The 119,967-nt window shown below is 42.6% G+C and overlaps 3 protein-coding genes and 1 long non-coding RNA gene across 6 annotated transcripts; 2 read left to right on the forward strand and 2 right to left on the reverse strand.

Moving 5' to 3' along the window:
• Positions 1 to 255: 255 nt before the first annotated feature.
• On the reverse strand, positions 256 to 27,810 carry LOC115143421 (membrane metallo-endopeptidase-like 1). The gene is made up of 24 exons (XM_029683839.2): positions 27,569 to 27,810; positions 23,917 to 24,211; positions 23,340 to 23,384; positions 22,972 to 23,031; positions 22,647 to 22,808; positions 22,395 to 22,475; positions 22,143 to 22,238; positions 19,501 to 19,619; positions 19,312 to 19,377; positions 19,077 to 19,211; positions 18,704 to 18,793; positions 17,926 to 18,062; positions 17,445 to 17,538; positions 17,028 to 17,156; positions 16,775 to 16,873; positions 16,095 to 16,178; positions 15,855 to 15,958; positions 15,688 to 15,746; positions 11,261 to 11,380; positions 10,989 to 11,122; positions 10,773 to 10,838; positions 10,536 to 10,631; positions 6,968 to 7,044; positions 256 to 6,886 (listed from the first exon to the last, which is right to left on the reverse strand). Exons 2-24 carry the CDS (start codon positions 24,071 to 24,073, stop codon positions 6,787 to 6,789), a joined length of 2,310 nt encoding a protein of 769 aa, XP_029539699.1. The 5' UTR covers positions 24,074 to 24,211; positions 27,569 to 27,810; the 3' UTR covers positions 256 to 6,786.
• A 30,997-nt stretch (positions 27,811 to 58,807) lies between these two features.
• Positions 58,808 to 65,834, reverse strand: LOC135560250 (uncharacterized). The gene is made up of 2 exons (XR_010458851.1): positions 65,489 to 65,834; positions 58,808 to 61,094 (listed from the first exon to the last, which is right to left on the reverse strand). It is a non-coding gene; the product is annotated as an uncharacterized LOC135560250 (long non-coding RNA).
• On the forward strand, positions 61,680 to 74,298 carry LOC115143423 (tumor necrosis factor receptor superfamily member 8-like). Its single transcript, XM_029683841.2, is given in 11 exon segments — positions 61,680 to 63,010; positions 64,202 to 64,247; positions 70,865 to 70,969; positions 71,185 to 71,365; positions 71,616 to 71,666; positions 71,668 to 71,828; positions 71,993 to 72,148; positions 72,334 to 72,489; positions 72,743 to 72,762; positions 72,866 to 73,118; positions 73,893 to 74,298. Coding segments are annotated over 11 exon segments (1,419 nt in total). The 5' UTR covers positions 61,680 to 62,950; the 3' UTR covers positions 74,123 to 74,298.
• A 1,231-nt stretch (positions 74,299 to 75,529) lies between these two features.
• On the forward strand, positions 75,530 to 102,374 carry LOC115143424 (tumor necrosis factor receptor superfamily member 1B-like). 3 transcript variants are annotated; one of them, XM_029683842.2, is made up of 9 exons: positions 75,530 to 75,731; positions 96,569 to 96,674; positions 97,043 to 97,168; positions 99,540 to 99,695; positions 99,840 to 99,933; positions 100,034 to 100,221; positions 100,644 to 100,718; positions 100,835 to 100,899; positions 101,013 to 102,374. In XM_029683842.2, the coding sequence occupies exons 1-9, from the start codon at positions 75,654 to 75,656 to the stop codon at positions 101,490 to 101,492; spliced, it is 1,368 nt and encodes a 455-aa protein (XP_029539702.1). In that variant the 5' UTR covers positions 75,530 to 75,653; the 3' UTR covers positions 101,493 to 102,374. The 3 variants fall into 3 exon arrangements, with proteins under 3 accessions (XP_029539702.1, XP_029539704.1, XP_029539703.1); XM_029683843.2 differs by lacking the exon at positions 75,530 to 75,731 and adding an exon at positions 75,791 to 75,889; XM_029683844.2 differs by lacking the exon at positions 99,540 to 99,695 and having other exon boundaries at positions 75,531 to 75,731.
• Positions 102,375 to 119,967: the final 17,593 nt, after the last annotated feature.

Raw genomic sequence — 119,967 nt, forward strand, 5'->3', positions numbered from 1 at the left:
TACAGAGCTGCCAGTTGTTGGTTAAATAAGACCTTACAATAACCATATCATTTTTGACAGGGAGAGCTGAAACTCACATAAACAAGCTATCAACTCCTCATTTACCAGTTTTTGTTTACCCCATCTGGAAGAAATAGGACCATTAGATTGACTTAGGTTTATCTAGGCACAAGTCTATCTACTCTATGTAAAATGTGAATAAACAGCATTAGAATATCCAACCTGCATTCCACAATAAACTCCAAACACTACATGTGATGCTTAGACAAGTTCATTTAATCAATTTGACTTCATATCTTCAATAAGTATAGCATTTGTTTTTACATCAAGATATACAGTGACATAATAAATTGCATATTACTAATGCAATGCTTATGCAATATGTAATTTATCACAAAACAGCACAAATTCAGAACATTGTAAAGTACCCATCATTTACTATAATCAATAGTTTGAAAATTACTCACGAGTTTGAGAAGTAAGGATTTAGCTCAATAGCTCTATAATAATCACAATTAAACATTGAAAATGGAGACTTGAAACATCTCAGGTAAACAATCAATTGATAGCGCTAATAAGGGATTGTGAGTCACAAAAATAGCTGGTCTAGATAATTATATAGCGGTATAAGCTTTCACCTGCGAATAACAGAGAAGCACACAGCAATGACAAGGTATCATTTTGTGGTTTCAGAAATGTATTTTCTGCGTGTTCCATTTTGGTTTAGAGTTATATCATAAGGTAGTTATGCAAGAAGAATGAACATCCAATACCAGATACTCTATCTATATTATTTATTTATTTAATTATCATGGTCTAAGGAATACTATAGTGGGGAAATGTCCATCTATTATCACAGGTTAAAGGAGCTATACTATATATATATATATATAGTGCCCGTCTAAAATTTGGACACACCTACTCATTCAAGTGTTTTTCTTTATTTCTAAATTTTCCATTTTCTAAATTATAAAATACTAGTGAATACATCAAAACTATGAAACAACACATATGGAATCATGTAGTAACCAAAAAAGTGTTAAACAAATAAAAATATATTTTGTATTTGAGATTCTTTGAAGTAGCCACCATTTACCTTGATGACAGCTTTGCACACTCTGGGGAATTCTCTCAACCAGCTTCATGAGGTAGTCACCTGGAATGCATTTCAATTAACAGGTGTGCCTTGTGAAAAGTTCATTTGTGAAATGTCTTTCCTTCTTAATGCATTTCAGCCAATCAGTTGTGTTGTACCAGGTAGTGGTGGTATACAGAAGATAGCCCTATTTGGTAAAAGACTAAGTCCATATTATAACAAGAACGGCTCAAGCAAAGAGAAACGACCGTCCATCATTACTTTAAGACATGAAGGTCAGTCAATGTGGAGCATTTCAAGAACTTTGAACATTTCTTTAAGTGCAGTAGCAAAAACCATCAAGCGCAATGACGAAACTCTCTCTCATGAGGACAGCCACAGAAAAGGAAGGCCCAGAGTTACCTCTGCTGCAGAGGATGTTCATAGAGTTACCAGCCTTGCAGCGCAAATAAAGTTCAAGTAACAGACACATCTCAACATCAACTCTTCAGAGGAGACTGAGTGAATCAGGCCTTCATGGTCAAATTGCTGCAAAGAAACCACTACTAAAAGGACACCAATAATAAGAAGAGACCTGCTTGGGCCAAGAAACACGAGCAATGGACAGACATTAGACCGGTGGAAATCTATCCTTTGGTCTGATGAGTCCAATCTTGAGATTTTTGGTTCCAACCGTTGTTTCTTTGTGAGACGCAAAGTAGGTGAATGGATTATCTCTGAATATGTGGTTCCCACCGTGAAGCATGGAGGAGGAGGTGTGATGGTGTGGAGGTGTTTTGCTGGTGACACTGTCTGTGATTTATTTAGAATTCAAGGCACACTTAACCAGCATGGCGATCACTGCATTCTACAGTGATAGGCCATCCCAACTGGTTTGCGCTTCGTGGAACTATCATTTGTTTTTCAACAGCACAATTACCCAAAACACACCGCCAGGAAGCGTTTTGGCTATTTGACTAAGGAGAGTGATGGAGTGCTTCATCAGATGACCTGGCCTCCACAATTACCTGACCTCAAACCAATTGAGATGGTTTGGGATGAGTTGGATCGCAGAGTGAAGGAAAAGCAGCCAACAAGTGCTCAGAATATGTGGAAACTCGTTCAAGACTGTTGGAAAAGCATTCCTCATGAAGCTGGTTGAGAAAATGCCAAGAGTGTGCAAAGCTGTCATCAAGGCAAAGGGTGGCTACTTTGAAGAATCTCAAATATAAAATACATTTTGATTTGTTTAACACTTTTTTGGTTACGATATGATTCCATATGTGTTATTTTATAGTTGTGATGTCTTCACTATTATTCACTAATATTCTATGTAGAAAACAGTATAAATAAAGAAAAACCATTGAATGAGTAGGTGTGTCCAAACTGTTGACTGGTACTGTATATGTGTGTGTGTGCTATGTTTTTATAGACAAAATGTGTATGAAGTACAATCCTCAAAATATTTTCTGTGCAGATGGTATTGACACCACTATACTGTGCCTTATAACAGTAGGCTGTTTAAATGTAAGTTACTATTTTGAAACTTTTTCCAGAGGAAAAACCAACAACAAATACAAGGGTACATCCCAAAGTATAGTGTGCCGTTTGAGACACAGCTTTGCATGGTCAATGGTTATTTTAATTCCTTGTAAACTATGGGGAGTCACTTTGACTGTCATTATACTACAACACCACTCACATCCTAGTCCCAAAGCTATTGGAATCCCCTGCACTGTACACCAGTCTACAGTAAGCCATTACAAGAAGTAAACAGGCAGAGTGAATGTAGAAAAAGTTTCAAAAGCAGATACAGTATATCATGAACATTCAATAAATCAGTCTCTGATGAGACAGAACAGTCATGTTCAATTGACCAAGGCATCCTGACTGTGTTGAGCTCTCAGCAATATCGGTGTGTTTGTTTTCCTCAGCACCATGCCAGCCTGTTTAATCATTTTGTCCGGTTCTCTGTTCCACTCTCCTGTTCTGCTCTTTAGTTCTGCTGCTTGTTAATCAACATTGAAACAGTCCTGCCACTGACTGGCAACTATCTAATGAGAAGCCATTTCCCCAGTGTCCATCTGTCCATCTGTGTTATCATGAGACCCCTTATAGTGGTTAGTTAACATGCTCCCGACAGTCCTCATACATGCTACAGCACACAGCCTTTCCATACCTAGGCCACTGATCAATGGCAGTGATCAAGAGGTACCACTTCACCCCTCACCTACACTTGTGGAGTTTCCAGTGTCTTTATTCATACCTACATTCCACCTCGTGTGTGTGTGTGTGTGTGTGTGTGTGTGTGTGTGTGTGTGTGTGTGTGTGTGTGTGTGTGTGTGTGTGGGGTGGGTGGGGGGGGGTTGTAATATCAAGTGTAAATCACAATAAAAATAAATGAAATTAAAATAATTTTTGTACAAATTGTGAACATGTGCTGTCTGTCCTGGAAACCGTTGTGGAACATTTCGTAGTAATCTCTGAAATGTTGGCATTTTAGACAGCCAAGTCAGACCATGAAAGATAATAGGCCATAAAAGGAACTGCTACACACAGTATCCCATTTCAGTAGAATACTTTATTCTATTTAATTCCTCCATTTCTTGCACATCCAATATGGAAAGAGGGATCCAGATGCAAAAGTAACAGATGTTTTGTCTCTTTGTACATTTTAAAAAATATATATAATGGAGGGAGGAGAAATGGAGGAAAGGGACATGATTCCCCTGTTTAGGGCCCAGTGTGTATGTAGAGGTTTCCTTCCTCTGTACAGATAATGTCTTGTTTTACAGGTGGGACGCCATGCAGCTGAGGCATGACTACACATTCCTCATTAAGTCACTAGCTAGTCCAAACCCATGACTCTATTACGGGATGTTGGGATCAGTTTTCAGTTCTTTTTTCTATGCAAAAAACCTAAAGCATTGTATACACTTAGACTTCTCTGTGCACCTTTTTGAAATGTACCTCTCTAAATGTTCCTTTCTGACCATATCCTCATAAGGCCCAATGCTCTGAGATAAGGAACACTGGTTGATCAAATGTTTATCTATGAAATGTAACACAAGACATACAGTAATTAAAATCACTTAGTTTCAACTTACAGTTGTGACCGTGTATTGAGTATCTATCATAAATAAGATACTGATCAATCCGTGGCAGATCATCACTATAACTCTCAAAGAAAACAGTGTTAGCCTAGCAAGTCTTTTAAGCTACTTTCCAAGCAATTACATATTTGTAGATTTCACATTTATATACACTACCATTCAAAAGTTTGGGGTCAATTGGAAATGTCCTTATTTTTGAAAGGAAATGACATTTTTTGTCCATTAAAATAACATCAAATTGATCATAAATACAGTGTAGACATTGTTAATGTTGTAAATGACTATTGTAGCTGGAAACGGCAGATTTATTATGGAATATCTACATCGGCGTTCAGAGGCCCATTATCAACCATCATTCCTGTGTTCCAAAGGCATGTTGTGTTAGCTAATCCAAGTTGATCATTTTAAAAGGATAATTGATCATTAGAAAAGCCTTTTGCGATTATGTTAGCACAGCTGAAAACTGTTGTTCTGATTAAAGAAGCAATAAAACTGGCCTTCTTTAGACTAGTTGAGTATCTGGAGCATCAGCATTTGTGGGTTCGATTACAGGCTCAAAATGGCCACAAACAAATAACTTTCTTCTGAAACTTGTCAGTCTATTCTTGTCCTGAGAAATGAAGGCTATTCCATGCGAGAAATTGCCAAGAAACTGAAGAGCTCGTACAACGCTGTGTACTACACAGCATTGGGGCGGCAGGTAGCCTAGTGGTTAGAGCGTTGGGCCAGTAACTGAAAGGCTTCTTTAAATAGTACCCGCAAAACACCAGTCTCAAAGTCAACAGTGAAGAGGCGACTCTGAGATGCTGGCCTTCTAGGCAGAGTTCCAAAGAAAAAGCCTTATCTCAGACTTGCCAATAAAACATTAAGAAGGGCAAAAGAACACAGACACTGGACAGAAGAACTCTGCCTAGAAGGCCAGCATCCCGGAGTCTCCTCTTCACTGTCGACGTTGAGACTTGTGTTTGCGGGTACTATTTCCTTAAGCTGCCAGTTGAGGACTTGTGAGGCGTCTGTTTCTCAAACTAGACACTCTAATGTACTTGTCCTCTTGCTCAGTTGTGCACTGGGGCCTCCCACTCCTCCTTCTATTCTAGTTAAAGACAGTTTGCGCTGTTCTGTGATGGGAGTAGAACACAGCGTTGTACGAGATCTTCAGTTTCTTGGCAATTTCTCGAATGGAACAGCCTTCATTTCTCAGAACAAGAATAGACTGACGAGTTTCAGAAGAAAGTATATATATTTTTAAATCAGCTGTTTCCAGTTACAATAGTCATTTACAACATGAACAATGTCTACACTGTATTTCTGATCAATTTATTGTTTTTTTAATGGACAAAATTTTTGATTTTCTTTCAAAAACGAGGACATTTCTAAGTGACTCCAAACTTTTGAACGGTAGTGTATGTTGTAGCAAAAAATTTAAGCCATCCTTTTTAGATTTTCTAAATGTTCATATAAGATTAAAGCTGCAAATGTTTAACAGTCTGTCTTCAGGTAAATTGCTTTATTTCAAAGAGTGACGTAGCCAAGCCAGCTCTAGTTCACTGCTTGCTCTACATTTTCTCACAGAGCCTTTATTCATTTCGTAGTCACACTGTAATGAGAAACTTCCCACTGGGCACAGACGTCAATTCAATGTCTATTCCACGTTGGTTCCACGTAATTTCATCGTGGGAAAAACGTTGATTCAACCAGTATGTTATTATTCACTTTACCTCTTTGCTTTGTGGAAAAATGTCTTGAAAAACAAATGTTTCATATCAGACAGGATCGTACAAGGCAACACGGTGCCTAAAGATACTCGGCACATAGATTTAAGCCACTAAATATGTGGGCTTCAAAGCGCTGTGGATTTGCCACCCGAATGACTTGACAAAAAGCAGAAAGAGTTGTTTAGGAAATTCTTCAAAAAGTCAGTTAAAGCATTTAAAGCCAGCTCGGCTGAAACCTATTCTACAAAATCTTAGGAATTTCCTACATTTCCCCGACTATTCATGTATCAACTGACCACCCACAGTGGAGCTTCAGATTGAAGTACACTCTTAGAGAAAAAGGGATCTCTGCTTGCTTCATATATGGCACCCTTATTCTTATTCACTGAACTAAAATTTAGAACCCTATATGGATCCAATTTGGTTCAGTGAAGAACAACCCCTAAAGGCTCTATATAGAACCTTTAGGGGTGCCATAAATTAAGCAATTATAGAAACCTTTTTTGGTTCTACCCAGAATCTTTTTTTCCTGAGAGTGTATACAACAAAACCACAAGTAAAACTGTTCACCCACAGACAACATCTTCAAGCTGAGTAGCCATCTAAGCACATACTCCTTGCAAGTGTTTTTCCTGTCTAATCATAGTTTTAATCTGCTTCAAGTGGTGATACTAGGGTGTATTTTGGTCAGTTATCCAGTCCATATATAGACTGTATTCTGCATTTACACACTGTTAAAACACTTGTGTAAATATCTATTATCTTCTGCCATGTAAGTCTATCAGACATACTCAGGATGCCTCTGTGGTAGTTAAGCATGTTCTTTTGTTCAGTTGCCCCAGTCAATAAATAATTAACAAGAGTAGAAGAAGGCAGGAACTGGCTACCACACCCGACATTTTATCTCAGGGTTCATGGGAGTACCCGGTTTGCACTGGAATGCCTCTGAGAATGCTCCAAAATTCTGTAGGGAGCCGAGCACCCTGTGAGAGAAGATAAAGAGTGTTAACAGATTAATGACAGAAAATAGGTTGGAATAGCCAAACACTACAGTTGGTCGTTACCTGTATTCCAGGGGACTGTGGGAGTCCGTTTTGATGGACTGGCTGGCATATTCAGGCCGATAAGCACCACACCATACCTGGAGGAGGAAGATGTATCACTAATTCATGAATTCAATTTTGACACAATAACAGCAGATACAGTATTACTGTGCCCATAACACATTTATTTTCTCAACTACATACACCTGTTCGTATTTTACAAGTGAAGATATTTTGGGACTGAATGTAAACCATAAAATGACGAAGAACATGACATGACAGAGAGAACACCTTAAGGGGTACTAAGTCTTTTTCCCAAGGCGCTGTTCGACAGCCCAACTGAATAATCCCAGCAGGGATTATGCTTGACTTTAGCTTTGACCTGGTTTTGGATGAAGACTGTCAAACACTAGTCTGGCTTTGTTCTGGCCTTGTTTTCCCTGGCACAGTACCGCAGTGGTCTTTATTTTGGCAAAATATTCTGGACCCCTAGGTAGGTAGCTTGATATAATGATCTGGAGTAGTTTTAAACTCCTTGGTCCAACTGTTTATTACTTGAAACCCAAGTATTTAGGAAAATATACAGTTTTGGGGCTTTTGCTGTCAGTGGTCTCTACACCAGCGTTTCTCAATGGTCCGTGAACAGCAGTGGAGGAAGGGTGGTAATATACACTATATATACACACAAAACTATGTGGACACCCCTTCAAATTAGGGGATTTGGCTATTTCAGACACACCTGTTGCTGACAGTTGTATAAAATCGAGCACACAGACATGAAATCTCCATAGGAAAACATTGGCAGTAGAATAGTCCAGCTTTTTTCCATCTACGTAACATTGCAAAAATCAGAAACTTTCTGTCCAAAAATGATGCAGAAAAATTAATCCATGCTTTTGTTACTTCTAGGTTAGACTACTGCAATGCTCTACTTTCCGGCTACCTGGATAAAGCACTAAATAAACTTCAGTTAGTGCTAAATACGGCTGCTAGAATCCTGACTAGAACCAAAAAATTTGATCATATTACTCCAGTGCTAGCCTCCCTACACTGGCTTCCTGTCAAGGCAAGGGCTGATTTCAATGTTTTACTGCTAACCTACAAAGCATTACATGGGCTTGCTCCTACCTATCTCTCTGATTTGGTCCTGCCGTACATACCTACACGTATGCTACGGTCACAAGACGCAGGCCTCCTAATTGTCCCTAGAATTTCTAAGCAAACAGCTGGAGGCAGGGCTTTCTCCTATAGAGCTCCATTTTTATGGAATGGTCTGCCTACGTATGTGAGAGACGCAAACTCGGTCTCAACCTTTAAGTCTTTACTGAAGACTCATCTCTTCAGTGGGTCATATGATTGAGTGTAGTCTGGCCCAGGAGTGTGAAGGTGAACGGAAAGGCTCTGGCGCAACGAACCGCCCTTGCTGTCTCTGCCTGGCCGGTTCCCCTTTTTCCACCGGGATTCTCTGCCTCTAACCCTATTTCAAGGGCTGAGTCACTGGATTACTGGTGCTCTTTCATGCTGTCCCTAGGAGGGGTATGTCACTTGAGTGGGTTGAGTCACTGATGTGATCTTCCTGTCTGGGTTGGCGCCCCCCCCTCGGGTTGTGCCGTGGCGGAGATCTTTGTGGGCTATACTCGGCCTCGTCTCAGGATGGTAAGTTGGTGGTTGAAGATATCCCTCTAGTGGTGTGGGGGCTGTGCTTTGGCAAAGTGGGTGGGGTTATATCCTTCCTGTTCGGCCCTATCCGGGGTTATCATCGGATGGGGCCACAGTGTCTCCTGACCCCTCCTGTCTCAGCCTCCAGTATTTATGCTGCAGTAGTTTACGTGTCGTGGGGCTAGGGTCAGTTTGTTATGTCTGGAGTACTTCTCCTGTCTTATCCGGTGTTCTGTGTGAATTTAAGTATGCTCTCTCTAATTCTCTCTTTCTTTCTCTCTCTCGGAGGACCTGAGCCCTAGGACCATGCCTCAGGACTACCTGGCATGATGACTCCTTGCTGTCCCCAGTCCACCTGGCTGTGCTGCTGCTCCAGTTTCAACTGTTCTGTCTGTGATTATTATTATTTGACCATGCTGGTCATTTATGAACATTTGAACATCTTGGCCATGTTCTGTTATAATTTCCACCTGGCACAGCCAGAAGAGGACTGGCCACCCCTCATAGCCTGGTTCCTCTCTAGGTTTCTTCCTAGGTTTTGGCCTTTCTAGGGAGTTTTTCCTAGCCACCGTGCTTCTACACCTGCATTGCTTGCTGTTTGGGGTTTAAGGCTGGGTTTCTGTACAACACTTTGAGATATCAGCTGATGTACGAAGAGCTTTATATAAATACATTTGATTTGATTTGACTTGAATGGCCTTACTGAAGAGCTCAGTGACTTTCAACGTGGCACCGTCATAGGATGCCACCTTTCCAACAAGTCAAATTTCTGCTCTGCTAGAGCTGCCCCGGTCAACTGTAAGTGCAGTTATTGTGAAGTGGAAACATCTAGGAGCAACAACGGCTCAGTCGCGAAGTGATAGGCCACACAAGATCACAGAACAGGACCGATGAAAATCTTCTGTCCTCGGTTGCAACACTCACTAGTTCCAAACTGCCTCTTGAAATAACGTCAGCACAAGATCTGTTCGTCGGGAGCTTCATGAAATGGGTTTCCATGGCTGAGCAGCCGCACACAAGCCTAAGATCACTATGCCAATGTCAGCGTTGGCTGGAGTGGTGTAAAGCTCACTGCCATTGGACTCTGGAGCAGTAGAAATATGGTCTCTCGAGTGTTGAATCACGCTTCATCATCTGGCAGTCCGACGGACAAATCTGAGTTTGGCGGATGCCAGGAAAGCGCTACCTGCCCCAATGCATAATGCTAAATGTAAAGTTTGGTGGAGGAGGAATAATGAACTGGGGCTGTTTTTCATGGTTTGGGCTAGGCCCTTTAGTTCCAGTGAAGGGAAATCTTAACGCTACAGCATACAATTACATTCTAGACGATTCTGTGCATCCAACTTTGTGGATCGCTGACTGCGAGTCAGGCCTAATCGTCCAACATCAGTGCCCGACCTCCCTAATGCTCTTGTGGCTGAATGGACGAAAGTCCCGCAGCAATGTTCCAACAGCTAGTGGAAAGCCTTCCCAGAAGAGTGGAGGCTGTTATTGCAGCAAATGGGGGATCAACTCCATATTAATGCCCATGAGTTTTGAATGAGATGTTCGACGAGCAGTTGTCCACGACGAGCAGTTGTCCGACTTACATGTCGTGTAGGTTTTAGGTCCCTGATGCAATAAAGGTTGAGAAACAGTGGTCTACTCCAGACAATTCAATTTATTAAAGGGATGCTTTGAGATTTTGTCAATGAGGCCCTTTATCTACTTCCCCATAGCCAGAGGAACAAGTGGTTACCATTTCTATGCTAGTAGATACCCATAGACCTCCAGTCATTGTGCTAACACTAGTAAGAATTGGCTCCCAAAATACCTCTAACTTCCTTCTTACTGGACACAGATACATAAAAATGGTATCCACAAGGGAATGTAGATAAAGGGACTCATTGCCAAAATCCCGAAATATCACTTTAAAGTGGTGTTTACTCACTTGGGCAAAGTTAAGAAAGAAAAGTTGTTTGTGGTCCATGTCCAGACCAGGTAAACGATGCTCTTCACCTTCTCTCTCCATCCACTTCATGTAGGCCTGACCACAAACACACAAAAACATTCAAATGTCAAATATAATTAGATACTATTTAATCAGAAATCCATTTGTGTTAGAGAGTGGTTCATTGTGTTTTCATTGTGTTGTGGGGGTTGAATGGGTTTTGTGAGGGTGTCACACCTTATAGGCTTGCCGAACTCCTCCGTTGTCAGCGATGTTCTCCCCCAAAGTGCTAATTCCACTGACCTGGGGTCACGCAGAGACAGTCATTAACACACTCACAAAAAATCATTCATCGTCAATAATCTTTTCTAGTGAAGCTAAAATGAAGTATTAGTCAGTACACATAAATAAATGTTTGATTTTCCTATCCTTCTGCTACAATGGGAAACTCACATTTTGTCCGCCTGCGAGTTTCCAGTTGAAGTTGCCATATTGTTGCACCATACATTGTGATTGGTCCTTGAAGTGCTCAGCAGAATAATTACTCCACCAGTTAAGCATGTTACCATCCTTATCAAAATTACGGCCTGTTTTTAAAGATAAAACGTGGAATCAATTGTGATGCAGTCTCATTTAAATGTTCCTATCAATTAATACTCTATACTAATCATGACTGTGCAACACATTGGATACAAACATGGACAGTGATATGAGGACTGCCTCACCATTGTCATCAAACCCATGGGTGATCTCATGTCCAATGACCATCCCTATTCCTCCAAAGTTCAGGGCCTGGAGCTGCTGCTTACTGAAGAAAGGAGGCTGCAGGATACCTGCAGGGAATACTAGGATAAAGAACAGAGAGAAATGAACAGAACAGATCAGGCCAAATGAACAAAGAGAGTCTATCATTTTGCAACCTTAGGAGCAAGCCAATTAAACAGAATGTCAGCTTCATATCTGACTAATCATCACTGCACATTACCAGTCCATGTGTTTGCGGCATTGTCTGAGTGGAATTCATTGTGGCTTGCGCCCCAACCCCATCTCTTTTAGCCACAAAGCCTGTGTGCACTGGAGCCTGAAACGAGATCCATTCTATCAACAGCGGAAAGCATTACCGCCAGTCATTATTCTCAATGAGGTTAAAGTGGCAGTGAGACAGAACACCGGTGCACGCGGCAGAGAGGGCTCACATACAGAGAGGGCTCACATACAGAGAGGGGTCACATACAGAGAGGGCTCACATACAGAGAGGAGTCACATACCGAGAGGGCTCACATACAGAGAGGGCTCACATACAGAGAGGAGTCACATACCGAGAGGGCTCACATACAGAGAGGGCTCACATACAGAGAGGAGTCACATACAGAGAGGGCTCACATACAGAGAGGGCTCACATACAGAGAGGAGTCACATACAGAGAGGGCTCACATACAGAGAGGAGTCACATACCGAGAGGGCTCACATACCGAGAGGGCTCACATACAGAGAGGAGTCACATACCGAGAGGGCTCACATACAGAGAGGAGTCACATACAGAGAGGAGTCACATACAGAGAGGAGTAACATACAGAGAGGGCTCACATACAGAGAGGGCTCACATACAGAGAGGGGTCACATACAGAGAGGGCTCACATACAGAGAGGGCTCATACCTACAGAGAGGGGTCACATACAGAGAGGAGTCACATACAGAGTGGGCTCACATACAGAGAGGGCTCACATACAGAGAGGGCTCATACCTACAGAGAGGGGTCACATACAGAGAGGAGTCACATACAGAGAGGGGTCACATACAGAGAGGGCTCACATACAGAGAGGAGTCACATACCGAGAGGAGTCACATACCGAGAGGGCACACATACAGAGAGGAGTCACATACCGAGAGGGCTCACATACCGAGAGGGCTCACATACCGAGAGGGCTCACATACAGAGAGGAGTCACATACCGAGAGGAGTCACATACCGAGAGGGCTCACATACCGAGAGGAGTCACATACCGAGAGGGCTCACATACAGAGAGGGCTCATACCTACAGAGAGGGCTCATACCTACAGAGAGGGCTCACATACAGAGAGGGCTCACATACAGAGAGGAGTCACATACCGAGAGCGCTCACATACAGAGAGGGCTCACATACAGAGAGGGCTCATACCTACAGAGAGGGGTCACATACAGAGAGGAGTCACATACAGAGAGGGGTCACATACAGAGAGGGCTCACATACAGAGAGGAGTCACATACCGAGAGGAGTCACATACCGAGAGGGCTCACATACAGAGAGGAGTCACATACCGAGAGGGCTCACATACCGAGAGGGCTCACATACCGAGAGGGCTCACATACAGAGAGGAGTCACATACCGAGAGGAGTCACATACCGAGAGGGCTCACATACAGAGAGGAGTCACATACCGAGAGGAGTCACATACCGAGAGGGCTCACATACAGAGAGGGCTCACATACAGAGAGGGCTCATACCTACAGAGAGGGCTCACATACAGAGAGGGCTCACATACAGAGAGGAGTCACATACCGAGAGCGCTCACATACAGAGAGGGCTCACATACAGAGAGGGCTCACATACAGAGAGGAGTCACATACCGAGAGGGCTCACATACAGAGAGGGCTCACATACAGAGAGGGGTCACATACAGAGAGGGCTCACATACAGAGAGGGCTCACATACAGAGAGGAGTCACATACAGAGAGGGCTCACATACAGAGAGGGCTCACATACAGAGAGGGCTCACATACAGAGAGGGCTCATACCTACAAAGAGGGCTCATACCTACAGAGAAGGCTCATACCTAGAGAGAGGGTTCATACCTACAGAGAGGGTTCATACCTACAGAGAGGGCTCATACCTACAGAAAAGGCTCATACCTACAGAGAGGGCTCATACCTACAGAGAAGGCTCATACCTACAGAGAAGGCTCATACCTAAAGAGAAGGCTCATACCTACAGAGAAGGATCATACCTACAGAGAGGGCTCATACCTACAGAGAAGGCTCATACCTACAGAGAAGGCTCATACCTAAAGAGAAGGCTCATACCTACAGAGAAGGATCATACCTACAGAGAGGGCTCATATCTACAGAGAAGGCTCATACCTACAGAGAGGGCTCATACCTAGAGAGAGGGCTCACACCTACAGAGAAGGCTCATACCTACAGAGAAGGCTCATACCTACAGAGAAGGCTCATACCTACAGAGAGGGTTCATACCTACAGAGAGGGCTCATACCTACAGAGAAGGCTCATACCTACAGAGAAGGCTCATACCTACAGAGAGGGCTCATACCTACAAAGAGGGCTCATACCTACAGAGAAGGCTCATACCTACAGAGAGGGCTCATATCTACAGAGAGGGCTCATATCTACAGAGAAGGCTCATACCTACAGAGAGGGCTCATACCTAGAGAGAGGGCTCACACCTACAGAGAAGGCTCATACCTACAGAGAAGGCTCATACCTACAGAGAAGGCTCATACCTACAGAGAGGGTTCATACCTACAGAGAGGGCTCATACCTACAGAGAAGGCTCATACCTACAGAGAAGGCTCATACCTACAGAGAGGGCTCATACCTACAAAGAGGGCTCATACCTACAGAGAAGGCTCATACCTACAGAGAGGGCTCATACCTATAGATAAGGCTCATACCTATAGAGAGGGCTCATACCTACAGAGAGGGCTCATATCTACAGAGAGGGCTCATACCTAGAGAAAGGGCCCATACCTAGAGAGAGGGCTCATACCTAGAGAGAGGGCTCATACCTATAGATAAGGCTCATACCTATAGAGAGGGCTCATACCTACAGAGAGGGCTCATATCTACAGAGAGGGCTCATACCTAGAGAAAGGGCCCATACCTACAGAGAGGGCTCATACCTACAAAGAGGGTTCATACCTACAGAGAAGGCTCATACCTACAGAGAGGGCTCATACCTATAGAGAGGGCTCATACCTACAGAGAGGGCTCATATCTACAGAGAGGGCTCATACCCAGAGAAAGGGCCCATACCTAGAGAGAGGGCTCATACCTAGAGAGAGGGCTCATATCTATAGAGAGGGCTCATACCTACAGAGAAGGCGCATACCTACAAAGAGGGCTCATACCTACAGAGAAGGCTCACATACCTACAGAATAGACTCATACATATGGGCTCATAAGACTGTTAAATAGCTAACATAATAGCTTTGAGACTATTTTTGCACTGTGTCTATGCACGCTCACAGGACTCTACACACTCACTCAAACTGACATTCCAATGCACACATATAAACTCTACACACACGCACTCACATACAGTCACCATTTACACTGCTGCTTCTCTAAATCTCACATCCTGATGCCTAGTCACCTTACATACATGTCTATGGTATTGGAACTGACTTCTTACTTTTTTTCTTCATATTTTAAATGTTTCATTTATTATTATTTTTAGTGGTATATTGATATTGATTACTGTATTATTGGGTTTGAAGCTTTCAAGAAAGGCATTTCACTGTACTTCTGCATGTAACTTTAAAAGATGAAACTTCACACAGCATAGCACTCACATCAGAGCCAAACCATAATAGTCACCAGGTGGTCTGTCTGTCAGCTTCCAGTAAGACTACAAATAGACCCAAAGGAATGGCTTGAAGAGTTGTGTAATATTTCACTATGGTTCAGGGGAAGAAATGTTCAATGTAATGTTTAATGTTCTGTATGTAACACAATATTATTACAACCAAATGCAAACGAGTCCCTATTCAAAATACATCCCTTTTATCTGCTCCAGTTAGCTGCCAGCTGCATGCATTCACATCATTTCTTAAATCAGGAGTTGACTGTTTTATTTGCTCCAGTTAGCTGAAAGCTGCATGCATTCACATCATTTCTTAAATCAGGAGTTGACTGTTTTATCTGCTCCAGTTAGCTGCCAGCTGCATGCATTCACATCATTTCTTAAATCAGGAGTTGACTGTTTTTCAATCATTCAAGAACTTGTAAGAAATAAATCCTTTGCTAGTATAGAAACAAATACTGTAGTCACAATTATTGTTAGTAAGGGATATCCTTAAGTCAGGATTGGCCGGCGATAGATAACTTCAGATGGATGACGAAAGATGCAGCTAGTGTGTTGGCTGTTGTCATCTTACCTATCTGGTTTCTGTTTGGTGAGTAGAAAGCATTGACCACAGCAGCACCAATGATCCACCTAGAAAAAAACACTAGAATATAGATCTCACCATTTAAGAGGGAATGTGGAATGTGTACATGTGTTTATGTTCACGTGTGTCTATGAGGCTAAATGGATGTATCTTACATGTCTGGGTTGACCGGCTCTCTCAGCTTCTTCAAACTCTTGTGTGCTTCAGCCTGCAGGTTCTCAAGGATGTTCTCAAAGTAGTTCTCCTCGCTAAAGTTCAACTGCAGACAGAGACCCAGATCATCAGAAAAAATCTAGACGACAATTTGTACATCCATTTCACTCTGAAAAGGAGGATTTATCATAATCCTTTGAGGCCCAAAGGGGCTAATGTGTAGACAGGTCTCACAGACATACATGGGCATACTCCTGGTCAAGCTTCAGATTGCTCTCTTCCAGAATGTGGTCAGGATAGCCAATATGCTCCTTAATGGCCATGGCCTGTAAACATAGAGCAATAGAACAGTCAGCTGGTAAATTCTTTCTTTTACATATTCTAAACACTGATGATGTACAGGTAACTGCCAAAATAATGGAAACACTTGAGTAAATGAGGGATACAAAGTATATTGAAAGCAGGTGCTTCCACACAGGTGTGGTTTCAGAGTTAATTAAGCAATTAACATCATGCTTAGGGTAATGTATAAAAATGCTGTGCAGGCCATTATTTTGGCTACCATGGCCATGCCCCTATAGGATGATAATGTCCCCATCCACAAGGCACAAGTGGACACAATGGTTTGATGAGCATGAAAACAATGTAAACCATATGACATGGCTGTCTCAGTCACCAGAACTCAACCCAATTGAACACTTATGGGAGAATCTGGAGCGGCGCCTGAGAGTGTTTTCCACCACCATCAAATTATGGAATTTCTCGTGGAAGAATGGTGTCGCATCCTTCCAATATAGTTCCAGACCCTTTTAAAATCTATGCCAAGGTGCTTTGAAGCTGGTGGTGGCCCAACACCCTATTAAGACACTTTATGAATTTGTTTCTATTATTTTGCAGCTAGCTGTACATTGTATGTTTGTACCTTCTCTCTTGCTTTTTCCTTAGACTGGTCATCCATCCAGCTCAACTCCTCTAGCGTCTCCACGTACGCTTCCTGGATCTTACTGATGAGGTCACTAACCTGCCCACACAAAGAGATAATATATTCATTTACAGGGAAAGCAAACACAAACACACACACAAAGTGCAGACTAAACTGCTGTAGTGACAGTGATTATAGAAGCCGGAGCAGATTTTCCTGTTTTGTCTGCATCCTGTCTACAGGAGTGACTCACCATGCGTTTACTCTCACCAGCAAAGGTCTCTCGCACATACAGAGCCCCCACTGCATTCTCCATGCTGCCCTGGACGTAACGCACACAGTCTCTCCACCGCGCCTCCTCTACTGTCGTCCCATACAGGGCCTGACCACACAGACAGACCGTCAAAGTTGCCACACGTTTATACATGAATGAGCTTTTCAATGTGTCTGTTTCTAAGGGCTCATTAAATCTGTATCGTTGAAGTGTTACAGATTGCGCAATATACATTTTAAGGTAATTTCCAATTGAGCCGACATATGCATGCAGCGTTTACCGTGAATGCATTCTTCGCTATCGCGGGAACATTGCCTTTGAATTTCAATCACAAAGTAATGCTGAATTTCCACGATATGGATTGAATGCTCCTAGATGCTCATATCTCTGTCTCACCTTTCTATAGTGTGCCCTGGCATCTTTGAAGCGGCGACTAAGGCTGCTGACTCTCTCCATGACAACCTGCCAGGTGAGGTAGTTCTGCATGGTTCTGGAGGAGGAGACATTTCACCCAATAATGTCCCTCAATCACTCAACCAATGGATATACTGTACGTGACACACAGCGCTAGATGATGCAACCACAAATCTACACTTAGATAAAAGGTTTCCAAAAGGGTTCTTCGGCTGTCCCCATAAGAGAACCATTTTTGGTTCCAGGTAGAACCCTTTTGGTTTCTTTTTAGAACCCTCTGGGGAAAGGGTTTTACATGGAACCTAACAGAGTTCTGCCTGAAGCCGAATAAGCATTTTGTTTTAGGTTCTAGATGACACCTTTTTGTTCTAAGAGTGTACCGTTCTGCATGACTCACATGATAAATCACAGTAGATAAAATATTGATAGAGGCACATTTTAACTACACATCATCAGCTCTGACCTGACAGTGTGTTTGGAGAGCACTTTGTTCATCTTATCCAGGTAAGGGGAGCTATAGACCACCACCTCCTCTTCCAGCTGTACCTTCACAGCCACGCTGGACAACACACCACGCACAAACCTTGTCCAGTTAAAACCCTGGAAGAAATAGCACTGTTTTTGTTAGTAATATTAGTCTGAGGCTTGCTCTGCAATCTACAAGTGCATTTTGTAGCGATCTTAACCTAACAACTAGCGACCTCGTCAAGAAGCTCTGACCTCTTGGCGTAATGGCTAAGGTGTTGGGTTGACAGTCGCTGGACCCAGGTTTGAGTCCCGGTCGAGGCAACCCCCTACTACATTGGTGTCAGAAGTAGGATGGTGCCTGTGAGGCCATCGGAAAGGAGTGTACATGTGAGGGACTTGGTATAGAGAAGCGTGGGAACACGCTCTCCCGGCGGAAGGGGGTAATGTAACAACCTTAATGTATGCACTCTGGATAAGAGCGTCTGCTAAATGACTCAAACGTAAAGCAACAAGATCATCAAGGGGTTTGGACCTCTTAGCGTAACGGTTAAGGTGTTGGCTTGACAGTCAAGAAAGACCCGGGCTCGAATCCCAATCGTGGCTACCCCCCGAATTCGCTACAATATATATATATATATATATATATATATATATATATATATATATATATATATATATATAGTATAAAACATTGTCTACTTTATATAGACAATGCCATTAGATTTAGGTCTCAAGTCGTATCCACTTGAAATCACTAGAGTTGAAGCACTTACGTTGAGATTGAAGGACTCCTGCAGCTCAGTCAGGGTCATCTTTTTGTAGAGAATCGTGACATCCTGTCGCTCCTCTGCAGGGGATGTGGCCTTTGACATGACAAGACAGAAAGCATAGGCCTACAGTCATGTCTGATGCATTGAAATGTAAGGTGACAAACACTGTAATTAGCCATAATGTTGATCGATTCAAGTTTTTAACATGCAGATGACATGTAGTACAGTATAGTTGATTTCATCCGACTCTATTAGATGTTTCTTGTTGAAGACTAATTCATTTAATAAGAGGGGATAAATCCACCTCATTTGTGTTCTTGTCTCTTTTTAACTGTTGTCACAGTTCCGGTTCCTGTTGTGACAGGCCGGCACTCACATTTGCAATATCTGTTTCCAGCTCCAGCACTTGCACCATCTCCTCGACCACACGATCATCTTCCTGGGTCAAGTTCCTGTCTTCCCGGGCAATCCTCACCATGGAAACCATGAACTGCAGGTAGGCCTCTCGAACCTAAAGAGCCACATGACACATACATGCAAAGATGACCTTGTCTTTTCCAGTGCAATGACATTAACAGTACATTAATACACAATACTGTTTATGAAAGTACCCTTTTGTAGTTTCCATCATTGAAGTAATACTCTCTGGATGGCATTCCTAGTCCTGGCTGGTCAATCTGTAAAATAAAAACAGACTTGTTCGTTTTCGTACCACCCAATCAGAATGGGGGAAGATTTAATTTAAAAAAAACACAAGCACTGAACTATTGGAACATTGCGTATTCAAACACTGTCCTTACGTAGATGATGTGGCGCCGGGAGTCGCGGTCATCAGTCCACACATACATATCCAGCAGGACCTTCTTGTGGTAACGAGAGATGAGGGTGGCTAGAGTGTCCTCCAGGCTCCAGGCCTCCTCTGGGATAAAACAATTAAACAATTAAACATAAATACAGTACCAGTCAAAAGTTTGGATACAGCTACTCATTCAAGGGAGTTTCAATTTCTACATTATAGAATAACAGTGAATACATCAAAACTATGAAATAACACCTATGGAATCATGTAGTAACCAAAATAGTGTTAAACAAATCCAAATACACTACCGGTCAAAGGTTTTAGAACACCTACTCATTCAAGGGTTTTTCTAGATTTTTTTTACTATTTTCTAGATTGTAGAATAATAGTGAAGATATCAAAACTATGAAATAGCACATATGGAAGCATTTAGTAACCAAAAAAAGCGTTAAACAAATCAAAATATATTTTATATTTGAGATTCTTCAAAGTAGCCACCCTTTGCCTTGATGATAGCTTTGCACACTCTCTGTATTCTCTCAACCAGCTTCACCTGGAATGCTTTTCCAACAGTCTTGAAGGAGTTCCCTCATATGCTGAGCACTTGTTGGCAGCTTTTCCTTCACTCTGTGGTCCAACTCATCCCAAACCATCTCAATTGGGTTGAGGTCAGGTGATTGTGGCAGTCAGGTCATCTGATGCAGCACTCCATCACTCTCCTTCTTGGTCAAATAGCCCTTACACTGCCTGGAGATGTGTGGGTCATTGTCCTGTTGAAAAACAAATTATAGTGGGACTAAGTGAAAACCAGAGGGGGTGGCGTGTCGCTGCAGACTGCTGTGCTAGCCATGCTGGGTAAGTTTACCTTGAATTCTAACACAGACAGTGTCACCAGAAAAGCCCCCCCCACACCATCACACCTCCTCCTCCATGCTTCACGGTGGGAACCGCACATGCAGAGATCATCCATTCACCTACTCCGCATCTCACAAAGACAGGGCAGTTGGAACCAAAAATCTCACATTTGGACTCATCACACCAAAGGACAGATTTCCACCGGTCTAATGTCCATTGCTCGTGTTTCTTGGCCCAAGCAAGTGTCTTCTTATTATTGGTGTCCTTTAGTAGTGGTTTCTTTGCCACTACTAAAGTAGTAATTCGACCATGAAGGCCTGATTTATGCAGTCTCCTCTGAACAGTTGATGTTGAGATGTGTCTGTTAGTTGAACTCTGTGAAGCATTTATTTGGCTGCAATCTGAGGTGCAGTTAACTCTAATGAATGTATCCTCTGCAGCCAAGGTAACTCTGGGTCTTCCATTCCTGTGGCGGTCCTCAGGAGAGCCAGTTTCATCATAGCACTTGATGGATTTTGCGACTGCACTTGAATAAACTTTCAAAGTTCTTGACATTTTCCACATTGACTGACATTCATGTCTTAAAGTAATGATGGACTGTTGTTTCTCTTTGCTTATTTGAGCTGCTCTTGCCATAATATGGACTTGGTCCATATTAGGGCTATGTTCTGTATACCACCCCTACCTTATTGCAACACAACTGATTGGCTGAAATGCATTAAGAAGGAAAGACATTCCACAAATGAACTTTTAACAAGGCACACCTGTTAATTGAAATGCATTCCAGGTGATTACCTCATGAAGCTGGTTGAGAGAATTCCAAGAGTGTGTAAAGCTGTCATCAAGGCAAAGGGTGGCTACTTTGAAGAATCTCAAATAAAAAATATATTTTGATTTGTTTAACACTTTTTTGGTTACTACATGATTCCATATGTGTTATTTCATAGTTTTGATGTCTTCAATATTATTCTACAATGTAAAAAAACAAGAAAAATAAAGAAAAACCCTTAAATGAGTAGGTGTGTCCAAACTTTTGACTGGTTGTGTACATTAAATCTAACATTCAACATCTGGTTGGCAGAGATTAGACTGACTACCTCTCACACAGCCAAGTTTAGATGGCCACTGCCACACAATTTACAGTGCAGTCATAAATCTGTCTGTGCAGATGCACTTCCACATTGTAAATTCTGTTTGAGAACCTACATTTAATTACACTGGCGGCAGTCAGGTTTAGGGCAGAGAAAAGCGGTCTATTTTAAGAATCAGTCACAGTCCTGATTGGGAAGCTGCCCACTCAACACATCCACCCCCCCGTCACTACACCTGACTGCCCTTCAGTAGAGCCAGGGGGGCCCGCCTGGATGACCATGTCACATGTCACTCACAATCATATCACTCATCATTTCAGTTGGTGGACGTGGGACCAGAAGTCCCCACAACAATAGTAAACTAACAAATATTGGACCAACTGGGGACTTTTTGTTAGTCGCCACAAAGTCAAATGCTAATTCTAGGGCGTTTAGGGTTAAGGTTAGAATTAGTGTTAGGGTTAGAATTACGTTTAGGAGCTAGGGTTAGTTTTAGGTTCAGGGTTAGGAGCTAGGGTTAGGTTTAGGGTTAGGGTTAAGGTTAGGTTTTGGGGTTACGGTTAGGGTTAAGGTGAAGGTTAGGGTTACGATTAGGGTTAGGTTTTGGGTTAGGGGTCAGAGAAAATAGGATTTTGAATGGGACTGAATTGTGTGTCCCCACATGGTAAGTTATACAACACTGTGTGTGTATCAGTACCAGTAGTGCTGTTCCAGTCCTCTGAGGCAGCAGGCCAGTCTCCTATGCTGTCAATGAGAAGCATGAGTGGCTGGGAGTCGCGCTGCTCTATCAGAGCTACAGAAGACAACACGACACTATTAGCAACACACTGTCAGTCAATCTTACATACAGTACTGTTAATGAATGTTACAGAGTATACAGCTGATTCCGAGACCAAACGTCTGTGTAATAATGTTAGTTTGGAGTTTGGTTGAGAGGAGCCCTACTCACTCTCATTCATGCAGGAGCTGTAGAGAGTTTTGGCCTTCTTGAAGGCGTCACGGTCCTGATCACTCTCAGTCTCAAAAACTCCTGTGAGGAGACGACCAACAGAAACAAAAATGTACCTCATTCTGTTTAGTGATGTGATCTAACACAGAAAGTAGATTTGATCCTGTAAAAAACACTGTATCTGAGCATAGGTCTCTTTTCCCGCACAATGGCTGACCCTGAGGTTCCTATGGAAACATGTCACTGTCTGACCTTTGAGCACAATCTCCAGCCTGTCTCTGAGGATGTCGAAGACACTGTGACGGGAGCTGGTCTCTGGGATGACATGACGCTCCAGCCAGCCCCCACAAGCATATTGGTAGAAGTTCTGACACGGCTCCACCGTCGCATCCATGTTCTGCAAGAGACGAGCGGCTGTGGAGGGTAAAGTCAGCGGAGGACGGATAGGGGAGAATGTGAATAACATAGAAGGAAAGGGAATATTATGATGCAGTTATCTGTTATGTTGATATAAAATTGAGTGATGAGTTTTGTTTTTCGAGGACGGACAACCCCATACGCAGGCGGAACTGCTCACCTGCTGTGACGCACTCAGGAGTTGTGCAAACATTGCTGGGGCCAGAACGATACTTCTGCCCTGAAAACATAAAAAAATAAATACTATTGTCATTCCTGGCAGAGAGTAGGAATTTATTAGCAGCAGCATCAAGGGATTTTAGATTTCTCTGGCAAATCCTTGTTTGATACTGTCTGTCTGTCTGTCTGTCTGTCTGGTCTCTGAAATGGCTGTGTCAGCAATGACTCTGTTCTCTTGCTTTTGTCCGACACTGCTGATGAGGCAGCAGAGGGAATTAAAAGGGGATCATTCTCTGTCCAGTTTACATCGTACCGTATCCTATAACATATAAACACATACAGTATTTCAACTCAAGTGTCAAGACTCACCCTCAGTGACTGAGCTCCTTGACACACCAGGTCTATTGGACCGCTCTGCATTGGAGATGAAAAGACACTAAAAACACTTGTTCAGAGCAGGTACTGTACCTAGTACACACAGGAGGCTGCTGGCACCTTAATTGGGGAGGACGGGCTCTTGGTAATGGCTGGAGCGGAATATGTGGAATATTATCAAATACATCAAACACATGGTTTCCATGTGTTTGATGCCATTCCATTTGCTCAGTTCCAGCTATTATTATGAGCCGTCCTCCCCTCAGCAACCTCCACTGCTAGTACAGTAGGCTAGAACTCGTTGCCTAATTGTATTCTGAAAATTGGTTGCCTATTTATGTCTCAATAGATTTCACAAAACACTCTGGAATAGTTGTCAAAAGATGCTGATAACATTTTCTGTTACTCTCCAATTTTAATAACCTACTGCTTGAATGTGCTTTCAAACGATACAAATCATAACATAAACACCTGAAACATCACACATGGTATTTCTTCAGTCATTTCCAGTGAGGTGAGTGTAATTAGTGGAGGTCAAACTCTATTTTTATTGTAACTGGGTTGAGCCTACCTCTCAGAGCCGATGTGTAGAGGACTATCAGTCCAGCTAGGGCACAGCTGACCAGCAACAACAGCACAGACAGCCCAATCTCTGCAACAGTCCAACGACGCTTCCCTGGTTTGGTAGATTTTTCCATGATGTCCATTTGGCTTTCGGATTTGCCCATTCTCAGCTCTCCGGGCTCTCTGGAAAAGTAGTGTGGAGAGTGACAGGAACGGGATACAGCCAGAGAGCGTGCGGTGCGTCCCTGTGTGTGAGTGGGCTGTGTAAACTGATGCAGTGCAACGCCAGTCGCTCAAGTGACCTAGAGCGAGTGAGAAAAACATAGTTGAACCTTTGATTTATCTCTTCTCCATATGAAAGTGTCTCCTTTCTATGCTAATAGTCTAATCAATCACACACTTCCACGGTTCCATTACTGCGCAACATTGTAATGAAATTATTTTGCGTGTCAAATACATGGTGTTCCCTTGACTGCTGCTGTGATGTGGTATTGAACCAGCTTTAGCTGACACTGCATGACAAATTGTGATCTCGGGTGGGGTACTTCGCTATTTTCTGAAAATTATGAGGTTGGGACATAGCGTAAGATTTGTTAAATTAGACTTGAGACATTTTTAGCCTTGCAAGTGGTCCTTTTAGGCGAAGGTTAGATATAAAGTGGGTTTCTTACAGCATTTTTAATGGAATTATGCATTTGTGCATTTAGATTTAAAAAATGATAGACCTAACTGAATAGGTGTAATGTGGCCCTTTATAATTCTACAGTTGGCTGTACACTTCTCTACAACATGCTTCCAGAGCAATATTTCCTAATCATCGCAATGTTTTATTTGAACACAATATTGCAAATGAGCATTTCTGGGGAACAAACCCTCAATTACTAATACCTTTCAGCATCACTTTGCATATATTCACTTATCGGCACCTGTTCCTCCTATACCAGACTCCTCCCAAACCAGACTCCTCCTATACCAGCCTCCTCCAATACCAGCCTCCTCCAATACCAGCCTCCTCCAATACCAGCCTCCTCCTATACCAGCCTCCTCCAATACCAGCCTCCTCCAATACCAGCCTCCTCCCATACCAGCCTCCTCCAATACCAGCCTGCTCCTATACCAGCCTCCTCCAATACCAGCCTCCTCCTATACCAGCCTCCTCCCATACCAGCCTCCTCCAATACCAGCCTGCTCCTATACCAGTCTCCTCCAATACCAGCCTCCACCCATACCAGCCTCCTCCAATACCAGCCTCCTCCTATACCAGCCTCCTCCCATACCAGCCTCCTCCAATACCAGCCTGCTCCTATACCAGCCTGCTCCTATACCAGTCTCCTCCTATACCAGCCTCCTCCCATACCAGCCTCCTCCTATACCAGCCTGCTCCTATACCAGTCTCCTCCAATACCAGCCTCCACCCATACCAGCCTCCTCCATTACCAGCCTCCTCCAATACCAGCCTCCTCCTATACCAGCTTCCTCCAATACCAGCCTCCTCCAATACCAGCCTCCTCCAATACCAGCCTCCTCCAATACCAGCTTCTTCCCATACCAGCCTCCTCCTATACCAGCCTCCTCCTATTCCAGCCTCCTCCAATACCAGCCTCCTCCTATACCAGCCTCCTCCTATACCAGCCTCCTCCAATACCAGCCTCCTCCAATACCAGCCTCCTCCAATACCAGCCTCCTCCCATACCAGCCTCCTCCAATACCAGCCTGCTCCTATACCAGCCTCCTCCTATACCAGCCTCCTCCCATACCAGCCTCCTCCCATACCAGCCTCCTCCAATACCAGCCTGCTCCTATACCAGCCTCCTCCTATACCAGCCTCCTCCCATACCATACTCCTCCAATACCAGCCTCCTCCCATACCAGCCTCCACCCATACCAGAATCCTCCCATACCATTCTCCTCCCATACAAGCCTCCTCCAATACCAGCCTGTTGCACACTTTCTCTAGATGACTTCTATTAGGAGTGACAGGAGGCAGGGCTGTAAATAAGAGGTTCATGTCGCTGTGCCCCAGTAACTCCTCTTGATGAATACTCATGGGCACATGTCTGGCACTGCTGTGATGGATGACTGGGGGGAGAGAGGAGGGGGAGGATGGAGGGGGAGGATGAAGAGGAGGGAGGATGGGAGGATGGAGGGGAGGGAAGATGGAGGATGGAAGGGAGGGAGGGAAGATGGAGGGGTAGAGGACGGGAGGATGGAGGGACAAGATGGAGGCGGGGGAGGATGGAGGGGATGGAGGAGGGGAGGATGGAGGGAGAGGATGGAGGGGAGGATGGATGCAGGGGAGGGAGGATGGAGGGGAGGATGTAGGAGATGGAGGATGGAGGGGTAGAGGAGAGGAGGATGGAGGGGGAGGATGGAGGGGTGGAGGGCTAGAGGAGGGGAGGATGGAGGGCTAGATGAGGGGAGGATGGAGGGCTAGATGAGGGGAGGATGGAGGGGAGGATGGAGGGCTAGATGAGGGGAGGATGGAGGGGTGGAGGGCTAGAGGAGGGGAGGATGGAGGGCTAGATGAGGGGAGGATGGAGGGGGAGGATGGCATACTGTTGTATGTTGGAGGAGCTGCAGGTCTTCACTGCCCATCTCTAATAGATTGGCAGAAGCTGTCTGTCTCTATTTCAGAGCTGCGTGTCTCTGTTGCATTGGTCTGAAGCCGAAAAAGAAAGGAAATTCACAGGAGCACCACAATGCCTACTCCACCCATGCTCTACCAAGGTTTCGGTAATAATAACAATAATAATAAGTAATTGATATTTTTTTTAATATATTTAGATATTGCATATTTGATATCTAATAGTGATTTGAAGGACCTTTTTCTATATCAGTTTTCTCACTAATGGTGGTGCTCATGTATGCATTCAATTCCGTTGATATAGGTATTACCCTCATGTCTTGTAGAATAGATTAGATTTAGTCATCTAGAAAAGAGTCCTTCTATTTAGGCCATGAGCCATGAGACTTGAGCACCATGCGCAGCGTTTCACTTAGTGAATGAGAGCAATGATGCAGTGTTATGGTGTGGATCTGTATGTGTCAAAAGGAAACCTTCGGGTGGAAAATGTAATGGAAATGTTCCTTTCTCTAAAGATATTTTCTCATTAGTTTGGATGACATGTTCGGTGATTGGTACCGTAGCTACTTCTTTAAACTCTCAACTCTGTGCCAGTGTGTCAGGTCAACAGTGTGAACAGTGTATGAATAGTCTAATATACTCACATCTACACATATTGCTTGTTTATAACTGTATAATTACATAGAAAATGTAACATTGGAATATTTCAACTATTTTGAATTGTTGTCTAGTAGTTTGCTAAAATGACATTTCAGGTGGCGTTGGAGGTATTTGTTGGATGCACAAACATAGCATTCATGTTCGAAATAATCCATATGGTAGTCGACACGCACGATACAGTTTTCATTCAAAATAGAACAGAAAAGTGTTTTCTGACTGGGAGCAAAATGAGACATATATTTTGTTATCTAAATTAAATGACCAGCAAAGATCTTACAAATGAGACTCCAGTTTAAATCCTATGAAAAGCTGAAGCTATAGCAGCTATGAAGGTATACCTGTGTATGAACCTGTCCTGGTACAAGGTGTTCAGAGGTGTGTAGCGAGGGAGTGCCTGTGAGGCAGTGCTCCTTACCTGTATCTGGTCAGTAGAACTCCCTGAGACGTCCCTTACAGCAGGCTGTATTTCCCAGACACCCCTACTGAGCTGTCACCCAGAGCTGGTGTGTGGAGAAATGAGGCTGTGGAACTGGATACTGGAGAGATACTATCTGGTCCAGTTCGCAGCTCAGGGAGTGTGTGTGTGAGAGAGAGAGAGAGAGACAGAGTGAGAGAGTGAGAGAGTGAGTGAGATAGAGATAGAGAGGGGGGTGAAAGAGTGAGAGATGGAGGGAGGGAGGGGTATAGGGAGAGATGGTAGCAGGCTGCCAGTGAGATAGTGAGAGTGATAATAAGAAATCCTGAGGAGAAGAAGACTGTTGGGAGGGGGACAGAGAGAGAGAGAGAGAGAGAGAGAGAGAGAATGGGAGAGAGAGAATGGGAGAGAGAGAGAGCGAGAGAGAGAGAGAATGGGAGAGAGAGAGAGAGAGAGAGAGAGAGAGAGAGAGAGAGAGAGAGAGAGAGAGAGAGAGAGAGAGAGAGAGACAGACAGACAGACAGACAGACAGACAGACAGACAGACAGACAGACAGACAGACAGACAGACAGACAGACAGACAGACAGACAGACAGACAGACAGGCAGGCAGGCAGGCAGGCAGGCAGACAAACAGATAGACAGAGAGATAGACAGAGAGAGAGAGAGAGAGAGAGAGAGAGAGAGAGAGTAAAGGAGAGCGAGAAGCAGAAGAGGGGATAGGAAGATCGCAGTAGGCATCAGTTTCCTCCTCAGTGTTTCATTTTCTCACAGAGGTTTCTATTGAAGGTTCCCAGCTGCTGAGTGAATCAGTGAAAAGGACAAAGGGATGCTGAGAGACGGGAAGCTGCCTGGGAGAGCAACTGGAGAAAAGCATGGCTTACAGGAATCTGCAGAGGGAGTATAGGGAATGTAATGTAGGGAACGTAATATTGTCTCTTTCGTGTCCCAGGTGGAATGAGCAGGTTAAAACCATGTTGCCCCTCTCATGGCTCTACCCTCCAGCCCCAGCCCCAGCCCCAGGGAGGGCGCTACTGCTTGGGGGAAGTTAGTTAGCTGCTGCCTGGTGCCGCTGCTGGCTGAGACATGAACCCTGCCCTGGTGTCAGATTGAAATGGCGTGGCGCCCAGGCTCATTATCAGGCTGATTAACCACAGTAATGAACTGATATTAGAGAGATAGCTGGTCACAGTGTCTCCCACTAACATCCTTCTTCATTCACAAGGTGGCACTCAAAGAAAGAGGCTACATAGTGCATATGGCTGGGGAGTGTGAAACAGACAGAGGGCTATAGGAACTAAATGTATGAGATTTCACAGCAATATTTGTATTCCATTCCATTAGAAATGGGTCCTTGTGTCAAATATTCTATTGTTAGGCCCTGAGCATGGGAAATCAAGTTTTGCAAAATAGCTCATAATTCTGGAGCTAAACTAATCATTTAGTTGGAGGGAATGTTGTTCCTATAACTTAGAAATGATTCAACCCCCAAGTGACAGAACCATCTATAGCTACATGAATAAATACCATTGATAGCTAAACTGAAACTCTCGGAAGGATGATGTGCTCTATGCATTCAAGAATTTATTGAAATATGATGGTCTCTTTTCGCTGAGATTTCCTGAACAGTCTTGATTTCAGGTTCAGCGGGAAAGAAGGGGCCAGGAGTTGCTTTTAAATATTGAAGTTCCCCTGTTTTCATGCCCTGGGTAAGTGCCCCCATTTCCTAACTTCATAATTACATATGATAACTCAGTTAAACAATACAGTGACATGTGTGTCACTGCTAACTTAATGGAGAGGACCGTCAACAGCTGGTGAAGAACAGTACAGGTACAATGTCTGGCTGCGTCCACACAACATTTTAATAGTTCAAACGAAGTGTTCAGGGAGTCGTGACCTTAGTTTTTCAGTAGCCAACTCGCAGCTTGTTGATATGTACTCTATTGTATGTTGATAGTCGTCTTAGGGATAGCAAGCTGTTTACCAGACATGACTTGTCATTCTTGTTCATCCTTATATGGCTGATTAGATGATTGTCTGGATGCTCTCTGTACTCCACCTGTGTATGAAGTGGAGACTGCTCCCAGTGCTCGGGCAAAGGCGTGTGCTAATTTTATTCAAGTGCAGGAGCTCAAATTCAATCATTAGAGATGAATTCAAAAGTGTTTAAGGCAGTGTATGTTTGTGCTTGCTCAGGCCGTAAGTAAATACTTCACTGTCTAAATGAATAGGAACTTTGAGAAAACAAGCTTTGAAAGCTTTTTAATTAGGCTATTAGGAATGAAGTCAAGTCATGTTTTTGATGGAGCAGCTAGTATGAGTTTGTTAAAAGCCTGCTGCACTAGTACTCTCATTTGATCTGAATTGTGTTGGGAATTGCAGATACTGTAGGTCTCTGGGGGAAATTGAGAGATTGGGACACCTGGATTGTAGTATAAATGACACTTGTTGTTTTTATCAAGAACATACTGGACCTTTATGTCTCTTTAATAGAACAAATCAAAATGATATCATTTTCAGTTCCATATAAAATGTCCTCCGTTTTGCTAATTTGTGATGACTGTTTTATCCCCATCATTTATCTTCCTATTCTAGGAATGTATTTATTTATGTTTCACCATCTAATGTTCTATTTATTTTTCTGGAATTAGTTCATTTCTTGCTGGAACATACAGTATATTACATAAGCCGATGATAATGGTTGTAATCATCAGTTGCAGATTTCACATTTTATGCCATTTATTAATTATATCCCTGCAGAATTCTAAAGGATTATTGCTCAGAATGTCCCCAGCTAACACACCATATATGAGCTTATCATTGCATAACTTTAGAATTAGCATTGTTTTAAATGTGAATCCCATTAAGTCATGCTGTCACTAAATTGATACGATCCCACGTAAAAAAAAAATACATTCAGTCCCATGTTTGTCAAACACGATTTGTCTCTGTAGACAGGTCCAAACAAACGTGTGTTCTGGGGTAACGTAACAACCATTTCCTCCATGGGTAAGAGCTGGGTAAAATAAACCAATTAATTATGGTTTGACAGTAGTGGATGTTGAGCCTGCCTGCCTGCCTGCCTGTCTGCCTGTCTGTCTGGTGTGACAGCGTTAGTCCCTACAGACTGGCTGTCAGGGTGGTGTCAGGCTTTAGATTCACGGGCTGATGTTTCTTCCTCTATAGATTTACTGCTATCTAATAATACATAGAGACACATGGCTCTGCAGGTTTGTCAACTCACATAAAGCCCTCTTAACAAGTACTGGTCAACATACAGTTGAAGTCTAATTGTGATAGTTGAAGATAATTGTGTAGTCTAGAGCGATTTTCTAGGTTAGCTAGCCAGCTATTGTCGTTCTCCTAACGCAACGTAACGTAACCAACACTGCTAGCTAGCCAGCTAGCCCCCGAAAAGCAGCATTGTAGAAACTTCACACTCAACGGAACGACTTGATTAGGGTAGTGTCAACAACGCAGCTAGCCTACCTCAGCAGTACTGTATCATTTTAATCATTTTAGTCAATTAGATTCTTGCTACGTAAGCTTAACTTTCTGAACATTCGAGACGTGTAGTCCACTTGTCATTCCAATCTCCTCTGCATTAGCGTAGCCTCTTCTCTAGCCTGTCAACTATGTGTCTGTCTATCCCTGTTCTCTCCTCTCTGCACAGACCATACAAACGCTCCACACCGCATGGCCGCGGCCACCCTAATCCGGTGGTCCCAGCGCGCACGACCCACGTGGAGTTCCAGGTCTCCGGTAGCCTCTGGAACTGCCGATCTGCGGCCAACAAGGCAGAGTTCATCTCAGCCTATGCCTCCCTCCAGTCCCTCGACTTCTTGGCTCTGACGGAAACATGGATCACCACAGACAACACCGCTACTCCTACTGCTCTCTCTTCGTCCGCCCACGTGCTCTCGCACACCCCGAGAGCTTCTGGTCAGCGGGGTGGTGGCACCGGGATCCTCATCTCTCCCAAGTGGTCATTCTCTCTTTCTCCCCTTACCCATCTGTCTATCGCCTCCTTTGAATTCCATGCTGTCACAGTTACCAGCCCTTTCAAGCTTAACATCCTTATCATTTATCGCCCTCCAGGTTCCCTCGGAGAGTTCATCAATGAGCTTGATGCCTTGATAAGCTCCTTTCCTGAGGACGGCTCACCTCTCACAGTTCTGGGCGACTTTAACCTCCCCACGTCTACCTTTGACTCATTCCTCTCTGCCTCCTTCTTTCCACTCCTCTCCTCTTTTGACCTCACCCTCTCACCTTCCCCCCCTACTCACAAGGCAGGCAATACGCTCTACCTCATCTTTACTAGATGCTGTTCCTCCACTAACCTCATTGCAACTCCCCTCCAAGTCTCCGACCACTACCTTGTATCCTTTTCCCTCTCGCTCTCATCCAACACTTCCCACACTGCCCCTACTCGGATGGTATCGCGCCGTCCCAACCTTCGCTCTCTCTCCCCGCTACTCTCTCCTCTTCCATCCTATCATCTCTTCCCTCTGCTCAAACCTTCTCCAACCTATCTCCTGATTCTGCCTCCTCAACCCTCCTCTCCTCCCTTTCTGCATCCTTTGACTCTCTATGTCCCCTATCCTCCAGGCCGGCTCGGTCCTCCCTCCCGCTCCGTGGCTCGACGACTCATTGCGAGCTCACAGAACAGGGCTCCGGGCAGCCGAACGGAAATGGAGGAAAACTCGCCTCCCTGCGGACCTGGCATCCTTTCACTCCCTCCTCTCTACATTTTCCTCCTCTGTCTCTGCTGCTAAAGCCACTTTCTACCACTCTAAATTCCAAGCATCTGCCTCTAACCCTAGGAAGCTCTTTGCCACCTTCTCCTCCCTCTTGAATCCTCCTCCCCCTCCCCCTCCTCCCTCTCTGCAGATGACTTCGTCAACCATTTTGAAAAGAAGGTCGACGACATCCGATCCTCGTTTGCTAAGTCAAACGACACCGCTGGTTCTGCTCACACTGCCCTACCCTGTGCTCTGACCTCTTTCTCCCTCTCTCTCCAGATGACATCTCGCGTCTTGTGACGGCCGGCCGCCCAACAACCTGCCCGCTTGACCCTATCCCCTCCTCTCTTCTCCAGACCATCTCCGGTGACCTTCTCCCTTACCTCACCTCGCTCATCAACTCATCCCTGACCGCTGGCTACGTCCCTCCCGTCTTCAAGAGAGCGAGAGTTGCACCCCTTCTGAAAAAACCTACACTCGATCCCTCCGATGTCAACAACTACAGACCAGTATCCCTTCTTTCTTTTCTCTCCAAAACTCTTGAACGTGCCGTCCTTGGCCAGCTCTCCCGCTATCTCTCTCAGAATGACCTTCTTGATCCAAATCAGTCAGGTTTCTAGTCATTCAACTGAGACTGCTCTTCTCTGTATCACGGAGGCGCTCCGCACTGCTAAAGCTAACTCTCTCTCCTCTGCTCTCATCCTTCTAGACCTATCGGCTGCCTTCGATACTGTGAACCATCAGATCCTCCTCTCCACCCTCTCCGAGTTGGGCATCTCCGGCGCGGCCCACTCTTGGATTGCGTCCTACCTGACAGGTCGCTCCTACCAGGTGGCGTGGCGAGAATCCGTCTCCTCACCACGTGCTCTCACCACTGGTGTCCCCCAGGGCTCTGTTCTAGGCCCTCTCCTATTCTCGCTATACACCAAGTCACTTGGCTCTGTCATAACCTCACATGGTCTCTCCTATCATTGCTATGCAGACGACACACAATTAATCTTCTCCTTTCCCCCTTCTGACGACCAGGTGGCGAATCGCATCTCTGCATGTCTGGCAGACATATCAGTGTGGATGACGGATCATCACCTCAAGCTGAACCTCGGCAAGACGGAGCTGCTCTTCCTCCCGGGGAAGGACTGCCCGTTCCATGATCTCGCCATCACGGCTGACAACTCCATTGTGTCCTCCTCCCAGAGCGCTAAGAACCTTGGCGTGATCCTGGACAACACCCTGTCGTTCTCAAATAACATCAAGGCGGTGGCCCGTTCCTGTAGGTTCATGCTCTACAACATCCGCAGAGTACGACCCTGCCTCACACAGGAAGCGGCGCAGGTCCTAATCCAGACACTTGTCATCTCCCGTCTGGATTACTGCAACTCGCTGTTGGCTGGGCTCCCTGCCTTTGCCATTAAACCCCTACAACTCATCCAGAACGCCGCAGCCCGTCTGGTGTTCAACCTTCCCAAGTTCTCTCACGTCACCCCGCTCCTCCGCTCTCTCCACTGGCTTCCAGTTGAAGCTCGCATCCGCTACAAGACCATGGTGCTTGCCTACGGAGCTGTGAGGGGAACGGCACCTCAGTACCTCCAGGCTCTGATCAGGCCCTACACCCAAACAAGGGCACTGCGTTCATCAACCTCTGGCCTGCTCGCCTCCCTACCACTGAGGAAGTACAGTTCCCGCTCAGCCCAGTCAAAACTGTTCGCTGCTCTGGCCCCCCAATGGTGGAACAAACTCCCTCACGACGCCAGGACAGCGGAGTCAATCACCACCTTCCGGAGACACCTGAAACCCCACCTCTTTAAGGAATACCTAGGATAGGATAAAGTAATCCTTCTCACCCCCCCCCCCTTAAAAGACCTAGATGCACTATTGTAAAGTGGCTGTTCCACTGGATGTCATAAGGTGAAAGCACCAATTTGTAAGTCGCTCTGGATAAGAGTGTCTGCTAAATGACTTAAATGTAAATGTAAATGTAAGTCAGAAGTTTACATACACTACGGTTGGAGTCATTAAAACTCGTTTTTCAACCACTTCACAAATTTCTTGTTAACAAACTATAGTTTTGGAAAGTCGGTTAGGACATCTACTTTGTGCATGACACAAGTCATTTTTATAAACAATTGTTTACAGACAGATTATTTCACTTATAATTCACTGTGTCACAATTCCAGTGGGTCAGAAGTTTACAATACACTAAGTTGATTGTGCCTATACAGAAAATTCTGTTATGGAGCTTCTGATAGGCTAATTGACATAATTTGAGTCAATTGGAGGTGTACTTGTGGATGTATTTCAAGGCCTATCTTCAAACTCAGTTCCTCTTTGCTTGACATCATGGGAAAATCAAAAGAAATCAGCCAAGACCTCAGAAAAAAACATTGTAGACCTCCACAAGTCTGGTTCATCCTTGGGAGCAATTTCCAAATGCCTGAAGGTCCCACGTTCATCTGTAGAAACGATAGTACGCAAGTATAAACACCATGGGACCACGCAGCCGTCATACCGCTCAGGAAGAAGATGCGTTCTGTCTCCTAGAGATGAACCTACTTTGGTGCTAAAAGTGCAAATCAATCCCAGAACAACAGCAAAGGACCTTGTGAAGGTGCTGGAGGAAACAGGTGCAAAAGTATCGATATCCACAGTAAAACGAGTCCTATATCGACATAACCCGAAAGGCCGCTCAGCTAGGAAGAAGCCACTGCTCCAAAACCGCCATAAAAAAGCCAGACTACGGTTTGCAACTGCACATGGGGACAAAGATCGTACTTTTTGGAGAATGTCCTCTGGTCTGATGAAACAAAAATACAACTATAATGACCATCGTTATGTTTGGAGGAAAAAGGGGGAGGCTTGCAAGCCGACGAACACCATCCCAACCGTGAAGCACGGGGGTGGCAGCATCATATTGTGGGTGTGCTGTGCTGCAGGAGGGACTGGTGCACTTCACAAAGTAAATGGCATCATGAGGGAGGAAAATTATGTGGATATATTGAAGCAACATCTCAAGACATCAGTCAGTAAGTTAAAGCTTGGTCGCAAATGTGTCTTCCAAATGGAAAATTACCCCAAGCAAACTTCCAAAGTTGTGACAAAACAACAATGTCAAGGTATTGGAGCGGCCATCACAAAGCCCTGACCTCAATCCTATAGAAAATGTGTGGGCAGAACTGAAAAAGCGTGTGCGAGCAAGGAGGCCAACAAACCTGACTCAGTTACACCGGCTCTGTCAGGAGGAATGGGCCAAAATTCACCCAACTTATTGTGGGAAGCTTGTGGAAGGCCGCATGAAATGTTTGACCCAAGTTAAACTATTTAAAGGCAATGCTACCAAAATACTAATTATTCTGACATTTCACATTCTTAAAATAAAGTGGTGATCCTAACCGACCTAAGACAGGGAATTTTTACTAGGATTAAATGTCAGGAATTGTGAAAAACTGAGGTTAAATGTATTTGGCTAAGGTGTATGTAAACTTCTGACTTCAACTGTATCTCTCCAGGCCCACAACTAACTGATATGATTTTTCCTTCTCATTATGGTCTTTCCAGGCTTTCTCAAAATTTCTCTCCTGGTTATGATTATTGAGTGTCTGTATGGGTGGTTGTACATTAGTATGCATTGCCTGTTGCCTGTTAGGTTGTCTTTCCTTTTAAAAACGCTGTCTGAGCACTGAGCAGTCTTTAATGCTTCTCTCACTGAGGCGAAACCCTAGAGCATAATTACTTTGATGATAACCAGCCATTTGTGAAGACCGAGAGTTGTCCTCGTGAGGGTCATTGAGTAGCAAGGATAACGTTTGTCTAAGTGCGACTGTTCTTGTACGCACATTTGTGTTTGTATGTGTTTGTGTGTGTGTGTGTGTGTGTGTGTGTGTGTGTGTGTGTGTGCGTACCTGCATGCAAACATGTGCATGTGTATATATTTTGTATTTGCCTGTGCTCTTCAGGTATTTGTTTCTATGTGTGTCTGTTGTATTCTAGTGGTTAATAATTGAATTAAATGTGGCATTAACCCTTTACGCTGGTGGGAATTGGCCGACAGTGGCTTGCGAAAGTATTCATCCCCTTTGCATTTTCCCTATTTTGTTGCCTTACAACCTGGAATTAAAATATATTTTTGGGGGGTTTGTATCCTTTGATTTACACAACATGAAATAAGAAGTAAGACAAAAAAACAGAAAACTTGAGTGTACACAACTATTCACCCCCCAAAGTCAATACTTTGTAGCACCACCCTTTTCAGCAATTTCAGCTGCAAGTCTCTTGAGGTATGTCACTATAAGCTTGGCACATCTAGCCACTGGGATTTTTTTCCCATTCTTCAAGGCAAAACTGCTCTAGCTCCTTCAAGTTGAATGGGTTCTGCTGGTTTACAGCAATCTTTAAGTCATACCACAGATTCTCAATTGGATTGAGGTCTGGGCTTTTTATAGGCCATTCCATGACATTTAAATGTTTCCCCTTAAACCACTCGAGTGTTACTTTAGCAGTATGCAAGACATTTAAATGTTTCCCCTTTAACCACTCGACTGTTACTTTAGCAGTATGCTTAGGGTCATTGTACTGCTGGAAGGTGAACCTCTGTCCCAGTTTCAAATCTATGGAAGATTAAAACAGGTTTCCCTGAAGAATTTCCCTATATTTAGCGCCATCCATAATTCCTTAAATTCTGACCAGTTTCCCAGTCCCTGCCAATGAACTGTCCCCACAGCATGATGCTGCCACCACCATGCTTCACTGTGGGGATGGTATTCTCGGGGTGATGAGAGGTGTTGGGTGTGCGCCAGACATAGTGTTTTCCTTGATGGCCAAAAAGCTCAATTTTAGTCTCATATTCCATATGTTTGGGGAGTCTCCCACATGCCTTTTGGCGAACACCAAATGTGTTTGCTTATTTTTTTCTTTAAGCATTGTCTTTTTCTGGCCACTCTCCAAAATAGTCCTATGGACAGACATTCCAATGTCCGCTGTGGAGCATTGCAGCTCCTTCAGCGTTATCTTTGGTCTCTTTGTTGCCTCTCTGATTAATGCCTTCCTTACCTGGTCCGTTTTGGTGGGCGGCCCTCTCTCTCTTGTTGTGGTGCCATATTCTTTCCATTTTTTAATAATGGATTTAATGGTGCTATGTGGGATGTTCAAAGTTTGGGATCTTTTTTTATTACCCAACCCTGATATGTTCTTCTCCACAACTTTGTCCCTGACCTGTTTGAAGAGCTCCTTCGTCTTCATGGTGCCGCTTGCTTGGTGGTGCCCCTTGCTTAGTGGTGTTGCAGACTCTGGGGCCTTTCAGAACGGGTGTAGATATACTGAGATCATGTGACAGATCATGTGACACTTAGATTTAACACAGGTGGACTTTATTGAACTATTTATGTGACTTCTGAAGGTAATTGTTTGCACCAGATCTTATTTAGGGGCTTCATAGCAACGGGGGTGAATAGATATGCAATCACCACTTTTCTGTTTTTTATTTTTTTGAATTTTTTTAAACAAGTAATTTTTTTCATTTCACGTCACCAATTTGGACTATTTTGTGTATTACATGAAATCCAAATAAAAGTCTATTTAAATTACAGGTTTTATAATAGGAAAAACGGCAAGGGGGATGAATACTTTGGAAGTGTCACGCCCTGGCCTTAGTATTCTGTGTTTTCTTTATTATTTTGGTTAGGCCAGGGTGTGACATGGGGGATTTATGTGTTTTGTCTTATCTAGGGTTTTTTGTAGATTTATGGGGTTGTGTTCAGTGTAGTGTTCTAGGTAAGTATATGGTTGCCTGGAGTGGTTCTCAATCAGAGGTAGGTGTTTATCGTTGTCTCTGATTGGGAACCATATTTAGGCAGCCATATTCTTTGGGTGTTTTGTGGGTGGTTGTCTCCTGTGTCAGTGTTTGTGCCACACGGGACTGTTTTCGGGTTTTCACGGTTCTTGTTTTTGTATTCTGTTCATGTATAGTTTCTCTGATTAAAGAACCATGAACTCTAACCACGCTGCATATTGGTCCTCCGATCCTTCTCGCCTCTCCTTTTCGGAAGAAGAGGAGGAAATCCCTTACAGGAAGGCACTGTATATGGGCTAAATTAAAATGTTTCTTACAGAAGAAATATGAAAAGCATAAACATGGTAGCAATTGAAAGGGAACTGTTTGGAGTTTATGGGAAAATGATTAGACCAAAGATGAGGACACAACAGTTCATCTGACACAAGACTAAATCCAAACATTACACTGTTGATTGTATGTGCATTTTACATGTACTGTACTTTTCACTGCATTTGTTGATCACGAAATCTCAAAATACTCTTGATACATTCAGTAACATGATAAGACTATTTCTGGAAAAGGTGGGGTAGATGCAACATAAGACAAATGACAAGGGTTTGAGTGAGAGAACTAACTGGTGTCTCCAAATGGCCAGACACCTTTTCAAAGTGTGCACAGTTCCTAAGTAATTTCAATGCACTTTTATGACTCAAAGAATAGTCTTCAACTGTAAGGTGCTGTTTTGAGCTCTCCTGTGCCGTTAAGAAACTAGAGCAAGCACACTTGTAGTTGTTTTGTTTGGAACACAATCCTACATCCCCACCATACCATTCAAAAGTTTGGACACACCTACTCATTCAAGGGTTTTTCTTTATTTTTTACTATTTTCTACACTGTATAATAATAGTGAAGACATCAAAACTATGAAATAACACATATGGAATCATATAGTAACCAAAAAAGTGCTAAACAAATCTAAATATATTTTATATATGAGATTCTTCAAAGTAGCCACCCTTTGCCTTGATGACAGTTTTGCACACTCTCTGTATTCTGTCAACCAGCTTCACCTGGAATGCTTTTCCAACAGTTTTGAACGAGTTCCCACATATGCTGAGAACTTGTTGGCTGCTTTTCCTTCACTCTGCGGTCCAACTCATCCCAAACTATCTCAATTGGGTTGAGGTCAGGTGATTGTGGAGGCCAGGTCATCTGATGCAGCACTCCATCACTCTCCTTCTTGGTCACATAGCCCTTACACTGCCTGGAGATGTGTGGGTCATTGTCCTGTTGAAAAACAAATGATACTCCCACTAAGCACAAACCAGATGGGTGGCGTATCGCTGCAGAATGCTGTGGTAGCCAAGCTGGTTAAATGTGCCTTGAATTCTAAATAAATCACAGACAGTGTCACCAGCAAAGCACCCCCACACCTCCTCCTCCATGCTTCATGGTGGGAACCACACACACAGAGATAATCCATTCACCTACTCTGCATCTCACAAAGACACGGCGGATGGAACCAAAAATCCCAAATTTGGACTCATCAGACCAAAGGACAGATTTCCACCGGTCTAATGTCCATTGCTTGTGTTTCTTGGCCCAAGCAAATCTCTTCTTATTATTGGTGTCCTTCTAGTAGTAGTTTCTTTGTAGCAATTCGACCATGAAGGCCTGATTCACGCAGTCCCTCTGAACAGTTGATGTTGAGATGTGTCTGTTACTTGAACTCTGTGAAGCCTTTATTTGGGCTGCAATTTCTGAGGTAACTCTGTGTCTACCTTTCCTGTGTCTTCCTTTCCTGTGGCGGTCCTCGTGAGAGCCAGTTTCATCACAGCGCTTGATCGTTTCTTCAAGTGCAGTCACAAAAACTATCAAAGTTATTGAAATGTTCCACATTGACTGACCTTCATGTCTTAAAACTAGTTAGGGATGGGCGGGACGCAAATGTCTCAACTGGCCAATTGCCAGGGAAAATGCAGAGCGCCAGATTCAAATAAAATACTATAAAATTCAAACTTTCATTAAATCACACATGTAATATACTCAATTAAAGCTACACTCGTTGTGAATCCAGCCAACATGTTATTATCCAGCCAACATGCACCATCTGCACCAGCAGTAAACAAAGGAGTTAGCATATTTCAACCCTGCAGGCGCTACCCAAAACGCTGAAATAAAATATAAAACATGCATTACCTTTGACAAGCTTCTTTTGTTGGCACTCCAATATGTCCCATAAACATCACAATTGGTCCTTTTGTTCGATTAATTCCGTCCATATATTTCCAAAATGTCCATTTATAAAGCACGTTTGATCCACAAAAAAAACAGCTTACAAAAAACGCAACGTCACTACAAAATATTTCAAAAGTTGCCTATAAACTTTACCAAAATATTTCAAACTACTTTTGTAATACAACTTTAGGTATTTTTAAAAGTTAATAAACGGTCAAATTGTAGACGGGGCAATCTGAGTTTAATTCAGGAAAGAAAACAAACCAGTGCCACTTTTCACGTCTTGCGCAACTCACAAAAGTGTACCCAGTTCCGAGTTGGCCTACTTCTTCATTGCACAAAGGAATAACCTCAACCAAATTCCAAAGACCGGTGACATCCAGTGGAAGCGGTAGGAACTGAAAACAGGTCCCTAAGAAATATCCCTTGGCAATAACAAGGCAGGGAACAGAGAGAGGCAAAAAATAATAATCTGAACAGTTAGTCCTCTGGGTTTTGCCTGCTACATAAGTTCTGTTATACTCGCAGACATGATTCAAACAGTTTTAGAAACTTCAGAGTGTTGTCTATCCAAATCTACTAATAATATGCATATATTTTATTCTTGGCATGAGTAGCAGGAAGTTGAAATTGGGCACGCTATTTATCCAAAAGTGAAAATTCTGCCCCCTAGCCCCAAGAGGATTTATTAAAGTAATGATGGAATGTCATTTCTCTTTGCTTATTTGAGCTGTTCTTGCCACAATATGGACTTGGTCTTTTACCACCACTACCTTGCCAAAACACAACTGATTGGCTGAAATGCATTAAGAAGGAAAGAAATTCCAGAAATTGACATTTAACAATGCACATCTGTTAATTGAAATGCATTCCAGGTGACTACATCATGAAGTTGGTTGAGAGAATGCCAAGAGTGTGCAAAGCAAAAAATTCTTACGCAGGGACACTCGAGGTCAATCTTAAATTAATCATTGTTTACTTGTCAGCGCGCTGGGGAGGTTCCAACCAACTCAATGCACCATAATACACATGTCAATCAGGAGCTCTGCTTGGGCAGACCCAGCAGTTGTCTAATATATGGCTATACACAAACAAGTTATATTTGCATGATTTAGCATAATTAATGAATCATTACCGTTTTGTTTCATTCACGTGACCGACCAATACTGTTTCATAACATGTGACAGACCAACACCTCACGATTCTTCTCCTCTCTAAGCTGAGACCTTGAAACTGAGATATCGTTCGTTCTCAAAACAACATCAGGCCGTACTGCCAAATTGCAGCTACTGATAGGTGTGATTTGTACAGTCAGCCACTTGCATGAACACAGAAATTGGTTTATACAACAGCACATGAATAGAACACAGAAATGAGTTATAAGAAAAGCACAAACATTAAAATTCCCATTACAGGGGGGCTACTTTGAAGAATTTATTTAGCACTTTTTTGGTTGCTACATGATTCCATATGTGTTATTTCATAGTTTTGATGTCTTCACTACTATTCTATAATGTAGAAAATATTAAAATATAGAAAAACCCTTGAATGAGTAGGTGTTTCCAAACTTTTGACAGGTACTATATGTAAAATGTATGCACGCATGACAGTAAGTCTCTTTGGATAAAAGCATCTGCTAAATGGCATATATTATATATTATCACACAATTACTGTTATTGTTTACGCAATATGCAAAAACAGGCCATTATATATCCCAATCTGGGTCAGGTAGGCATCATTTGTACGTAAGCTTTCTTAGAGTCCAATAAGCTTGCTCTGCCCTTAACCCTGTTCTGAACACCTCCAAAACAAAGGTTATGTGGTTTGGTAAGAAGAATGCCCCTCTCCCCACAGGTGTGATTACTACCTCTGAGAGTTTAGAGCTTGAGGTAGTTAGATCATACAAGTACTTGGGAGTATGTCTAGACAGTACACTGTCCTTCTCTCAGCACATATCAAAGCTGCAGGCTAAAGTTAAATCTAGACTTGGTTTCCGCTATCGTAATCACTCCTCTTTCACCCCAGCTGCCAAACTAAGCCTGACTTAGATGACCATCCTACCCATGCTAGATTACGGAGATGTAATTAACAGATCGGCAGATAAGGGTGCTCTCGAGCGGCTAGATGTTCTTTACCATTCGGCCATCAGAATTGCCACCAATGCTCCTTATAGGACAAATCACTACACTCTATACTCCTCTATAAACTAGTCATCTCTGTATACCAATCGCAAAACCCGCTGGTTGATGCTTATTTATAAAACCCTCTTAGGCCTTACTCCCCCTATCTGAGATATCTACTGCAGCCCTCATCCTCCACATGCAACACCCATTCTGCCAGTCACATTCTGTTAAAGGTCCCCAAATCACACACATCCCTGGGTCACTCATCTTTTCAGTTCGCTGCAGCTAGCGACTGGAACGAGCTGCAACAAACACTCAAACTGGACAGTTTCATCTCAATCTCTTCATTCAAAGACTCAAACATGGACACTCTTACTGACAGTTGTGGTTGCTTTGTATGATGTATTGTTGTCTCTACCTTCTTGCCCTTTGTGCTGTTGTCTGTTACCAATAATGTTTGTACCATGTTCTGTGCTGCTACCATGTTGTGCTGCTGCCATGTTGTGTTGCTACCATGTTGTTGTCATGTTGTGTTGCTACCATGCTGTGTTGTCATGTGTTGCTGCCTTGGTATGTTGTTGTCTTAGGTCTCTCTTTATGTAGTGTTGTGGTGTCGTGAAGTGTGTTTTGTACTATATTTTAAATTTTTAATCCCAACCCCTGTCCCTGCAGGAGGCCTTTTGCCTTTTGGTAGGCTGTCATTGTAAATAAGAATTTGTTCTTAACTGACTCGCCTAGTTAAATAAAGGTTAAATAATAAAAAATTAATCATTGAAAACTTCTATTGCCAACATGACTATGAAATACGATCTTATAGTGTTAGGCTTTCACAAGGCAATTTAGAGAAACAGATCGCAATTTTGGTGCGCATCGAAAAGAGTCATGAGTGCTTTCAGGTGTGTGTTCTGTGACAAGTTTTCTTCAAAATAGACAAACAGGCTCATTCTGTTCAGAACAACACAAGGTTTGATGTCATGTCATCTTGTAGTTGTACATCAAACATAGTGATCATAAACGTTGACACTGTATATGACATGAGTTTTATGATACGGAAATGTGAAGTGCACATTTGGACTCAAGGGTATTTGGGACATCAAAGCTGTATTTATAATCATCGTCTTATCTTTCAAAATACATAGAGTATCTTAATTTACATAATTTCAAAATATGCAAGAGTTGCACGATTAGCGGAGGGATGGGGGCAACTTCTTGTCATGCATGGTGCCCAATTTCAGAATGGCTGTCAGTCAAAACCCATACATTGTAAAGCGCAGAGCTTGAGGTCTGACGTCATTGATAGTATGTTACTGTACATCCACAGCATTCCAATTTAGCTGCATATCAGTGCACAAATCTGACATTTCCAACCCGTTTATGGGTATGAGTGTAAAGGGTGACACAAAATCCAGGCGGTCAACTGATGAATTAAAAATGAGAGTGCTATTGCGATATACACATATGTTGATGTTGGGGTGGTGCTGGAGATGATGAATATGAAGTTGAACATTTTGACATTTCCCTTTAAGTTTTGGGATAGGCTTAAAACTAAAATATCAAAAACAACTTTCTATCACTAGATTTGAATATGTAATCTTTGGAACTAGAGGCAGATGCTTACACCCATCCGCCATCACCAATACTTTGGCTAAACCGAAACCTACTTGAAGGTATCAGTGCCCACTGTTGCCTCTAGTGGCCGGTTCCCACATCATCTCCTGACGTCGTCAGATATGGATGGACGTCGAATACTGACTTGTCTCACGGGTGATCTGCCTGGATAGCATATGGGGAGATCCTTTCTTGGAATACCAAGGGTCTACAATGATTATACACAGCTAAGTACTCCATTCCAGGAAAACCATCGGTGCCCTGCACACCTAAATACTAGCTAAAGAGTGCTCCGTTGCCATGGTTCTGTCTCATTGTGCTCTTACCATAATCCCTCTCTGACACTCAGCGCTCTATAGAATGATAGATAATGCCAGTACCTGGATTTTTATGGAGGAAAACAAAACAATATTCCTCCCATCCAGGAATGGCTGCACATTTAGATCCCCTCAGTTGATTAGAAGCATGTTTATTGTGTGGAGGAAAAAGGGAACTCAAAGAACACGTGTTTCTACAACCTAGGAAGGATTCTGTTTTGCCCTGACACTGTACAGTGTGGATTGCATACAGCCTTTAGTGTCTTTTATCACTTAATGCATTTGTGGTTCCTGTGTTGCTGCTGAAAGGTAGAGTATCTGCAAACCTATTTTGGAGACTGTGTCTCTGCATACCTCTTCTTGGTTTCTGTCTCTCACCCAGTGTGATCTCTCCTGCTGTCCTGTCCATCAGAGCATGGCAGCCAGGACAGCCAGTTCAGCCCTCTCTCTGTGCCAGGCCTAATCCTCTTTATCTTAATGGCATCCACCTGCTATCGGCAGGTTGGTGGGAACAATCGACCCTCTGTGTCTCTTTATCAGCACGGTGACCTCCCCCTTCAATATCTCACTGCCACCTGCTGTGACAGGCATCCCCTCTCAGCCTGATCCTATCACCCACCCTGACCCTTCACTGTCCATCACAATCTCCTCCATGTAGTATGTTGCCCAGTCCTGCCTACTGCTTATCAAACATGATTTCAAATGAAGAATACAAGAGGTGTCACTGTCAGGCTGTAGGCCGAGCCCACAGACAAACGTTTAAATCAGAGTCAATATTTTAGAATCATATAGTTGAGATTAAATCATATCTTAAATTGAGAGGTAGCAGAGAGAGGGGGATTCCATCTCTTTTTGTGGCATTTACCTTTCCCTGGGCACCTTAAAAGAAAGAAGGTGGATTTAATGTCATGAAATGATGAATGATGATGGTGATTGCAATAAAAACCAACTGTACAAATGATGGTATGTTCTGTATTAAATGGGAACCAATCTAGTCAGAGAACACCTTACGTGACTTATACAAACATTTGATGTATATTTACATTGGCTTTGGTTTATTTTTCTTTCCATGTACTGTAGCCTACTTGGACTGGTCTCCGTAGACCCAGTGTGAGGCCTGCAGCTCCACAGCAGGAGAGCCCACAGGGAATTTTAGCTCAGAAGAAATTAGAAAGAGCAATATCATATGGTAAAAACAAGGTTCCCATCTAGCAGTGAAGGACCCACAGTATTTCTACACCCCGTAAAACTATGATGAGATCAATACATTCAACTACTCCAGATGGGATTTGAAATGAGTTTTAACACGGTTGGAGAGTTTAGCTCAGCCTCAGCATGAACACAGTTGTCCGTCCTGGTTTACTTCTTGTGTAAGACATTTCCATTTGTTATTGACTTTTACAGTTCATTCTTATCTAAAAGTTATTTTAAAGTCACACGACATCGCCCTCTACAGGGTATGAAATGGATCATATTAGAGACATTATATAGTTTACCACAGTGAGTCTTAATACCCATAAAACCTAGCGGTCAAACATGGTCATTTTTCATATAGGGGATTTTAGAAACACTTCTAATAGGGGCTGTGTTTCGTGTAGACTAACCCTGGTGTGACGTTTTGATAACCGTGTAAATCTCTCTCGGGCAAAGTGTCTTTTATCAATATATTTGCCTGTATTTGCTAATGCTAATTATCTGCTAATGTGTCTATCATACAGAACAACAAATGTCTGTCTGAAGCTTCACGTCACTCACCAGGGCCATGATGATCTGGATGAGCCTGCCGAATCAAGGCAAAGCTAAAAAACTCTAGCTCATGGTTAACTAGTTAGCAACATTAGCCTTCATAAGCCGTCTATTTGTCTAGCCATTTAAATGCATGAGAAATTCATAAAAACGAGTTTAGATTTCTTTGGCTTTTATAAGCCAACAGTCTAGCTTGATAGTTAACTAGCCAGCTAACTTTGATGGTGAAGCTAGGCATTCTTGATAATGTTTGTTTGTGTCTATGGGTGAGGGCTGGGGGGGATGGGTAGTCTGTATTTTTCATCCTATAGCTTGTTTTCCATCTTCTTTTTAAGTAGTGAGTCAACATGTTTTCAGCACTTTTATTTCCATGACTGATCAAAACTAATTTTGTCATGCTCTCTCTTGTCTCTGCGGCAGACATACACTGAGTGTACAAAACATTAAGAAACCTTCCTAATATTTGGTTGCGCTTTGGAACTCTCCATCTTATCTCTATAAACCCACTCTACCTTCACCCATTTCCCCTATGCTACTTGATAACATCTAGACTCAGTAACACGTTTAAAGATACTTACACACGGGCCGTGGTAAATGGCAATTGAACCATGAGAAAATCCGTCTACCGTGTGTAGAGAACAGCGTTCCCGGTTGTTGTCAGTTCATATGTTGTCATTTAAACATAATCTTCGCTGTTTACCGCAGCCCGTCTGTAAGTGGCATTAAAAGTGTTGTGGTGTACTGCTTTTGCTACATTTGGTCGCCTGTGTAATGCTGTTCTCTTATTCTGGGGTTCAAACTGAATGCAGTGGTAAATGTGCTGCTCCAACATGGACCTGTTAAATGGACAAGAAGTGTATTGACATAGCTGCATTTAGGCCTCCTTGTTTTGAGTCTTAAGTGTGTTTCTCATTCTGCTGGAATAGTCTTTTATATTAAACCTACTTTAAGCATCCAGTTGTTTCTCCATTTGTAACTGGCCCACCGAAAATGACAATATGCTGTTTTACATGTTGTGTTATTTGTGCTGGTCTAATTCCTAACATGGAAAAGCGCTCTTGGTTATTAATAATGATTAATATGGTGCACCTCAATGTCCCAGGTTTGAGGCATTAGTGAATAAAATGATTGAATCTTTACTTCAAGTCACATGTTTATATGTTATGTATAAAATGCATATTTTATGCATTGTTTACTATTTAAATGTATTTAAAATAATGTAATTGTTGGGGTTTGGGTGCTTGATGGGTGACTAGGTGCATTCTTGTCAAATAAATATGCTTATTCATTCATGATTCTGCAATCAATCTGGCTTTGAATCTGCAACAGAACATGTCAACAAGTTAGTTCTGAATTGCGTTAATATAGCAGTGCATTCTGACACCATGAATTGAAATAGATTTCACCTCGTTCATATAGTTGGCAGACATTATAAGGGATTAAATATAGACTCCGCCGGCTGAAAGAGAAGAGGATCTGGTCAAATAAGGGCATGTTGCTAATTTCATTTTGGTAGCTAGCTTTTTTTGCAAAACAATTGCCTTACTATTCATGGCACAATGTAAATATCTAACTGCTACTAGGATAGTATTCTGTAGAAGACACAAGACCAAACCATAAAAAAGCCAACAAATATTAGTTAAATATGGAAAAGTAAATTAACATTTTCAATGTATCTTTTGTTTTGGATCAAAGTAGCTAGAAGCTAGCTAGCTGACAGCAAAGGTGCCGGAGCTTGCAGGGATTTATAGTCTTGCACAATGTCTACTTTGATGCTAATTAACATTTTCAAATCTGAGAGGAAATAGAGCCGAATACATTAAAGTCACCTGGTTCGAGAGAGATTTACATGGGTACCAAAACATCACACCAGTGAAAGTCTACATGAAACACAGACCTTGTTAGAAGTGGTTCAAAAATCCCTTATGGGAAAAATGAATAGTGAAAAAATGATTGGAAGCATTTCCAGGTTTGACCTCTACGTTTTATGGGTATTACGACACGTCCACTGTGGGGCTATTTCTCTAGTTCATTCTTTACCCTTTTAGTCCCCAAACAAGCTCCCAGAGCTCTGGTCCCAAACGCACATTAAGAATTGTCAGCCTTGCTTCGCATGTATACACGATTACCAATATCAAATGAACCAGGGCTTTTACAGTACTGAAGGTTCCCATTTATTAAAAATTCTAATAATGATATGTTTGTAAATGTTGTGTAAGTTCCTCTTTTTTTGTTTTGTTGTTGTGATGTCCGTTATCAGTGGTTAATGGACGATGAGGCATTCTGGTAGCAGGCAGTTGCCTAATTGCCTGGAGCACAACAGTGGGAGAGTAATTACAGGGACACAGAGGAGTATATGACTTCATGACTGGCACCATTTAATGATAATGGGGTGCAACTCACAGTAATGTGGTCAGCCAATCACACTGGACTGGCTGGGACACATCTCAATGCAAACGAGCCCTGACTGGAATACAGAGTAGCAGCTCGCCCACACAGCTCAGCACCGTTCAACACGGGAGTATGCATATCATTATGACTGTGACCCCCCCTCCACCTGCAGTGCCATGATTATGTCACCACGGATGGACAGGTTTAATTCTAGATAAACTAATCTCCTCCTGCTAGTAAGCAGTGGATGAATACTCAGAAATATCTAAGCTTTTACAAGCACAGATTGTCCTTTATGATGGCACAATGAAAAACTTTGCATTGACCTTATCTAAATTTCACAAGTACCGGTATTCATAAACTAATTAGGAATATGCCCATTATATTAGACAGTCATTGCACATCATACAAACAATCGGTAAAAGCGATTATATACTGGTCTGGGGCATGTGTTATGTCACTCCTTATCGTTTGAATTAAAAATAGAATACTGACTTCCTGACAAATCACAGAGTTTTGAAACCTAAATGTACACTGAGTGTACAAACACCTTCCTAATATTGAGTTGCACACCTTTTGCCTTCAGAACAGACTCATTTGTTCAGGGAATGGATTTTACAAGGTGTCGAATGTGTTCCACATGGATGCTGGCCCATGTTGACGCCAATGCTTCCCAAGGTTGTGTCAAGTTGGCTGAATGCCCTTTGGGTGGTGGACCATTCTTGATACACACAGAAACTGCTGAGCGTGAAAAACCCATCGGAGTTGCAGTTCTTGACACACTCAAACTGCTGTGCCTGGCACCTACTACCATACCTTGTTCAAAGGCACTCAAATATTTGGTCTTGCCCATTATCCCTCTGAATGGCAAACATACACAATCCATGGCTCAATTGTCTCAAGGCGACAAACTGACACGTTTTCATTTAGGTCAAAACCAACTTTATATCGAAGAAATGCCTTTGATTTCGATGCGAGAAGACCATTAGACCCAATGACGAGGTTCTGTGCATGAGCTTAGCTAGGGGATTTCTATTGGAGAAGCAGTTTTAGCCTATCTTCATACGGTAATGTCTTTGGTTAAGGTTATGTTAAAATCTGATTTTAAAAGAAGATCAATTGAAGAAATAGGCAGGTTTATGACTTTGTGGCTATGGTAACTAGTGATGACCTGCATTATGTGTAACTAACAACAGTAGCTAATCAAATGTGTTGTACCGTGATGCGTTGTTCTGGAGGTAAAGTCAAGCTGAAAACATAAGCGAAACTGAACTTGCATTAGGTTAGCATATAAATGATTATAGCTACATCGATTTAAAACTTGTATGACCTAGCTAGCCAGAAAATTTGCCAAATATCTTGAACAATGATATCGTATTCAGAATTTACCAACACTGGCTCTAACTTTTGGTTAGCTAGCCAGTTAACGTTAAGATCAAGTTGCTTGCTCTTCTCGTCTGAATAAATGAGCGCCTTGCGAGAGCACAACAAAGACTTATTGATGCAGTTGAGGCACCAAACCAAAAGAGTATTGACTATCCAAGGCAGCTTGGAGAGTGACTCGGATGGGAAGACAACAAAAAACCGAGGTCAATTTTTATTTATTTTACTAGGCAAGTCAGTTAAGAACAAATTCTTATTTTCAATGACGGCCTAGGAACAGTGCCTGTTCAGGGGCAGAACGACAGATTTGTACCTTGTCAGCTCGGAGATTCGAACTTGCAACCTTTCGGTTACTAGTCCAACGCTCTAACCACTAGGCTACCCTGCAAAGACCATGATGACCTCGCTACTGCCAGGTCTGCTCCCAGCAAACCTACTGTACAGTTCAAGGAGAGAGATAACACTGAGACACAGGCCACAGCCCCACAGAGAACTGGATGTAGATAGCAAGCTAGCTAGCTATGTCAGTTGAATGCAAAATAACTGATGCCAGAGTATTTTTACATGCAAACTAATAATTCAATATTAAACTGATTATGTCAGAAGGCAGAGTATGGCATTAGTCATGTAAACAGCTTACTCTGCTTGCAGTGGCGGTCGGTGACGTTTAAGATGAGGGAGGTCTTTTTTAATGAGCATGGCCTTATTTCTATTACAGCATATTGGATGACTCATTCATATTCCATTCACCCAGCTCAATGTAACATTGATAGGTTTAGGTTATTACATTATACTTGAGTTTTCCCCTATACCCATCACGAGGTTGCTACATCCTAGCCTATGAATGAAAGTTTACAACGTAGATGCACAGGTTGAGACACAATTTTTTGTAATCAAGGTGACAGACAGTGACACATTCAATTCCACCTTGCAATTCCACCCTGCATCTAGATGATCTAGGGTGTAATCATTAGTCCAAGCGTCGCAAACTAGAGTTTCTATTGGACAAATACAGGTATGTTTCTCCCCGCTCCGTTCTGTTTTTCTTCAGTTTAAGAAATATTTTTCAACATAATTGTCGGAATGAATACACTCCTGATCAAATGGCCACCAGACTATTTACATTGACACCCAACCCCCTCCATTTGTTTTGTAAACTGCTGCTACTAGCTGTTTATTATCTATGCATAGTCACTTCACCCCTACCTAAATGTACAAATGACCTCGACTAACCTGTATCCCCGCACATTGACTCGGTACCGGTACCCCCTGTATATAGACTCGTTATTGTTATTTTATTGTGTTACTTTTTATTATGTTTTTACTTTAGTTTATTTGTTAAATATTTTCTTACCTCTTCTTGAACTGCACTGTTGGTTAAGGGCTTGTAATTTCCAATTAAGGTTTAATTTGATAGTCCTAAATCAAAGTTGTTACTGTTGCAATTACTCTGTTACTACTATCATAGACCATTTAAAGAAAGATAGGTATATCTTCTCCCACTAGATGGCACTGCATCATCAAAGGGGAGCAATACAACTGCTTGATCTCACTGAACTCACTGCTGCGTTTTTATTGAGCAGCACATTTCACCTTTTATAGTCTCATTAAAAATGTGTCCCTCTGCTTGTGTCCATAGAGGGAGGTGGATAACGACACATTCCAATCCCCTGGACTGGAGCAGATGTCAGCCTCAGAGAGACAGCAGCCTTTACTGGGCTATGACTGGATATCATAAATTAATTCTACACAGAAAAAAAGCTAACCCAACCAGTTTAGTTTATCTGTTTGAAATTGATACACTGTTTTCCCTCCTCCCTTAGGGATTGTGGATGCATAGAGCTGCACACTTCGACAGGTCAACAAGCAGGCTAAGTGCATTTACTTAATCTAATATATTTTTCTTGAGCTGTGATTATGATTTGGGTTTCAAGTATTTTTAACCAAAATAATATGAGGGCTATGACTGAAATAGCGAAGTATTATTATTTGATGAATGAGTGTTGATATACCCTCCTTACAGATGATCTGAAGAGGACCTCTCACCCTCATCACTGTCAATAAAGAAGGAAAACCCCCAGCACACCATGGGTATTCACCAAGTGTATGAGTAACACCAGCACATTTTTGGATTAGACCTACATTATGTCACTATTGCTTCCTGAAGAAGAGACCCTGGATAACTGTCCTGTCTGAATCAGTTTCTCCTTGTTGTTTAAGTACGTTCTGTTACAGGACTTTTTCCACATTTTGTTATGTTACAGCATTATTCTAAAATCGTTTAAATAGTTTTGTTTCTCTCATCAATCTACACACAATACCCCATAAAGACAAAGCAAAAACAGGTTTAGAGATATTTGCACATGTATATAAAAAAACACTGAAATATTACATTTACATAAGTATTCAGACCCTTTATTCAGAACTTTGTTGAAGCACCTTTGGCAGCGATTACAGCCCTGAGTCTTCTTGGGTATCATGCTATAAGCTTGGCACACCTGTACTCAAGTAAAAGTCACCCAGTAAAATACTACTTTAGTAAAAGTATCTGGTTTTAAATATACTGAAGAATCAAAAGTAATAGTACATGCTAAAATATACTTACGTATCAAAAGTGAAGGTAAATGCAAAAAGTCATGTTATCAACGGCCGTTATGGTCGCTCGTCACTAAAACACTGCATAGTTTATTACATTATTTTAAAAAGGAAGTCTTAAACAACAAACCCAAGACTGACTAACAATGCCGAGTACCCAAGTGGGTAAGGTAAACAGCGCTTCTCAGACTTGTTCCCCTACAGTTAAGCGTCAGAAGACCGCCCTCAGCACTGAAACTGAGGCCTTCATAGCTGGCGCAATTTCTGAGGCGTTAGCCAAGCAACAGAACTCTCTCAAGGATATGCTGCAACGGGTGTTAGCTGAGGCGGTGGAACCACTCAAAAGAAAACATCAAGAGACTTTCGCGGCTGTTGAAGCTATTACAATCGACATTGAGAGAAGGATGAAAGTGATTGACAATCTGTCTACAAAAGTGGACAATCTGCAAGGTGAAAATAGGGAAAGCAAACGGAAAATCAACGACTGTTCTTCACAACTGGAGAAGATGCAGCTCAAGATGGCAGAAATGGAGGACCACTCACGTCGCTCAAATGTAAGATTAATTTATTCAAAAGAAGGAGACGAGACTGACGATCCCATTGAATTCCTACAGATCCCTAAATGGATCCCATCAATATCTCACAAAATTGAAATAGAAAGAGCCCATCGCATCTACTCGGGACCTGGAACTAGTAATGCTTCAGACAGACCCGAGGACGCTGATCTTCAAGGTCCCCGATACAACGACCGCCAAGCCATTCTACAAGGAGCCGGAGCAGCAGAGTTCATTCACCATGATGGTAATGTTCTGTGGTTTTTCTACAGCACACACACACTGCAGTCTTCAACGAGGTCCGGAACAAACTCAGACTGAGAGGCATCCAGTCACTCCTCACCTATCCAGCAACGCTCCGGGCCACACACGGGAGAGTGTCTGTCATTCACCACAGCACAAGACGTCAAGGAGTTTGTGGCATCACTGGGCGAGGACAACCACGAGCACTGCAGTGAGCACCACGCCACTGGTCATGTTGAGAGGAAGAAGATTCAACAACGGGGCCATGCAAGCACCGGGGAACCTATGGATTAAGTGAACTGGTCAAGATCATTTTTCCACAACTCCAATGAGTTTTGAGGAACATTTGATCTAATTAACTTGTGATCATTATGAACTTCGACAACAGAGCACCAGCAAGCTAGCTAGCTAGAGAACTAGCTTTCCAGCTAGCTGGGTGATTGGGAAAGTAACGTTACAGCTAATAACGTTAGCAGCTAGCTAAGTAAGTTTTCATCACAAATGTTAGCTAGCTAACCAATTATCTCTTCAGTAGTGTTCAGTATAACCTACATGTTGTTGAAAGTTTATCTGGCTTCTATAAACTAAAATAGTATGCGGGCCCCCCCTCTCCTTCTACGTGGCCCACATGAGTAAGACATTTAAAACGTGTTAACCCTCGCAAGGCTGCTGGCCCAGACAGCATCCCTAGCCCTAGCGTCCCTAGCGTCCTCAGAGCATGCGCAGACCAGCTGGCTGGTGTGTTTACGGACATATTCAATCGCTCCCTATCCAAGTCTGCTGTCCCCACATGCTTCAAGATGGCCACCATTGTTCCTGTACCAAAGAAGGCAAAGATAACTGAACTGAATGACTATCGCCCCGAAGCACCCACTTCTGTCATCATGAAGTGCTTTGAGAGACTAGTCAAGGATCATATCGTCCACAGACGATGTAATTCACCATCACACTACACATGGCCCTATCCCATCTGGACAATTGGAATACCTATGTAAGAATGCTGTTCATTGACTACAGCTCAGCATTCAACATCTTGGTACCCTCCAAGCTCATCATTAAGCTTAAGGCTCTGGGTCTCAACCCCGCAAACTACCTGCCCTCCAGGACACCTACAGCACGTGATGTCACAGGAAGGCCAAAAGGATCATCAAGGCCATCAACCATCCGAGTCATTGCCTATTCACCCAGCTATCATCCAGAAGGCGAGGTCAGTACAGGTGCATCAAAGCTGGAACCGAGAGACTGAAAAACAGCTTCTAACAATAGGCCATCAGACTGCTAAACAGCCATCACTAACATAGAGAGACTGCTGCCAACATAGAGACCCAAATCACTGGCCACTTTAATAAAGGTATCACTAGTCACTTTAATAATGCCACTTTAATCATGTTTACATATCCTACATTACTCATCTCATATGTACAGTTGAAGTGGGAAGTCTACATACACTTAGGTTGGAGTCATTAACTTGTTTTTCAACCACTCCACAAATTTCTTGTTAATAAACTACTTTTGGCAAGTCGGTTAGGACATCTACTTTGTGCCTGACACAAGTAATTTTACTAACAATTGTTTACAGACAGATTATTTCACTTATAATTCACTGTATCACAATACCAGTGGGACAGAAGTTTACAAACACTAAGTTAATAGTGCCTTTTCAACAGCTTGGAAAATTCCGGAAAATTATGTCATGGCTTTAGAAGCTTCTGATAGGCTAATTGACATAATTTGAGTAAATTGGAGGTGTACCTGTGGATGTATTTCAAGGCCTACCTTCAAACTCAGTGCCTCTTTGCTTGACATCATGGGATTTTTTTTTAAATCAGCCAAGACCTCAGAAAAAAACATTGTAGACCTCCACAAGTCTGGTTCATCCTTGGGAGCAATTTCCAAACGCCTGAAGGTCCCACGTTCATCTGTAGAAACGATAGTACGCAAGTATAAACACCATGGGACCACGCAGCCGTCATACCGCTCAGGAAGAAGATGCGTTCTGTCTCCTAGAGATGAACCTACTTTGGTGCTAAAAGTGCAAATCAATCCCAGAACAACAGCAAAGGACCTTGTGAAGATGCTGGAAGAAACAGGTACAAAAGTATCTATATCCACAGCAAAACGAGTCCTATATCGACATAACCTGAAAGGCTGCTCAGCAAGGAAGAAGCCACTGCTCCAAAACATCCATGTGCAACTGCACATGGGGACAAAGATCGTACTTTTTGGAGAAATGTCTTCTGATGAAACAAAAATACAACTGTTTGGCCATAATGACCATCGTCATGTTCGGAGAAAAAAGGGGGAGGTTTGCAAGCCACTTCACAAAATAGATGGCATCATGAGCCAGGAAAATTATGAGGATATATTGGAGCAACATCTCATTACATCAGTCAGGAAGTTAAAGCTTGGTCACAAATGGGTCTTCCAAATGGACCATGACCCCAAGCATACTTCCAAACTTGTGGCAAAATGACTAAAGAACAATAAGATCAAGGTATTGGAGTGGCCATCATAAAGCCCTGACCTCAATCCTATAGAAAATTTGTGGGCAGAACTGAAGAGTGTGCGAGCAAGGAGGCCTACAAACCTGACTCTTATGAGCTCTGTCAGGAGGAATGGGCCAAAATTCACCCAACTTATTGTGGGAAGCTTGTGGAAGTCTACCTGAAAATGTTTACCCAAGTTAAACAATTTAAAGGCAATGCTACCAAATACTAATTGAGTGTATGTAAACTTCTGACCCACTGGGAATGTGATGAAATAAATAAAAGCTGAAATAAATGATTCTCTCTACTACTATTCTGACATTTCACATTCTTAAAATAAAGTGGTGATCCTAACTGACCTAAGACAGGGAATTTTTACTAGGATTAAATGTCAGGGTTTGTGAAAAACTGAGTTTAAATGTATTTGGCTAAGATGTACAGTGAAGGGTTTGTGAAGAATCAACAACAAGTGGGACACAATCATGAAGTGGAACGACATTTATTGGATATTTCAAACTTTTTTAACAAATCAAAAACTGAAAAATTGGGCGTGCAAAATTATTCAGCCCCTTTACTTTCAGTGCAGCAAACTCTCTCCAGAAGTTCAGTGAGGGTCTCTGAATAATCCAATGTTGACCTAAATGACTAATGATGATAAATACAATCCACCTGTGTGTAATCAAGTCTCCGTATAAATGCACCTGCACTGTGATAGTCTCAGAGGTCCGTTAAAAGCGCAGAGAGCATCATGAAGAACAAGGAACACGCCAGGCAGGTCCGAGATACTGTTGTGAAGAAGTTTAAAGCCGGATTTGGATACAAAAAGATTTCCCAAGCTTTAAACATCCCAAGGAGCACGGTGCAAGCGATAATATTGAAATGGAAGGAGTATCAGACCACTGCAAATCTACCAAGACCTGGCCGTCCCTCTAAACTTTCAGCTCATACAAGGAGAAGACTGATCAGAGATGCAGCCAAGAGGCCCATGATCACTCTGGATGAACTGCAGAGATCTACAGCTGAGGTGGGAGACTCTGTCCATAGGACAACAATCAGTCGTATATTGCACAAATCTGGCCTTTATGGAAGAGTGGCAAGAAGAAAGCCATTTCTTAAAGATATCCATAAAAAGTGTCGTTTAAAGTTTGCCACAAGCCACCTGGGAGACACACCAAACATGTGGAAGAAGGTGCTCTGGTCAGATGAAACCAAAATTGAACTTTTTGGCAACAATGCAAAACGTTATGTTTGGCGTAAAAGCAACACAGCTCATCACCCTGAACACACCATCCCCACTGTCAAACATGGTGGTGGCAGCATCATGGTTTGGGCCTGCTTTTCTTCAGCAGGGACAGGGAAGATGGTTAAAATTGATGGGAAGATGGATGGAGCCAAATACAGGACCATTCTGGAAGAAAACCTGATGGAGTCTGCAAAAGACCTGAGACTGGGATGGAGATTTGTCTTCCAACAAGACAATGATCCAAAACATAAAGCAAAATCTACAATGGAATGGTTCAAAAATAAACATATCCAGGTGTTTAGAATGGCCAAGTCAAAGTCCAGACCTGAATCCAATCGAGAATCTGTGGAAAGAACTGAAAACTGCTGTTCACAAATGCTCTCCATCCAACCTCACTGAGCTCGAGCTGTTTTGCAAGGAGGAATGGGAAAAAATTTCAGTCTCTCGATGTGCAAAACTGATAAAGACATACCCCAAGCGACTTAAAGCTGTAATCGCAGCAAAAGGTGGCGCTACAAAGTATTCACTTAAGGGGGCTGAATAATTTTGCACGCCCAATTTTTCAGTTTTTGATTTGTTAAAAAAGTTTGAAATATCCAATAAATGTCGTTCCACTTCATGATTGTGTCCCACTTGTTGTTGATTCTTCACAAAAAAATACAGTTTTATATCTTTATGTTTGAAGCCTGAAATGTGGCAAAAGGTCGCAAAGTTCAAGGGGGCCGAATACTTTCGCAAGGCACTGTATGTAAACTTCCGACAACTGTATTTCATACTATCTATTGCATCTTGCCTATGTGGCACGGCCATCGCTCATCCATATATTTATATGTATATATATTCTTATTCCATCTCTTTATTGCATTTGTGTGTACAAGGTAGTTGTTATGAATTTGTTAGATTACTTGTTAGATATTACTACACTGTCAGAACTAGAAGCACAAGCATTTTGCTACACTCGCATTAACATCTGCCAACCATGTTCATTTGATTTCTTTATACATTTCAAATCTTCCCAATGAAAAAGCGTGATAATAGTAATAATATTTACTATACAACTCTGACTTCATCTTTCAGTTGAGATCCAATTTAAAATACTTTTTAGAAATAAGGAGGACTCAACTATGGTATTAAAGGTTAAAGGTTTCATAAGAGGAAACACTACACATTTTTCTTCTAATTTACAGAAAATCAGTGAATTGGAAAATCATTGTAAAATGCAGAAAGTCTCTCTTAAAAATAACTAGTCAACAGAGAGAGAAATTGAGCTAAGAACAATTACACAGGAACTTAATGACCTGTTGCGACGTAGAGCAGAATTCATTATGCAAAGGATGTGACAAAAACACTATTTTCAAGGGAGTAGTCCTAGCCACTTACTGTCACTTCAGTTTAAACATGCTGAAACAAGATTAATACAGTTGATCAGATCTACTAGGGGATTGAAATCTGGATCCTACAGAAATAAATGCTTTTAGAGCATAATATTCAGATTTATACAGTTCATCACATAGCTTTGATACTTCTGCTTGTCGGCAGTTCCCAGAGAACCTTAAGTTGCCCAAACATTCTCAAGAATATATAATTTTATTAGAGGAACCTGTCACTTTATCTGAACTGAAAGATGCTTTTTTAAATAAGATAGATAAAAATCGCCTGTTATTGATAGAATACCTCCTGAACTCATTCTCAACTGTTGGGATGAGCTAGGACCTAACATTTCTATTGAAAAAGTACAATTCCACAGAAACATCAATACAGCTATTATATCCCTAAGAAAGGAAAAGACCTCACAAATTGTGCTAATTTTCGGCCAATGAGTTTAATCGGAACATAAATGAAGATGTATGCAAAAGTTCTAGTCAAGAGATAGTTATTAACAAGCTCATACATCCTGAACAAACAGGGTTTATTAAGGATCGTCAGGCAGCCGATAACGTGTGCCGCATGTTTCATGTGGTTGTTGAGGCGTCCTATCTGGATACACCGTGTGCTGTGCTATCATTAGATGCAGAGAAAGCCTTTGACGGCTTAGAGTGGGAATATCTATGGCTTGTTCTTGAACATTTTGGTTTTGGGACCAGATTTATACAAATGATTCGCGCCATACATGTAAATCATTCTTCTGTTATATCTACTGGCACTACCCATTCTAATCCATTTATCATACAACGAGGACGTAAACAAGGCTGTCCCGCCTCCACTATGCTATTTGCTCCCTCTTGAACCGCTGGCACAAAGCATACGTCAACATTAGGCTTCCTCACATATCAAAATCAAACAAACTGAACAAGCAATTTCTCTGTATGCAGATGACATACTGCTCTACGTCGCAAACGCTCAGAAATCCCTCCAGCCAATAATGTCTATTTTCCAATCAACTGGTCTACATCAGCTCTACTAGCTCTTAACTCAGCTATGGGAAGCGTGCAACTACCACCCATGATCCCAGTGAAGAAACAAATCACGTACTTAGGCATTACCATATCCCCATCTATTCACACTACTAGCAGGAAGAACTACTTAGAAACCTTTCAAAAGATCCAAAAATACAGAAAAAGATGGTCTGATATGGCCACTTCTTTGCATGCTAGAATCTCAATGATCAAAATCTCAATGATCCTTCCTCATATCAATTTAATGAGTTCCATGCTACCACTGCCTCCTCCTATAGACCATTGGTCTCAACTTTACTCTGTCATAAAGAAGTTCATTTGGGGGAGAAAGAGACCACAGATTAAATATGCAACACTACAGAGAACAAAAACAAAATCAGGTGGACTTGCAGTTCCAAATCCAAAAAATGTATCACCTATCATTCCAAATGAATTCCCTGAAGACCTGGTTAAACCCAGAGGCTTCTGTTCCTTGGCGTGCTGTAGAAGAGTCAATAGTTTCACCAATTAGATTACAAGATGTATTCTTTTCTGGATTGACTCCTAGAAAATGTGTGTTATTGTTTGGACCCATTATAGCACACTCAGTAAATGTGTGGAAAGCTACAAAGAAGCATATGAGAACTAATCTTAAATTGCATTCATACTCGCCAATATGGCGTAATAAATAATAATTATTGTGTAAGAAACCATTTATATCAGATTATTGGTCTAAGAAGGGTATGTATACTTTCAAAGACATTCAATTTGAATGGACTCCTCAGTTTCCAGGAAATCCACCAGTGTTTTAATGTCCAGGTTCATAATTTTGTCTTTACCTTCAACTCCGCCTATCCATGTGAGCCTATGGGGTCCCATGGGGAGCAGAACTAGCAGTACATCCATTGGTCAAACTTCTAAACGGACATGTGCCTCTCAAAAGCAGTGGAGAGAGAGAGAGCGAGAGAGTACTGGGGGAATGGCTGCAGGTCAAGCAGACACCGGATGACCACTAGGGGGTGTGGCAGGAGCCCCCAAGGGCGCCATCTGGTGCACAACCCGACTTGTCAGGGTGTGAGGTATGGAAATCCTTTTGATCTGGAGTGTAGACTGGAGCACGGGAACGGTTAGCTTGGGATTGGGTCCTGGCAGAGGCACGAGAAACAGACCAGTCCCTCCTCCAGGTGCAATGACAATGGCGCCTGTGGTCCTGGACTGAGTTACTGTTAGATGGAGGAAGGCCAGTGATGAAGTCTAGAGCTATGTGTGACCAGGGGCGACTGGGTATCCGTGAATCTACTACAGGAGAAGCAAATGGGTGACTGTCCCTCACACACAGCAGTGGCCCAGGAAAGCGCTGCTCCACAGAGGCAACCAATCAAAAACTAAATCTTGGCTTGTTCACGAGCATAAGAGTAGGGCTGTTGCTCAAATACTAGTGAACATTGTACCAAAAAGGCCCTGCAGGTTCCAAGATTACCATTGTAGCGCTCTGGAGTAGGAACAAACGGCTCCCGGTGCAGAGAGGAGGGACAGGTTGTGAGCTTTGGGCGAAGGTAGTCTCCAGAAGGGTTTTAAGAGCTTGGTCATGTTGATTGAGGGTAAACAGGTCCGGAGGGGAATCCTAGGGAGTGGTGGTGTGGTGAGTCCAGAACAGGGTTGCAGGGTGGTGAGAAGTGGAACAGGAGACAGGAGCCAGAGTCAGGGCGGCAAAACTGCAGTGAGAGGATAAACAGCATCAAGCAGGGAAACAGGTACAGCAGGGTAACAGGATCTTGAATAATAATAACGGCTAGAAGCATAAACTGACTGAGCAGAGATTACGATCTGGCAGAGTGGAAGTGGCAGAACTGAGTATTTGCAGAGGTCTAGATAATGGAACGAGTTGTAGCTGGTAGGTATCTGCGGACTCTAGCACACCTGTCCCCAGCCACACCATCACACACAAACAGAAAGGGCAGGAGCAGATGTGACAGGACCAAGGTGTCCACCCTGGACACATGGAAAAAAGCAGCAGTGGACATTTCTGAACTTGTAACCAACGGGCCTTTACATCCATGAATGTGTATCAGTAATTTGTCACTATTTCTGAGGCTATATGATATATTGTTCAGCAGATTTACTATGTAATGTTAATTGATTTGTTTTTATCCCATGATTTATTTTACATGCTAGCACATTGCCGGTGAGGGGTGGGGGGGATTTTATACATTATAAATTCATCATGTATTGTATGAATCCTATGAATTGAAATAATAAAAACTAGAAAGTAAATGCTATAAATAATTTCAAATTCTTTATATTATGCAAACCAGATGGCACAATTGTTTTGTTTTTAAAATTGATGGATAGGTATGGGCACAATCCAACACTCAGACATAATTTACAAACAAAGCATTTGTGTTAAGTGAGTCCACCAGATCAGAGGCAGTAGAGATGACCACGTGTTTGCTTGATAAGTGTATGAATTGGACCATTTTCCTGTCCTGCTAAGCATTCAAAATGTAAAGAGTACTTTTGGGTGTCAAGGAAAATGTATGGGAGTAGAAAGTATATATTTTCTTGAGGAATGTAGCGGAGTAAAAGTAGGCTTGAAAGTTGTCAAAAATATAAATAGTAAAATAAAGTACAGATACTCAGTTTCTTTATACCACTGACTGTGGGAAGGTCAACATTTTTAAATGGTAATTACTTCTACTTGACATTATCATTCACCTGAAGACAGGACAAGACGTGATTTAGTTTTTTACTAACATATGATGGGGGTCCCTGGGTCGCCGGTTTGCCTGGGCGGGGATCCATGAGCAAGAAAAGTAAAACAAACAAAAAAAATCCCTGCATTATAACATTAATAAATCAACAGAGAGGAAGACCCTGTTTGAATACTAAAAAGCAGCCCTCGTCGCTCTTTTCCTTTATCTGAAATAAGGATGGGTCGAAGCTATAGAGGTATGGCTCGGGAAAATGTCCCCTTTATCACACAATTGGAATTGTCTATACTAAAATCAACATTCAAGATCTTCAAGTTTATATCAGAAAGTTGGTTTTAGTGATGCCTCTAGTAATTTTAGTGATGCCTCTAGTAGTTTATATCAGAAAGTTGATTTTAGTGAAGCCTCTAGTAACGTGTCTGGGTACCAGTCTTTTTAGCTAACATTCTGATATTTGACAAATGACAGAAGCGGCAAGGAGTGTAATGTAATAAATGAACAGATGGCAATCAGGCTAAGCCTCTAGTGCTGTAAATTCTTCACCACAGGTGTGATCTGGGAAAACCAGAATTTAAATGTCGCGTAAATTCTTCATTATCTGATATGTTGCCCGAGTCGGTCCACGAGCGATTACCACAGATGGAAATGGCCAACACCCGCGCTATGTTAATCTGCTTCTTTATTGGACAACCCACTGACGACATAACCCCGCCAAACTCGAACATGAACAAAACCTCCACTGCATCTATTTGAGCACCTTGATCAGAGAGAGATTCAATCAGGCATGGTAAAACAACACGTTTCGGCTTGTTTCTTTTGAAAAACGACATTTTTTACAACTAGCATCTCAGTAGTTTGAAATGGATTATCAACGCCGTATTACCTCATATCCTTTGAGAATACTTTGCTTTTTTAATCTGGTGAGTAGCCTAGCCAACCGTATTTTACAACCGTTTTACTGATGCGATTGGGTTTAGTTTAGGTAGACCTAATGTAATTGCATTTTTAATGAGGAGGATGATGAGACCTAGTAAATTATTATGACTACAAGTTTATGATTATTGTGGAGATGATGATGGTGGTTTATTATCATATGTTATTATGATTGTTGTTATTGGTGTTTTTATTTGTGTTTATAATAAATATTTTATAGTTACAATTACAGTAGTCTGTTACATTTGACATTGTTATAAATGGCAGTGTAACCATTATTCTTAAATGTAACACTATTCTCTCTTGGTTGATACATGTTTTAATAATGGAAAATAGCCTGCAGGTAAGTGAACAAGAAAGAAATGACTAGGTAGCCACTGCTCTTACAGGAACAGAAACCTTTTTAACCAAAACCCCAGCGAGGCCTGATGGTAATTGGTCCTATACTGCCAGTAAAAAGTCATTCTGGTATTGTACATAGTTATATGTAGAGCAGGTCATCCACTGAAATCAAGAATGCTCTCATAACATGTTAGTTAACACCAGGGGGTTAGTTTATTGACTGTTTTATAAAGCTTATCAATCTGAAAGAACTGTTAATATAAGAGTTTAAATTGTGTAGTTGTTTTTTTTGTTGCTTAACAAAAACTTAACTTATGACAGCACTATTATTGATTTGGCCTAATATTGTTTTGATTGCCAGTAGCCTACAGCCATAATAAGCTTAATATGTGTCAACATGAACTTGAATGTGGAGCTCAAGATGACCCTTTGGAATTTGTCCACTTAGTCAAACAATCTTTCCCAATAGGGAGATAATACTATACTATTACTACAAATAATAATAATAATAATAACTAGTATTATAATACTATTCAGTTTTTTGTTTTGTATCATTTTTTTTTTTACCAATAATTTGTTGGTTTGTTTGTGTGGGTGGTTTTGCCAGGTATTTGTTGGTACATTCTGTCACATTGGTCACTGTTTTCTGAACTGGATACTGGTTTGTGGTTTTGAGAGGAAATGTAGGTGTCCTGTAGATAAGTGTGAGGTGGCCTTGACATTTCCATCGTGCGTGCAATGTTCGTCATAGCTGACGTTCACTGTGGGAACTGAAATATCCTGTTGTTGCGAAATAAAATAATGATTAATCTAATGAAAAATATTCTCCCTCTCAGGTTTGTTCTGTGTTGTTGTCTAGCTGTCCTCGTACCTGTGACCCAGGTAACGTAATCAGCTTCTTCCCCCTGATCTAGAGTGTAAAAGTGTGGTGAAAGATTACACTTGTCTCACAGTAGTTACGTGTCCATCTAATTGGCAACATATCTTCATGCTAATATTCTGAAATCCACGTAAAAACAATATTCGCATTTTCCCACCTGAGATGTTTCCATCAAATTGACCAGTTGTGGAGAAAAGGCTGTGCGTGATGACGTGCTGCACATAAACATAACTTTTTCGGTTAAATTCTCATGTGCCAAATAAAGAATACATGTTAAATGGGTTTCCATCGAATTTTCAACTCTACTATTGGTTTTGAAAAAAATAAATGACTGATGGTTTTGTTAAAAAAACGTTTAGCCTTATATTGCAAATGTGCCCACTCTGGTCTTGGCACATGCGCTCTAGCCAACAGCTGGCAGAAACATTTCGGGTAGGATAGCCTACATCCGGGTCATTCCACCCAGGGCTGAGTGTCTGTAGGTTTTTGTTTTTTCCTTTCAATTAAAATCTAGACAACCAGGTGAGGGGAGTTCCTTACTAATTTGTGACCTTAATTCAATCAATCAAGTACAAGGGTGGAGCGAAACCCCACAGACACGCATCCCTCTGTGGAATGAGTTTGACACATGTAGCCGACATGATGAGATTATTATAGATGAAAGAGCGATATTATTTGTATTAGTCAAAAAGCAACCAAGCATCGATAATCATGTCTCCAGAATAAGGACCTCGATATTTATTGGAAAGGAGCATTAATCACTGCGTGCACTTTCAACACCTTCTGAAGTTCATAATAGCGTATTTCATCTGTAGCCTAATAAACAGTAGCGGTGCGTAAAACAGTAGCGGTGCGTGGGTAAAATGTGTTGTGCGATGTTTGCTCAATAACCTGTTAGTTCAACTTCATATGCCTTGACACCGTGATATATAGGCCTAAACCCGAGACAATAAAAATACACAGTGGCAGAATAAATTCAACCACACATTTGTTTCCTTCCAAAACCGGAAAGTCCACAAAACAAATTGCATGTACAAACAGTTACATGACCTGCAGCATGGTCAATCAATGTAATGTTTCAAGCATTTTCGGAATACTAAGGAACTATTGATTTAGAACCACCGAGTTAAGTCACAAAGAAAACAGGAGCTGCCTCCACTATTCCAGAACCATTTCAACTTCGACATTTCAACGTCATCTAATTACCAATGCTTAGTCTAATACAGTGAAAACTAAAACATACCAAAAACGATTTAGTCCAATCAACAACGTAAGATACATATGATGTGGCTGTCCATGGGACTGATTTCTGTGTGCAAATATGTGTGTGCGTGCAAGTAGAAAAAAAACATGTTGACTCACTATTTATAGAGAAACGCCAACGTCATCCTCCTCTTTCATGTTGACTAAACGGTCTATGACTCTGTCATACAATACAGTACATGCTTTTTAGTTTTTGTTGTCCTAGGTTACCTGGCTAAAATACTTGCTCTCCTAACTTATTTTCAAAGGAACGATAAGCCAGGCCAGGTAGTTAACATTAGCATACTACATCCACTGTAACTACATGTTGAACTTCCATCCTCTCAGGCCAGGGGCACAATGTATGAATTTATGGTTGGATCAGAATCGCCATTATAATAATTTGGCTAAACAGAGAATTAAGTACAACCACAAGTCCACAGAAGAACAAATCATTGTGTGACTCCCAAGTTTACTTCCATATGATGGTTATTATATCAATATTGCCATCAATATTACTCGCATAATTAATTTTACCAAAACAAAAATATCCAATCTTGTCTTGCGCATTTTGTTCTGTCGATATTTGGAAAGTTTACTGACAAAATTATCTGTTTACATTATCCGACATGTACGTTACTCGCATAAAAAGGTTGGATGGAAACGTGGTTACTGATACATGGTGAATTCACTTCATGCTTTCATTCACCAAAATCTTTTTTAACCATTCAGTAATTGAAAATTGATTCAACACTTTCAGAAACTGCCACTTCGGAGCCTATGATGAAACGTCATGGCACAGGAAGTAGCTGAGCACATACAGTGGGGCAAAAAAGTATTTAGTCAGCTACCAATTGTGCAAGTTCTCCCACTTAAAAAGATGAGAGAGGCCTGTACATTTTCATCATAGGTACACTTCAACTATGACAGACAAAATGAGAAAAAAAAATCCAGAAAATCACATTGTAGGATTTTTAATGAATTTATTTGCAAATTATGGTGGAAAATAAGTATTTGGTCAATAACAAAAGTTTATCTCAATACTTTGTTATATACCCTTTGTTGGCAATGACAGGGGTCAAACGTTTTCTGTAAGTCTTCACAAGGTTTTCACACACTGTTGCTGGTATTTTTGCCCATTCCACCATGCAGATCTCCTCTAGAGCAGTGATGTTTTGGGGCTTTTGCTGGGCAACACGGACTTTCAACTCCCTCCAAAGATTTTCTATGGGGTTGAGATCTGGAGACTGGCTAGGCCACTCCAGGACCTTGAAATGCTTCTTACGAAGCCACTCCTTTGTTGCCCGGGCAGTGTGTTTGGGATCATTGTCATGCTGAAAGACCCAGCCACGTTTCATCTCCAATGCTCTTGCTGATGGAAGGAGGTTTTCACTCAAAATCTCACGATTCATGGCCCCATTCATTCTTTCCTTTACACGGATCAGTCGTCCTGGTCCCTTTGCAGAAAAACAGCCACAAAGCATGATGTTTCCACCCCCATGCTTCACAGTAGGTATGGTGTTCTTTGGATGCAACTCAGCATTCTTTGTCCTCCAAACACGACGAGTTGAATTTTTACCAAAAAGTTATATTTTGGTTTCATCCGACCATATGACATTCTCCCAATCTTCTTCTGGATCATCCAAATGCTCTCTAGCAAACTTCAGACGGGCCTGGACATGTACTGGCTTAAGCAGGGGGACACGTCTGGCACTGCAGGATTTGAGTCCCTGGCGGCGTAGTGTGTTACTGATGGTAGGCTTTGTTACTTTGGTTCCAGCTCTCTGTAGGTCATTCACTAGGTCCCCCCGTGTGGTTCTGGGATTTTTGCTCACCGTTATTGTGATCATTTTGACCCCACGGGGTGAGATCTTGCGTGGAGCCCCAGATCGAGGGAGATTATCAGTGGTCTTGTATGTCTTCCATTTCCTAATAATTGCTCCCACAGTTGATTTCTTCAAACCAAGCTGCTTACCTATTGCAGATTCAGTCTTCCCAGCCTGGTGCAGGTCTACATTTTTGTTTCTGGTGTCCTTTGACAGCTCTTTGGTCTTGGCCATAGTGGAGTTTGGAGTGTGAATTGTTTGAGGTTGTGGACAGGTGTCTTTTATACTGATAACAAGTTCAAACAGGTGCCATTAATACAGGTAACGAGTGGAGGACAGAGGAGCCTCTTAAAGAAGAAGTTACAGGTCTGTGAGAGCCAGAAATCTTGCTTGTTTGTAGGTGACCAAATACTTATTTTCCACCATAATTTGCAAATAAATTCATAAAAAAACAATGTGATTTTCTGGATTTTTTTTCTCATTTTGTCTGACATAGTTGAAGTGTACCTATGATGAAAATTACAGGCCTCTCTCATCTTTTTAAGTGGGAGAACTTGCACAATTGGTGGCTGACTAAATACTTTTTTGCCCCATTGTACATGTCACTGCCAAAATAAAGGAAACACCAACACAAAGCGTTTTAATGGTGTTGGGCCACCACCAGCCCCAATATAGCTTCAATCTACTTTGGCATAGATTTTAAAAGGGTCTGGAACTCTATTGGAAGGATGCGACACCATTCTTCCACGAGAAATTCCATAATTTGGTGTTTTGTTGATGGAGGTGTACAACGCTGTCTCACCCCATAATCGAATCAAATTTTATTGGTCACATACACATATTTAGCAGATGTTATTGAGGCTGTAGCGAAATGCTTGCGTGTCTAGCTCCTGCAGTGGAGTAATATCTAACAATTCACAACAATACACACAGATCTAAAAGTAAAATAATGGAATTAAGAAGTATATAAATATTAGGACAAGCAATGTCGGAGTCCGGAGTATAATATATATATATATATGATGTGATGGAATGTATATTATGGACAGTATGTGGAAAGAATATTTAGTGTATCTGTAGAATACGTAGAGTAGAATAGTACATACAGCAATAGTTGAATAGGATGGCATTGACTAGAATACAGTATATACACACATATGAAATTAGTAATACAGCATGTAAACATTATTAAAGTGACCAGTGATTCCATGTCTATGTACACAGGGCAGCAGCCTCTAAGGTGCAGGGTTGAGTAACCGGGTGGTTGCCGGCAAGTGACTAAGTTCAGAGCAGCGTACTGCGTGGAGGCTGACTAGTGAAGCCTATTTAACAGTCTGATGGCCTTGAGATTGAAAAAAACGCTTCTGTCTCTTGGTCCCAGTTTTGATGCAAGTAAACCCCCTATGCTCCTTTGAGACCCCACTTTCAAAGTCACTGAGATCTCTTCTAGCCATGGCAGCCAAAATAATGTTCAACTGGGCATTTTTAAACATGACCCTAAGCACGATGGGATGTTAATTGCTTAATTAACTCAGGAACCACACCTGTTTGGAAGCACCTGCTTTCAATATACTTTGTATCATTTACTCAAGTGTTTCCTTTATTTTAGCTGTTACCTGTAGTTTTCTGTGGTTTTCGTGGCATGTCATACTCTTTTTGGCCAGACAGAATCAGATACATGGGCGACATATAGTAAGACAGAGGGGCACTGTTTTGCTCAATAGGATGCTTTTTCCGGTGTGAAATAGAAGGAAAGTTGGCGAGTGCACTGTTCGGATCAATGTTTCATATACTGTATCCACTAGATGACTGACATTGGTTTGGATGTTGGAATAATTTTGGATAAACTTGCAAAGGTACCCTACTTTTCTGTCGCCGACCCTGTTTGTGTACTGTCTAACAGAGACTAATTTAAGTACTTACTCTTCAACTTCCTTTTTCGTCCTATGTTGTTGCACAAACCACAAAGCACTTCCTTATGACACAGCTACAATATGTAACTTTTTGGGCGGCCACAACAAATTCACATAGAGTGTGAGTTATCGATCTGTCATTCTCATTGACAGCAAGTCTAAGAAGAGCTGGTCATGGGTGCACCTCAGCCACGCTCAAGGTACTAAATTATATCATAACCGCCATCGATAAAAGACAGTACTGTGCAGCCGTCTTCATCGACCTGGCCAATGCTTTCGACTCTGTCAATCACCGTATTCTTATCGGCAGACTCAATAGCCTTTGGTTTCTCAAATGACTGCCTCGCCTGGTTCACCAACTACTTCGCAGACAAAGTTCAGTGTGTCAAATCTGAGGGCCTGTTGTCCAGACCTCTGGCAGTCTCTATGGGGGTACCACAGGGTTCAATTCTTGGACCGACTCTTTTCTCTGTATATATCCACGATGTCGCTCTTGCTGCGGGTGATTCCCTGATCCACCTCTACACTGTGTTAACTAACCTCCAAACAAGCTTCAATGCCATACAACACTCCTTCCGTGGCCTCCAACTGCTCTTAAACGCTAGTAAAACCAAATGCATGATTTTCAACCATTCACAGCCCGCACCCACCCGCCCGATTAGCATCACCACTCTGGACGGTTCTGACCTAGAATACGTGGACAACTACAAATACCTAGGTGTCTGGCTAGACTGTAAACTCTCCTTCCAGACTCATATCAAACATCTCCAATCCAAAATCAAATCTAGAATCGGCTTTCTATTTCGCAACAAAGCCTCCTTCACTCAAACTTACCCTAGTAAAACTGACTATCCTACCGATCCTCGACTTCGGCGATATCATCTACAAAATAGCTTCCAATACTCTACTCAGCAAACTGGATGCAGTCTATCACAGTGCCATCTGTTTTGTTACCAAATTGCCTTATACCACCCACCACTGCGACCTGTACGCTCTAGTCGGCTGGCCCTCACTACATATTCGTTGCCAGACCCACTGACTCCAGGTCATCTATAAGTCTATGCTAGGTAAAGCCCCGCCTTATCTCAGCTCACTGGTCACGATAACAACACCCACCCGTACCACGCGCTCCAGCAGGTATATCTCACTGGTCATCCCCAAAGCTGCCAACACCTCCTTTGGCCACCTTTCCTTCCACTTCTCTGCTGCCAGTGACTGGAACGAATTGCAAAAATCGCTGAAGCTGGAGACTTACATTTCCCTCCCTAACTTTAAACATCAGCTATCTGAGCATCTAAATGATCGCTGCAGCTGTACATAGTCCATCTGTAAATAGCCCACCCAATCTACCAATCTAAATTAGGCGAACTATTATAATTTTAGCAACCAGGAACTGGCAGAGCGATGTCTGCATATTGCATCTTTAAAAGGAAAGATTGGTTGTGGTTTGCAGGCAACTTCACATTCAGAACAGTCTTTGGGGAATCATTCTTCCATTCCTGGATCTTAACTTCAGTGAACCCATTGTACTTACTAAAGTGACAATGCATTGAGAGAGAAAGATTTAGGGAAGGAATGAGTGTGTAATCAGGATGTTGATACATTAGGTGAACACCTCTCTGTCATTTGTGTTTGTAGGCTTCATCATTAACAAGTGTAAGTGTGTCCCTTGTCCCGATGGCTACTACTGGTACAAGCTTAATGGCCGTCCTAAGTGTGACTTCTGTACTGAAGCCTGCTCAGGTAACTTTTAGATATAGGCATTACCTTGTGTTAGTTCATTCCTCTACACAATAGACATCATACCCATAATTTGTAGTTTAACTCAAGGTAACAATAGTTTCATGTAAAATGCTGCCGTTATTTTACTTTTGAATAGAGTGGATAAACATATTCAGAGCAAATGTCTCATTGGTAATTTGTGTGTTTGTGTGTCTTGTCTTTGTTGGTGGGCAAAGTTGATCGGCACTTGACACAGGTGAAGGAATGCCGCCGGGACTCAAACCGTGAGTGCCACTGTGACAGGGGCTTTTTCTGTGCCAGCACTGCCCAGTATACCTGCAGGAGGTGTAAACCGTGCGTGTCTGGCACCTTCTCCAACACAGCAAACCTAGCCACGTCCTGCAAACCCCACACAGTGTGAGTCCACAGCTACAGAACACTGGTACCGAGCACCACATGCACTGTACTGATTCACATGTTGCCTACCTATAAATATCTCAAATATGATGCTGTAGCTCCTTCTACTGGATTTGAGTCATTTGAAACTAACAATTGTACCCAAGGCCTACTTTTACAGTAAATGAAATGATTATTAATACTAGTAGTATCGAACACTGTACTTTCTCATTTAGATAAACACGTTATCTCCTGGCTTCTCTCCTACCAGTTGTGGCCGTAAGGGAATGACCATGGTAACAGAGGGCACTGCCTCTCAGGATTGTGTGTGCCCAGACTTCCCCCACCTCTCCTACAACTACTGCACTTCCACCTGCTCAAAGCTCAAAGATGTCCCTTCGTTCTGCTATATCCAGTGGTGTCGGCACCAACATAGAACTCCTCATCGCGAGATCCGCATCTCGACTGGTTTGGTCTCCTGAGGGTATGGCTCTTAGAAAAGCTTTTTCATACTTGAGTGAAATCCAAGCATTTCCTGCTCTGTCCCCTGGAGCGTTTTAACAAGCTTCACCAGTCAAGTACTAGAGGTCTTGTTGTCCCGTGACGTCACCCTGCCATTTAATCACACATGTTGTCTATTTATTCCAGACGTTCTCATCAGGTCCTCTCTGTCCCAAGCCAGGAGAGACCCCTCCATCTCCCTCCCAACCAAGCTCACCACCAGGAGAAAGCCATGCAAGGTGGACAGTGACACCTCACCTGCAGAGTCTGCCTCTGCACCCCCTCTTACCACAAAAGACAATGGTATAGTTCTCAAAAGACTAGAGTATCCCCTCTCTCAATTTCTACTAGATGTGACAATTCATAATTCTTTCAGAAATTAATTTGTAGTTGGTGTAGTCCTTTAAATGGTCTGTTATATTCAGTGAAAGTAACATAACACTGACAGGTTCACCACTACAGCCTGCTTCTGTCTCTGTTCACCCCAGACTCACCTCATCTCCCAGTCCCAGCCTCTGGACAGAGCCCTCCCAGTCTCCCTTTGCTGCTGCTGATAGTTGGGCTCCTAGGGGTCACTCTGCTGCTGATTGGTTACTTTGTGGGGTGTAGGGGGAGGTCACTGGAGTCCATGCACAAGTGGAAAGGTGAGAGAGTAAAGTAGTTAGATAACAAACACATATGCAGTGATGCATGGAATTTTTCTATAAGACATAGTAAGTAAATAAATACACTAGCAACAATTATTGACAAAGCGAACACTAACACCACCTATACTCCCCTGCAGGGGGAGACAGTGAAACATTGTGTGTATACATACGTGAAAAACAATGTATTTTGATTACTATTATACTCAGTCTAAGACTTGACCACTTATAAAGATAATTTTGATTCCTTTAGGTCCAATGTTTAGGAAATATGTGAGTACAGTACTTATTCTCTAGTTGCATAAAGTTTGAATCAAACTACTGTCCATTGTTGCTAGAAGTATAAATGTTGACTTCTCTACCTTGGGACAACCAGATTTGTAAGGAAAGTCTGAGAGGGAGCTATAAAGCGTGGGAGTGCCCGCCTTGTCCTGCTGCCCTACAGACGGCTTCCTATAAGCAGGCCAAGCTGCCACAGGAGAGAATCCCACACCTGGAGGCCCAGCATCTTCTGGGGAGGGAGACTGGGGGAGATCCTAGACGGGAGGGTACAGGGTCACAACCTCCAGGGGGCATGCAGAATGTCTCAGTAGATCCCTCTGGAGGAGAAAACATGAGCAACATAGTAGGTAGGTGTAGTGGATCACTCTGCACTGTTACTGATTTATTAAATGCATGAATGTCATATTATTACACTGTATATGTTATGTTTGCCTGATGTGCAGACACATTTTGAGAGTCATATTTTCTGCTACATTGTCCAATAACTAGGGCCTAGAGCCCTCAAACTCAACTCTGGACCTCAAAACGCTGGACCTTTTTTTTCATAGTTCCCCTTTAATCAGGGATTGATTTAGACCTGAGACACCAGGTGGATGCAATTAATTGTCGGGTAGAATAGAAAACCAGCAAGCTCGGACCTCGTAGGGTAAGAGTTGATTACCCCTGGCCTAAAGGGCCGGGAAAATTCAGGTCTGGAAAAATGTGACTCCGTGTTCTGCACAAGGAAGTGAGTTTTTTTTAACATGCGTCCGAGTTCACATGACCCGTTCCAGTTGTTTTCTTTGGCCGCGAGTTGAGACATACTTCTTCTAGTTTGAACTTCCTGTTAACGTTTCCCTGCCAAGAAACAGTAGCACCAGTGCAGTGCATACTTTAAATCAGGGTCAGAGGTTAATTTAGTGAGGATACAGGAAGCCAGAATCATGCATACAAAAACAGAAGCATATGCTGCTGAGTGATGCCAGCTTTTCACTTCCTCTCTGTCATATTGTTCATTTATTACACTGCTAAGTCCACCAGGTTTTACATCAGCATTTACTGTGCATAATATATATACATTTGTGTCACCTGTTTCAATAGTTTCATCTAATAATGTTTGTGCTTGTTGGTGTTTGATTCAGGGTCCATATACATCTACTCTCCAGGGACAGTTGTCCTGGGATCCAACAAATCAGACAGGGAGGGGAATCAAGGGGAGAGTGGAGGAGAGAGCTGTCCCCTCACCACCAAGCCCCAGCAGGAGTCCTCCTACCCACTCCCTTGGGGCTCCGCTCTGGGGCCAGAGAGAATGAGTATGCCGAAGGATACCTGCAAAGAGCTGAGCTACCCTGTCCCAGCCACCAGCAATTGAAAACTATTTAAAAAATGGTGGGGGGGGGTGTGAGGGGGAGCAGGTTCAGTCAATATCATACCATCTCTGGGAGAGTGGAGACTGAATATAATTTGCTACTGTAAAGACAGACTGAATTGCAAAATCCACTGGGGTCTATGGGCCTTCTATTATTAAAGAGTGACAACTTGTTTGAACTGCATGTTATGGTCTTACTTCACAGCAGCAGTGCTGGGACAGTACCTAAGAGAGGAATGCGTGTTTGATATGCGGTGATGACGCTGTGAGTTGGAGTTTCCCATGCTAGGGTACATGTTCACAATGGTGCCAGACATTCTTGCTCAGACATTCTGCTCAAATTAAACTGTATCAACCACAAAAAAATGCAAAGACAAACACTTCATACGAGGTGTGAAGTAACTTCAATAACCATGATAGTTGGGGTGTAAAGAGCATACCATTTTTCATTGTGAAGTAATACATAGACTGTCTGGGAAATGTATACTCAAACATAGCCATGTTCAGCATAGGGCATATTTTCATTTTAAAGACAGCATAACACAATGACAATTTTACAAGGCTACTGCCTTAATGTTCTCTTACAGGGAAGAGCAATAATCATACACTTCTCTTTCAAATAAAATGATCCACATTTGCAGACATGAAGCCGCATATAATTTCTATGTTATCAGTAGCCTACATCTGGTCACAAGCATTGTTCTGTGAATTTATATTCAAGACATTGCTATACAGTAACCTACATGTATGATCTCCAGTCTGTTCCTTGACAGAAATAGGAGAATATCAAATTAGGTGTCAAATGAAAGCTAAGGGTCTATATTTTTGGGAAATTAAGGCATAGGTACATTTTTCAAGGCACAAGTAAAGGCATTGATTTCTGGACAAACCAATGGAAAATGGGTCTTAGAAAACATATACTAGAAAAAGTCTTAAAAGGTATAGGAAATGATCAAAACACAAAATTGTTTTCCTTCTGTAAATTTAAGAAATATTGTATTGTGCCTTGTAATTCCGTAATCCAAAACCCACATACTGTGCCGTTAAAATATTTTCTCATTTCTCTCCCTCGTGAGGATCGAGGATAATGAAAGTTCCCAGAAGTAACATGTATGTATTTCTCGTGTCACTACTTATATTTTAATTGTATCTTTATCTTTAACTCTGCATTGTTGGAAAAATACCGATAAGTAAGCATTTCATTGTTAATCTACACCTGTGGTTTACGAAGCATCTCACCAATACATCGATTTGATTTTGGATTTGATGGTAGACCTACCAATATATTTGAGATTTTGTTTATGAATTATTAAGTGTTTAGAAATAGTAATTCCGTTACTACATGGATAACTGCTGAAAGTAGAAAGACGCCCTCTGTTTCCTCAAACACTCAGCATTTCAAGGAAACTCGTTTATCTTGCCGTCGGGGCGGTAATTCGAGCATTCTTCTGTAGGCTAGGCAATCTATGCGGTTTCAGTATTATATGGACTATTTTCTCAAGATCTTAAAGGGGCAATAATAATTGTATAAATCATGATACTAAGCACTGTCAGTGGCATCCTTACAGTAAGGATACTTCTCGCGATCATGGTTCAGCCTGTTGAGAACACGGTAAGTGTCCTGCGGACTTTAAGGAAAGTTGGGTTGAGCGACCAAAATAAGCGAGACAATGGTGTAATGAGGAGGGGGCGGGGTAATGCAAAACGCTACAAAAAAACGTTTACTCTAAACGGAAAATGCAAACGACAGTTTCTACAGGACAAATGCAGGTAGGTTCAGTGCTTAACAGAGGCGTGTATTCAAATAAATTGACCAAACAAAATATTAAATAATGTATCTTTCGTGTCTCTGTGTTTCATAATGTTCTTTCATTTCGCAAGAGGCTGAATGTGTCTCACAGGAGGAAGCATCCGAGCGAACGAAACAGCGCCCCCGTGTAGGCGATCTATCTGATGCTGTCTGGTCCAAACGAAACGGGTATTACATTATTGCCGCCATAGCATTGTAGGCAAGGGAAGCCATCGAGCATTTTGCCTCCCTTGATACAATTATACAAAATTAGCCAATCAGCGTTAAGCTAAACTGAGCGAGCGAGCTCAACTGTGAATGGTCCTGGCACACCAAAAAAGGTGCCCATGGAAGCCAGCTTGGATTTTGGCATCACTCCTATCATATCCCATTGAGAGCATACATCACTGACAGAACAACTTTAATTGTTGCATCTCGTTCTGTTGTTGTCCGCCAGCTAGCTAGCTACAATTGTCCCTTTCCTAAATTAGCCATGGATGGAGTTAGGGATTTGGACTTGTGGTTTAACTTAATTCTCTGTACTGGCCAATGATTATAATTGCGATTCTGATCCAACCATTAATTCATCAATTGTCGTGCCCCTTGCCCGAGAGGATGGAAGTTCAATATGTAGCTAGATGTAGAAGGCTAATGTTAACAAGCTAATGTTGCCCTTGAATGGAAGTTAGGCTAGCGAGCAAGCATTTTAGCCAGGTAGCCTAGGACAACAACAAATTAAAAGTGTACTGTATAACAGAGTGATAGATTTTTTAAAACCTTTATTTAACTGGGCAAGTCAGTTAAAGAACATTTTTTTATTTTCAATGACAGCCTAGGAACAGTGGGTTACCTGCCTGTTCAGGGGCAGAACGAGAGATTTGTACTTTGTCAGCTCAGGGATTTGAACTTGCAACCTTATGGTTACAAGTCCACAACACAAGCTCTAACCACTAAGTTACCCTGCCACCCCAGATGTTTAATCAACATGAAAGAGAGGAGGATGGCATTGGCGTTTCTCTACAAGTAGGGTGAGTCTACATGTTTTTCTACTTGCACAACATACACACACAAATCAAAACCATGGACAGCCACATCATATTTAGCTTACCTTGATTGGAGTAAATAGTTTTTGGTATCTTTCAGTTGTCACTATATTAGAATAAGAAGAGGTGATTTGATTATGTTGAAATGGTGGAGGCAGCTCGTGTTTTCTTTGCGACTTTGTTAATTGTTTTTTATTTTATATTATATTTAACTAGGCAAGTCAGTTAAGAACAAATTCTTATTGACGGCCTACCCTGCCTAACCCAGACCACGCTGGGTCTATTGTGCGCTGCCCTATGGGACTTTGTTGTGATACAGCCTGGAATCAAACCAGGGTCTGTAGTGACGCCTCTAGCACTGAGATCCAGTGCCTTAGACCGCTGTGCCACTCAGGAGCCCTAAATCAATAGTTGTTCAGTGGTCAGAAAATGTCGGAAACATATACTTGTAGGTCATGTAATTAACAGTCTGTTACTGAACAGGATCCGGTACCTCTCAGTTTTGGTTTCGTTCCTGAACCCATTTACCAGGATCCGGTATCTCTCATGGCATTAAAAATACTTTTCACAGTTTGCAATGTAAAAATTATAATAAAAGCAATCAAAGTTAGGCTAATTCAATTTGACTCCTCAGTAATTCTCCTGGCTGCTTTCTAAAAAACGTGATGTGAAAACGTACCTGATAATTGATTCTTGTTGTGCTGGCCTGGGTTTACGATTTGCGCAACATTGTAGCCTATATAGACCATCGCCCGCAGAGAACTATTATTTTCTTTTATCATTTTTTTTACCTTTATTTAAAAGGCAGTTAAGAACAAATTCTTATTTTCAATGACGGCCTAGGAACAGTGGGTTAACTGCCTGTTCAGGGGCAGAACGACAGATTTGTACCTTGTCAGCTCGGGGGTTTGAACTCGCAACCTTCCGGTTACTAGTCCAACATTCGAACCACTAGGCTACCCTGCCGCCCCAAGTGAGATTCACTTTCTCTCCCTCTCTCTACTCTGATAGACATGAGCCTGCTACTCTCATCTCTCCAGCGTTGCACTTCATCATTTATTTCCTTATAGAATCATAGCAGAACGAAGGGGTTCTGGAGGTGCTGCAGCACGCAAGATACATTGAAATACATATGCCATAGTTATATAATTACTGCTGTCTGTTCAGAAAGAAATTAAATAAATCAGAATACCAAACCAGGAGCAGGCCTACAATTTAGCCCCAGATGGTCAATAGTACATTTTTTAAATTACCTAGCTGTGGATCAGTGGCGGATTTAGGTATAGGCGTTATGGGCAGCCGCCCAAGGGGGCATCTTGCCGGGGGCGTCACGGGGAAAAAAAATCTGAATGATGTCATTTGCGCAATCGGTTTTCTATTGCTCATTTGCACTTCACGACAATGATATCATGTCACCGTTGTTTGAATGTTAAATGACGAGACAGGCATTGATGCAAGTAACCAGTCTTGTTCATGACATTGCAATACATCCGGGTATCTCAAGCACACCGGTAAAAAGACTGGAGTTGCAGTAATTAACATTTACCAACAGATGGCATCACTGTGCCATCTTACACCCATAACATCTTCCCTTTTATAAAATAGGACAGGAGCTGTCAATTCACTAATAAAACAAACCTAGTAATAATTTCCAACATGAACAGTTTAGTTATTTTTTTTCTTCCTCATGTAACAACTTAACACATTTTGATACTCTCTTTACTTTTATCTCTGTCTGTCAACAATCCCTAATGGGAAACCTACAGATGAAGTATTTTTGATGGCTGGGACTGACGCCCACAGCGTGAAAAGACAGGGGGCTTGTCTGCGAGGACTGCGGGTTCCCGCACAGGCGTGTCACCTGACTGTCTAAGGGGAGTATAGATGGGCGAGGGAGTGGCCGACCTGTGATCCCCTGGCTCTTCGCCCAGTGCCTCAGGCCCCATGTGACTTGCTGGGGTTCCTTCTTTTGTCATGCGACCCCTATGACCATCAGGGTTCTGAGTAGGTGCTGGCTCAGCAATCCGAAGGTCAACCCTTTTACGATGGTACAGTGATCCATTCACTTCAACCAAGTAGGAGCGTGGTGCCACTTTCTGTACAAAGGATCTGAGTCTCCAGAGGCCTGTCCGGTCCCCTGGTAGTGGCTTCATTCGCACCGTTTCACCCACCCTGAGCTCAGGTAAGTATTTTTCTGATTTGTCGTAGATGAACTTGGAGACCTGTCTTCTGTGACATAACTTCACCAGCACGTCTGTCACCACACATGGCTCCAGGAGAGTGCTGGCTACTGGTAGAGCTGCTTTTAAGCGCCGTGCAATGAGGCGCTGAGCAGGACTGCTATCCATGCTTTCTGTCGGGGTATTGCGCCACTGCAGGATTACTTTTCAGGCATCATTGCCCTCTCACAGAGCTTTTTTGCAGAGGTTCTTTGCGATTTTGACTGCCGACTCTGCCTTCCCATTAGCTTTTGGGTGTCATGGTGATGAGGTGATGTGCTCGAATTCCCATTCTGCAGCTAATTTTCGGAACTCAAATCCTGATATTGGAGTCCATTATCTGAAATTACCCTATCTGGTTGGCCATAGCGGGCCAACTGAGCCTTGCAGCGTTTGATTGTTGTCTCTGCTGAGAGGTCGTGGAGGAGGTCAATCTGAATAATGATAATAAGAATAAGAAGTCTGAATAATGATCGACTACCAGCAGAAAGTCTTTGCCACTGTGCTGGAAGAGATCTAGACTTACTATCTGCCAGGGGCGCATCGGTAGCTCGTGGGACATCATCGTCTCTCTCTGTTGCTCAATGGCATATTCATTGCAGATTGTGCATTTACTGACATAGTCTTTGATTTCACTCTGCATTCCTGGCCAATACAGTGTGTCACGTGCTTGTCTGTAACAGGCCTCACCTCCTATGTGACTTGAGTGCACGCGTGCCAACATCTCAGGGCGCAGAGACCGGGGAATAACGACTCTCTGACACTTGAATATTACTCAGTTTTGAACACTAAGCTCCTCTTTGACTGGCCAATATTCTCTGACGGCTAAAGCAGTTTCTTCCTTGCAGTCGGGCCAGCCCATCAGAATCACAGACCTCAATGCCTGGAGTTGCTCATCCCTGTCTGTGTGCTGTCTGATTTGTATAAGGTGCTGGTCCGTAACATTGAGGTAGTCAGCCTGGTTGATGTGTTCAACATCCACTTGCTCTGTTTGTAAGCTGCACACTGCGTGTTATTCATGCACGCAGTGTGCAGCTTACAAACAGAGCAAGTGGATGCAGTAGCCCTGCTGAGCGTGTCACTCACATACATCTCTGGCCCTGGCTTATACACCACCTTCAGGTTATAGTTTTGTAAGGCCAGTAGCATGCTCTGCAGTTGTTTCGGTGTATTCAGGAGAGGCTTGCTGAATATAGCAATAAGGGGCTTGTGATATGTCTCTGCGGTAATATTGTCGCGCCCGTACAGGTAGTGGTGGAAGCATTAGCATGCAAACACAATGCTGAGGCACTCCTTCTCTATCTGGGCATAGTTCTACTCTGTTGGAGTGAGTGCCCTAGAGGCGAATGCCACAGGCTGGACCTCCTGCATGAGGCAACAGCCACGTCCATACTGGCTCGAGTCACTCTGAACCGTGACAGGTTTTGACACATCATAGTATCGTGGTACTGGTGTCTGGGTGACCAGTTGTTTTATTTCCCTCACTGCTGTGTCGTGTTTTGGGACCCAATGCCAGATGGTGTCCTTGTCCATGAGCCTCCTTAGTGGCTCAGACACTTCAGAGAGCCACGGTAGGAACTTGGCCAGGTAAGTGACGAATCTGACGAAGCGCAGCCTTCCAAGACAGCCTTCACTTTTTCAGGATCCGCCTTCAATCCGGTGGAGGACAAAATGCTCCCATGAAAGTGGACCTCTGGCACTTTAAACTGAAGATTTTTTATGTTTAGCCTTGGCTTAACCTGTATGCATCTGCCCATCAGGGCCAGCAGCTTGGCGTCATGGTCACATTCTGCCTCCTCATCACTGTCTCCACTGCCTACTACGAGGAAGTCATCTGCTATGGGTTCCACGCCACTGAGTCCCATCAACAGCTCATGCTGTTTCCGCTGATACACCTCTGGAGCCACGGAGACACCAAACGGAAGCTTCAACCACCTCTTCCTGCCCCAGGGTGTCCAAAAGGTAGTCATGTAGCTGCTGGGCTCGTCAAGCTTGCACTGCAGGAAGGCATCTCTGGTGTCCACGAGCGTAAAGACTCTGGCCTTTGGGAGCTTGTAAAGAACATCCTCCAACGTGGGCATAATGTAATGTGAACAACGCAGAGCCCGGTTGAAGTGTTTAGGATAAATGCATATCCGTAGCTTGTCTGGTTTCTTGACGATATCCATATTACTTATCCGGTCTGTAGGCTCGGTGATGGATATGATGTGGCCATCTGCTTCGTATTTGTCGTAGCTGCTTTCATGGCCACTGGTACATTGTGGGGTGCACACTGGACAGGCTGGATTGCTGCGTCCAACTCAAACTTTTATTATTAAGTAACAAAATTTTCACATTTTTATATTGATAAGGTACAGTACATGACCAAAAGTATGTTGACACCTGCTCGTAGAACATCTCATGCCAAAATCATGGGCATTAAAATGGAGTGGGTCCCCTCTTTGCTGCTATAACAGCCTCTGCTTTTCTGGGAAGGCTTTCTAATAAATGTTGGAACATTGCTTCCATTCAGCTACAAGAGCATTAGTGAGGTCAGGCACTGATATTGGGTGATTAGGCCTGGCTTGCAGTCAGCATTCCAATTAATCCCAAATGTGTTCGATGGAGGTTGAGGTCAGGGCAGTCAAGTTCTCCACACCGATCTCGAAACACCATTTCTGTATGGACCTCGCTTTGTGCACAGGGGTATTTATTTATTTATTTAATTTATCCAGGTAGTTGACTGAGAACACATTCTCATTTACAGCAACAACCTAGGGAACAGGGGAAAGGAGGGAGATGAATGAGCCAATTGTAAACTGGGGATTATTAGGTGACCATGATGGTTTGAGGGCCAGATTGGGAATTTTAGCCAGGACACCAGGGTTAACACTAGAGGTCGACCGATTAATCGGAATGGCCGATTAATTAGGGCCGATTTCAAGTTTTCATAACAATCGGAAATCGGTATTTTTGGGCGCCGATTTCCCGGATTAAAAAATAATAATAATAATAATATTTTTTTACACCTTTATTTAATCTTTATTTAAATAGGCAAATCAGTTAAGAACACATTCTTAGTTTCAATGACGGCCTAGGAACGTTGGGTTAACTGCCTCGTTCAGGGGCAGAAAGACAGATTTTCACCTTGTCAGCTCGGGAATCCAATCTTGCAACCTTACAGTTAACTAGTCCAACGCAATAACGACCTGCCTCTCTCTCGTTGCACTCCACAAGGAGACTGCCTGTTACGCAAATGCAGGATGCCAAGGTAAGTTGCTAGCTAGCATTAAACTTATCTTATAAAAACAATCAATCATAATCACTAGTTAACTACACATGGTTGATGATATTACTAGATATTATCTAGCGTGTCCTGTGTTGCATATAATCTGACTGAGCATACAAGTATACAAGTATCTAAGTATCTGACTGAGCGGTGTTAGGCAGAAGCAGGAGCATAAACATTAATTCAAACAGCAGTTTCGTGCGTTTTGCCAGCAGCTCTTTGTTGTGCATCCATCAAGCATTACGCTGTTTATGACTTCAAACCTATCAACTCCTGATATGAGGCTGGTGTGACCGAAGTGAAATGGCTGGCTAGTTAGCACGCGCTAATAGCATTTCAAACTTCACTCGCTTTGAGCCTTGGGGTGGTTGTTTCCCTTGCTCTGCATGGGTAACGCTGCTTCGATGTGGTGGCTGTTGTCGTTGTGTTGCTGGTTCGAGCCAGGGAGGAGCGAGGAGAGGGACGGAAGCTATACTGTTACACTGGCAATATTAAAGTGCCTATAAGAACATCCAATAAAGGTTAATGAAATACAAATGGTATAGAGGGAAATAGTCCTATAATAACTACAACCTAAAACTTCTTACCTGGGAATATTGAAGACTCATGTTAAAAGGAACCACCAGCTTTCATATGTTCTCATGTTCTGAGCAAGGAACTGAAACGTTAGCTTTCTTACATAGCACATATTGCTCTTTTACGTTCTTCTCCAACACTGTTTTTGCATTATTTAAACCAAATTGAACATGTTTCATTATCTACTTGAGGCTAAATTGATTTTATTGATGTATTATATTAAGTTCAAATAAGTGTTAATTCAGTATTGTTGTAATTGTCATTATTACAAATACATTTAGTTTTTAATCGGACGATTATTCGGTATTGGCTTTTTTGGTCCTTCAATAATCGGTATCGTAAAATCATAATCGGTCGACCTCTAGTTAACACCCCAGTGTCACCGGCAAATCACCCCCACACCTATTCGTATGCTTCACAGTGAGAACCACACATGCAGAGAGCATCCGTTCACCTACTTTGTGTCTCGAAGACACGGAGGTTGGAACCAAAAATCGCAAATTTGGACTCGTCAGACCAAAGGACAGATTTCCCCCGGTCTAATGTCCATTGCTCGTGTTTCTAGGCCCAGCAAGTGTCTTTTTCTTATTGATGTCCTTTAGTCGTGGCCTTTTGGCAGCAATTCAACCATAAAGGCCTGATTTACGCAGTCTCCTATGAACAGTTGATGTTGAGATGTGTCTGTTACTTGAACTCTGTGCTGCAATCTGATGTGCAGTTAACTCTAATGAACTTATCCTCTGCAGCAGAGGTAACACTGGGTCTTCCTTTCCTGTGGCGGTCCTCATGAGAGCCAGTTTCATCATAGCGCATGAAGGTTTTTGCGACTGCACTTGAAGAAACTTTAAAAGTTCTTAGTTTTCCGCATTGACTGACTTAAAGTAATTTTGGACTGTCATTTCTCTTTGCTTATTTGAGCTGTTCTTGCATATGGTCTTTTACCAAATAGGGCTGTCTTCTGTATACCACCCTTACCATGTCACAACACAACTGATTGGCTTAAACGCATTAAGGAAAGAAATTCCACAAATGAACTTAACACGGCACATGAGTTAATTGAAATGCATTCCAGGTGACTACCTCATGAAGCTGGTTGAGAGAATGCCAAGAGTGTGCAAATCTGTCAAGGCAAAGCGTAGCTACTTTGAAGAACTTGTTTAACACTTTTTTGGTTACTACATGATTCCATATGTGTTATTTTATAGTTTTGATGTCTTCAATATTATTTTACAATTGTAGAAAATAGTAAAAAATAAGAAAAACCCTGGAATGAGTAGGTGTGTCCAAACTGTTGACTGGTACACATTGTATTTATCATGTTATTCTTAAAAATCAACAGATGTGGCATTATATTTCATATTCATGGAAAAAATACATGCAATGACTGCTAATGTTAGCAGTAGCACTCATACACAACTTGTACAAAACGTCAGCCCAGGGCCTGAGTCTTTATACTCAGATGGTACATGGCATGGAAGGTTGTTGATATGATTTGAATCACTGTATTGTTGAGTCATGATATGAATGACAGTTGAAAGTTCAGTTGGCATTAGTCTGATTCTGGTCTTGATTGACTTTGGTTAGGATTGGCCAGCCTGGGGGTAGTGTAGTATGCATCTATGGTTTTCTGCAGGGACACAGAAAAAGCTAATAATAACAAGCAATAATGTTAGTACATGAATGCATAATTAGGTCAGGGTAGCCTAGTGGTTAGAGTGTTGGACTAGTAACCGGAAGGTTGCGAGTTCAAACCCCCGAGCTGACAAGGTACAAATCTGTCGTTCTGCCCCTGAACAGGCAGTTAACCCACTGTTCCCAGGCCGTCATTGAAAATAAGAATGTGTTCTTAACTGACTTGCCTGGTTAAATAAAGGTAAAATTAAAATTAAATTAAAATGCTATAATTGTAAAACATTGCACTACGAATAGCATTATTAAACATATCAATAGCAATTTGCAAAAAACATATTCATAATAAAGCTATACAAACATAGCAACAGCATAGCAAGAGCACAATACGAATGGCAAAAGTGGGATGCAATAACATGTGTGGTAGGCCAAAGCTAGCCCTTGATCATGACAAGGGCTGGGCAATATGGCCTAACAATCTAAAAAAAAGAAAACATATGGGCGATTCAATTTATACTTTTCAATTTTATTATTTTCTCGAAATAAGCATTGTATAATTTAAAGGAAAAATACACTACATTTCAAATATTCAGCAATAATCAAAGGAATTCAGGGCTTGTGACGGGCTAAATAGAAGCCTTCCACAACCATAAGACCCACTAATGTTTTAATGATTTTTTCTAAATAGTTTAACCTGCTTTTTGCAATCATCCTGATCTGGCTTTTGAAAATGCACTTTGCAAGTTAACTAAACTAAACTCAGAAAAAAAAGAAACGTCCCTTTTTCAGGACCCTGTCTTTCAGAGATAATTCGTAAAAATCCAAATAACTTCACAGATCTTCATTGTAATAGTTTAAACACTGTTTCCCATGCTTGTTCAATGAACTATAAACAATAAATGAACATGCACCTGTGGAACGGTCGTTAAGACACTAACAGCTTACAGACAGTAGGAAATTAAAGTCACAGTTATGAAAACTTAGGACACTAAAGAGGCCTTTCTACTGACTCTGGAAAAACACCAAAAGAAAGATGGCCAGGGTCCCTGCTCATCTGCAATGAACGTGCCTTAGGCATGCTGCAAGGAGGCATAAGGACTGCAGATGTGGCCAGGGCAATAAATTGCAATGTCCGTACTGTGAGACGCCTAAGACAGCGCTACAGGGAGACAGGACGGACAGCTGATTGTCCTCGCAGTGGCAGACCACGTGTAAGAACACCTGCACAGGATCGGTACATCCGAACATCACACCTGCGGGACAGGTACAGGATGGCAACAACAACTCCCTGAGTTACATCAGGAACGCACAATCCCTCCATCAGTGCTCAGACTGTCCGCAATAGGCTGGACTGAGGGGTTGTAGGCCTGTTGTAAGGCAGGTCCTCACCAGACATCACCGGCACCAATGTCGCCTATGGGCACAAACCCACCGTCGCTGGACCAGAAAGGACTGGCAAAAAGTGCTCTTCACTGACAAGTCGTGGTTTTGTCTCACCAGGGGGGATGGTCGGATTTGTGTTTATCGTCGAAGGAATGAGTGTTACACCGAGGCCTGTACTCTGGAGCGGGATCGATTTGGGGGTGGAGGGTCCGTTATGTTCTGGGGCGGTGTGTCACAGCATCATCGGACTGAGCTTGTTGTCATTGCAGGCAATCTCAACGCTGTGCGTTACAGGCAAGACATCTTCCTCCCTCATATGGTACCCTTCCTGCAGGCTCATCCTGACATGACCCTCCAGCATGACAATGCCACCAGCCATACTGCTCGTTCTGCGCGTGATTTCCTGCAAGACGTGAATGTCAGCGTTCTGCCATGGCCAGCAAAGAGCCCAGCTCTCAATCCTATTGAGCACGTCTGGGACCTGTTGGATCGGAGGGTAAGGGCTAGAGCCATTCCCCCTAGAAATGTTCAGGAACTTGTAGGTGCCTTGGTGGAAGAGTGGGTTAACATCTCACAGCAAGAACTGGCACATCTGGTGCAGTCCATGAGGAGGAGATGCACTGCAGTACTTAATGCAGCTGGTGGCCACACCAGATACTGACTGTTACTTTTGATTTTGAACCCACTTTGTTCAGGGACACATTATTACATTTCTGTTAGTCACACGTCTGTGGAACTTGTTCAGTGTGTGGCTCAGTTGTTGAATCTTGTTATGTTCATACAAATATTTACACACGTTAAGGTTGCTGACAATAAACACAGTTGACAGTGAGAGGACGTGTATTTTTTAGAAGTTTAGAACCATGTAAAATGCACATTCACTAATAATGACTAACTTCTTGTAGCAGGCTATAGAAAATGAACAATCTCAAGCCCAGGTGCTAGTGATGAGCCAACTAGGATCTATTTGCTAGCTAACAAGGCTTAACATTTGAATTGTTATGAACACACCCGTGTCTGTCTCCAAGAGTTTGAAAAGCATATTACCCTGTCTACTATGTTCAGATGTTGAAATCAAGTGACCTAGCTTATTTCTGACAATGAGAACGAGTTGCCAATTCCTTATACAATTGTGTTATGTTTATTGCACATTTATATATAAAAAAATACAGACTAGACAGCTAATATAACAATCTTCAGCTAAAATAATGTCTCAATGTGTTTTGATGTACATATGACCGATTTATGTTGGACTTGGACCAAACCTCAAATGCAAATAGTGAATTGAAACCGCTTGTCAGAGGGGAAGATGTGATCTCTCAACTTTGTGAGAGGCAGGGGAGGAGCTTGGTGTGTGTGTGTAAACCATAGAGAAAGAGGTGAAGCGAAAGGTTTCACTCTGTCATTAATAAGCCCAATGTATTTCTAGGGCTTATTAGGGACCTAAACTTGTCGCATGCCTTCCCGTGTTCGGGACAACGACTCCCATTGTTTGGGGATCTAGTCATTATTTACGGATCTCTGGTGTAAATGGGGGGTGCAGACCGGACAGGAGGATCGAAAGTGACAAGACCAAAAATATAACACGAGAACAAGCTGACATTTTTATTTAACTAGGCAAGTCAGTTAAGAACAAATTCCTATTTTACAATGACGCCCTACCCTGGCCAAACCCTGGCCTAACCCGGACGACACTGGGCCAATTGTGCGCCACCCTATGGGACTCCCGATCACGGCCAGTGATGTGCTGGGTGGTTTTCACCACCCGACGCAGGGCCTTCCGGTCAGCCACGGAGCATCCGCCAAACCACACTTTGGCGCAGTTAGTCGGAATGATCTCGACTGTGTAGTTGTAGAAGTTCACCAGGATCTTGTGATACAGCCGGGGTCGAACCAGGGTCTAATAGGACATAGACGCTCATAAAAATGAAAAACAACAAACCTTGATTCTTGCGATATAGGCATTTGAAATAATGTGCAAAAACATACATTTGAATTAATTCGATATATCACCCAGCCCTAATCATAACTCTCAATTCCATTCCATTACACATAAGAGTCATTGGACGAAGAAGTCTTCTGTACGGTTAGTTTTGTTGAGAGCCAGATGGTTGGTCGCTTGCGGTACGGTTTTGGAAGCAAGAAATAATAAAAACTTTTCAGGTTAAATTGATACAGACCATTTGTAGAGATAGTTTTCCACAGCCATATCTGCATGCTATAGGGCTTGTTTACGGAAAACAGACGGAAGACAGAGGTGACCACCTGTGCTAATTAGCTATCTAGCGCACGCCGAACACCTGTGTGTTCTCGGGATGTGTAGCAGAAGTGTAGTTTTGGTGGATGGAGGCACCCATAGCTGTATGGATCTATGTAAAATTGCCATAGTAAGCATTTTTATTTGAAGGATTCTTTATCGCTGATGAAAGATAAGGGCTATATGTTTTTCGAAAGCCATATTGCAAGCAATGATTGAGGTTACAAAATGGTAAAACAGTGTCGGGATTGTAGTTCACATGAGCCAGTCGTGGACGAAGCTGACAGCTGAAAACTGTAGGGAGAAGAAGAATCCCGCTTAGTGTTTTTAAGACCTAGGCCGAAGCTAGAGCAAGCTAAACTGGCAGTGGCTATTTAGTGTACCATAGAGCATGTTGGGTATACATCAAACAGTAGATAAAACTAGTAGGCAAACTAGCCAGCAGTAGTAACTAAAAGCAGGCCTTCCTTTGCATAAAAACAAGTGCACGAAAGTTGCAAACAATGACGTGTCAATTAACAACTACATGTAGCATCAAGAAAACATCAATTAATCAAAATGGCAGATTTACTTGGACAAATAGCATTAGCGGCCAAAATGCTACACAAAACAAATGTTCTTATTGAGTTTCCTTCTTCAATGTGATAACATTGTGTACTCACATTTTCATTGACACACACACTTTCTTGGATTGTTTTTGGAGAGTTTAATCTGAGCGTTTGGTGTGCTCTTAATTGTCTGAGTTTGTAAATGACCCAAATCCCGGGGAGGCACATGCAAACTTGCCTAGTTTATACTTTACCATCGAGTTTGCTAGAGGGCACACCTGCCACAAATTCCTTCTCCACCTTCATGCCTCAGCCTGGGGGAACAGTACAGCAGCACAATGATTGAAGTTCACATTTTGCGTTTAATATAAACATTTTTTCTTCTGATATGAAGGTATGAAACAATAAATGTGGGACTTCACAAAAAACTTTCTCCCTAGGTCCTATTCAGACTTGAGATAAGTTGAAACATGGACATATAAAAAATATGTTGTTGTAAAGATGTTATTGAGTCCATGTTGTCTACTTATCTCAAATCTGAACCATGCCCCATATACCCAGTGTAACAAGGGTGGTTCGGTACAACTGTTTAGTCCTGAAGACTGGCTGTGGACTAAGGAAGTGTTTTGACAAGCAGGAGATCCGGATTCACGTCCACCTTCTCACATGAATAACAGTGATGAAGGCCCACTTTAGATTAGATTAATTCAACTTTATTGTCATTGAACAAGTACAGTACAACAAAATGCAGTTAGCTTCTAACCAGAAGAGCAAATAAAAGAGTACAAAAAATGTACATGTGAAACAATTAAGTACAATGTATGTTATTAAGTGGGATGTCTAAATATCCAATGAAGGCAAATGGCAAGTACAAATGGCAAGTACAAATGGCAAGTCTAAATGTGCAATGAAGGCAAATGGCAAGTACAAATGGCAAGTCTAAATGTGCAATGAAGGCAAATTGAAAGTGCAAGGAGGCATGCAACTGAAATAAAGGGATAGCAGCAATGAGATTACCGAGGTAGACATGTACATGTACAACTGAATTATGTCCTTAATCAGATTTTGCAAAGCAATGTCAGAGTCCTTTAGTACCGTGAAGAGTGCAAAGAGAGTAACACAACAAGGTCCCTGAGAGGCAGTACTACGCAGTGGGCGGTGGATATGGCTAGTGCCATGTCACAGATTTCAGCAGGGTTATAGTAGCTGGAAAGAAACTGTTCTTGAGCCTTCTAGTGTGGGAATGTAGAGACCTGTACCGCCTGCCTGATGGTAGGAGGGAAAACAGTTTGTGGCATGGATGTGGCAAACAGTTTGTGGAATCATCATCCCTGATGATGCCTCACGCCCTACGCAGACACCGCTTGCGCTGGAGGTCTACGATGGCAGGGAGCTGGACACCAGTGATGTGCTGGGTGGTTTTCACCACCCGACGCAGGGCCTTCCGGTCAGCCACGGAGCATCCGCCAAACCACACTGTGGCGCAGTTAGTCGGAATGATCTCGACTGTGTAGTTGTAGAAGTTCACCAGGATCTTGGGAGACAGTCGGGCCATATTCTTCAGCCTCCTCAAAAAGTACAGATGCTGCTGCTGACCAGGGTTGAGGTGTTAAGGGTCCAGGAGAGGTCCTCAGAGATATAGACACGCAGGAATTTGAAGCTGGGCATACGCTCCACCTCGGCTCAGTGCCATCAATGAGAACTGGGGAGTGGCTACAGCTTTTAGACTTCCTGTAATCCACAATGAGCTCCTTGGTTTTCTTTGCATTGAAGACCAGGTTGTTATCACGCACCATGCAGGCACATGCTTGACCTCCTCCCTATAGGCTGACTCGTCATTGTCACTGATCAGGCCTACCACCGTGGAGTCGTTTGCGCACTTGACAATGGTAATGGAACCGTGTACAGGAACGCAGTCGTAGATGAAGAGGGAGTACAGGAGGGGGCTCAGCACGCAGCCCTGTGGCACACCGGTGTTCAGGTTCAGGGTTGAGGAGGTGAAGTTGTCTAACCTGACAGACTGGGGTCTGTTGGTTAGGAAGTCCAAAGTCCAGTTACAGAGAGAGGGGCTGATCAATAGGTCATGGAGTTTGGTGACCAGATTAGAGGGAATGACCGTATTGAATGCTGAGCTAAAGTCTATGAACAGCATTCTCATATGGGTGTTGGTTTTGTCCAGGTGGGTCAGGGCAGAGTGTAAAGCTGTGGAGATGGCATGCTTTGTAGACCTGTTCGGTCGGTAGGCAAACTGGTGGGGATCCAGTGTTGGAGGGAGGCAAAAACCAGTCTTTTGATGCACTTCCTGATGGAGGGGGTGAGTGCAGCAGGTCATTCAGGTTTGATGCGGTTGACTACTTCGGCACTGGCACAATGGTTGCGGTCTTAAAGCACGTGGGGACAAACTAACTGGGCCAGTAACAGGTTGAAAATGTCAGTGAAGACCTCGGCCAGCTGCCCAGCACATGCTCTGAGCACACGACCGGGGACGCCATCAGGACCAGCAGCCTTGCATGCATTCACCCTGCTCAGTGCAGAAAACACATCTGCGATCGATAGTCTGAGGGGGAGGTCGACATGGGGGAGCACAGCTTTGATGGCTGGATCTTTGTTGTCCCTGTCGAAGCGAGCATAGAACCTGTTTAACTCGTTGGCGATGGAGACGTCGCTGGCTGTGGGGTAGGTTTTTTGGCCGGTAGTCTGTGATGGCTTGGATGTCCTGCCACATGCTTCGAGGGTCGGAGTTGTTGTTAAAGTGCTCCTCAATCGGCAGTTTGTGGTAATGTTTAGCCATCTTGATGCCCTTTTTCAGGTTGGCCCTGGAAGATCTGTAGGCTTCCGCATCGCCAGATCTGAAAGCAGCGTTGCGTGCCTTTAGCAGTAGTCAGACCTCTCTGTTCATCCAAGGCTTCTGGTTGGGGAAGGTATTTATTAGTTTATGGGTGGTGACACTGTTGATGCAGATGTTGATGTAATCCAGAATGGAAGAAGCATATGTTTCAATGTCCGTATGGGAGTCAAGGGTGGCTTGAGTGGCAACCAATCTCCAGTCTGATGTTGAAACTGGTGCTGTAGTAATGAGTCTGACCCCTCTGGACACACTTTGACTGTCCTCACTGATGGTTTCACACGTTTAATGAGGGGTAAATACTTGGGGAGTAGGAAGAGTGAAAGCTGATCAGACTGTCCTGGGTGGGGGAGGGGAGTGGTTTTGTAAGCCTCCGGAATGTTTGTATACACTGGTCTAGTGTATTGTCTCCCCCAGTGGGACGGGAGACATTTTGGTGGAATTTGGGAAAAACAGTTTTCAGATTTGAGTGGTAACTTTACACGTTACGTCATGTTATCTCTGCTATAACATACATAACCCTAAACATTTTGACTGTAACATCATTTATAATCTCACAAAGTTGCCTGTAATTAGTGTCAACGTCTACTCTAGGAAAAATATTACAATCCCTGTGTCTTCTTTAAAATGTATAAAAATTCTAACGGATCAGTAGAAAAAGCTCAAACCAAGTTTATTCACCCACTGGGTCATACAGCTGCAAAGACAGCATGATTACACAATCACATATATTTATAACCTCCTATTCCTTACACATCTAGACAGCCAATACATCTCTGTTGCTAGGCAGGAACTTAATTAGTTCCTCTCACTGGTGTGGTTATGGCCCTGCCTGATGCTAGAACCTTTGTGGGTGTGGAAGTGTGTGAGATAGGACTGTAGTAAGAGGGTCGTTGTGGTGGCCCCTCTGGCCCCCCTCCCAAGGGTTGACTTGACCTCAAGCCGAATTCCTCGCTCCTCCCTAGTTCCTCAGCTGGCCTGCCTTATCAGAGACTAACTATTACCCTTCTCCTCCCTCCTTAGAAATATGGAAAATAATATGAACTTCCTGCACTTCCCCATGTCTCACTCAGTAACTTTCCATAAACCAAGTTCCTATCCACCCTTCATTGACCCCAATATATATATTCCTTATACAAGGTAATCAATAAGTTCTAGTATGGTAACATGAATAAGTATATTTCAAGCTATTATCCAACAGTCCCTCCTTTTTGAATAGTAACTCCATACTGTTCAACATGATATAAACTTTGAAATGAATACATGATTAATATTCTCAGTTGATTTGTATGTTTACACCTCAGAGACTTATGGCCTCTGACTATGTAATCCGCTTTCATGGCATAAAGCCCTGGCCTCAAATTTATAATCACACTATGCATACTCTATGTGCCATTACCTCCGCTGTTGTACAGATAATGCCATTTCAGCTGGAGCTTTTGTCTTTCTCCTCCTCCTTCGGGTTCCTAAGAGAGTGATAGCAAAAGACTTGAAAAGAAAAAGAAACACAAATATGACAAGTATTAATAATGTGTTAAGCTATGCATAATCATAATTGGCAAAAACAGAAGTTTAACATGACGATTCCCACTGTACCCAAGAAGGCAAAGATATGCTGGCGCTTGACACAATTGCTTTTTTAAACTCTACAATTACAATTGTTTCTTTAACTCTACAAACAATTGTTCACAATATTAACTCCACTCTAATTGCTCGCGAGGACACCTCTTCCCTTTCGTCAATTCTGTAAAGCTATTTCAGAATAAGATGGAATTAAGTGTCTCACAATTAAAACCCCTAAGGTTTTCTGAGCTTGCGAGAAGTGTTTTGTCGTGCCAATTTTAATTTGTTACCTTTTAGAATCCATTAGCAAAAAATGATCCACACTCAAAATTGGTTCTACCCCAGCTACCATAAAGAATGAGCCCGGTATTATTACTGGACCTATTGTAAACAGCATGGGTCGTAATTGCATAGCTTTAGATTCTGTCCCTGTTACCCCACTAAATGTAATACTTTTTCCTGTCGCAAATTTAGCCAATTTGACGACTGCACAGATGTCAAATACCCCTATGCGTTACAACCCAACTCTAGACACTTTCAGGAGTTCCTGCTGTTGCTCACTAGTCAGTGAAGAAAATGTCTGCACAGTCAGTGCAGAGGGCTCAGGCTCCAATTTCCTCCATATTAAAGGGACAGTTCGAAATTTTGGCAATGAAGACCGTTATCTACTTTCCCAGAGTCGGATGAACAAGAACTGCTAGCATGCTAACTGTTCCTGCAGATTTCCAGTCATTGAGCTAAGTTTCAAGTTTCAAGAAAAAAAAACATATTGCAACCAATGAGTTGTGATAATTGCATTGTTTGCTCTTTAACCTGTTAATTAATTAGCTTTGCGACCGTGATATATAGGCCTTAAGGCTGAGACAATAAGAAGACACAGTGGCAGAATAAATTCAACCACACCTTTGTTTTATCATACTGGATTTCAACCTCTGTCCGGTGAAGTCCACAAAGCGCTGCCTCCACTTTTCCAGCACCAATCAACGTAAGCTAAATATGACGTGGCTGTCCATGGTTCTGGTTTCTGTGTGCACGGGTGTGTGTGTGTGCGTTCATGTTCATGCAAGTAGAAAAACATGTTGACTCAGCCTACTTGTAGAGAAACGCCAATGTGATCCTCCTCTCTTTCATGTTGACGAAAACGGTCTATCCCTCTGTTATACAGTACACTTTTAATTTGTTGTTGTCCTAGGCTACCTGGCTAAAATGCTTGCTCACTAGCCTAACTTCCATTCATGGGAAACGTTAGCTTGTTAACATTAGCCTTCTACATCTAGTTACATATTGAACCTCCATCCTGTCAGGCCAGGGGGACAACAATTGATGAATTAATGGTTGGATCAGAATCACTTTTATAATCATTGGCCAGTACAGAGAATTACAACCACAAGTCCAAATCCCTATCTCCAGCCATGACTAATTTTGGAAAGTTCCAATTTTAGCTAGCCACCGGAGGACAACAACACAACGAGATGCAACAATTCGCTCAATGCGATTTGACGCCAAAATCCAAGCTGGCTTCCCTTGACACTTCTTTTGAGTGTGCCAGGACCATTCACAATTGAGCTCAACTCAGTTTAGCTCAACGCTGATTGGCAAATTATTTCTACTTTTTCTATCAAGGGAGGCCAAATGCTAGCTGGCTTCCCTTGCAATCAATGTCATACTCATTTGGACCAGACATCAGATAGATGGCTTACACATAGAGAGACAGAGGGGCGCAGTTTCACTCGGTTCAATGCTTTCTCCTGTGAGAGATACATTCAGCCCTGCGAATTTAAGGAAAATTATGAAACAGAGAGACAAAAGATAAATTGGTCAATTTTTGAGGGGGAAGCCTGGCTTCACTTGGCATCCATGAATACACGCCACTGTGCATATATCCAACGAATTGCTGTGTTGTTGATTATTCCTTATTCATGACTAATTGTACCTTTTGATTGTTTCTCTCTTGTTAAAACCACATCTTTATAACTACATGCATCAAGGCTCAAGGCGAGACCAAGATGCAGACACAGGAGGCAGATGGTTGGAGTCTTACAATGTTTATTAATCCAAAGGGGTAGGCAAGAGAATAGTTGTGGACAGGCAAAAGGTCAAAACCAGATCAGAGTCCAGGATGTACAGTGGCAGAAAGGCTTGTGGTCAAGGCAGGCAGAATGGTCAGACAGGCAGGTACAGAGTCCAGAAACAGGGAAGGGTCAAAACCGGGAGGACTAGAAAAAGGAGAATAGCAAAAGGAGTACAGGAAAAACACGCTGGTTGACTTGACTAAACATACAAGACGAACTGACACAGAGAGACAGGAAACACAGGGATAAATAGACTGGCACAGAGAGACAGGAAACACAGGGATAAATAGGCTGGGGGAAATAAGCGACACCTGGAGGGGGTGGAGACAATAAAGAGGACATGTGAAAGAACAGGGCGTGACAACATGTTTAGAACTATTCCCATCATTCTTCTGACTACTATTGTAATTAAAGTGTTCACAGTGAATGATCGGCTTGCATCGTCTTTTGAAGCAAAGACACAGAGACTAGGGTCGCACTCCCAGTGCATAATGTACATAGTATTCTACACATATTGTCTGTCCTGAAGGGCATCAAAGCGTGAAGCACTGTCATCACTTCAAGGGCATTTATATGAATGTGGCAGAGCTGTGGGGAACACAGTCTTTTATTTCTCTTCCCTCATGTAACTGCTCCCCACCCTGTGAGTGGCGCCTCTGTAGTCACCACCTTCCTCAATGACACGAGCCCTAGGGGAGTGCCAGACTAAAAGATAGAGGGTTTCCTCCAGTCAATAAAACCCCAGATTCACTTTCCCTGATTTGTTATGTGTTTGTTTTGGGTGGCTGCCATACGTGAAAAGGAAATGGCTGTTAAAGGCATTCTGTCCTAAAGGCTGCGAGGGAGGATGACCGTGTGAGGCCTTGGCAGTGGTATAGCTGTATTGTTCAGTCAGACCACGTAGCCAGTCCTGGCAGCTTATCAAAAGTCTCTCTCTCTCCTTTCTCCTCCTACCACTTCATGTCATACACAAGACACTGGAGACACACAGGTTTTAAAAATGTGTTTTACTGTCAGTACATTGTGTGTTTTACATGCCCTGTGTCTATTGGCAAATAATGACTAGACCACTAAATGTTTCAGTGTATATTCCCTCGTCTCCAACAGATAGAATATAATAGGTCTTCTTCGGACACAATATCCAACCCTTGGGTTGTACTAGAAGTTTAAATAGAAGAAAAAGGGAAATATTGGTGGACATGTTACTCATCATTCCTCCTGATCAGGTGCACTTTCATGGTCTCTTTTTCTCTGCAGGTGTACACTCTGCCATACACACCAGACTCTGCTGAAGCCTGTCGCAACAAAACAGCTGAATACTATAACACACTGATAAACCTGTGCTGCAGCAAGTGTGCTCCCGGTAAGAGATGACCGTCAACATTAATTAAACTGTTTCTGTACATAATATGAAAGTAAGGATTTCAGGGATAGAAAGATGTACGGTGTACATGTACTGAGATGATTACTGTAAGTAATGCATTGTTATAAACTGTGTGGTTCGAGCCCTGACTGCTGATTGGTTGACATCCATGTAATATCAGACAGTATGTCATGTGTATGACAAAACTTGTATTTTTTTGCTCTAATTACATTGGTAACCAGTTTATAATAGCAATAAGGCACCTCGGGGGTTGCACGTTGCGTCATGCCTAAGAATAGCCCTTAGCGGTGGTATATTGGCCATATACCACACCCCCCTCGTGCCTTACTGCTTAAATGTCATGACAGGGACACGCCTTAAGAATGAATGCAGCACTACCTCAGACACAGTGTGTGAACCATGTCCCAGTGGCCAATACAGTGGGACCTTCAATTACTTCACAAAATGCTTCAGATGTCCCAAGTGTTCAGAAGGTGGGTGGATTATATTGCAGTAAATGATTGGTCATGTTATATACAGTGCCTTCAGAAAGATTTCATTTCAACAAACATTAATGACATCACACTTGCTCAGACACATGTTCCCACCGTATCCATACCCAATGTTGTTTCCCATGCCTGTAAGACTCTGCCCCATATGACTTCAGAATGTTATGTTGTTTCCCATGCCTGTAAGACTCTGCCCCATATGACTTCAGAATGTTATGTTGTTTCCCATGCCTGTAAGACTCTGCCCCATATGACTTCAGAATGTTATGTTGTTTCCCATGCCTGTAAGACTCTGCCCCATATGACTTCAGAATGTTATGTTGTTTCCCATGCCTGTAAGACTCTGCCCCATATGACTTCAGAATGTTATGTTGTTTCCCATTCCTGTAAGACTCTGCCCCATATGACTTCAGAATGTTATGTTGTTTCCCATGCCTGTAAGACTCAGCCCCATATGACTTCAGAATGTTATGTTGTTTCCCATGCCTGTAAGACTCTGCCCCATATGACTTCAGAATGTTATGTTGTTTCCCATGCCTGTAAGACTCAGCCCCATATGACTTCAGAATGTTATGTTGTTTCTGTCTGTAGCCAGATTTTTTCATTATTTAACAAATAAAGCATTTGATTCACTAATATATCTTGATCAGATAAGTATTCAACATGTCAATACATGTTAGAATCACATTTGGGAGTGATTACAGCTGTGAGTCTTTTTTGGGTCACCCACTGGGCACAGACGTCAATTCAATGTCTTTTCCATGTTAGGTCAAATGAGTTCCATAGAAATGACGTGGAAACAACATTGATTCAATCAGTGTGTACCAGTGGGAAGTTGCTAAGAGTTCTGCACACCTGGTTTGTCCATTATTATTATTTTTAACTCTTCAACTCTTTCAAGTTGGTTGTTATTAATCATTGAAGAGTTAAAAATAATAATCATGGACAAACCAGGTGTGCAGAACTCTTAGCAACTTCCCACTGGTACACACTGATTGAATCAATGTTGTTTCCACGTCATTTCTATGGAACTCATTTGACCTAACATGGAAAAGACATTGAATTGACGTCTGTGCCCAGTGGGTGACCCAAATAAGACACTGGACAGCCATTTTCTAGTCATGCCATTGATTTTCAAGCTGATTTAAGTCACTCGAGTGGCTTAGTTATTAGCTAACTAAGCCACTCGAGAACATTCGAAGTAACCAATCACATCATCTGTTGGAGACAGACAGGTTGAGTGGCGAATGAAGTGAGCCCCTTGCCTCCATAAATGGAGCCACTCGCCCAACTGGTCATTCTCGCCTATCTTCCTTGCGGAAGGGACAGCTTTCACAAAAGCTCTCCTCAGCACGACTAGATTTCTGGTTTCCTACTGAACCGTTCCCAAGCGAACAGTGTGATTAAATCAGGCGAACGTCGTACTTCAGCCCCTGTATTGTGGAGTAACTTCAGCTCCTGTATTGTGGAGTAACTTTAGCCCCTTTATTGTGGAGTAACTTCAGCTCCTGTATTGTGGAGTAACTTCAGCCCCTGTATTGTGGAGTAATTTCAGCTCCTGTATTGTGGAGTAACTTCAGCCCCTGTATTGTGGAGTAACTTCAGCTCCTGTATTGTGGAGTAACTTCAGCTCCTGTATTGTGGAGTAACTTCAGCCCCTGTATTGTGGAGTAACTTCAGCTCCTGTATTGTGGAGTAACTTCAGCTCCTGTATTGTGGAGTAACTTCAGCCCCTGTATTGTGGAGTAACTTCAGCTCCTGTATTGTGGAGTAACTTCAGCTCCTGTATTGTGGAGTAACTTCAGCTCCTGTATTGTGGAGTAACTTCAGCCCCTGTATTGTGGAGTAACTTCAGCTCCTGTATTGTGGAGTAACCATCCAAAGTGTAATAATAACTTCACCATGCTCAAAGTTACATTCAGTGTGTGATTTTTTTTTCTTTCCCATCTACCAATAGGTGCCCTTCTTTGCTGGGCATTGGAAAACCTCCCTGGTCTTTGAGTTTGAATTTGTTCTTAAAATTGACTACCTGACTGGGGGACCTTACAAATAATTGTATGTGTGGGGTACAGATATGGGGTAGTCATTCAAAAATTAAGCACAAAGGGGTTGAATACTTATTTACTCAAAACATTTCACTTTTATTTTTTATTAATTAGTAAAAATGTCTGTATACTTTCTGAAGGCACTGTAACAGTGATTTAGATTTGTTCTATTTTTTCCTTAGGATTATGTGTGTGCGTACGTGCGTGCGTGTGTGTGTGTGTGCATGCGTGCGTGTGTGTGTGCGTGCGTGTGTGTGTGTGAGTTGATACACCTAATCTGTAATGAGCATCTTATTTGTTTATGTGAGAAGGCAAAGGCCTGCAGTATGCCCAGGATTGCTCTAGCACCACCAAAACCCAGTGTATGTGCCAGACTGGGAAGTTCTGCATAATGGAACAACACCCAAACTGTAAGGAGTGTGGCAGTTATACACACTGCCAGCCTGGCCATGGTGTTGCCATAGAAGGTACTATAGCTAGACAGGAGTTCGGCCTGACCGTATTTATCACAAATTCAACATGTTTCTGTCCTCATTGAAAATTATACTGAAAGTTGAAAGTTTGAATATGACTGTTCACTGTAAATGTGTTTGTGTTGGTGAATGTTTCAGGGACAACAGATTCAGATGTGAAGTGTGCACCATGCCCTAATGGAACCTTCTCTGACCAGCACTCCTACACCCAGACCTGCCAGCACCACACAGAGTAAGTGACACACACACACACACACACACACACACACACACACACACACACACACACACACACTAACTTTATTATGTTAACAATGACACTGTATCCTCAGCTGTGTGTCGCAGAGAAGGGGTGTACTGACTTATGGTAACACCACCTCAAATGCTGTGTGTGGACCTAAGGTTAGACCACCGACCCGCCCACCGACCACAATTCCGACCTCTGGTACAGGGCATACCACGCCAAGTCTACAGAGCCTGCATACAGATGGCAAATCACCAGGCTTTGACCTTCGTATAGGTAAATATAGGCAGCTATATACAGATGTATGATCTTAAATTGAGAAAGTTTGCTACAGCAAGAAAATAATCCTGCAGCAAGAGGAAATGTGAATTATTATGTGGATTACAATTAATGGAAATATTTTGAAGGGGTTGATACATTTTTTGTTATGGAAAATCAAGTCTGGCATTTTAAAGTGGAAATGACAAACTTTAGAAGTCTTTTAAACCTTGAATACATTACACGTTTGCATTTTCTCGCTGTGCAGGAGAATTTTCAGCAAAAAAAGTGATCAAATTAAGATTGTACAACTGTACAGTAGTCCGTGTGTCAGAGATATGAAGTTGTTGGACCACACTCAGGATTTTTACATTTCTTTGCCTCCATCTCTCCTATGTGTGGATACCGCTGGGTTGTACCTCTGCTCCTGTGTCTATTAGTTTCAGGTGTTATCGGAGGTGTTATCGGAGGTGTTATCCTGCTGCTGATCATAGGCACAGTCATTTACAAGAAAGGTAAAGCATTAGAGACTAAGCACTTGATTAGGGTAATAACAATATAATTGGCCGACTGTAAGGATAGATATGCATATACCAACATTTTATTGTAGGTTTACTATGTTCTCTTACAGCCTTCATAGGGTCCAGGCTTGTATCTTCTATAGAAGATAGAAATGGAAATTGGGAGGCCATTAAAGTGAGTTTTTTCTATTTGACCTAAGTAAAGCATATGTTGGAGACAAGAACATTTCAACAGCTTCAACTCAATCTTTAACATATCGCATATCTCTCTCTCGCTCTTTCTCTCAGTTTGATAGTGACGGACCAATGGTTCTTCAGAACAGTTCATTCATCACTAGCTATCGGGAACAGCAGCAATGTTTGATGGGAAAGGGAAACTGCAGCAATCCCAGTCAGGCAGAGAACCAGCAAGATACTAGAAGGACCTGGGTGTCAGAGTGCTCCAACAGCCTGGAGGGCCTGTCAATAGGCCCCCTTCAGTCCACTCCTCCACAGCCCAGCACCCAGCCCAGCCCTCAACCCACCAGCCCCCAGCCTACCAGTCCCTTGCCATCTAGTCCCCTAGTTAATGTCAACATCACTGTTAACTACCCTGTGACCTTAGGAAATGGGTCATGCTCCACACCTACCCGCACCCACATAGACTCATCCCAGGCTGACCCTGAGCTCCCTCTATCAAGGGAGGAGGAGGTGTATGTCAACATGCCACAGCAAGAGGGCGGAAAAGAGGCATTTACGGCAATACAGGAGAGTGGAAATGATGTTTGAGGACTGGCAGCAGATAGGACAGCACCAGACAATAGATTATGTTTTAATTATGTTTTTTCACACTGGTTGTTGTCTCTGTTTTTATATGATTGCTACTACTGTTGCTGACTGAATTGGTGGAGAGAGACTGCACAGAATGACTGTTCATGTGTCTTAGGCATGGACTTGTCATAATGTGCTGTGCTGGAAAGCCTTGAGCACCTGAATAGATTGTCAATGACTGTTCAAAGAATGATTGATATGTGAGTAATGTATGTAATTACTGTGAATGTTGTAAATATACACTGAAAAAAAATATAAACACAACATGCAACAAATTCTAAGATTTTACTGAGTTACAGTTCATAGAAGGAAATCAGTCAATTTGAATAAATTAATTGGGCCTTAATCTATGGATTTTTATTGACTGGGCAGGGGCGCAGCCATGCGTGGGCTTGGAAGGGCATAGGCCCACCCACTTGGGAGCCAGGCCTAGCCAATCAGAATGAGTTTTCCCCCACAAAATGTCACACCCTGATCTGTTTCACCTGTCTTTGAGCTTGTCTCAACCCCCTCCAGGTGTCACCCATCTTCCCCATTATCCCCAGTGTATTTATACCTGTGTTCTCTGTTTGTCTGTTGCCAGTTTGTCTTGTCAAGCCTACCAGCAAGTTTTTCCATGCTCCTGTTTTTCCTAGTCTCTGTTTTCTAGTCCTCCCGGTTCCGACCTGTTCTGCCTACCCTGACACTGAGCCCTCCTGCCTGACCATTCAGCCTGCCCTGACCTCGAGCCTGCCTGTCTCCCTGTACCTTTTGGACTCTGACCTGGTTAATGAACTTCTGCCTGTCCTCGGCCTGCCTATTGCCTGCCCCTTGTACTTTAATAAATATCAGAGACTCAAACCATCTGCCTCCTGTGTCTGCATCTGGGTCTCGCCCTGTGTCGTTATATAAAAGGGCTTTATTAGAGACAGAAATACTCCTCAGTTTCATCGGCTGTCCGGGTGGCTGGTCTCAGACGATCCCGCAGGTAAAGATGCCAGATGTGGAGGTCCTGGGTTGGTGTGGTTACACGTGGTGTGTGGTTGTGAGGCCAGTTGGACGTACTGACAATTTCTCTAAAACGATACTGGAGGTGGCTTATGGTAGAGAAATTAACATTACATTCTCTGGCAACAGTTCTGTTGGACATTCTTGCAGTCAGCATGCCAATTGCTCGTTCCCTCAACTTGAGACATCTGTGGCATTGTGTTGTGTGACAAAATTGCACATTTAAGAGTGGCCTTTTATTGTCCCCAGCACAAGGTGCACCTGAGTAGTCATCTAATTTTATTTGTCACATTTGCCTAATACAACAGCAGTTGAAATGCTTCCTTAAGCCCTTAACTCAATTTTCTTAAAACTGCATTGTTGGTTAAGAAAATATTTTCTAAATAAAATAAAAAATAAAATCCCACAATAAAATAACAATAATGAGGCTATATAGAGGGGGTACTGGTACTGAGTCAATGTGCGGGGTTACAGGTTAGTCAAGGTAATTTGTACATGTAGGTAGGGCTAAAGTGACTGCATTGATAATACACAGCAAGTAGCAGCAGGTTAAAACAAAGGGAGGGGTCAATGAAAATAGTCCAGGTGGCCATTTGATTAATTGTTCAACAGTCTTATGGCTTGGGGATAGAAGCTGTTAAGGAGCCTTTTGGACTTTGACTTGGCGCTCCGGTACTGCTTGCCGTGCGGTAGCAGAGAGAACAGTCTATGACTTGGGTGGCTGGAGTCTTTGATAATTTTTTGAGCCTTCCTCTAACATGCCTAGGGGTCTGAAAGTATTTTCTCCACATTTTGTTACGTTAAAACCTTATTTTAAAATGGATTAAATAAATAAAAAATCCTCAGCAATCTACACACAATACGTCATAATGACAAAGCAATAACTTTTAAAAATAGAATTCAGAACTTTTTACTTGAAATTGAGCTCAGGTGCATACTGATTCCATTGATTATCCTTGAGATGTTTCTACAACTTGATTGGAGTCCACCTGTGGTAAATTCAAATTGATTGGACAAGATTTGGAAAGGCACAAACCTGTCGATATAAGGTCCTACAGTGCATGTCAGAGCAAAAACCAAGCCATGGGGTCAAAGGAATTATCCACAGAGCTCTGACACAGGATTGTGTCAGGGCACAGATCTGGGAAGGGTACCAAAAAATTCTGCAGCATTGAAGGTCCCCAAGAACACAGTGGCCTCCATCATTCTTAAATGGAAGAAGTTTGGAACCACCAAGACTCTTCCTAGATCTGGCCACTCGGGCCAAACTGAGCAATTGGGGGAGAAGGGCCTTGGTCAGGGAGGTGACCAAGAACCCGATGGTCACTCTGTCAGAGCTTTACAGTTCCTCTGTGGAGATGGGAGAACCTTCCAGAAGGACAACCATCTCTGCAGCAGTCCACCAATCAGGACTTCATTGGCCAGATGGAAGCCACTCCTCAGTAAAAGGCACATGACAGTCCGCTTAGAGTTAGCCAAAAGGCACTTAAAGACTCTCAGACCATGAGAAACAAGATTCTCTGGTCTGATGAACCCAAGATTGAACTCTTTGACCTGAATGCCTACGGTGAAGCATGGTGGTGGCAACATCATGCAGTGGGGATGTTTTTTAGACTAGTCAGGATCGAGGCAGAGTACAGAGAGATCCTTGATGAAAACCTGCTCCAGAGCGCTCTGGACCTCAGACTGGGGCGAAGGTTCACCTACCAACAGGACAACGACCCTAAGCACAAAACCAATATGTCCCGAAGTCACTTCTTCGCTAAGTCTCTTAATGTCCTTGAGTGGCCCAGCCAGAGACCGGACTTGAACCCGATCGAACATCTCTGGAGAGACCTGAAAATAGCTGTATGGTGACGCCCCCCATCCAACCTGACAGAGTTTGAGAGGATCTGCAGAGAATAATGGGAGTAACTCCCCAAATACAGGTGCGCTAAACCTGTAGCGTCATACCCAAGAAGACACAAGGTTTTAATCACTGCCAAAGGTGCTTCAACAAAGTACTGAGTAAAGGGTCTGAATACTTATGTTAGTGTGATATTTCAGTTATTGTATTTTTAATACATTAGAAAACAATTCTATAAACCTGTTTTTGCTTTGTCATTATGGTGTATTGTGTACAGATTTAATCAGTTTTAGCATCAGGCTAACAAAATCTGGAAAAAGTCAAGGGGCTGAATATTTTCCGAAGGCACTGTATACATAAGTATTCAGAATACTTTCCGAATGCACTGTAGGTCCTGGATGGCAGCAAGCTTGGCCCCAATGATGAACTGGGCCGTACGCACTACCCTCTGTAGCGCCTTATGATCGGATGCCGAGCAGTTACCACTCCAGGCGGTGATGCAACCAGTGCTCTCGATTGTGCAGCTGTAGAACTTTTTGAAGGTCTGGGGACCCATGCTAAATCTCTGACCTGCTCCCTATAGGCGGTCTTATCGTTGTCGGTAATCAGGCCTACCACAGTTGTGTCGTCAGCAAACTTAATGATGGTGTTTTAGTCATGAACAGGGAGTGCAGGAGGGGACTGAGCACGCACCCCTTGAAGGGTCCCCGTGTTGAGGATCAGTGTGTTGCCAACCCTTCCACCGGGGGCGGCCCGTCAGGAAGTCCAGGATCCATTTGCAGAGGGAGGTGTTTAGTCCCAGGGTCCTTAGCTTAGTGATGAGCTTTATGGGCACTATGGTGTTAAACACTGAGCTGTAGTTAATGAACAGCATTCTCACATCGGTGTTCCTTTTGTCCAGGTGGGAGAGGGCAGTGTGGAGTGCAATTGAGATTGCGTCATCTGTGGATCTGTTAGGGCGATTTACGAATTTCTGGGATAATGGTGTTGATGTGAGCCATGACCAGCCTTTCAAAGCACTTAATGGCTTCCGATTAGGCAGGTTACCTTCGCTTTCTTGGACACAGGAACTATGGTGGTCTGCTTAAAACATGTAGGTATTACAGACTGGGACAGGTTGAAAATGTCAGTGAAGACACTTGCCAGTTGGTCTGCGTATGCTCTGAGTACATGTCCTGGTAATTCGTCTGGCCCCGCGGCCTTGTGAATGTTGACCTGTTTAAAGGTCTTACTCACGTCGGGCTACGGAGAGCGGGATCACACAGTCACCTGGAACAGCTGATGCTCTCATGCATGCCTCAGTGTTGCTTGCCTCGAAGCGAGCATAGAATTGATTTAGCTCGTCTGGTAGGCTTGTGTCACTGGGCAGCTCGCAGCTGTGCTTCCCTTTGTAGTCTGTAATAGTTTGCGAGCCTTGCTACATAAGACGAGCAATGGAGCCGGTGTAGTATGATTCAATCTTAGCCCTGTATTGACGCTTTGCCTGTTTGATGGTTCGTCGCAGGGCATAGCAGGATTTCTTGTAAGCTTCCGGGTTAGAGTCCCGCACCTTGAAAGTGGCAGCTCTACCCTTTAGCTCAGTGCGAATGTTGCCTGTAATCCCTGGCTTCTGGTTGGGGTATGTACGTACAGTCACTGTGGGGATGATGTCCTCGATGCACTTATTGACTTAGTGACTGATGTGGTGTACTCCTCAATGCCATCGGAAGAATCTAGGAACATGTTCCAGTCTGTGATAGCAAAACAGTCCTGTAGTTTAGCATCTGCTTCATCTGACCACTTTTTTATAGACCGAGTCACTGGTGCTTCCTGCTTTAATTTTTGCTTGTAAGCAGGAATCAGGAGGATAGAGTTGTGGTCGGATTTACCAAATGGAGGGCGAGGGAGAGCTTTGTATGCGTCTCTGTGTGTGGAGCACAGGTGTCCTAGAATTTATTTCCCTCTGGTTGCACATTTAAGATGTTGATGGAAATTTGGTAGAACTGATTTAGCTTTCCCTGCATTAAAGTCTTCGTCCACTAGGAGCGCCGCCTCTGGGTGAGTGGTTTCCTGTTTGCTTATTTCCCTATACAGCTGACCTAGTGTGGTGTTAGTGCCAGCATCTGTCTGTGATGGTAAAAAAACAGCCACTAAAAGTATAGCTGAAAACTCTCTAGGCAAGGAGTGTGGCCTGCAATTTATCACAATATACTCTACTTCAGGGGAGCAAAATCTAGAGACTTCCTTAGATTTTGTGCACCAGCTGTTGTTTACAAATATGCACAGACCGCCCCCCTCGTCTTACCGGAGTGTGTTGTTCTATCTTGCTGGTGCAGCGTATATATCCCGCTAGCTGAATATCCATGTCGTCATTCAGCCACGATTCCGTGAAACATAGGGTATTACAGGATATTTCATGTGGGCATTCCTGCATCTGCTGGAACGCGCCCCTCCCCCCTCGAACATTCCATTGGTTCCTGTGTGGTGATACTGATGGTTTGCCGGGACTGATGGCAACTGTAACATTTTTGCTAAGACTAATCCACCTACAGACAGAAGTGATTTCACGTACCAGGTTAGAAAAACTAACGCAGTAGGTTAGGAGAATTAACATAGCAGGTTAGAAGAATTAAGTTAATGTTAGGAAAAAAGCTAAAATGGTCCAGTTGTCAACAATGTTATTCCCGACACAACAACTGGATGGAGATGTGGGGGAAGTAAGCAGAAAAACCGCGGGTGGAAGATGGTGGATGTTTTGTTTGAAATTGTTGGCGCATAGAGTGGAGATAAGAATGAGGATGGGACTGCAATGGTGAACAAGAAGGAACATAAGAGAAGTAAAGTGGTCATGGAATCTGGCAAACGCCAAGCCTTGCTATTACTTTTTTTTTTTTGCAGTGAGGGTTTTAGACCGATGGCAATATCAGGGAGATCCATTTGACGTCCCAATGAATATCATAGATATGTTGGATAAGGTTGCGTCAGTGAAGATAACAAGAAGTGGGCTTATTTTTGTTGTGTTTCCGAGGAGCAGAGGGAGAGTGCAGTGCAACCAAAAATGATATCGGATTGGAATGTGTTGCGTGTGGATCTGCGTAGCAAAGTGCCTATTGTCACATTCTGACCTTTATTTCCTTTGGTTTGTCTTTATTTAGTATGGTCAGGGCGTGAGTTGGGGTGGGCAGTCTATGATTGTTTTTCTATGTTTGGTTTCTGTTTCGGCCTAGTATGGTTCTCAATCAGAGGCAGGTGTTGTTAGTTGTCTCTGATTGAGAATCATACTTAGGTAGCCTGGGTTTCACTGTTGGTTTGTGGGTGTTTGTTTCCGTGTGTGTGTTTGTCGCCACACGGTACTGTTTCGGTTTTTGTAGATTTCACGTTATCGTTTATTGTTCTTGTTCGAGTGTTCATTTTGTCTTTATTAAAATATCGTCATGAACACTTACCACACTGCATCTTGGGCCGATCCTTACTCCTCTTCAGACGAAGAGGAGATCTGCCGTTACACCTATCAAGGTGGTTGTCTTTGGAGTTGCGCTGAGTGTAAAGGATGTAACTGAAGAAGTATGATGAACAAAAATATAAACGCAACATGTAAAGTGCTGATCCCATGTTTCATGAGCACAAAAAGCTTATTTCTCTCAAATTTTATGCAGAAATTTGTTTACATCTCTGTTCGTCAGCATTTTATAATTTGTCAAGATAATCCATCCACCTGACAGGTGTAGCATATCAAGAAGCTGATTAAACAGCATGATCATTACACAGGTGCACCTTGTGCTAGGGACAATAAAAGGCCACTCTAAAGTGTGCAGTTTTGTCACGGTGCCAAAGATGTCTCAAGTTTTGAGGGAGCGTGCAATTGGCATGCTGACTGCAGGAATGTCCACCAGAGGTGTTGCCAGAGAAATTAATGTTAATTTCTCTACCATAAGCCACCTCCAACATCATTTTAGGGAATTTGTCAGTACATCCAACCGGCCTCACAACTGTAGACCACGTGTAGCCATGCCAGCCCAGAACCTCCACATCCGGCTTCTTCACCTGCGGGATCGTCTGAGACCAGCCACCCGGAAGGCTGATGAAGCTGTGGGTTTGCACAACCAAAGAATTTCTGCACAAACTTTCAGAAACCGTCTCAGGGAATCTCATCTGTGCGCTCGTTGTCCTCACCAGGGTCTTGACCTTCGATTGCCACTGGCACACTGGATAAGTGTGCTCTTTACGGATCAATCCTGGTTTCAACTGTACTGGTCAGATGGCAGAAAGCATGTATGGTGTTGTGTGGGCGAGCAGTTTGCTGATGTCAACGTTGTGAACAGAGTGCCCCATGGTGGCAGTGGGGTTATGGTATGGGCAGGCATAAGCTATGGACAAAAAACACAATTGCATTTTATTGATGGCAATTTGAATGCACAGAGATACCCTGACAAGATCCTGAGGCCCATTGTCGTGCCATTCATCTGCCGCCATCACCTCATGTTTCAACATGATAACGCACAACACCATGTCTCAAGAATCTGTACACAATTCCTGGAAGATGTCCCAGTTCTTCCATGGCCTGCATACTCACCAGACATGTCACCCATTGACCATGTTTGGGATGTTCTGGATCGACGTGTACGACAGCGTGTTCCAGTTCCCGCTAATATCCAGCAACTTCGCACAGCCATTGAAGAGTAGTGGGACAACATTCCACAGGCCACAATCAACAGCCTGGTCAACGAACGAGATGTGTTGCGCTGTGTGATGCAAATGGTGGTCACACCAGATACTGACTGGTATCCTGATCCACGCCCCTACCTTTAAAAAAAAAAGATATCTGTGACCAACAGATGCATATCTGTATTCCCAGTCATGTGAAATCGATAGTTTAGGTCCTAATTTATTTATTTCAATTGACTGATTCCTTATATGAACTGTAACTCTTTGAAATTGTTGCATGTTGCATTTTTATTTTTGTTCAGTGTAGCTAGCTAGCTAGCTAGCTAGCACAGTGTCCTTCACTCCCGCCTGTTGAACACCTGCCTTCGCCGCGATTAACAAAACTGCGGGAAAGCAGTGCTCGTCAAGAGGGGGCGAAGGACAGTCTACTAGCTAGCTAGGTAGTTACCGATCCCGCCTGCTGTGTACCAGAGTCCTTGCTAGCTAGCACCCAGTGTCCTTTGCTAATACCTGCCGAACACCTGCCCTTCTTCTTCTGTGGGGTTTATCGGCAATTGGCATCCTACGTTATAGTTCATCCTATGCAGCCCAGCCTACCGGCTGTGTACCAGAGTCATAGCTTAAAAATGTACCAATAGAAGTATAAAGACGGGTTCCTTTGTGCCGCAATTGCACCCTTCTCTGCTGACAGTGTTCCCCAACCAACACTCTTCGCAGTGTTTGAAAAAAGCGGATGTTTCAGGTTGAAAATACTGTATCGGTTTAAACCAAACATCCATTTCCGCTGAAAAACAGAAGTAGGGACTCCCCTTAGGCATCTTTCTACTCCGCTAGGGAAACACTCTTTTCACGTCACTTTGATACCGAAGTGACTTTTTCATAGCAGGTTAGGAGAATTAATGTAGCAGGTTGGGAGACTGAGGTTAAGGATAGGAAAAGAGTTAGGATTAGCGAAAATGCTCTGCTAATCTTTCTTGATATCAAGTAAAAACCTATTAATGCTCGCCAGTGGTCCGTGGCCATTTATTTTGCATCGGGGACAACAGTTGTTGACAACTGTAGCATTGTAGCTAAGCCTAACCCTTTTCCTAACCTTAATCTCAGTCTCATAACCTGCCACACTAATTCACCAAACCTGCCACGCTAATTCACCTAACCTGCCACGCTAATTATCCTAACCTGCCATAATAGTTTTGGACTAGTAACCGAAAGGTTGCAAGTTCGAATCCCCGAGCTGACAAGGTACAAATCTGTCGTTCTGCCCCTGAACAGGCAGTTAACCCACTGTTCCTAGGCCATCATTGAAAATAAGAATTTGTTCTTAACTGACTTGCCTAGTTAAATAAAGGTAAAAAAATAAAAATAAATAAAAAAGTTACCCTAACCTGCTATGTAAACAAGTAATCTGTGTCGAGAGACCCTCAGTCTCATAACACCGGAACTGACCAATAGCAGGTAACAATGGCTGTTCCCTGATAACAGTGATAGGAGACAGAGGATGGGTCAACAACATTGTAATTACTCTGCAATACTAACCTAATTGACAGAGTGAAAAGACAGAAGCCTGTACAGAATAAAAATATTCCAAAACATGCATCCTGTTTGCATAAGGCAGTAAAGTAAAACTGCAAAATATGCGGCCAATAAATTAACTCTTTGTCCTGAATACAAAGCGTTGTTTGGGGAAAATCCAACACAACAGATCACTAAGTACCACTCTTCTGTAAGGGTTTTCGTCTGATGAGGAGGAGTAGTATGAAGGATCGGAGGAGCAAAATGAAGCGTGGTAAGTGTCCATAATGTTTTTAATATAGACAATAGAACACTCGAACAAAACAATAAACGATGATGTGAATATACAAAACCGAAACAGTACCGTGTGGACCAAACACCCACCACCCAAAAGTGAACCTCAGGCTACCTAAGTATGATTCTCAATCAGGGACAACAATTGACAGCTGCCTCTGATTGAGAACCATACTAGGCCGAACTAAAAAACCAACATAGAAAAACAAACATAGACTGCCCAATCAACTCACGCCCCGACCATACTAAAACAAAGATATAATAACAGAACTAAGGTCAGAACGTGACATCTTCATATTTTCAAGCATGGTGGTGGCTGCATCATGTTATGGGTATGCTCGTCATCAGCAAGAACTAGGGAGTTTTTAGGATACAAAAATTGGATAGAGCTAAGCACATGCAAAATCCTAGAGGAATGCCTGGTTCAGACACTGGGAGACAAATTCTTCTTTCAGCAGGACAATAACCAAAAAAACAAGGCCAAATATACACTGGAGTTGCTTACCAAGGCAACATTGAATGTTCCTGAGTGGCCTAGTTACAGTTGACTCAAATCAGCTTGAAAATCTATAGCAAGACTTGAAAACGGCAGCCTAGCAATGATCAACAACCACCTTGACAGAAGTTGAATAATTTTTTAAAGAATAATGTGCAAATATTGTACAATCCAGGTGTGCAAAGCTCTTAGAGACTTAACCAGAAAGACTCACATCTGTAATCTCTGCCAAAAGTGCTTCTATAAAGTATTGACTCAGGGGTGTGAATACTTATGTTAAATGAGATATTTCTGTATTTTATTTTCAATAAATAAAACATTTCTAAAAACATGTTTTGTCTTTGTCATTATGGGGTATTGTGTGTAAATGAGTGAGAAAGAAAAATATATTCAATCCATTTTGAATTAAGGCAACAAAAAAAATGTGGAATAAGTCAAGGGGCATGAATACTTTCTGAAGACACTGTAGATAACATTAGTTTGGGTTAGGTTGCTTGCTACCTCGCAAGCTTGCTAGCTAGCTAACTGTCTATGTGTTGAGTGCCTTATACAGTTACTGTTAGCTAGCTAGAGCTGTCTAGCTAACGTTAGTGATTACATTACCTTCAATAATGCCTGGGTATAAAAGTAATGTTAAACCAGACTAAAAATTGAATGGTGTAGCTAACGTTACCTATCTAACTAACTGTCTATGTGTTGAGTGCCTGAGTACTGTTAGCTAGCTAGAGCTGTCTAGCTAACTTGCACGATATGGAGGACAGTTTTGAAGTAGGCTAACATTATGTGGTGCAGTGAGTTTGTCGTTGAGAACGTTGTAGGTAAGGAAATTAAAACAAAACATTAGCTGCTAGCTAACCTGTAGGTACACATTTTAATTAAGCCAAATGCAGATTATGTAACATTATAGGCACCAAAGATGTTAACAAAATTATCAGCTAATACATAAACGACATTAAATACAAATGCATTCATTATGGCCCGGGGGATAAGGCTCCACAAGGAGACAACTAGTGACTGGCTATGACTTGGCCTCAATCGAATCCTAGAGCTGACAAGGTAAACATTTGTCGTTCTGCCCCTGAACAAGGCAGTTAACCCACTGTTCCCAGGCCGTCATTGAAAATAAGAATTTGTTCTTAACTGACTTGCCTAGTTAAATAAAGGTTAAACATTTTACTTACATTTAAAAATAAAAAAAAAGAATAAATAAAAAAAGTTACTTGCCTGAAAGTTTATGCTCTTGTTTAGGTTGAACCTGTTAGTTTTGTGGATTTTGTTGTTACTGTATGTCATTTGACGATGTGGTGCTTCCTGAGTTTGGAGTAGATGTCAGGGATGAGTGTGATGATTAGTGTGTAATGGTGGTTGTCAATGCCAATTTGTGTTTCAGTAATGTGTTGCTTTAACATAAAGATGATGGGGACGGCAAGTAGCTTAGCGGTTAGGGCAAGTAATCAAAAGTTCATTGGTTTGAATCCCTGAGCTGAATAGGGGATAAATCTGCTGATGTGCCCTTGAACAAGGCACCTATTAGCGCATTCATCTGTGGTGTTGGTGGTGACAGTGACCAGGCCAGGCTCATTGGTAAAGGGAGACTCTACTTCCTTGTCCCCAGTGGCTGGTGTCATTGCTCTATCGGAGGCCACACGGACGAAGTCAGTGGAGTCATGGCCGACCACATTGCCTGTTATCCTTGCCTTCACCCCACACCTTGCGAGAAGGCGGCAGAATGCAGCCTGGAACTGCCCTGTGTTCGTTCGGGTTGTATTTCCAGCCTCCTGTAAAGACAGATGGTGGTGTTATCCTGAGACAAGGCAAGGTAGTTCAAAACATACCAGATCTCCTCACTGCATTGAAGAACAGCTCCAGATGGTCTTGGCTGAATGTATATGTGAGGACATACTTCTGTAGTTGCAGGAGAGCAGGGAGGATCCTGATGAGGGAATCTATGTTGACCACCCATTCGGTGACTGCAGTGTGTCTGGGAGAAAAAGCTTTGAATTGTAACGAATTGTTGAATTTTAGTTCAAGGTTAAATACAGTTAGTAGTTAAATACAGTTGTAGTTTGGATTCTTATAGGTGGTATGGGTCTGCACTTAATTCAGAAAGAAATAACTCGGTTTTTGTTTCTTCTAACCCCGTCTGATAACAGGACTTCAGAGGAGGCATCAATGGACACATGCTGAGAAACAGCTTCAGGTAATTGTTGTGCTTTTTAAGTCACCATTTTGTTGTGCATTAAACAATAATATCAGGTCACCCTTTTCCTGGCGTATAGAGTCTTGTCCCCCGTGTTTTAAGTTGAGCAGGTACTTCCATGCTTCTGTCAGGAATGCATCAGTTTGGTGCAGATTGTCAGTGTTGATGGCAGCCTTTGAGCCGAGGCCTCCTTGTGCTCCAGACGTCAAACAGCTTGTCTATGATCTGTAACATAACAAGAAATAGTTTGGTTTGCATTTCAGATGTCATTCCCTGAGATAAATGTGTGAGATAAGATATACAACTACAAAATTATTACCTCACAGAACCTGACTGTAAGCATGCAAGCTTAAAACTTGTGTTCCTCACACAGGTACAGCATTCTCAGGGCCTGGGCAACAGAGAGGCTGACGGTTCCTGTTGTCCAAAATCGACATGCCTCCTTGGTCGACAATGTGATCACCTCATCCTCACTTTTGAGGCATTTGTAGCAGTGCAGTGAGTTCCTAACAAGCGTGAGCATGTGGCATATATCTAAAAAAAGATGTGTCGGCTTGTCAACCCCAGATGGTGTAAAGGACGTTACGGTGGTCTCTTGGGTCTGAAGGTCGAACTGGCATCCAAAAAGACGAGACGTTGTTGTGTTCGATGCATGCCTATCCATGGTCAGGGCCTCCAGATGTACTGTATATTGATGTCGTTGAGGGTAGCAATGATGTGCTCTGTTAATGTTATTTGGACCTCCCCAGTAAGTGTCCGGGTGAAGAAGTAGGCCAGCCTTTTCTGAGACTCACTTAGATAATTCATTTGATGATACATCAGTAGCAATACAAGGATATAACATTTATAGAAGAGACAGAAATGCTTATGGATGAGGAGTTGCTGTATATATTCAGAGACATATCCCTGTAATACTTAGAGAAGATCTTATGTCAAATGTTATTGAAGTGTTGTGGTTGCAGGTTCACTTGGCACATCTAAAGCCTTTTCTGTTGGGGTGTTGCTATAGGCAACATAGTGCTAACAGTCAGTGTCTAAATAATATGTGTGAAATGCTTGATAGTGTATATGATGTAAACAAAGAGGTCTACTTTCTTGGGGACCTGAATATTGTCTGGTTTTCATCAAGCTGCCCGCTCAAGTGGAAGCTTCTTACTGTAACCAGTGCCTGTAATCTGGTTCAGGTTATTCAACCTACCAGGTTGTTTACAAACACTACAGGAACAATATCATCACATGTATTGATCACATTTTTACTAATACTGTAGAACTTTGTTCTAAAGCTGTATCCATAGCCATTGGATGCAGTGATCTCAATATAGTGGCTATATCCAGGAAAGCCAAAGTTCCAAGTTAGAAATATTTGTTGGTCTGATGTGTCTGCACTTGATGAATTTATGAAATTGATTCTTCCAATTATTGATAAACAGGCACCTGTTAAGAAACTGACTGTTAGAACTGTTAAGGCTCCATGGATTGATGAAAGCTCTGGGCCTACTAGGTTAGGAAACTAGGGACCTAGCTTAGCAGGAAATGGTGAAGCCACAAGGGAATCAGGGAACTCAGGGCTAAGATACTCTGGACCTACTGCGGCTATAGACTGAGGACCTAGTAGGGCAGAAGGTAAGGTGTCTCTTACGACAGGACACTGAACACGTCAGTCAGGAGGGTCCCCCACTGGGACGTCAGGAGAGTTCCCCATGGGGACGTCATAAGTCTGGAACTAGCAGGAAACAGTTTGGAGGGGCTAGCAGGAACACCAGGGTTGAGACCGGCAGGGACTGAGAAGGCTCCCGCATTATGGATCAATTGACATCCAGAGGTGTCAGCTGGAGTAGGATTCTCCCTCAAGGTTAATAGGCAGGGTGGTAAGAATAAATATTGGGTCCAGAACAGGGGTCGGCAGAACCTCAGTCACTGGAGATGGCACAACTGTGGCAACCAGTTGAGACTCAGGAGCTGGTTGAAGCACAGCTGTGGGAGTGGTAAGCTGAAGCTCCATGGTAGGAGCAGGTGTAGTGTAGTAGGCCCAAATACTAACTTGAGTTCCATTGTTGGAACAGGCTGGATCTGCACGGCCATGGTCAGCTGGAGCACAGTGGTAGGGTGCTCTGCCAGGGTGAGCTCTGGTAGCTCCTCTGGCCCTGGAGAAAGCTGTGGCACTGCTGTGAGGGACTCCAAAGCAGGGGTTGGATCCGAGACCGGGGATAATGTTGAAGCTGAAGTGGAATGGCACTGCATCTGAAGCATCTTCTGACATTTGACCACTCATGGTTCAGATAACTGAGGATCATGTCCAGTGAGAACTGACAATAACTATGTGGTCATTTAGATGAACGCACAATTAAACATTAAACAGGGATTCAGTCTACAGGAGGAAAAGTTCAGCAGGAGGGCAGTGCACGTGTGCACAAACTCAATTCAACCTTGCAATACCTTCTAAAAAACTATTTTTTGTTTCACTTTTTCAAAGCATCAAGTCTATAGAACTTTGTGCGCTGTGTTCATAACTTATTCTAGTTTTGGAAACAGAAACATTTATTGAGATCAGATGTTTCAACGATAAGAACATTAGAAGAATGTCGGCCCTGTTTCATCCTCTCCCACGACATGCGACTGGACTTTCTCTCACTACCATATTTGGTTGTTCCAAACGATGCTTCAGCTTTATAGCCTCTGTGACGTGTCTGGCTTAACCCTTCTGTCTGTAGTCTAACGGTCATATTTTTATGAAATTCGGTGATCTTCAATTTATGTTGAAGTGCAACTACTCTGCAGCAAAATTTGCCATCAAACTGCACATTTCATGAACAAGCCCCTTTAGCCTGGAAACTATATTATGTCCACAACTTCTCCCCACACAAAACCCTTATGTGGAACAACAGAGATGTTGTTAAAAACAAGTCTTTATTCTTCCCTAAGTAATTTGAAGGAAATATATTTGTGCTTGATTTATTTGATAAAGAAGGAACTATACTCTCTTATAGAAAGTTATTAACTTCCCAATACATTATAAAAATGTAATTATATTGGGAAAGCAATACCTTCAGACTTAAAATCTCATTTGTGTTTTGGAGAACATGTGAAGATAGATACACAATTTATGTTAGAAGGTTGCCCCCTGCTGGATAAGAAATGTAATAATACATTCTTAAGATATCTCTTCACTCCATGAACAAGATCTCCCTTAGAGGGAAATTCTTCTGGAATGCATATATTACTGAAAGAAATGACACAAATGTTTTATATCAAATAAAGTAAAAGAAATTCACTTTAAAAACCATGCACAAAATACACCCCTTGCAATATCTTGTTGTCTAAATTCATGGACTTAGAGGACATATGCCTTTTCTGGAATAAATAAGGGGAAGCTATTATATAATTTTTTTTAAGTGTGACTCTGAGAAGTTATTTTGAAGTGAGTTAAGTAATTACATTTAGAATTGAATTAATAAACACCCAACTATTTACAATGAAAGATGCAATATGTTATTTTCTAAGCGAAAACAAAACTACTGAATTAGTTGTTAATTTCTTCATTCTCTCTGGTAAATTGTATATACACAAAAACAAATATTTGAAATCCGTCCCCAAATGCAATGTTTTTTTTATACATGAAATCCAATATTTAATTAAATCTTTAGAATTTGCCAATAACAAAATAGAAAAATATAAATGTAGTGATGTCCTATGTTTTTTGTTGTTATTGTATTCTAATTTGAAAATAAAAATAATTAGTAGTCTAATGGTCGTCTCGCGCTAAACTGCGTATGTGCAGGCCGTCAAATCAAAGGCACTCCTAAAGTTGTTTTTGACAGAAATTAGTCAGTCACTTTCACAGAGTAATTGTAGTAATAAAATGTTGACATTGGCTCTTCTTCGATGAGGTTTAATGGCGGTTGGCATCCAATAAATGTTGCATTACCGCCACCTACTAGACTGGAGTATAAGTCCCTTATACTTAGCTAAAATAAATAAAAATGAACAAATGAACTAACACTACACTCTCAAAAAAGTAAATAAAACACCCTACTCCACTATTTAAATATATTTAGTCCTACAATTGAAATGTATTTAGTCCAGGCCAACAGCCTGAAAGGATGGGACACCACCACTTAACACACCCTGTAACTCTTCTGACGTCAAGTCTCGCACACCCAAATACCTCTCTGCAGCTGCCACCACAACCTCAATTTTCTTCGACTTAATTTCCATCCCTGCAGTACAGTTGATAACCATTGCTATAAATGCTAAAAATCCAATCTTACTGAAACATATTTCACTTGTTGGCTTATCCCTCTGTACTGGTGCAGAGCTACGACTCACACACAACTCCTCTCAGGATCCCTCCATCTTGACCCATCTTCCACTACTTTATTTACTGCTTCAGCATATGACAACGTCTGCACTACTCTAACCCTGGAAAACTCAACCTGCCTCTCTCACACGGGACATTTCTGATCCCCAGCCCCCTGGGCACCCCTACAATTAACACATATCACTACTTTCCCTAATGCTACACATTCCTTTGTGTCATGCCTGTCTGCACACTTCTCACACCTAGGAACCTCCCTCTTACACACTGCTGCCAAATGCCCATAAGCTTGACACCTGTTACAACGTAATCTATTCGGCACAAAAGCTTGTACAGGATAACTTACAGTGCCTTGCGAAAGTATTCGGCCCCCTTGAACTTTGCGACCTTTTGCCACATTTCAGGCTTCAAACATAAAGATATAAAACTGTATTTTTTGTGAAGTGAAGTGGGACACAATCATGAAGTGGAATGACATTTATTGGATATTTCAAACTTTTTTAACAAATCAAAAACTGAAAAATTGGGCGTGCAAAATTATTCAGCCCCCTTAAGTTAATACTTTGTAGCGCCACCTTTTGCTGCGATTACAGCTGTAAGTCGCTTGGGGTATGTCTCTATCAGTTTTGCACATCGAGAGACTGAAATTTTTTCCCATTCCTCCTTGCAAAACAGCTCGAGCTCAGTGAGGTTGGATGGAGAGCATTTGTGAACAGCAGTTTTCAGTTCTTTCCACAGATTCTCGATTGGATTCAGGTCTGGACTTTGACTTGGCCATTCTAACACCTGGATATGTTTATTTTTGAACCATTCCATTGTAGATTTTGCTTTATGTTTTGGATCATTGTCTTGTTGGAAGACAAATCTCCGTCCCAGTCTCAGGTCTTTTGCAGACTCCATCAGGTTTTCTTCCAGAATGGTCCTGTATTTGGCTCCATCCATCTTCCCATCAATTTTAACCATCTTCCCTGTCCCTGCTGAAGAAAAGCAGGCCCAAACCATGATGCTGCCACCACCATGTTTGACAGTGGGGATGGTGTGTTCAGGGTGATGAGCTGTGTTGATTTTACGCCAAACATAACATTTTGCATTGTTGCCAAAAAGTTCAATTTTGGTTTCATCTGACCAGAGCACCTTCTTCCACATGTTTGGTGTGTCTCCCAGGTGACTTGTGGCAAACTTTAAATGACACTTTTTATGGATATCTTTAAGAAATGGCTTTCTTCTTGCCACTCTTCCATAAAGGCCAGATTTGTGCAATATACGACTGATTGTTGTCCTATGGACAGAGTCTCCCACCTCAGCTGTAGATCTCTGCAGTTCATCCAGAGTGATCATGGGCCTCTTGGCTGCATCTCTGATCAGTCTTCTCCTTGTATGAGCTGAAAGTTTAGAGGGACGGCCAGGTCTTGGTAGATTTGCAGTGGTCTGATACTCCTTCCATTTCAATATTATCGCTTGCACAGTGCTCCTTGGGATGTTTAAAGCTTGGGGAATCTTTTTGTATCCAAATCCGGCTTTAAACTTCTTCACAACAGTATCTCGGACCTGCCTGGTGTGTTCCTTGTTCTTCATGATGCTCTCTGCGCTTTTAACGGACCTCTGAGACTATCACAGTGCAGGTGCATTTATACGGAGACTTGATTACACACAGGTGGATTGTATTTATCATCATTAGTCATTTAGGTCAACATTGGATCATTCAGAGATCCTCACTGAACTTCTGGAGAGAGTTTGCTGCACTGAAAGTAAAGGGGCTGAATAATTTTGCACGCCCAATTTTTCAGTTTTTGATTTGTTAAAAAAGTTTGAAATATCCAATAAATGTCGTTCCACTTCATGATTGTGTCCCACTTGTTGTTGATTCTTCACAAAAAAATACAGTTTTATATCTTTATGTTTGAAGCCTGAAATGTGGCAAAAGGTCGCAAAGTTCAAGGGGGCCGAATACTTTCGCAAGGCACTGTATATATCCTAACATCACTTTGTTCGGCAAAGACTTAACATCAAAACTCAAAAGAACAGACAACGACTTTTCTGTTTCACCACTCATGCCACCCTGTCTGTGTCGCACTAAACCACGAGCATCACAAACACCAGGAATCTTTCCCTTCAGTTGGTCAACTTTCACATTTACTG

The sequence above is a fragment of the Oncorhynchus nerka genome, linkage group LG15, assembly GCF_034236695.1.
Source record: "Oncorhynchus nerka isolate Pitt River linkage group LG15, Oner_Uvic_2.0, whole genome shotgun sequence".
NCBI lineage: Eukaryota > Metazoa > Chordata > Actinopteri > Salmoniformes > Salmonidae > Oncorhynchus > Oncorhynchus nerka.

What these genes read in the sequence shown, in the direction of transcription:
- LOC115143424 (XM_029683842.2), top strand. Translation starts at nt 75,654, where the DNA reads ATGATACTAAGCACTGTCAGTGGCATCCTTACAGTAAGGATACTTCTC. An exon ending in CTGCAGCAAGTGTGCTCCCG is followed by an intron (nt 96,675 to 97,042) that starts GTAAGAGATGAC and finishes ATGTCATGACAG; the next exon opens with GGACACGCCTTAAGAATGAA. An exon ending in AGGCTTTGACCTTCGTATAG is followed by an intron (nt 100,222 to 100,643) that starts GTAAATATAGGC and finishes TGTGTCTATTAG; the next exon opens with TTTCAGGTGTTATCGGAGGT.
- LOC115143421 (XM_029683839.2), bottom strand. Translation starts at nt 24,073, where the DNA reads ATGGGCAAATCCGAAAGCCAAATGGACATCATGGAAAAATCTACCAAA. An exon ending in AGGAGTCCTTCAATCTCAAC is followed by an intron (nt 18,063 to 18,703) that starts GTAAGTGCTTCA and finishes TATTTCTTCCAG; the next exon opens with GGTTTTAACTGGACAAGGTT. An exon ending in ACCAAACAGAAACCAGATAG is followed by an intron (nt 11,381 to 15,687) that starts GTAAGATGACAA and finishes TCTTTATCCTAG; the next exon opens with TATTCCCTGCAGGTATCCTG.